We start from the raw sequence: 138357 nt of genomic DNA on the forward strand, positions 1-138357 counted from the left end.
ACAGACTCTTAAACAAGAGAAAGGCACATAAAAGCGAGTTTACAACTCAAATATCAATATGATAGTTTTCTTTTTTCATTTTATTTGTTTTTATCTGCTGCATCCAACATTAGTTGATCTCAGAGCATCAGCTTGATCCATGGGTGATGCTATATTCAGCATGTCATAGATGCCATTAGATGAAGATCTTAATTTGGACCTTCCTCTAATATTTGATTGTTGCTTGGATAGTTCATGTCCAATATGTTGTGAAAATTATTCAGGTGATTGTCTCGGAAATTTTGATCTTCCTCCCGAGTTTGATTGTTCTCCATATGGTACTTATTACGTTTGCTATCAAGGTTCTTGTGTGGCTCAACGAAATGTTGATATGGAATCTTGTCTAATTATTAAAAATGTTGATTACAAAGAATTTTTGAAGTTGGAGTTTCATGATTTAATGAGTTGATTGGAAACTTCTGGATATGTTGATTTAATTGAGGTTGATGTCTTCTACTTCAGAATTTCTAAAGTTTTCATTGACATTATAAATCAAATGAAAGAGAATGTCAAGGTTGCGAGATATGCTATTAAGGGTGCTTTTCACACTTCAACAGTCAATATTAAATGCTCCAAATATCTATTTGTTTGGACTGGCAGAGTTCAATTTTATCGCACCAAATCAAATGATGATCCGAATTCAATGACGAATTCTCTCCAACCCCACGAGAATGATGCAAGCCAAAGACTAAAGGCGTTATTACATAAAATTACTGGCATCTGGGATTTAAGTTCTATAATATAATACATGCATTTTTAGAGTTATAATGCATGTATCTAGCTTTAAATTTGTGGCTTATGGAATTCTTAGGTTAATGACATTTTATGAAATCATTTAGTTTGTTAGGAGTTATATTGTAAACCTTTATTTTTTATGTCTTTTCATATTTTTCACTTTGTAAGCCTATAAATACTTGTATTTGTAAAGAAGAAGGGGGAAGTTGTTAGAATTATCATATTGATATTTGAGTTGTAAACTCGTTTTTATGTACCTTTCTCTTTGTAAGAGTTTGCTACTTTGTTCTTTCTAGTGTCTATGTTGTAGGCTGGTACTAGAATCAAAGTTTAAAGGATTTTCAGGCCTCTCCTCGCATTAAGAGATAGTGGACCCTACCTATCTATTCTATCTATCATTTTAATTCATTTATATCCGCTACGCCCTGCATCAGACATAAAAATAAAGGCTTACAATATAACTCCTAACAAACTAAATGATTTCATAAAATGTCATTAACCTAGGAATTCCATAAGCCACAAATTGAAAGCTAGATACATGTAGTATAACTCTAAAAATGCATGTATTGTATTATAAAACTTAAATCCCAATTGCCAGTAATTTTATGTAATAACACCTTTAGTCCTTGGCCTGCATCAGAGAGAGATAGAGAGATGTAAAGGGAGGTTGACACATTGGGAGTGGTAAGAGTTGGCGTTTGGGGATGATCGGAGAAACAAATTGAGGAGGATGCAGAGGGAGAGTATAGAGGGTTCTAGTGGAATCGTGGAGGTTCCAGACTTACCCTTTTTTTTAATAATAAAATTGATTAGGCTATTTTTTTTGTTAGAGGTGGAGATGCATTTGGTCTGTCAATGTTCATTGGGTTCTACCACTGTTTATTGAGTGGATTAAATAGGCTAAGTGCTGATGCATTTTTTTAGGGGTGGACTTGTTCTTACATCATTATATTCGGGTCTGATAAAGAAAACGTTATATTTTTATTTGGGATGAAAATACCCTTCTATATTGGCTGCCATGATCTTATACCACCTGCAACACAAGTTGATTTAGTTTTACGTACAATCATGTACATTGCACTAAAATTTGGGTACAAATGCGACGAAGGGGATCATGTCCAATCCTTGATTTACAATTGTGATTTTGTATAGTACTAAATAACTAACAAACGTGAATAATATGGATAGATCCATGATTCGAAACTCGAGTGGATTAAACTATAATCCAATTATTATAAAAATTTGTACATTTTGATATACATCATCAGGCTAGTATATTCAATTAATTTGACTAAGGGAGAGAATGGTTAGAAATTATTACAATAAGTGCAATCTCGTAATCCTAGAATTCTTCTATATCAAGTTTCACCGAAAATATCTTACAATCATCGGTTATTATTCAGATAACAGCGGTGAGAAAAATTAACATATCATTTTACTAGAATTTGAGCTATGTTCATAAGTTGGTGTTAGTAATTAAAATTCCATTATCTTCTCTCACATGAAACAGAAATCCTATTCAGCAATGGACCCTTCAAGAGACGCGCTTCCAGCTCATGTCGATATTGTCCCATGATACTACACACGAAATTCCATGATACTAATCATAATTAACTATTAAACTAAAATTATATATTAACCAAAACAAAATTGTGATTTATTATTAATTTATTATACTAAAATGGCATCGGAGTAATTAAACCCAATAGAATGTCGCATTCCAGATCCCCGCATGCTTTTAAACCCGACAACGTTCTTTTTCTCCTTCCACCTTCTTTTATCCTTTCTGACAGTCGCAGCCACAGAGCGACTGTACTCTCACTCTCTCTTCATCTTCTACATTTTGGATATACTAAATCTACCCAGCTCAAGCTTTTTAGTCATGGCCGCCGAGGCCTTCTGGTTCGGAGTGCTGCTCCTTCTTCTCCCATGTTTCTCAGCCATGGCGAAGCAGACTTACATTGTGCAGATGAACCACCACTCCAAGCCGGAATCCTACGCCACACACCACGACTGGTACTCCGCCAGCCTCCAATCCCTCTCCTCCGACTCAGATTCCCTCCTTTACACCTACACCGATGCCTACCATGGCTTCGCCGCCTCCTTAGATCCGGAGCAGGCCGAGCTGCTCCGCCAGTCCGACTCCGTCATCGGCGTCTACGAAGACACGGTTTACAACCTTCACACCACTCGAACCCCCGAGTTTCTCGGTCTCGATACCGAATCGGGGCTCTGGGAGGGTCACTCGACCCAGGATTTGAACCAGGCCTCGAATGACGTCATCGTTGGAGTTCTCGACACCGGGGTCTGGCCCGAGTCCAAGAGCTTCGACGACACCGGAATGCCCGAGATCCCTACCCGGTGGCGGGGCCAGTGCGAATCGGGGCCCGATTTCGCGGCAACGCTTTGCAACAAGAAGCTAATCGGAGCTCGGAGCTTCTCGAAAGGTTACCACATGGCCTCCCGTGGGAGCTACTTGAGAAAACCGAGGGAAGTCGAGTCTCCGCGCGACAGAGACGGTCACGGTACCCACACCTCCAGCACCGCGGCCGGGTCCCTCGTGGCCAACGCCAGCCTCCTCGGATACGCGACCGGAACGGCTCGCGGAATGGCCCCTCACGCGCGCGTCGCCACCTACAAGGTCTGCTGGAGCACCGGGTGTTTCGGGTCAGACATTCTCGCGGGCATGGATCGGGCCATCGTTGACGGCGTCGACGTCTTGTCACTCTCCCTAGGCGGTGGCTCCGCTCCCTACTACCGCGACACGATCGCGATTGGCGCGTTCACGGCTATGGAAAGGGGTATTTTCGTCTCTTGCTCTGCCGGTAACAGTGGGCCCACTAGAGCCTCGTTGGCCAACACAGCCCCCTGGATCATGACCGTTGGAGCCGGGACCTTGGACCGGGATTTCCCGGCTTACGCTTTGTTAGGCAACAAACTCCGGTTCACTGGCGTTTCGCTTTACAGCGGGACCGGAATGGGAAACAAACCGGTCCAGTTGGTTTACAACAGGGGGTCCAACAGCTCTAGTAACTTGTGCCTGCCGGGTTCGCTCAACCCGGATTTGGTTCGTGGGAAAGTGGTGATGTGCGACCGAGGCATCAACGCACGTGTCGAGAAAGGTGGCGTCGTGCGCGCAGCTGGGGGGATTGGGATGATACTGGCCAACACCGCAGCCAGCGGTGAGGAGTTGGTGGCTGATAGTCATTTGCTACCTGCAGTTGCCGTCGGGAGACGAGTCGGTGACCAAATCAGGGAATATGCTCAGCACGATCCCAATCCGACGGCTGTGATTACTTTCGGAAGGACTGTGCTAAATGTACGGCCGTCACCGGTCGTGGCGGCGTTTAGTTCACGGGGGCCCAATATGGTGAACCCCCAGATCTTGAAGCCGGACGTGATTGGTCCAGGTGTCAATATTTTGGCGGCATGGTCAGAGGCAGTCGGGCTCACGGGGCTTGAGGAGGACAAAAGGAAGAGCCAGTTCAACATCATTTCAGGTAACGGCTAGTTTGTTAACATGATTTGATCGGAAGAGCTCTCCTTAGCTCAGATGGGGATTCGCTGACCGGTCCATATGAACCGTCTAAATTTAATTCAACAACTCTAAATATAAATATGAAACTCTTTAAAAATTATAATAATTGCAATTGTTGGATTAAATTTGAACCGTTCATACGCACCGGACCGTTGATGATGTTAACTCGACCTTTGTGATTTTGTCGCAGGTACATCAATGTCATGCCCACACATTAGTGGGCTTGCAGCATTGCTCAAGGCGGCCCATCCGGAATGGAGTCTAAGTGCTGTGAAATCTGCCCTAATGACCACAGCTTACACCCATGACAACACCAAGGCCCCTCTCCGAGACGCGGCCGATGGCACGATTTCGAACCCGTGGGCTCACGGCTCCGGGCACGTTGACCCCTCGAAGGCGCTGTCACCGGGCTTGGTTTATGACATTGCTACCGAGGACTACATTGCATTTTTGTGCTCATTGGAGTACACCAATGAGCATGTGCAAGCCATTGTCAAGAGGCCCAATGTTACTTGTGCAAGAAAGTATTCGGACCCGGGCCAGCTCAACTACCCTTCGTTCTCAGTCGTGTTCTGGAACAAAAAGAAAAGGGTTGTGAGTTACACCCGGGAATTGACGAATGTCGGGCCTGCCGGATCTGTATACAGAGTCGCCGTGACCAGTCCTTCGATGGTGAGGACCATCGTGAAGCCCACAAGGCTTGTGTTCAACAATGTAGGAGAGAAGCAGAAGTACACGGTCACATTTGTGGCTTCGCAGGGTGCAGAGAAAACATCAAGGTCGGGATTCGGGTCAATCATGTGGTCAAACCCACAACACCAAGTGAAAAGCCCAGTTGCTTTTGCATGGACGCAGTTGATAGATTGAGATTTTAGGCTTTTTTCTGCTGTTGGGCTAGAAAGTGCTTTTGGTTTTGGGATTTCGGCTTTTAAGGAAAGCAGTTCAATGGGGTGGGTGGGTTGAATTTGGGTGGGAGTTGACATTGCCAATGTTTATAGGTATGGCTTTTCACCATCGCGTGAACAAGTTAAAAGACTTCTACAGTAGTTTATGCAAGTTTAATTCTCATATATAGGAATCAAACTGCTTGAGTTTGATTCGTCTAGCACCATCGCTATGAACGCCATTTTATCGAAATCAAACTAACGAGACGATAAACAATTAGACACTCTTTTTAAACTCAAAATTCTCATACATAATTGTTTCTACGTATTGATAGTCTAAGACCTACCTTGCGTACGAAGGTACAAATTTGTCGTAAAAACCATTGCAAATCTACTCATAGATAAACATTTCCTCAACAGAGAGCAAAAAGTCCAGGGGCAATACTCTAAAATTTACTTCATAGCTCACATAAATTTTGTATCTCTCAAATATTTGCATAATTTAGACTAAAAAGGCAAAACAAAGCTTCCACACTGAAAGTATAAATACTAATAACATATACTACAAGGGTTGCAACAGGTTATTCTACAACAGCAACGTGGGCGTACCTTCGGACATTTAGGGCAAGAGCATTTCCATTTGCAACAGTTGCCGCAAGAGCAATCGGGACATGAACACGATGGAAAAATGCAACAATTCCTGCTGCATGAAATATTTTTGCAGCAGTTGGACCGGGGACATGTGCAGCAACATCGCCACTTTGGTAGCCGACAGCAGGCACACGGATTACAGTTACATGGGCCGCAGTCACAGCAGCGTGGCATTTCTAGGTGAAGAGAGCACCCGTCGCAGCAGCAACAGCAAATCCATGAGCAGCTGAAACAGGGCATTCCGCTGTACCACAAACATACTTATGTCATATTCGGAACAAATTTACCTTTCCAATACTGCTATTTGAACGCAAAAGTTCAATAATTCAGAAGTGTTAGAAGACTTCTTCCCTCAATGTTTCTATAAGATTACCACTTTTTTTTTTTTTGTATTGCAGTCACTGTCGAGTATAAACTTAGTTTCAACTTAATAAGGAGCAGAGAATCAAAACTAGAGAATTAAAAACTCGTAAAGTAACATAAATCATTAAGACAAAAGGAAAAAATGGTACCATAGCCATTTCCAGAAGCGACAGGACCGGCGTTTCTTTCGATTCCTGTTAGAAAGAGAGAAAACTGATTTACTCCACGCAAGGGGCGCTAAACTTTACAAAAAATTGTTTAAGTTGTTCTTACGTAGGTATTAACGGATCTGGGTTTGCAACCACAAAATCAGTAATCCTGCCAAATAGTCAAATTCAATCCACAATCAGTTTACTCACACTACATGTACAGAGACTAGATTTAACAAAATTAGTACGTTTTCAGTTCGAATTCTTCTAGTACAAATTTTGAGAACTAGATGCTACAAAAGGTAACGGAAAGAGTGACTTACTCTTTGCAGCATCTCGATGCTGGTTGAAGCCGTTCAACAGATTTCAGTTCGTCCTGCAAACAAATAAGGTAACTGTTTAACTTCCACATAAACCAAATAAGAAGAACCAAGTAAACAGCAATGATATATTAAATGAATATCTTTTCTGTTTGCAAACTCTATGACATGAATGATTAAAAGCGGCATTTCGGCTGCAGATACGCAGGACTTAAATTATGAAAACTACCTTGGTTTGTTTACGATGGAAAATTCAATTATTCAGTGGAAAGTTACCACATTAGCATTGAAAGATGAGAGATGAAACGTTTTGAGCTCAAGTTGCAAACGCCTTAAATTTCTCTAATGCGTCGGAGTTAATCTAATCCGGTTAAGGTTACATGGATTATATATGCACACAAAGACCATCCTTATCGATTGGTCAACGAACTTGTTTGTTATTATTGGCTGATCTGTTAAACATAATTGGGTTACCGAATGGGCCGGATCCCTTTCCACCTAATCCATCTAGTCTAGGATCCAGACTGTTGAAATTTAATCTAACGGTTACAAACAGAGGCTCCTTAAAGTGATAATAATTGTAGCCGTTGGATCAAATTTCAACGGTCCAGATGCCGAACTAGGTGGATTAGGTGGAAAGGGATCAGGAGAGGATCCCTTTCCTACCGAATGAAGTCAGTGAAAACCTGCCAAAGACTTTTGGGTGCACAAAGTGACAGGAGAACAGAATACCACCCATTATGGAACTAAAACTCAATAATTATGAAACTAATTCTAAATCACTATCACTAATTCAGGTTGGATCAGCCGGTGAAGATTATACAGAAATGGTGAGAAAAGTTCGCGGAGTTCCTCCTCCACGCCGGTGGGGTTCGCGCTGCTAAACGAAGTTAATTACTGTCACCTGCATAATATAACTGACCAACACTTTCTATACCAAGCAAACAGAGGAGTATTACTAAATGGATCGACTACATTAAGTTCCGAAACTTTAGAGTTAATTAATCCCTTGAAAGTTAAAACAAAACAACATTGAAATGGTTCGTAGTAAATTAGGATCACTCTCAACCAAATGATTTTAACTTGATCATTTCCATGTTAATTAACTTTAAGCTAAGTGTTAAAGCAGGATATTGTCTTGCTTTATGAGCACATCCTCAAGGGAAGATTATCTTAATCATGGTTTTATCGTACACAAAACCGAAAGTCCTACCTTTTCACTGTTCACATAATTAAGCCAATGAGATTAAAGAAAAAGCATAGCTTTTCCAGTCCAAATCAAGAAAAGAAATGCTTTTTAATCCAAGAATGATTTGAAAAAACGAATCATTTAACAAAGACAGAAAGGGCATGAAATCTTTAATTAACATTTTAACCCAAATGATAATTATATTCAAAGTTTTAATTTTTCAACTCAAAGAAGTTAAATTAATTAGTAAAAGTAAAAGAAAATTGAAAAATCAGAGTTACCTCAAGAAAACCAATCTCCCTCTCAAGCATCTGAACCCTGGCAGTTTCTCTGCGCTTCCCATACAAATCAGGATACTGCGGCGGCGACTTTGGGCGTGGCGGTGGCAGTGACGGCACAGAAGCAGAGCAACCAGAAGGAGCTGCCATTTCAAATAGTAATCAAAACCCAGTTGCAAAATCACCTAAAACTCAGACCCCAAATGAAGAAAACGACAGCGGAGATTACAGAGAGAAAAGCTGTAACAATAATGCTTCTGATAGAAGCACTGCAGTTGCAGCGATTAGTAATTACACAAAAAAAAAAAAAAAAAAAAAAAAAAAAAAGCTCATCAATCAAAAGCTCTCGGCAGAAAAGCACTTATGAAGCGGCAAAGCAAATGATGGTAGGTGTAGAAATGAAACGGTAGAAAGCAGTAACTAGGGTCTCTGACAAGGATAAAAATTACGACCCAGAACCAAAAAAGATAAAAAGAGAAGTTGTACAGCGAATAAATGCTCTGCAAACAGAAGGGGATTAATGGGGAAGTTTAAAGATTTAAACTTTATCAAACGCAATCAAAAGGGTAGCAGTATTAATTAGAATTACAAAAAGGGGCAGCCATTTATTCAAAATTCTCACAACTCACAGGGCTCAATGGAGTGAATGAATGTTTGTTTTTCAAAAAAGAAAGATGGGTTTTTGGTTTTCTTCCTTCTCGAGGCGCATCCAACTTGGGTTTTGTTTGCATGTTTTGGTAATTGCAGAGACAGTTAATTAACTCAATTAATTAATTAATTAAACCAATAGTAATAGTAATGGTAATAGTAAAGACGGCTGTGCAAAAAAAGCCTGCTACTGCAAGTGTCCGTACGAACACACTTGGCAAATATTTTGAGTGAGATTTTTGGGGTTGAATTTGTAGAAAAACAACTTAAACAAGTAAAAACTAAAGCTTTTTGTGTGTGTTTTTAAATAAATAAATTTGTTTGAATTTGTATTATTTTTAGATTGAAGGGGTGAGGGAGTTGCAGGATTTGCAGAGGAAGAAGCGAAAAGCACGATGGGGAGTACCTCAGACAGCACGTGACTGCTGCGTAGAAAATAGAAAAAAGGGGGAAATCAGAAGTTTTTGGGCAAAACAGAGACTTGGACAAATCAAGCCCTGATTTTGAGAATAACTAACCATCTGGGTAAAAGCTCGTGTCAATTTTACCTTTATCTTGTACCACAGTAATTGGAGGACTTCTATGGTACATGTATATTACTATTGTGACGTTATTTGCCGAAAATTTAACCTTATGTGGATAGAAATGTACGTCGTACAATTGAAGCGAGATGCTACAGTAATAATATGTTCGTGTCATGAAAATTGCGGCATCAACTTTTATCTTAATTTTTAGATGATGTTACACTTTTAATTAAATAGAGTAGTTTTTCATTTAGTGTTTGAAGTTCCGATGTTGGCATGGTTAATTTACTTTTTTTAATTTTGCAGTTCAAATCATTAACTTCGTTTACTTGAAGAAGAAATATTTGGTGTGGCGATACATGCATCTTCGACATTTTAAGTCATCTAACTTTTTAATCACATATTAACGTGACTAAAATAACAATTCAGATCCATAAACATGTCTAAAACAAAAATCCAGATCCATAAAAGACCATGAACACTCTGATTATTTTATGTGATATCCTCACTTTCCGCTTATTGATTTATGTGCACATGAGTGACTCTTTCTTGTAAAGTCAACACACTTGAAATGTCTAAGAGCATCTCCAATGCAGACGTCAAAAGATAAATATCAAATATTAATTTGATGGTTGACGTGACAATGTCAGATTTTCTATTTATCCAACCGATATGTTTTTTTGTTATAAACGATATTTGTAAGACCTATTTTAAAAAGAAATCAATTAAAATAAATTTTCAAGATCTATGATTGGTGCATTAATGGGATCCACATAATAAAATAATTAAAAAATATTTGACATCACATTTTCTCATATGTCAATCCACAAAAGATTGACATATCGGTTGGAGTTTACTCCTACCTTCAAATTTGATTACATGACATTCCGCTTAGGATTTGGCATCTCTTTTGAAGATGGTCTAAATTGACAATACACATTGCTACCACATTAGATTTCATTCTTTAATTACCAAGCTAGCCATTTTTGAATAATTGCAAAAATAAACAAATTACATTATTACACTTTTCAAAATCAAAACTATATGGACCAAAAAGCAGAGAGTAAAGTTATCTCGACATATAAACTAACACAACATATTCAAAAAAAAAAAAAAAAAAAAAAAAATTCTAGTGAAAAACTTATGGGTTATTTTCCATGAAAGGATTAAGGAAGATAGTTGGATAGAGAAATTTGAGGGAAGGGTGAAAATTTTGGGTGAAGTCGATTTGAAATGGAGGAGAAAAGCAAAATACAGATGCTGAAAAAAAATGACCAAAACAATGTCGTCTTGAATCTTGATAAGGGATTAAACAAGATAAATTAAAAAAAAAAAATAAATAAATAAATAACTCAATTCTTCTTCCATGCGCTTACGTTGCGACTATCGTCCTAGGCATCCCTACTCGTTTACACTCTCCAATACAAGTAGTCCCAAATAGGGTGATAGGGCCACATTTCTATTGAAATTTTGTCTCAACAAGTATGTCCAAACCAAATTATTGAGATGAAAGTTTGTCAAATGGGTGGTCTCATTGGCCTTCAACTTTGGGGGCCACCTTTTTACTGCATCTTATACAAAAACGACAGTGATAATAGTCCTTTTACGCACAAGTTCCTATTTAGAGAATTTTTTTTTTATAGAATAATGTTATTCACACATCCATTTTTACTTCTCACATATCTTTTTAATTTTTCGCTGTGGATTGAAAATATTCTTTCACCAAGATCATTTTTACTTTAATTTCTAAAACCCAACCCCAAAGTATGAACAGTCAGAAATATTCTTTCACCAAGATCATTTTTACTGAAAATATTCTTTCACCAAGATCATTTTTACTTTAATTTCTAAACCCCAACCCCAAAGTATGAACAGTCAGAAATATTCTTTCACCAAGATCATTTTTACTGAAAATATTCTTTCACCAAGATCATTTTGTCAAGATGAACAGTCAGAAATTTAATCTATACTATTATTAAAAAAAGAGCCCTTGTCAACTTTTTTTCCTCACTTTTTCTAATTTTGCCCTCATTTTTGAACGGACAATATTGGCATGATGAGGGCAAAATAGTAATTTTGTACCTTTTGACAAAATGACAACCATATCCCTATTTTTCCTATTTTACCCTCTTTTTTATACTTATTTTTCTAATTTTACCCTCACTTTTGATACACAATATTTACATAAGGAAGAAAAATAATAATTATGTAATATTAAAAAAAATACACTTATTAAAATAAATTATTCACACATATAAAGTGTATACTCTCTGCTAGTCTGAATTAAACCATATGACCCTTGTATTACACTGTACCTGCAGACACACTTGTATTTATTGGGCTTCAATTATCCAGCAGTAAAAATGGTCCATAATCTCAGTTACAGCTGGCCCATTACTTAGATTTGTTTCAAATTATACATGAAAATGTATAGTCCCACAGTTCAATCCACGTGACTTTTGACTTTGTATTTCTACGCCTCTCTTAAAGTACAAGGAGTCACTTAATATTACAATCTAATGATATTTCTCTTTATTTGTAAGTGATATCCTCTTCACTTGTAAGTGATATCCTCTTCACTTGTAAGTGAAAAGTTTTATATTCGATTCTCGCCAAATGCGAACTTGAACCAAAATATTGCTAGCTCATTGTACAATCTAATGATATTTCTCTTTATTTGTAAGTGATATCCTCTTCACTTGTAAGTGAGAAGTTTTATATTCAATTCTCGCCAAATGCGAACTTGAACCAAAATATTGCTAGCTCATTGTACAATCTAATGATATTTCTCTTTATTTGTAAGTGATATCCTCTTTACTTGTAAGTGATATCCTCTTCACTTGTAAGTGAGAAGTTTTATATTCGATTATCGCCAAATGCGAACTTGAACCAAAATATTGCTAGCTCATTGTAAGGCTTAGCCCACTCTCTCACCATATGAGTGTAGATAATATCTTTTGTTAAAAAAAAAATACAATAATTTGCCAATTTGGTATCCAAAGCTTGACTTTGTTGTTCCAAAAATGCATATATAAGTCATAACAAATGCTGAGGAGACTATCTCAAAGTAAGACTCTCTATGAACTTTCTGTCATCTCATGTTTTTAACACAATATTTTATCATGTTGGCATAGAAATTGTGCCACAAATATAAAGTGGTAGAAAGTCTATAAAAAATCACTTTTGCGAGAATCTCCGTAATATTTCCAATAAATCATTGTTGTTCACACCCAGTGACACACCAAATCGTAACTCGTAAGGACCAAGCAAACTTACCAAGGCAATAACCAATGAGTCCTCTGATGTGGTGACAATTATCTCCGTTTGGTTATATTTTGTCCTACTTTTAACTTTCATGATACAATTTGGTGCGAACTTGTGATTAGCTCGTACATATTGGTACACATAGAAATGCACTCTTCCCCCACCCAAACTCAACCATTGGTTGTCAAAAATGAGGAACTGGATTGTCTGCCCTTCCCATCCCATACCCTTCTCATCCCTTTTTATTTTTATGGTTACGGTTAAATCACGTCAACATTTTATATTCCCATTATTTTTTGTCTTATTATTTTTATAAAAAAATAATATAAAATGTTAACGTGGCTTAACCGTGACTACATAATATAGGAGTGGATGAAAAAAGTATGGGATAAGAAGGGTAGATAATCTAGATCCCAAAAATGAGGCGGAGTGAGAATTTGTCAATCTAAAATAAAACATCTTACTCAATTGACATAACTTACGACTGCAACTTTACTGTGAGTGAAATATCCAACGGTAGAAAAAGAGCTTTGTAAAAATAGATTGCCAAAATTGAGATAGAATTTTACCAAACCAGATTAATTCAATTACACAAGTCAGGCTCCCGTACGGTTGCGGAATAGTTTTTGAACTCCACGCGCCATAGGTGGGGGTGACCACGCCTCTAGAGGGAGGGAGGTAGGCGAGATATTTTTCATTGTGATTGAAATATATAAATGGTATATCATTTGTTTTTATATAAGTAGTGAGAAATTTTATTTTTTAAATTATTAACTTTTTAACACACGTATTTCATCACTTATATAATGATACATAATGTATCATCCTATATTCCGATCAAACCGAAAAATCTCTTATTATTTCCTTGATTCATTCATTCATCCAAGTGGGACCCGCCGGTGAGGCGACGCATCAAGAATTTCCTGCTCTTCTCAAAGTACTACGGCAAAAAGAGGGGTCTCTGAATCTCTGATAACGTGTCGAGTGGGCCAGGCCTACTATTTCTCCGGCTACAAAGCCCAAGGCACTACCTCTCTCGTTCTCTCTTCTCCTCCGTGAAGGTGCTAACGTGCTAACGTGCAACACACCACACGTGTGCACGCTTATAGTTACCCTGTTTGGCAAAATGCCCTCACAGAATCACAGGCAAAAGCTCTTGGCTCGAAAATCATACCTATAGTTTATTTAACATTTATTTACCAAGAAAAAAAATGTTTTATTTTATTTTATATCCGAAATTTGTAGGAGTTTCTTGTGTGTGTCTTGAGCGACCGAGTAACGTAACATGGAAGACTGTACTTGAGTATTCTTTCTTAAGAGGAAATGGGTCGTTCGTCCACGAGCGGGAGTGCAATTTTTATCTGATGATGCCAAAGCAGAGACGGAGAATAAAAAAGTTAAACTAGCTCTTTCTTTTATTTAATTATGAGATTTGAACTCATGATCTTCTTTGACAGAACAAACTTGCATTAACATTTTATGGGCTTTCCTAATCTGTGTTGGCATGTGGGCTTGTTGAATGGTAGGCCATTGTCCTTAGATAAGCATTTTGTAATTGTATTTAGGAAGCGCATGTTCTACATGTTGTTGATAAGAATGCCGATTATGTTTCTACATGATCTTGATAAGACTAGTGCTTATAAGAAAGCTGTTTATGTTTCAACATGTCGTTGATAAGAATGCCGCTTATGTTCCTGACTTTCACGTAAGCGTTAATGACATTTCTTGGTCTTCTTGTATTGTCTGGGATTTTTATCCTTCAATGACGTAACGTCTCTTTCATAAACTAAACTAAAAGAAAGAAAGAAGAAAAAAAAAGGATAGAAGGATGGAAAGCAACCCCTAAACTGTAGGTCAGAAAAGTCCATGAAACACAATCCAAAACACCGTTTTAGGGGCAATTAAGTGCAAACTTAACATAATTATTATATTTTGTTAAACTTTGCAAACCTTTGAAAGGTGACGAGCATCTCTAGCAATAATTCAAAAGGTCATAAAAAGATGTGAAAGAATCTTTGAACTGTAGTCCAATCGGACACCAAACAAGTTAACGTAGGAACAACGAACCTGAACGCCCTCCTTCGAAGAGATTTACGCTTTTAAATATTCTCCTAGACTTTGAGCTACCAAACTCAAATAATTAAACAAAAAGTTTAGCCAAATTAAGCAACGTGGTATACCTCTTAAAGATTAAACCAAAAGGCTCTTACCTTGAGCAGAAAGCTGTTGATTCCAAGCGCAAACTCTCCCGTTTCATTGGCCAGCAATCGTCATCTCGAACAAGCAACTGCATCTCTGCCAAGCAAGCACATTTGAATTCAGATATTCTTCCAACTTATGCGTATGGTATATGCAGAGTCAAAACATTTGAATGTAGAAACCACTAGACCCTAAAGCCTCCCTAAGGCAAGAAGCTTTCCTACTTTTCTTAGTCTATCTCTAAGCTTTGTGTATAAAAAGAAAAGACCCTTGTTAGCAACGAGATCAAACTCCAAGTTTGTCATCGAGCGAAGCAGAATAATTGAATATAGATAGCAAAGAAAGAGATGGGGGCAAAAGACAATATGATCATGCCTATAATTAGCAAGATGTACTGTTCGTCTTCTCAGGCTGTGCTTGTCGTAAGGAGGAGGCCACAAATGATAAACGGAGGTGGTTTTGTGGTTACGGATTGTAGTCAGAAGGTTTCTTTCAAGGTTGATGGATGTGGAATTCTGGGGAAAAAGGATGAGATGATTCTGAGGGACAGTGATGGAGAAGCCTTGCTTCTTATTCGTCGAAAGGTATACATATATATGTCCAATTCAAAAAATTCAAAATAGAATTTCAATCAAACATGCATCTATAAGACAAAACATGTTTCATTTTGCATTATGGCATGTACATGAAGAGGTGTTAGGGATGCTTAATCAGTTTCCGCTCACTCATATAGATTTGTTTATGTACCAGGGTGCAATGGTCGAGGCCCTCAGCATTTATCGGAAATGGAGGGGGTATAGTTTAGACTATGACGGATCACAGGATCAGATGGTTTTCTGTTTAAAAGAGCCAAACTCGTGTTTGGCAAGGACTCAAGCAATTAGAATCTCAACGAAAGCCACAAAAAACAAAGACTGGGACTTTGAGATCAAGGGCTATTTTCCTGATAAGGATTGTAGTATTGTTGACTCTAAGGGTAACACAATGGCAAAGGTAATTAATTCGAATTCAAGACGAACCTATAAGACTTTCCTTCTTTGTAAATTGCTTCTGAAATGATTAAGGTGGGGATTTGTCGTTGGTTAAATTGAAACACAGATCGGGGTGAAGAAGGAATTGATGGCGAGCAAGGATCTCTACCATGTTGTGGTGACACCAGGCATGGATCAAGCTTTCATCATTGGAGTCATTACGATTCTTGACTACATCTACGGTGAATCCACCAGGTGCTAAATTACTACAGATTCTAAAGAGAAGCTTTCCTTGATTTCACGTCGAAACATGATAGACTCTGCAGCAGAGTTCAATTCTCTGCATTTTGGAAGCTGCTAATCCTTCAATTTTCATTTTTCATGGATTGTTTGATGGATAATGTTTTAGTTGTCCCAACCTGTACTAAGTTACTAACTGGGAACTCATTTGTTAAAGCTTTTAGAAGGTATTTTTTGCAACTCTCTGGTTTGTAATCGGTGATATATTTTTACTTTTCTCAAAAGGATGCACCACCAATGTACTAAACCGTAGATGCAGAATCCGTTTCAATATAAATACGCAATGAAAAGTGAAAATCAATTCCACAATGTAGAGGAATTCTTACCCGACTTCGCCATTTAATAGAATCTCGTGGAGAAGCCCTGCCGCTGCAGAAGCGTGAGCATGTCATTCCCGTTGTGAGTTTCCAAAACACGGAATTTTAAACAAAGGAGACATTTCTGAAATGAAATATGTGTTCAACTACAACTAATGGGATAGGAAATTTGATTGCAAGAGATTGATAAATGATAATAGTGCAAAATTTAACATCTTTGATGGTAACCTACCGAGTACAGGTCAAGATTTCTGTCCATGGACCTTCGGACCATCTTCACAGGCATCGGAATGCGTCAGGAAATCTAAACATTAGCTCAGTTGCCTGATTCAGTTAACCAATTCATAGTAAGCAGGAGAAACGTTACAACATTATGCCAAGCAAGCATTCTTCAACAACAAACATGGAAAACCAATTAATGAAATAAGTATCGCAACATTCCATCACCAAATAGAGGTGTAAAACGCCTCAGAGAAATAACAGTCTCAGAAAATCATAAGGTATACAAGTTGGCAAACCGAATTCATGGAAACTAAATTTCGTTTTCATATTAACATAAATTTGTAGTACATTATCTGGGATTATAATCTAGTATCAGTTAACAATAATGACAGACGCAACTAACAGCATCAGCATTGCCATTCCAACTCAACACTGTACAAGACATAACATTTTTAGTTACCAATCCACGGTATCTTCGTCATAGATCTACCATAGCACTCCCGTTGAGGTGCCTAGCCTGAGAGAGAGAAATACCAAATAGATTATTATGAGGCCGAGTCCTAAGGTCTTGTTAGGGCGCATGCCATTCCTGGGTAGCACAACAAGTGACCATAGAAGCCCTGATATTAGAAATCCCATTGTATAAAACAAGCTGTTATCTTTGGGAATTTTGTACGGTTCCGGCCTCCGAGACCAGGATGCAAGCAGCATTGAGATCCCCAAACCAGCAAGTGTGTTAAACATAGGTCCGGCATAACATCCTGACATTGCAATCTGTACACCGTCTCCACCATTCATTGCCAATGCAACGTTTGACATTAAATCACCCATTGAGTTTCCCCATGCTAATACAGTCAATCCAAGGATTGATGGACTAATTCCAAAAATTACGCCAAATGCCACCAGCAAGGCAACGAGCTCGTTTGCAACAATGTAGAACCAGATGATGCTCATAAAAAACCCTCCTAAAACCCACGGAAATAAAAATTTGCGAGGGGGCTGGTCCGGTCTGGTGTGTCGATATGCAAGAACGCCAAAGACACCACTGCAGAGAAAGCTTATAAAGTAGGCAATTTCCTTGCTCAGAGATCCGACATCTTCTTGGGTGTTCCATAAGAATAACAGAAGAATGGGAGCTAACACAGCACTGGCAACAGCATAACCTTTGGACCACCTATCCTCCTCGACTATAGGGATCGTCAACTGTCTTGGCAGTGTCAACGGAATCTCCAGCAGTGATAAAAATCTAAAAGAGGAAGAGTTTTCCTTCACTGTTTCATCCTCGTTCCAACCCCACAATGACCTTGAACTGTCTGAACCAGCCTTCACATCGTGATTCGAATAAATTGCCACATTTGAAGCCCACATCCACTGTGGCAACTTACTTTGGAGTTGAGGTACCTCACTGTCTGATTCAGACTCAAGAAGCGAAGCATATAAAGATTCCTCTTCATCGCTTCCCGGAGAAAATATACTTCCCCTAACTGGTACCAATGGTGTTACAGCATCTAACCTCAATTTTCGAACATGTTTCTTCAGAAGCTCGTTTGCAGCGACCACAAATGCATAAACCACGTAAATCAAGACAAACGCTATAGCACCCCCGACAGTAACCTCACCAACCATCAACATTAAGGCAAGAGACATAACAGTAAAGAGGAAAAAACATATATCTCTGATAAAGCATTTCTTATCAATCTGAAACCCCTTATCCGCCACACATAGAGATATAGTCCCAACAACAATACAAGTAACAAAGACAGCTCCCCCCAACACACTATTAAGGCCCACTCCCCCGGCATCCTTACCCACAAAAGCAGCAATGCTGGCAAACACATCAGGAGCGCCATTCCCGAGTGGAAGCAGAGACACACCGGCCACAGTAGCCGGTAGCTTCAAGAGACTCGAAAGCTTCTCCAGAGAACAACAAAAGTAATCTGCCGCAGTATTACCCAAAAGATAGAACAATGCAGCTAGCCAAATTGCCAACACTACATACCCCAAAATGCTAACTTTCTCACAGCTGCAGTAAAAGAAATGAATGTAATTCAAATACCCACCGGAAGTACACTCTGGATGGGCAATCAAGAACTCACATTTGCTCCGATACCCTTCGTGTTTGAACAACCCGGTGCATAATTGGGGATTAGGTTCTGGTATCAAATTGGCATCCGACCCATTAACACTGACACTATAATTGGACGGAGAAACATCAACTTCGGCAATCCTCCGGCGAATAATTTCGACCTGACGACCCGGATCACCAAATCCATTTACTTTGGAGCTCCATCGAGGAGGAAGAACCGAAGGGGAACTACCCAGAGAAGGGTTTCTAAGAAAGCTATCCTGGCTGTAGAACAAGAAGACCAATGCCAAAGTACAAATTCCATTGAAAAGCCCACGAAATTTGGAATTTTCCACCCCAAAAAACCACTTGGGTTTGATCATGATTTCTATTCCCAACCCTCCTCCTATCAAGCCCTAAATTTCGGAATTCCAAACCCGGACAGGGGTCGATCGAGAACCCCCGAGCAGGGCAAACGAAAAAACTCTAGAGTTTTGATCCAATCAAATGGGAAATCGGCAAAAAGATCTCGAATTCAATAAAGGGGTCGAGAAATTCATGTGATAGAAAGACAATTTTGATATTATCCAAGCGAAATTAGAAGGGGTTTCAGAGGGTACCTTTGGCTAGAGAGAGAGAGGGGTTTAGCACTCTTTCTGCGGAGAGGGAGGGAGGGAGGGAGAGAGAGAGAGAGAGAGAGGAAAGAGATACAGAAAGAGTGCTAAGGAAGAAGAAGAAGAAACGAAGCTTCGTCGTGGTTTCTTTCTCCTGAGGCTTGCCGATTGAGGAAGGAGAGAGCAGAAGAAGACGACTGTGTCCTTACTCGCGCGTACCAACAGTCGCAATTTTTTATCACCAGTTTTGGTCCCAATTCAATAAAGTTTGGTGGGAAGATTGTCCTACTTGTAGTATGGAGGTTTTAAGACTTTTCAATGGGCTGGGCCGGGCCAGATTAGAAACAACAGTGGATGGGCCGGCTCAATTGGGGTCGTCTATTTTTTTTTTAACAAGCAATATTATCTAATGGGAAATAATTTAGTTTCATAATGGGCGAGCATTAATGTGATTTAAATTTGCTTTTGACGAAAATTAAACTTAAAACCTCTCACTTGTAAGAGAAAATAAATATTGTTAGACTGTAGATCATTTAAGTTAAACATTTGAATAAGAATCATCTGACCATTTAATATGTCGGGATCTAACTCTAGTACCCTACGCACCAAAACCCACCAGGAGACACAAGTCAAATTGCCAAAGGGTTTGGTTATTGTCCATAATTTGTTTTTTTTTTTTTTTTTTGAACGCCAAACGAAACCAATATATAGCAGCCTACAAAGAGGCAAACACCAATACAACAACCAAGCAGTGACAAGGGATAGACCACAAAGACCCTTCCACCAAGTAGAGGCGTCATCCCCAACACCACCACAACCAAACTAATGAGGACAAGGTAGCCCATCATTATTCAAAATATAAACCAACGAAGATGGGGGCCTTACGACCCATACGACATCACTCATCTCCGGAAAACCAACCGACGCAATCTCATGCGCCACACCATTAGCTGATATGGGCACCCACGACCAGCGGCAATCAAGAAAATCCCCCCCCCCCAACTGCTTAACTCGAGCCAACACGGGGAAAGCCTCCCAACTACCCAAAGACAACGAGCTAGAGAGACATTTTATAGCTTCAAGGGAGTCCGATTCCATAATGACATACCTGACACCCAAAGCCGCTCCTAACTGGCACCCATGCAGCAACGCAGTGGCCTCCGCAGTAGCAGCAGAAGGAGCACTGATAGCGTACCTCGCAGCAGCCACAAACTTTCTGTCCTTGTCCCGCACTATCACCCCGACAAAACCCATCTTAGAGGCCTTGGACCAGCTAACATCCACATTAATCTTCACAAAAGGAGAGACCGGAGCACACCACCGCGAAGCCAGGGTATCCCTTCTCCCGTCGCCCACACTTCTATACCCTACCGCTGCCTTCGCACCAAAAAAAGAACTCACAGCCGCGGAGACAGCAGCCAGTACTTTGGAAGGATAAATGGGCACCCCATTGAACACAAAATCACAGCGAGCCTTCCAAATACACCAACACGTAAACACAATGTAAGATTGCCTCCACTTAGTATCATCAGAGTTGCACAAATTTGGAGAGAAGACCGCCTGAATCCAGTCCACCCAAGCTGGGAGAGAAAACCGATCCACTTTATAACCCAAAGCCCCTCCACACCATATAGGTTCAACCCAAGAGCAAGAGAGGAAAATATGCTAAATGGTTTCATCATGGCAGCAACAAATAGGACAAGTAGAGGCCTGAGAGGACCTCCGGCGGAACAGGGCATCCCGAGTAGGAAGACAATCCACTGCTCTTCATGCATGACATTACTTGAAAAAAGATGAGCCATGATTAATGAATTATTATCGAATTGATGTAACGCTAACCACTACGAGTTGCCTCGGTAGTGAGAGACAAATTTTATATCTGTATTTCACATTGTATGTCGTACGTTCAATTTTTTGTGTTGACGATTCACACGATGGTGGTTAGAGGAAGGCTGAAATGCCTTTGTAAATTTTTTCAACACCCAAAAAGATGGATTGTCATGATAAAACCACAAACTAGTCCCTTCAAAAAAATCATGTTTGATTTGATGGTTCCAAAATACAAGAAGTCGCATGCCATTGTGAACTCATGTGCATGCTTGCAAGTGATAGTCATTACAATCCATGCAACATGGTGACTTAGTGATTAGAGATGAATTTCAAGCTTATATTTTATACAGCACGTTTTGAGTTTGATTTTTAACGTTGAATCACACAATGATAACTAAAAGAGGTTGAAATCTCCTTTGTAAATCTTCCCACATTTGAAAGATAAACTATCATGACAAATACACCATCGAGTCCTTTAAAAAAATGAATAAAATAAATAAAAAGTTCATGTAACGTTGGATTCGATGACACCAAAAATACAAGAAGTCGTGTGCCATTGCAAACTCATGCGTATGCTCGTATGTGATAATCGCTCCAATCCATGTCACTTTAGTGCTTGACACGTGTACATACCATGTAAGATAACGATGATTTTATAGAATCAGGATCCTCTTTGTAAGAATTTTAAGGATTCGTGAAGTTCATTCATTATACATCGTGATTAAAAATCATTTTGAATATTTTTATTTAAAATTAAACACAAAGAGTACCGGATAAAAACTGATCATACGATGTATGATAAACTGACACGATTCAAGGATTTTCAGGATCCTCACCAAAAGGATCTGAAGAGGAAAATGATTCTCTTCAGATCCCTTTCACCTAGTCAAACAATACGGACTCTTAAAATTTGATCTAATAGCAAAATTTATTATAACTTTTAAAATAAATCTATATTTTTAATCGTTAGATCAAATTTCAAAGATAACGCGTATAGGTGGAAGGGATCCGGAATCCCTTTCCATCCGGAGAGGATCCTGTTGGGATTTTTATGTAAGTGCGGCGTGTCGTAATGTTCCAGTACTCCCATTTCTATACGAAATTACAAACCCAGCAAACCAGCTACTTCGTTCCTCCTCCCACTCTCTGATTCAATTATACGTCTTAACATTTCTGCTAAATTATTACCGCAAAATCCAACATATCCATTTCTCACAACCCTATTTCTCATAATCCAAATCAAATCATCGGTAATTCATCGTGATCATCAAAAAGTTTTTATTTTATTTGGGTTTTTTTCGTTTTCAGATTTTGGTGTTTTTTTTTTTTGTTTTTTATGAAATGAATCATAAGACACAGAGATGTTGAATTTGCAGAGATGGGTTTTGCCAAGAAAGATCACGAGTTTCTGAGAGCGATCGGTCTGGCTCCCGAGAATCCAGGAGGATTCATCAATGGCAAGTGGAAGGCGAGCGGCCCATTTATCTCTACTGTCATCCCTTCCAACAATCAGGTTTCTAAATTGTAAACTTATTAGTTTTTCTTTATTAATCGCCATTCTTTCATCGATGGTTGCTTTTTATTTGTTTCTTTTGCGTAAAGATGTAATTTTGATTGGAAGAACACGAAGATTTGAGTTCAGTCACAAAAACCCAGAATTTGAATCTTTCTGATGATGTTGTTTTTGCATTTGGATATTAGGAAATTGCGAAAGTCACGGAAGTGTCGATGGAAGAGTATGAGGAGGACCTGTGGAGCTGCAATGGTGCTGCAAAGACATGGAAGAGTGTTAGTTCTTGTTATTTTTCTTTCACTTGATAATTGGTGTTTAAACTCGTCTTTGTTTTGACAAATTTATTGTTGTTTCAGTGCAGCTTCCGGCGCTGAAGAGAGGTGAGATTGTTAGGCAGATAGAAGATGCATTGCGAGAGAAATTGCAGCATCTGGGGAAGCTTGTGTCCCTCGAGATGGGAAAAATACTTGCTGAAGGAATTGGGGAAGTTCAGGTCTGAAAAATATGATATCTTTAACAAAAAATTGTTATGTTTTCCATCTTTTGAGTAGCAAATGAGCTTTGCAGTTGTTCGCTATTGTTGTCTGTTAGAGTTAAGATGGAATTATCATTTACCCTTCTTTTATCATAATCATTGTCGAAACTTTGTTAGTGATTCCGGGGCACTAATTTTTGCAGGAGGTTATCGATATGTGTGATTTTGCTGTTGGACAAAGTCGACAACTGAATGGATCTATCATACGTTCAGAACGTGAGCTCAAAGTTTATATTTCTTGCTAATTTCTATTTTATCATCCTCTGGTTTCTAAGCCAGTGGTTTTTATTTTTCGTACAACTCAAAATAGTAGGCCCTCTTTCTGTTTTTTGTTTGCAGGTCCGGATCATATGATGTTTGAGGTGCATTGCTAGTTCTTACCTTGAACTTTAATTAATTTGTATATTGTTACAACTTCTACCATGCTCTTTTACACAATTGCGTTTGATTATGCGATAACATCACTGTTGGTTATTACCTTGAACCTTAATCACTTTGTATATTGAACCTTAATCAATTTGTATATTGCACTTAACAGTGATGTGCATTGCTAGTTCTTACCTTGAACCTTAATCAATTTGTATATTGTTACAACTTCTACCATGCTCTTTTACACAATTGAGTTTGATTATGCGATAGTTGGTGTCATCACCACTTTCAATTTCCCATGTGCTGTTCTTGGTGCGTTCTTGTTCTCCTTTGTCTTCATAAGTCTGCAACATAAGTTAAACAGTTATCTTTATCATGTAAAACTATTTTGGCATGGTGCTGGATTTTTAGTACGTTAAGTGCATCCACTAACTTGAGGATTTAGAATCAGCATTGACCTTGCTTTTCTATTTGTCACCATAATTCACTAAATACATTGGGAATTTTATACTGCAAGATTTCCAACTGTAATTTTTCTTTTTATGTTGCTTTAGGATGGAATGCCTGCATTGCGTTAGTCTGCGGTAATTGGTTGTCTGGTAAGTTTACATGTCATCCTGATTTCAGAATTGGAGTTTTAATCAAATCAATCATGCCAGAGCATAAGATAAATATTGAAGTGTATTCAAAATATCCCAACTGTTTCATTGTTATACTACAAGATATCTTATGTAACTATGTGACATTATCTTCTAAAACGTTGAGTTTTGTTGTATTATTTCATTAGAAATATACAACTTTATAATGTAATTTCTACTTTTAACGTTTATGTTTTGTAGGAAGGGTGCACCAACAACTCCGTTGGTGACTATTGCTGTCACAAAGCTAATCGCTGAGGTTCTTGAGAAAAATGATTTACCTGGTGCTATATTCACTGCCTTCTGTGGAGGAGCTGAAATTGGTGAAGCAATAGCAAAAGACACACGGATACCCCTGGTTTCGTTCACTGGAAGCTCAAAGGTACACTGTTCACGTACATGTGTCTTTTAACATTCTTACTCCCATCACCCTGGTGACTATTGCTTATGTTCCACATTCCCAAATATAGGTAGGTGCGAAAGTTCAACAAATTGTCACTGAGAGGTTCGGTAAATGCTTACTTGAATTAAGTGGAAACAACGCCTTAATTGTTATGGATGATGCCGATGTTGGGCTGGCTGTGCGTTCTATCTTCTTTGCAGCTGTTGGCACTGCTGGTCAGCGCTGCACAATGTGCCGTAGATTGGTAACTATTTATCTAAGAAATTCCATTTGTGTGATTTGATGTTGTTAAAGAAGTTGAGATTTTTACTTGAAAATAACTTAATACAATTTTTTTTTTTTGTGTGCATGTACGGCTTCACCGGACTGCAGCATCTCCACGAAAGTATATACCAAAACGTGTTGGATCAACTAGTTGGACTTTACAAGCAAGTCAAAATTGGGGATCCTTTAGAGACGGGAACTTTAGTCGGACCAGTACATACTAAGGTGTCAAGGGAGAACTTTGAGAAAGGGATTTCAACCATAAAATCTCAGGCATGTTCTATGCTCTTGGAGAAGCGTGGACACCCACACACACCCACACTCTCCCCACCGAGGAAAATGGATTCTTATGTCCTACATGACGTAATTTATTTTGTCAGCGTGGAAAGATCCTTACAGGCGGATCGGTTATAGAGTCGGATGGCAATTTTGTGCAACCAACAATTGTTGAGATTGCTTCAAATGCTTCTGTGGTGAAAGAAGAATTGTTTGGCCCTGTTCTCTATGTTATGAAGTTTAAGGTGGTCTAACTTAAGAAAAGTTTCTCTTGCATTATTGTTTTTTACGCGCTTCTTCTCTGATAAATGTTGCGGCTTTTGTTTGAAAATGTGCAGACTCTTGAAGAAGCAGTTGAACTGAACAATTCAGTACCACGAGGATTGAGTAGTTCAATTTTCACCAGCAAGCCGAATACCATTTTCAAATGGATTGGGTAAGTGTTTATAATATCTAATGACACTAGAAAGTGACGCTGATTATACAATGAATAAAGATTTCAAATTACAGTGTTTAATAGTTTTGCATTCGAATACGATGCAGGCCACATGGTAGTGATTGTGGTATAGTGAATGTAAATACACCTACAAATGGAGCTGAGATTGGCGGTGCCTTTGGTGGAGAAAAGGCAACTGGCGGTGGTCGTGAAGCAGGGAGCGACTCCTGGAAACAATACATGAGACGTTCAACATGGTAATCTTTCGTTAAGCCTACGCATTTCCTAGAATATCTACACTGATCATTGGACTGTTTCATGGTTATTTCATCAATGACGTGAACAATTCTTATCCTTTGACAGTACAATCAACTACGGGACTGAACGACCACTTGCTCAAGGTATAAATTTCGGCTAGTGAACCAGGCATCACAGCAAAGCTCGGTCTAATCTCTCGGTCATGACTTGTCAAGGAAGGTACATTCTGCAGAATGTGCTGTGTCATGGTTACGAGTACCGGGCCAGCTTGAACGCGCTAAAAAGAAACCCGAAACAGATGTTTATGATGATTGGTTTAGATTTCTAATCTTGATAAATAAATGGTCTTTCATTTTTCTTTTCTTTGAGAAATAAAAGCAGTCTTTATTCAAATGGTTATGCTTGTGCTTTGCGGCGCTTCTCCTTTTTGCTTTTAGTCCATCTGTGAACTGATCAAGTATTCATCATAAGTGTTCAGTGACTGTGGTAGCGTAAAGCCTCTGACTTTTTGCTGCCAAGATTGACAGGGCAAGCGTGGCCATTATTTCTGGCGATCCTTGGCCGCCGGTGTATACAACCGGCAACAAATAAGAAACGTTATAACGAGAAGAATATATTTCCTCTCAACGGTTGTATGCAATTATACGTCTATTTGTTTTCTTCATTTAACAATCACTTATATCATTGGATACTACAAACGTGTCTCTCTCTCTCATCACACAATCCAGTACACTTCAAGTTTTCTTCTTGCGGACCACCTACGAAGTTGACGCTGCTGAGTTGTGTAGATGGATTTTTTAGTCCAAATGATAGAGACGGGGATGAAGATGTCTTTCTATCACAAGGGAAGTTTTGATAGCAGTACAAGCACTGCGTGTTATATCCCACGGTAGGGGAAGTTCTAATGTCCGGCCGGCTAGATAAGATTCTTCCATTTTTCTCCCCGTATGCGGCATTAGACTCGTAAAACCCGGCGTATTAAATTCCACACTCCTCAAAATTAACCTCATCTCAGTCAAGACGCCGCATATAGAGGGGAGGGCAGATAGAAGAATCCCGGCCTATGTAGATGATGGACTGGAATCAATGACTATTCTAGTAAGTATTATGTACTCACTTTTTTATTTGACTAAATAAAATTTTCTTTTTTTTTATTTTACTAAATAAAAAAAAATCACGTGTTTTTTTTTTTTTTTTTTTTTAATTTTAATCAAGAAAAATTGATGACATAATAAACAGACGCCTTAATTATTTTTTAATAGGTTAGGTAAACTACGCATAACGGAAGAGTAATGTTATTCATACCATGTTTTTATATTATATTTCTATACAACTTTAGGTGGCATCTGATGTGGACAGCCACTTCATTTGAAAAATTTGCAAAACCCAAGGAAAGAAATTAAAAAGACTCTTTGTATATCACAATCATCATTTAATTAACTAGTTTTTATTAATTATTAGTTTATTAATATAATGAACTAAATTTAAAATTTTGATTAATTCAAATGATGTTGTTGTTCATGTCAAATGCTATCTAAAATGGTATGAAAATGTGATATAAAAATATGATATGAATATCATTACACATAACGAAAAACAACTTCTATAATTGATTCCAAGTCGTTTCTAAGTCAAATAGCTGACTAGTGAAACAACAAAGAATCAAAAAATTCATAACCACCAACGAAGCAACAAAGCGTAGAAAAATACTACTAAATTGACGCGGAAGGTTTAAACAAAAGGAAAATCATTTTAACACACCTTTTGAATCTTGTTTGAGAGATAAACGAGGTGTTTCTTACTGACATTATCAGTCGTACGATACTAAACTACTTGCCCAGTAAAAATATGACGTCAGCAGTTGAAGGAGAAGTCGAGATGGCACTGATTGAGTGATACCAACCTTAGCCTGGCCAACTGCATTCTTTTAACTTTTTAACACACAAAATTTCAGAAAAAGAAGTCTTGAATGGACGTGACTCAAGTTACTGGATTCGGTGCCATTCCACCTGTCCCCCACTTTATTTCTCTGTTTTGTCTCATTCGATCAAATATGGCCAGCATTCAGACATGGGAGGGACAAATGTTTTGCTACAAATAATCCAGACTTCCTCACACAAGGGCAGAGAACAGACTGGCGAGGAAGAGCGAGAGAGAGACTTACACGAAACGGAACCGTCAAGATGTTAAGATATCTGTGTTTCAGACCAATTTGTACAACGTTTTGCGGAATAGCTGAAACACTGGCGACACGTGAATAGGCTGTTTTAACGTTTCAGTTTCATGTAAGTTTCAGAGAAATGAACTTGGTGGTTTTTGAACAAATGCTTTCCTTATTTTTCTATGGGAAATTTCTCAGAAATTTCCTTCTGTGCTTTAGATATTTCTTACCTTTTTTCATTTAATTCCCTCCAAATAAGCCAATATTACACTTAACTAAAACAGAAAAGAACCAGCTAATTAGCAATTAAACCACCGCTAATTAGTAATTAAAATCTATAAGAAGGGAAGGTTTAATGAGGTGCATGCATTGAAGACCAGCCAGCAATGAAAACTGAATTGCTTAGCTGTTGCCGCACACAGTAAAACTTTTCTGTGTACAGGAAAAAAAAAAGGGGCTTTTAGATCTAGGTCCAAAAACATAGATGGTTTTTAGGAGTAGATCCAATTATCTAATTATATGTTTTTATTTTTTTATACTCATTTTGTATTTTTTTTAAATATTAAAAATCAATTAAAATCTTCTAATATTATGCATTTTTCAACTCCAAAAAATCTAATTAATATCTTACAACAAAAAAAAACTAATATACTAACATAAATTATCTACAAAACATTGTACCTTAACTCAAGTAATAAATATATGAATATATATTATACTTGTAAGCAAGATATGAAACCTAACTAAAAGGTATGAAAAAACATAATATACCTATAAGCAAGACACATAAATTTGTGACACGTTGATTATAAAAAAAGAATTTGTCATATAGATACATAAAAATAAATTAACCTGTGATATAGGTTGATTATAAAAATTAAAAATAAAATCTATAAATGGGGTTTAAAGCAGGAGGAAGAACAAAAAATAACAAAAAAGAAAAAGAAATAATCAAAAAGATAATTAGGAAGAAATTTGATTTTTATAATAAATCTTATCATTCAATAGATAATTATTGATAATAAAATAATTAAATTTAAGGAATTAGACTTATTTTAATAAATTAGATTATTCCTACTATTAGCTAAAAAAATTAGACTTATATCAAGTTTTCCCAAAAAAAAAAAAAAAAAAAAAAAAAAAAAACCAGCATGCTAAACATGATTAGGGATAGTGGAAGGAACAAAGTTGGCATATCACTTCCTCAAATATCTAATTTGACCCTCTATTCAATCACTTAATGGCCCTAGATTTATTTCCATTTATTTCACAACCCTAACAATCAAGAATTCATCGTCTCTACTTTATCAAAAAAAGTTTAAGTTTAAATTTCATGAACGACAATTGTTAATTACTAAAAATATTATAAGAGCCAAAAAGATGTCTGAGTTTAAATTTCATGGACGATATAGTTGTTAATCGACGAAGATAATTACAATGGAGAAGCCAATGGCTATTTGGTCTCCACTTTGTCAGTCTGAGCTTAAATTTCATGAACGACAATCTAAGTTAGATGAAACAAGAAAGAAAATGCATTTTTGAAGCAAATTAACATATGAAAAATTTACATTGGAATTCTAGAAAAACAAGCTCATGTTCAGTCCTATCAGTTCCCACATCATTAACTTAAAAAACCCATTTTTCATAATCCCAATTAGAGCAAGAAAAACCGACCCAAAAATTTACCCAAATCCCAAATTGTTAATGTATCTAAGTGAAAAAGAGAGTTCCTCTGTTTCACATATTTACCTTTTAATCCTCTGCTTTTTACCATTTTCACCTAGACAGAGAGGGAAAGCAACTTCCCGAACGAACAAGCGGCGGGCTGCAAACCCTTTCGACTTCTCCGAGGGTAGTACTGGAATTTGACCTCAGGGCTCTCGGAGTATCCAAGCTCCGCCGGAAAACCCGACCCATGGCGAAGATAGGGTGCTCTGTTTCTTTCTGCGACCGGAACTTTTTGCAGAAATTTATGTGGCGGTTCAGGGCTTCTTCGGTGGAGATGTGCCTATCTGATCGTAGAACTTCGTCTTTCACCGCCTCGACGCAGAGCCCGCAAATCCAACGGCCCTGATAGCGGTCTCGGGCTCGGGAGATGTAGGCTGGGGTGCAATCCTCTGTGAACCCGCAGGAGGCGCATTTTACGCACTCGACTTCGATTGGTGGAGGTGCTGGGGATGGTTTGGTTGAGGTTTGGAGCTGGGAGTCTGTCCCGGTTATAGCCATGGAATGTGGTAGAACATTGAACTCTCTCTCCTCTCTCTCTGTTTTATCTCTGTTTTATCTCTGTATTTTTCGGAACAGAGGAAAGAGACTGAAGAGGTCTATGTTATGTAGATGTGTGTGGAGAGAGAAACTTTCCACCAACGGGAATCTAGTCTGGCAACATTTCCCAGTCAACTATGTATGGACATATGTTTTAATTATTTTATATATTAATACTTGATCGCTTTGAAATACTGCTACATCCACGTTTCCGTTACACAAAAGTTCTTTCTCTCCTCGGTGTGGGTGTCTACGTATTTGTATGCAATTAAATTGTAGCTATAAATTAGGGTTTGTGTCATGGATTTTCTTACTATTTGGTCAGGACTTAAAATGGGATTTTCATCGTTCTGTGACATTAGGTGGACAATGGGTCATGGGAAATTTACGAGACTCATGGCCATAATTTTGGCAACTATCATTTTTTGTTTTGGCCGAAATTTGGTAAATTCCTTGAATATCTCATTATTCAAATTTTATGTCTATATCTTATGAGAGATTTGGCATGGAAAGGGTGATTTGGCATGTAATATCTCGTTCGGTGGTTAAGATAAGGAGTATGAGTGAATTTCGTTATAGAAAAGTGATTAGGGTTGGTTTGGTTGGATAAGAGCTAATCTCATCATAATCTAATCATGTGTATTGTTGTGATTAGGGTTACTTCGAGAAGTGATTAGGGTCTTTACACTCCGAACCCAGTTCAAATTTGGCAGTTTTTTAGTCAAAATAATCTTTGAAATTGACATAACTCCTCACTTCGGTCCCTAAGATTTAAAATCTATAGAAGTAGTCATGAGATTACCATCGTCAATTATTTTCATCATTCTGTTAAAAATCTCTGTTAAATTGAAGAAACAGCCAATTTAAGGGGAGGGGTTGATTTGACAAAAATACCCTCAATTTAACAGATATTTCTCACAGAATAACTAAAATGATTGACGAGGGACAATTAGAGACCAATCGTATCGACTTTAAATCTCAAAAATCAAAATAAGAAGTTATATCAATCTTAAAACTATTTAGAAAAAATATTTTGTGTAAGCAAAACTTTATCAAACTCAATTTTCCCACCGTCTTTGAAAGCCAATTGAGATGGTTAGATTACGACCATATCATTTTTATTATGAACATGTTGTGGTTGATTTGACGATTGATATGAACATGACCCGAAAAATAAAGGGAATTTTAACGAAAAGGTTTCGGTACTGTTCACTTTAACGAAAAATCATATTTTTACATTAAAAAGTCAATTATAGTACTATTCACTTTACCCTTTATTTTGTCTTTATTGTTAAAACTCAAAGTTTTCAAACCATTTTTGCTAGTTTTCCTAAAAATAAACCTTATCCCAGGCGAAAGGGAAATAAAAAAGAACAAAAATCTTATCAATCACATTTCATATGTGAGATAGCAAATCCCAGTTCTTCTTCGTCATGAATCCATGATTAAATAAAAAGTAGAAAATCAGAGTCCTATATTCTGAGTTTTAACCATTAAATCTTGTCAGTATATCTTCGACCACAATCTAATAATTAAAAATTCGGGAATATATTGTAAAATCCCGTCTGTTTAACCCTAAAGTCATGTCAAGTTTTTGTGAGAAAAGCAACGAGTGGACTGACTTTGTCTCTGTATAGCATTATCCTGACAAGTGCAGTTTTGTTTCTCATAAAAAATATGAAGTCACACAACATTGTGAATGTTCTCACATTTATCATCGTTATGGCTCTCAATATTCTGGCACTTTGTTGGCATGGTTGCTTGACTTCTCTCTCCAAATCTACTTCTTCTCCCCAATATCACCAGATTCACTTCACCTCCCTCCACCTTCCCTCCTTCCCAGAAACAACATATCAAAGGTTTCATAATCATTTCGTTTTCATTGTAAGTTCTCAAACACAAAGCTCATGGACCATCTCATAACCATTTTTTAATTATGGTTAGCAGACAGGTTGTGAGATTTCCGTTTTAAGTACTTTAACTTGAAATTCTGGTGTTTCTTTCTTTCTCGTTTTTATTAAGTTTTTGGGTTTGCGTAGAAAGTGATTACAGCTACAAGAGATGGTTGGATCAAAAGGGTTCACACAAAGGGGAGTTGGGAAAACCGGAAGAAGGTGAACAGTGATACAGTTTTTGGAATTACATTCACAAAAGATGGTGATCTTGTTACATGTGATACTGATCAAGAGGTAAGAGCAGCACATTCTGACCAGAAAATGGAGAAATACTTGTGTAATCAGAGATTTATTTCTATCTATCTCTCAATATCACTCATCACTTAACTACTTACTCAACATACTGAGTAACTCTCTAACGCCTGTGGTCTGGTTAAAAACTTAAACCTCGGATCACGCGTAAGAATGTACATTGTAAAACTGGATTTTGCATTGTTTCCCCTTTTATAAACTGGTACGTGTTTAACTCTCTAACGCCTGTGGTCTGGTTGCTGCAATTTGTGCAGGGTTTGCTGAAGGTTATTGAAAATGGTGTCACAGGTTTCACATCACATGTTAATGGGTCCAAAATAAAGTTAGACTGCTTTCCACTACACAATTTATTACATGTTCTTTTTAGGCGAATGTCTTAAAACGACCTACTTTAACGCGTCTCTTTGATCGTTTTCAAACTCAAGAAGAGACTCAATGTTCGATGTGTCGAATTTTTCACATACAAAAAGAGTTGGAATTGTATACATATGAATAAGTAAACAACAAGTAGGAATTTCTGCACTCTATTTTCTCTTCGCAATCTTTTTAGATTTTATGATATTTGAATTGAATAAATAAAAATAAAAAAAATAAAACAAAAGTGTAAAAATTATTATTTATGAACAAGCGCCTGCAATATTTACCGAGACGAATATTTACCTCGAGTTAAAAACTAGATGAATATGTAAGCGGTGGTTCGATACAACTGTGGAAAATGACTGGAGAGAGAGAGAGAGAGAGCAATGTGTTCACTTGGAAAGAAAACATCCATGTGCAAGCCATGCCAAATACAATTATGATGTGCGTTCAAAAAAAAAAAAAAAAAAATACAATTATGATGTGACACCACCAGAACAATACAAATAAGGTCCTCTTGTTACATATTAATTGCAAGGTGGGGCAGTTGCATCGTGACTAAAAAAATGATTTACATGAAATAAATTTGTTGTCACGTAATATTTTTTATTGAATTAAAATGTGTAAATTTTAATAATAATGATTTATTATTGAATTAAAATGTTGTAATAACGGTTAATTCATTTCATATAAACTGCTTCTTAAAATAAAACTATTAAGTAAGGAATCTTTTTCATTATATTCGGGACCGATTGCTACATGTTCTACAAACATCATGGTTTGCTGGTTTGTAAGATGAATCCATGACTGTTGCCATCAAAGTCTGGTACCGTATTACCTTCTGGGGATTTCATTTAGATATTTTCATATATCTGAATTCTTATTTTTAATTTTTTTTTAATTTTTTGGGTCTTGTTTCATTAACTCTCTTTCAGCTAAAGAGAAATAAAAAAACATGATTCAATAGAGACCATGTTGATGTTGAAGTGATGACTGATGAGTGATGAGCCTCCCAACCCTACAACTATTCTACCTGTATTTTTAATGGAGAAAGGCATGTCGCCTAGGAAACTGGTTCATTTCAAATGATTAGGTATTTGTGATCCTCTTTCTGAGGAAAGGGTTATGATTAGAGGTGTCAAATTAATTTATTAAGTTGTTAATCGGTACTTGTGAAAATATGTTTAATTTGATATTTCTATAATATAAAGATAAGATTGATAGTGGTGATGACGATGTAAGGTAAAATCAAACAGAATTAGTCTTAATGGGTATTCATTAACAATCTAATAAGTGGATTTGTCACATGTGATTGTTGGACCAAGGTTTGTATTGTTGCCCTTTGGAAATAAGACATGTCATTTGAGAAGAGGTGTATCAATGCCTATAAATATACCAACAAGTCACCCACTTCATATTATTCAAATTTTTTTTTCTTCTCATCCATGGGTTATATTGTGATATATTATTGTTCTAAGCATTTCCGCCTGACACCGTTTAGGTCCCGCTTAGGCGTTAGGCAGCTGGTCACCATCTCGATTAATCACTAGGTGTTTGAAAATTAAGAAATGGAGCCTCAACCTCTTTAGGCATCCACCTAGCCTACTTAAGTGCTCGACTTGTCCGCTTAGGTCCTGACTCTCACTTAGACAGAAAATGGTAACTTTCATTTTGCATTTTTTTTTGTTCAATAAATTGTAAGAAACTTGTTGAATACTTGAATGAACATTCATTATCACCATATTTTCAATATGTTTTAGTACTTTAGTCTAATGTCATTTTATTTTGTAATTTATATATTCCAGTATAAGTACGTATTTTTTAAGCATAAATAGACACTTAGTTATACGATATATATATATATATATATATATATATAGATTTACTTAAGGACATAGTATCAAATACTAAACTTGGTTTCAAGTTTCAGATTTTTCTAACACATATTCATATGCATTTAGTAATGTTTTTATTTAAGAATTTGCAACTGATTTGGTATTTAATTGCATGATTTATTTCTTGCATTTTGTAAGTGGTACATATTGCAATTTAACCTTAATTTTTCCAACAAATTGTCCCACAACGAAATTTAGTACATAACATTTTTAACCATGTTGCCACTTAGTACTACGGTCTAGTGGTATTCCTCTTCACTTGTCAGTGATAGGTCTTATGTTCGATTCTCGCCAAAGATAAATGTGAACCATATTATTGCTAACTCATTGTGAGACTAAGCCCACTCCCCCCTTTAGTGTAGATAATATTATTTGTTAAAAAAAACATATTAAACTATGTTGAGTACTAAAAGCATTCATTCTGTCGCTTATTACTATGGTCTAGTAATATTCCTCTATATTTTTAAATGAAATGTCTTAGGTTCAATTCTTACCAAAAACAAATTTGAACCACATTATGCTAGCCTATTGTGAGGCTTAGCCCACCCCATTCCTTTAGTGTAGATAATATCGTTTGTTAAAAAAAAAGACATTCATTATGTCACTTATTACTATGGTCTAGTGGTATTCCTCTACACTTTTAAGTGAAATGTTTTAGGTTTGATTCTCACCAAAGATGAATTTTGAACCACATTATGCTAGCCTATTGTGAGGCTTAACCCACCCCCTCCCCTTAGTGTAGATAATATCGTTTATTAAATAAATAAATAAAAAGGCGTATTAATTCTAGGGAACTTTAACGAAAAACCATATTTTTATACTAAAAATCAATCATGTTACTATTCACTTTACCTTTTATTTTGTCCTTATCATTAAAACTCAAAGTTTTCAAACTATTTTCATTAGTTTTCCTTTGATTCTATTGGATCTTGTCCGTGGCTTTAGGGCATGTCTCTAGCAATATATCTATTTATCCTAGCATTTCCCAAAACCAAAACCATAGGCCCAGTAAATGAACATATGTTGACGTTAAACTTCATAAGAGGGACAAACCCTTACTTTTCTAAAGGATTAATTACAGTCAGATTGCAGATGATGTAACTGAGGGACCAGATGGTAGTCTATATTTTAGTGTTGCAAGCACCAAATTTGGACTCCATGATTGGTATCTGGACGTGCTAGAGGCAAAGGCCCATGGGCAACTGCTCGAGTATGATCCCTCATCTGGTGAGAATTCAATTCTACTTGATCATTTGGGTTTTGCTAATGGAGTTGCAGTGTCAAAAGACCAGATTATCTGCTGGACTTTGAAACATGGAAGTAAGCTTGATGCAGCACTTCTTTCTCACCCTATACGCCCGTTTGGTGGGCTAGGTGGTATTGAGTTTAGGGGAATTGAATTGGCGAGACTTGTAAGTTGTAACCCAAGCATAATGATATGTTAGATAACCAACGGACGATTAATAACCAATTCCATGCAACCAATTCGACCATGTTGATAATATTGAGTTTCATGCTTAGATTTAGGTGCTTGAGGTGCTGGTGGGAGATAACAAGGGGAAGACAGAGATCTTTGTTGAGAATCTTGCTGGTGGACCTGACAACATTAATCTTGCTCCAGATGGGTTCTTCTGGATTGCTCTACTTCAGGTAATACAACCTAATTTTATGCAAAATTAGTGAATAAAAGGGCTTCCAAGATTGGGCTCGGGATTCACCACACTTCGCAGAAGCTCGCACAGGTTATGTCAAAATTTTCTCTTTCCCAAATCAATGTTTTTTTTTTTTGTGTGTGTGTAAAATCTCAATTACATATGATTGATTAATGTGTTAATTATGCTAATATAACTGGGATTAATATGCTTAATTAGTGTGTTAATTATGCTTACAGAGAATCAGGATGCTAAGCAAAAGTTCGTGTTGGAATTAGAATATTAATAAACTGGTAATTCATGGCTATACTTGTATATACAATATGAACAAATAAAATCATTTCAAACTTTTAATCAAAAATAAAATTTGAAGATACTAAATAAATAAACCACGATTTGGTGCACTTTATGTTTGTCTAGCGTCCCTCTGGCTCAATAGGACTTGCTGACATTTGGAGCGATCCCTGCTGACATATTTGCTTTGGTATTCGCCAGTGGCGAAAAGGACATAGGTGTATGATGAGCTGCTGACATATTTGCTTTGGTATTCGCCAGTGGCGAAAAGGACATGGGTGTATGATGAGCGGACAAGAATTGTCTGCCCTCTTATTTTCGATGTCTTTCTGTATCCTCTTGTTTTGTGTGATCATGATTAAGCCACGTCAACATTTTATATTATTTTTTATAAAAATAATAAGACAAAAATAAATAGTACTATAAAATATTGATGTTTCTTAATCGTGATCACATAAATAGAAAAGCACGGAAAACACTGAAAGTAGAAGGGCAGACAATCCTTATCCTTGATGATCCGGCTCTGGAGATCCAAGAGCTGAAAAGTGAGTAAAAGAAGTTAAAGTTGCAAGATCAACTTGTATATCTCTGAAAAGTGAGTAGAGGACTCCAACGTCAAATCGGATTTTGTTTGGATTAAAAATATACAAGGACCAAGCTCTCCCTCTCCCACGTTGTTAGTCCTCTTTCTGGAATCGGGATCATTTTCGAATCCTAAAAAATTGAACTTAAAGATCAAATGATTCGGACCGTTGAAATTTGATCAAACGATTACAATTATTATAACCTTTAGAAAGAAAGATTAAATTTCAACGATCCAAATCATTTGATCCTTATACTCTGTTTTTTTTTTAAGATCCGAAGAAGATTCAGGTTAAAACATGCTCTTTATGGTTAAAACAATTGTCAAGATCTGCTCACCAATAGACCACATGCTCTTTATGATTAAAACAATCAAACAATATATATACCGGTGAAATTTCAGGACGGGCCTAGCCCTATCCTGACCTCCATGTGGCTCCGTCACTGTCAAGCAGTACTGCACATGTGTGGTATAGGAATTTCCTATAGATGTGGTAAATTACACTTTACATCTTTAATATTAAACAGTAACTTAATTACAAATGTGACAAATTAATAGAGATCAATTATAAATTCAAATCCATTATGACATAGCTACATTAGTTTGCAGAGTCCGTTATTGAAGATAAGAGCACCTCGGTTGAAGTAGGGAACCCAGGTGCCAACAAGGCACGCACTTTTATAACGTGGCAGCAGGCCACAGAGAACCATCAACTCCGTGAAGACCCAAACGCGGCAGCTCTTGTCTTATTGGAAAAGAATATACGTCCTGGCACAACAATGAACTTGCCCTTCGCTAGAAATACAAACACAGCCACTTTCCTGACGCGCAGAACTGCCGAATCGATCCCCTTCTCATCTACCAAACTCCCAGAAATCCTTAAGCACTTCTCACTGGAACCATCATCCGTGGAAGCTAACACGATCAAGGAAACAATCCAAGATTGTGAAGCGCCAGGCTTTAAAGGAAAGGAAAAATATTGCGCAACGTCTTTAGAATCAATGATTGATTTCACCATTTCCAAGCTTGGAACAAGTGTTGAAGCCTTGATATCGACAGAGGAGGAAAAAAAAGCCACCATGTTTATGCACAAGTACACAATAATGCCTGGAGTGAAGAAGTTGGAAGGTGAAAAAGCCGTCTTGTGTCATAAGAAGAACTATACCTACGCTGTGTTTTACTGTCATGCAATAAAACAAACAAGAGCTTATATAGTGCCCCTTGTTGGTGCCGATGGGGTGAAAACTAAAGCGGTAGCAGTCTGCCATATCGATACATCTGAATGGAACCCTAAGAATTTGGATATCAAAGCCTTACAAGCTATACACACACACACACACACTTGCACCTATGTATATATACACGTTGTATTTGATCCTTACATTATCTGTTTATATAAACCTTGTCTTCTCGATCATCACCATGTATAGTGGTCATGCATGTATATATGTATGGTATCTATTTTCAATAATGGATAGTATGCTTTTGATATTTTGTGTTTCTTTCTAATGGTTGAGTGGTTAATCTGTTGTTAATATAGAGAATCCTTTGCGGTAATAATATATACACGTAAGTTTCATTGAAGTTACTTCCAAAACAAAATTTTATTTGGCAATTACATTTTGCACCACTGTTGTCTAAGGCAATTAAAAGTTTGTTGTCAACTGTACTAAAAAAAAAACCAAAAGAAAAGAGTTCGTTGTCGTCTTTTGATATTGTACTAAAGTAATTTCACATAAACAAATTTTTGTTTTTATTTTTAATTTTAAAAGCCTCACAACCAGGTAACGTTAACAATTTTCTTCTACCACGTTTTCCTCGAATTTAACCGATTTTTAATTTAAATCGCCAAATTGCAAAAAAAAACAAAGCAAGAATCAATCTGTAAGTTTAAGTAAACTTTTCCTATTGATTTTGGTCACTCCCTAAATTATTCCTTTTGATTTTCAAGCTGAAATTTGAGTGTTTTGGAAATTTATTTGCAGGTAGGTAAGATGCTACATCTTATTCTGTAAACAACTTCACCAGAGCTTCCTTTCCCAGACTCTGATTCTTGCTGCTGCCGCTTGCATTCTACAACGGCAATGGCGATTTCTTCATATTTTTTCTTTCACTTGCTCGGTTATTCGCGTATCCAAACACCACCCAATTGAAAGCCGAGGAACTGCTAGCCGTTAACCTTTGGAAAAGCCAATTGCTTGGATACTTGTATCAGATGAAGAATATTTCTCTGTAATTCACATATTACAAAAGAAGTTGGTCGTGACTCGTGAAGCGAAATTTTAGTGCGAGGAGAGAGACAAGGAGGTCGATAGTATGGGCCTGATTGTTGGGCCAAACATGAGTTCGGGGCCACACCCTATTAACAGTTTCAATATGATCCAAAATTAGTCATTTACACTCATGTCACGTTAATTATTGAATGACGTGAATCTTAACCTAGTTTCACCTTAGATTTACATGGGATTTGTATTCAAGGCGGAATCAAAAGTTTCAAACCGACGAGCTATAATGTTCTTTTCTTCTAGTCATTATGTGTGGGCGACTGATTAAATTTGTTTGTTTAAGTACTTGGACTGGGTTGAAGCTTACCCTAGTCCAAGTACTTGGACGAGGTGGGTGGTTCCGCCCGTACTTGTACCTTAAGTAGCTAAGTGCATCTCCTCTTGGATTATCTCCAATGGACATGTCAAATAGTTATTCTCAAAATTTTATATGATAGATGATGTGACCAATTAATATAGATGAAAATTTTTCTTTCATCTAATGGATGTGTCAAATATTTATTTTAATAATATATTGGGCCTCATGACTAAAATAACTACTAAATAATAATTAAAAATGATTTTAATTTTCATCTTATTGCTTGGTAGTGGAACCCATGTATTACAAAAAAAAAAAAAATAGTAGTATTTGGCTGTTCCAGGCCTTGTGCTGCCAAAAAAGACAGTTGAAGGCAATGCCGTCAATCCAGTCAGCTTAAAGCATTTGGCTGTTCTAGGCCTTGTGCTGCCAAAAAAGGAGGTGGATTGTCTGCATTCTCATTTTCATACTCTTCTCATACCTTCCTGTGATGTGTGATCACGGTTAAGTCATATCAATATTTTATATTAATTTTTTATAGAAATAATAAAACAAAAAGTATTAGGAATATAAAATGTTGACGTGGCTTAATCGTGACCACACAAATAAGAGGGCATGTGGAGAGTATGGAAATGGGAGGGCAGACAATCCACCTCCGCCAAAAAAAGGGCCCAGCCACCTAGAGCCACCCCAATTTTTCCAGCCGTTTTGCACGAAATCGCCTCTGTTCCAACCCGCCTAGCACCTAGATGGCCATCTAGGCCGTTTTTTAGAACATTGGTAGATATACAACAGTAATAAATAGCAACAAATTCTCTTAAACCAAGGCTTCAATTTCTTACATGGCGCTAAGTCATTTGAAGGTAAAGCCTTTTGCTGTCAAATTTGACAGCATATTTATTAAATGACATTAGTATTTAACATATTAGGTGGAACAAAATATTGTACAAAATGTCAAATTGCCACATAAGCCTTTAAAATTTTACATCTCCTTTGAAGATGCTCTTATAACATTTTGCTCGGAAGAAATTTGCTTTTTTTGTCCCAGATGGCACCACACAACACATTGGACATAAGAATTGTGCTATTCACTCATCTATTTTTACTTCCCACACATCTTTATTAATTTTTTGTCATTGATCTTCTTCAATTCATTCAATTCGACAACTGAAAATTGAGAGAGGTGTGTGAAAAGTAAAAATAGATACCCTCTATATTATATGGTCTTACACTCCAAGTCCAGTGTGAGCGTCAATTTGTTTACATTTTGTTCACCCTTTAATCATTCTAGTCAACTTATGTAACAAAAATGTGACCACTTCCACATTTAGGGTTGGCCATCAATCCCTGGAAACTTGTGACTGATGAAATTATGAATGCCCCACAAACATCCCATTCGAAGCCCATACATATTAGCATAAACTTTCCGGTCAGCCGAGGACGAATCGAGAGAGAACATTCACATTCCATGGATGAAGTCCCAAGATTCCAACAAGACCATGAATTTTCCTCCAAATCTTTCCAGCTACTTCCTTATTTATTATTAAATTTGTACTTATTACATCCACCAATAATACCATAAAAATGACCTGCTAACATTTTGGGAAAACAGTCATCACTTGGGGTGAGACTGATTCTCCCAATTATTTGACATATATAGCGCATAGCTCTCTTCATATTAAGTTACACGGCACGAACCATCACCTCCTCCGGGTATATTTCATCCAATGCTGGAAGCCTTCGTTTTATGCACTTGCCTGCACGGCTTCCTTCTGAACAAAACCCTTTATGTCGAAAGCGTCAGTGCCCTTTTTTGTAATAACGCCCTGCTTAGAGAACAAATTGCCATCAGATTCAAACACAACAAGCTCTAATTGATTATACCACATATAGAATGAGTGAGAATACCTTCTCAGTTATGGTACCAGTTATTAAATTGGCAGGGGTAACATCGAAAGCTGGGTTCCAGACAGAGATTCCGGATGCAGCAACTTGTTCCCCAAGTCCTCCGTGTGTGTGTTCAACAATCCTCCGTGTGTGTGTTCAACAATTCATTTGGAGATCTTTCATCTATTATTATCTCTTCTCCAGAAGAAAGAGATAAGTCGACGGAAGTGAGTGGAACAGCCACAAAAAATGGAATGTTATGGTGCTTTGCACTCACGCACTTTTATAACGTGGCAGCAGGCCACAGAGAACTATCAACTCCGTGAAGACCCAAACGCGGCAGCTCGTCTTCTTGGAAAAGAATATACGTCCTGGCACAACAATGAACTAGCCCTTCGCTAGAAATACAAACACAGCCACTTTCCTGCCGCGCAGAACTGCCGAATCGATCCCCTTCTATGTAAGTCGACGGGAAGTGAGTGGTGCAGCCACAAAAAATGGAATGTTATGGTGCTTTGCACTCACGGCAAGTTGTAGGTCCCAATCTTGTTTGCAGTGTCACCTGAATTAAGTAAAAAGGAAATCAATTAGAAAAAAATCCGTATTAATAGAATGCTAAAGCAGATGAGTGGTAGATTTCATTTCAAATTCCATTTGCAGCCACGCGATCTGCTCCAACAACTACAGCATTGACGCGTCCAAATTTCATTAATGCAGCTGCAGCCGAGTCTGCTATAAGAGTAGCAGGAATGTTATCATGCACCAACTCAAATGCTGTGAGTCTGGATCCCTGCAGTCGGTATATAATATTGTATAAATAATACTCATTAACGCATTTGAATACTTTTACCCAAGTGAGTGGCTAACTACAACAATCAGCTCAATGACCTGAAATTTACACCACAGACAATATATAAAGAACACCAAGGCAGGCTTCCAATCAAGTTTGGATGCAATACTATATCCGCAATGATACTTTCACCAAGACACTCACTTGGTTGAATGGGCGCGTCTGTGTACAATACGCCCTTTCTAACACTCCTTTAAGTATGAGGTGAACGGATGACACCGATAGCAGTACCATAACCAGCTGTTGCAAGACTACATTTAAAAAACATATCAGAGTCAGACAAGGCCAATATAAAAATTTCAGTCCATAAATATAAAGGATAATGCTAGGGAGATAAAATTTTGGAAACTAAAAGATGTGGAAATTGATGATTGGTTTATTACTTAATCATTGATAAACGTGCTCATTCTTATTGGTAACGCCTCATTTAGTTTGCAAATTTTTTCTCTAAATTTAATCTTCCTAACATTAGCCGAATATAAAATCACCCTTCACAAGTGGCACATGAGCAACCTACACAAACGACAAACCCATAGGGGCAACCGCGTAATGCAAATGACCAAATCATCAAGCATGCGTTCCCGGGAAAAATACCTGCCAGTGTTGAAATGGGTCAACATATAAACTGTGCCATGCCATATCTATATACAATCTGAAACGAAAGAGGGCTATTTTTTAGCCTCTTAATAATTTATTATTTTAAGTTTATTTTTTAATTTTATCGGTTAATTGAATTAAACTACCATATTAAAATAAGATTTCCGAACATATTTTGAGAGTCACTTGTCGCTAAATGTTGTTTTAAGTTTCATGTTATTTAATATTTTAATTTTATTTGCATGTTAACAACTTAGACATTAAAATGAGGTAACATAGTATGGAAGAGTGAAAAGAATGTGAGAACTTGTGTAGAAATGACTTAGGTATTTATTGGAAAAAATTAAAATTAAAAAAAAAATGTAAAAAATTTCATTTCCGTCTTAAAAAAAAATTGCAAACATGACATCAGCTGGGCCCAACTTTCAAGGTTGACTGGCTGGTTGTGTTTGTCCAACCCTCTCGTCATTTAGCTATCTTTTGGTCTGGTGGGTCCCAAAATTTTTTGGCCTAGCCCTCTATTGGAGATGAGTTTTGTGTCAAAACAAGTTTGTTTTGGCCTATAACCCTTTGACCGCCTCGATTGAAGATGGCCTAATTACCCCACTTATCTCACTAAAATGTTAAGCCTTTGCTACCCACACACTCCAAAATAGATTCTTTTCATAATTCTAACTTTGACATTGGAGATTTTCCAGCCAAAGCTCCCAATTCATCGTCCGCGTGTGAGATTTTTGACCTTAATTTTATATGTTATTATTTTATAGGTGTATTTTGTGAAAAGAGAATATGACGGAAATTTGCATCTACCAAAACTATATTCTAATAGCGCAAATGCAATAATGTTTTAGGATTTAAATATCCCCACGATAACGTCGGCAGCCAATCTCCGCAAAGTTACCTCTGTTGCTGTCGGAGCTGCAATAATAGACACCCATGTTGATTTTTCGGAGCTGCAATAATGGAACTTGAAACTGTGTGCATTATTCACCCATGTTGATTGAGTAGTCCTCAAGACGGGCCAGAGGCCATGAAGTGAAGCTCCATATGGGTACGTGTTGTTGTACTATTGCAGCTTTTTTAGATATTTTTATATAAAACGATTATTTCGAAATTGTTCCAAGTCTTCTGAAAAATTTAATTGTGCACCTTAAAAATTTTATATTTAAAAATAAAAATACCATTATGAAAAGTGTACAATTAACATTTTAAATTGTTAATAATAGTTCTGTATATTTATAGTAAAATTACTTTCAAGAAGAATTAGCGAGCGGATTTTCATACATTATATTTAGCTTCTTAACTGTTTTCTATATTTTCAAAGACGTACATGACATGGGTTTACCGCCCAATAGATTTGTTTTCCAATGAAATAAAGATATTTTGAATTTTTTTTTTATCCATATATCCTTGTTTTCCTGGCACGATATGCCATTTGATTGTGTACTTGTATTATATAAGTAGTTCTCTCTATTTCTAACTATCGAATTAAACAAATCACCAATAACAACTAACATAATTGAAAATGAACGAATAAGAAAACTAAAAGATGTGTGTTTATAATCTTCAAATAAGTATACCTTATCTTGGATGAGGATTCTCTTCGGATCCTCTTTATGGGGATTCTAGGGATCCTCGTATCCTAGTCGTTCGTACATCGTGCGGTCAATTTTCGTTAGATATTATTTATGTTTAATTTTAAATAACTTTTAACTGTACGATGTACGATAAATGACTAGAATGTGAAAATCTATATGATCCCTACAATCTGAATCCGCATGGAATCCAAATCCACCTTATCTGTACAGATGAGTCGGCAAATGGAGAGATGATGTAGATGCCTTACATCGGCAATCAACAACAAACTGACCTCAGCAAGGCACCTGTGGATGGGGACAATAGTAGACCTATCAACTTGCGATCATCTAGGCGACAAATCCGTCTATAAAATAATGAAGCAAGTAGGTGTTGTTACCAAAGAGTTAAGATCCACCGGCTCTCAGTTTTCTGTTGCAAAATTTCAGTCTTAATGGGGTTCCATCTCGGGCACATCTTCGCTCTTCTCACTGTAAGCTCTCTGAAATAATTGATATTTCCATTGATATTTCCAGTATGACACCGTACCTGGAAAATATTGTGTTTGTTTATTTAATTATTTAACTCTGATTTTAATTAGTAAAACATTGTCTACAAGTTAATCACTCTTGCATTTTGTGATCTCAAACATGCTTATAAGACTTCAAATTAATGTTGCAGCTGGCAGTGGTGGCATTGGCAACCCATGCTGCTCTTCCAGTAGCTCAACTTTACTGGAACTCCGTCCTACCGAACACACAAATGCCGAAGGCTATCAGTGAACTTCTCCAACCAGCTGGTTTGTATTAAGAATCCTTGGTATCTTAATCAGCAAGAGAGCTCCTCCTCTACCTTCAACCTTACTGGTCCTTTTATTAAATTAATTTAATTTTGAACTATAATTAAATTTTTTTTTTTTTGGGGACAAGAAATATAATTAATTTAGTTTCCTCGGAGTAGAACGATAAAGGAAATGAAACATTCATCCTCAAAACCTGAAGCTAAGAGCATCTTCAAAGAATATGCTAAATTTTAAACGATATTTGATGACTTATGTGTCAATTTGATATTTTGTACAATATTTTGCTCTATCCGATATGTTAAATAATAATGTCATTTAATTATTATTTTTTATCTTTTTGTGTATTCCAATGATTAAGGCAACCAATCAAATATTTGTAAAACAAAACAATATTTATTATATATTATATTAATCTATTAAACCATCATTTAATGAATTTGACAGCAAAAGCTTTGCCTTCAAATAACTCAACGCCACGTAAAAAATTGAAGGTTCGATTGGAGAGAGTTTTTTACCATTTTTTACTGTTGTATGTATACGTGGTAGTTTTGATATCTTCTTTGAAGATGCTCTAAAGGCTCTACAGGCTCTGGTAGCCCACTGCCAATTTCCAATTTTCAAAATTTATTTAAATAGGTCATTTTAGCTTCAGTCTCTAATCAAATTCAATTATTAGACTAAAAGCTTGTAACTCCAATATTTAAAGCGCATTGTTAGATGAAAATTAAGATGGTGAGATGAAACCTTGCTTGTTGGGTCCAAAACCATATAAACCCTAAAATCAAGCAAAGGGTTATGTGGGGAGAGATTTTTCTAAGTATCAGGTATTAAGCGGCAGGTGGAGCTAGAAATCGATTATGGGAGGGGTCCTTAAGCCATATGAAAGAAATTGGACAAAATATAGCAATATAATTAATTGGAGAAAAACTAAATGTTTTTTATTGACATGGAAAATTTTAATCAAACAAATGTGATATATAGAGTTTTAAAATTTGTATGAAAATTTTGATATTGAGAAGATTATATCATAAGAACATAACTTCTTTATGAGTTTTGATTAAAAAAAAAAAGGATTAAGGGTTGAACAAAAATTTAAGGTCAAGCATCAAAACTATTCGCATGAAATTTTCCTTTCAACATGATTGGATCTTCTTCTAAATTGTAGAAGGGTTGTTGGCTCCACCAAGTTTCAAATCCATCATTCCTTTAAAATTGTCAAGATCTGCTCGCCAATGGACCACATGCTTTTTATGGTTAAAACAATCAGACAATATATATAGAGGTGTGCTATCTACATACCTCATTTTACTTCTCACACACCACCCTTGACAATTTCTGTCCGTTGATCTTTTTCAATTCATCTGATCCGACGGTCGAAAATTAAAAAGGTATGTAAAAAGTAAAATGAAGTATGTGGATTCACACCCCTATATATACTGGTGAAATTTCAAGACGGGCCTAGCCCTATCCTGGCCTCCATGTGGTTCCGCCACTGTCAAGCAATACTGCACATATCATAATGCAAGTGAAGAAAATATTCTATTTTTTCATATATTTTTACTTATTTATGACACGTGGAGTACCCGCTTGAATACCCCCATCCCGCTCCACATACCTCCAAAAAGCTCCGTGTGTGGTGCAGGAATTCTTTATAGCTAGATGTGGTAAATTACACTTTACATCTTTTAATATTAAACAGTAACTTAATTACAATTGTGACAAATTAATAGAGAGCAATTATATATTCAAATCCATTATGACATAGCTACATTAATTTGCAGAATCCGTTAGCACCTCAGTTAAAGTAAGGAAACCAGATCCCAAGCCCTATCCTGTAACTTGGCGGCAGGCCACAGACGCGGCAGCTCTTCTCTTCTTGGAAAAGAACATACGTCCTGGCACAACAATGAACTGGCCCTTCGCTAGAAATACAATCACAGCCGCTTTCCTACCGCGCAGAATTGCCGAATCGATCCCCTTCTCATCTACCAAACTCCCAGAAATCCTTAAGCACTTCTCACTGGAACCATCATCTGTGGAAGCTAACACAATCAAGGAAACAATCCAAGAGTGTGAAGCGCCAGGCTTTAAGGGAGAGGAAAAATATTGCGCAACGTCTTTAGAATCAATGATTGATTTCACCACTTCCAAGCTTGGAACAAGTGTTGAAGCCTTGGTATCGACAGAGGAGGAAAAAGAAGCCACCATGTTTATGCGCAAGTACACAATAATGCCTGGTGTGAAGAAGTTGGAACGCGAAAAAGCCGTCTTGTGTCACAAGCGGAACTATCCTTACGCTGTGTTTTATTGTCATGCAATAAAACAAACAAGAGCTTATATAGTGCCCCTTGTTGGTGCCGATGGGGTGAAAGCTAAAGCAGTAGCAGTCTGCCATATCGATACATCTGAATGGAACCCTAAGAATTTGGCCTTCCAAGTGCTCAAAGTCAAGCCCGGAACCATTCCCATTTGCCATTTCCTTCCCAATGATCATAATGTCTGGGTTCCAAAGTCTATCTGATGGATGATCAATTAGCATTCTGATTAAAATAAAGCTTGATATATGTTTTCAAGCATGATATCAAAGCCTTACAAGCTATATATATATATCTTGTATTTGATCCTTACATTATCTGTTTATATAAATCTTGTCTTCTCGATCATCACCATGTATAGTGGTCATGCATGTATATATGTATGGTATCTATTTTCAATAATGGATAATATGCTTTTGATATTTTCACTACAAGAAAACTTGGCTGAGGTGGCTACAGATCGTCATATAAACATGAAAATTCGTCACATTTGATTATATGTGACGAAAATCTAGCATCACTATGTTCGTCACCTATAGTTCATGTGACGAATTTTACATTTGCCACATATTTTTAGTATTTATGACGCTAAATTCATCACTTAATAACTTTAACTGTGACGAAATAAGCGTCACAAAACATAAAAGTCAATGACCTATAAGTTCGTCACATAACAAATGTATAAGTGAGGAATTTATCGTCACCCAATTTGATCCTAGAATGCTATGGCTAAGAATAAGTGAGACTGAAAGTGTCACATATTCCTTTGACATGTGGCGCAATTTATGTCACATGTATCAAAATCATAAACCTATTAGAAACAATTCGTGACGAACCAATTACCACATATTCCCTGCTTCGTCATCTAGAATTAGAATTCATAACAAATATGAGGCAATACTTAGTTAATCAGATTTCATTGATCAATAAGTTAGATTTACATCCAATACATACACAAGTGTATATCTCAAAAGCTAACATAAGCATTCTAATACCTCTAAACATATTGAGTTGCTAACAAGATTCTAAGGCATTGAGTCGATAATAAAACAGGTACACCGTGTGCATATTTGAAACCAACAACAAAATACATAACATAATTCATCAACCATGTCATGGTCTTTAGTTCAACACAGTTGTCATTATCATTTGAAAGATCACCGTCACTACCTCAAGTGCTTCTTGAATACTTTCTCCTTTAACTCCATCCTTCTTTTTCTTCATCTTATCCTTACATAATAAAAGAAAAGAAAATAAACATTGGTGTCTAGAGAATAGCAGGTGCATTGAGAATTTGAATAACAAAATAGAAGAAAATAAGAATTGAAGGAATAGTTAACAGTAAGAAGAACGAAACATAACAGACGAGCCTATCTAAACTACACAATGAGTTTTATATGTACTTTAATTTCATTACCTTGCGAGCCTTCCTTGCATGGTGGATGCAATGGTTTGCCCTTCCCTTGTGGTAATACTTTTGTTTCTTACGATTATATGAAATTTGCTTGAAAACATCTTACATTAAAAGGCCATTAATTAACAAGAAAAACATATCTAGTTTCGTACCATAGACTACTTATTCACTATAATTTTAAAACATTAAACTTTTATAAAGATCAAATTGATATCACTACTAATGAAGGCTAAATTGATGTCACTGCCTCTGGAGATGTTGTTGGTCCGGCCTTGGCTTGCAACCCTTCAGTTGTGCTATCATATCCTCATTTTCCTTTTGCGTATCTGATTTCACTAATTTATCATAGCCTAGTTAGCAAGTTATCAAGACTCCAATTGTCAGGCTAGATAATCTACTAACAAAAGATAAATTAACAAAAAACTACTTAAATTATAATTAAACTTCTAAACCAACCTATGATTGCAAGAATATGAAGATCTGCCAAAATTTAATAAAAACCCAACTCCAACACCATTCCTAAAAAACAATAAGACCAAAATCTAACTTAGTATAGGAAAAAAAGGTGACTAACATCTTAGTTTTCCAAATTCAATGTCCTTCAAAAGGTGAGTTATGGAAGTTGTGGCTATCATTTAAGTTACCAAGTATGTTGATAAAGTGAGATTACGATGAAAATACTGAAAGCAGAACAACCCCAAACCTTGCAGAGTATACAACCTATACCGACAACATCTTGGTTTAAAAACACAAGCAAGAGAACAAGCTTTGTCAAAAACCATGACCAACCTGCAAACAACACAATCACAACAACAAATTACTTTGGAAATAAAAACATTAGTGTGCTTAATACAAAAAATAGGCAAAAAAGGCATAAAGAAGATCTAAATCAGTCTACCATTTTCGCATGCAGATAAAGTTGTCAATAATTAAAATTTTACTCTGCACTGGATCTCATACAACCAAAACGAAACCAACTTTGGTATTACAAAGGTGGTTGTGCTCTTACTAAACAACTCAATTGATATTATTAGACGATATGGGGTGACTGATGCTGCATATGGATATTAGACAATATGGGGTGACTGATGCTGTCAGATTTTATATTCCCTCTTTCCATGGGATTCTTTATTAAGTCTAATCCATTAATTTGAGGAAGACTGACATCTAGATAACTTGTTGATAGTTGTGTGCTAGCTACTTGCTGCACTCCTTTAATTTAAGAAGTGACAACTTTAGGGTTTACCGGGTTAGTAGGGTTTGCCAAGGTAGGGTTGCTTGTAACCTTCTAGCTCATTATATATCCCTCCCCCCCTGTACATTCAATCAATCTATGAAATATACATTCAAACAAACTTAAAATTTCCAACCAATAGAAGAACAGAAAAAACACATTTGATGAATTTTGAGCAAGTCATATGGTCACTAGTTGGAAGAATTACTTAAAGATCAGTGCAAAGTCATAATAATCAATCTATGACATAACCTTTCAACTATTTTGTATATAACTTAAAAGGAAGTAAAAGCCAATGCTTAAACAGAACTGAGCAGCTGAAAATATATATAGGAGAAATATATGTGTTTCTTAAATCCTTCTTTATATAGTTTTTCATGGTTTTCTAGGACTCCAAATAATAACACCAATAAACAGAAAAGACATTACCCCTAATAATTAGAAGAAAGAAAATCATCTATGATGGGGGAAATCATTCTGCTTGCCCAAGAGACCATTTTCAATCTTTTTCAAATGCAGAGCACTTAAAAGAATTATGGTTCAAATTTCAGAGCAATTCAAAGCCAAATCAAACAACTTTCCTTTTCAATAAATGGTATCACCAACTCAAAATTTTTTACCTTCAATCACCATGTAAAACCAATAAGCCCAGAAAAAAATACCAACTTGCAACTTCATAACAAACAAAAAATTGAAACAGAAAGACCAAATAAAAAAACTTATTAAAGCCTCAATATGTGCAAATAAATCATTTGAATAATCCCTAACGATTACCCAGAATAAAATAGCCGGGGACAAATACATATAATCTCACAGGGAAACAAAATGTAGCAAGAAAAAAGAAGAAATTCTTACAAGTTTCTTTGTTAAAGTTATTGATTAATGTTCCTTCCTTTAGTATTTTTTGTTTGTAAATTTGTGAATGTAAACCTGCAAGTTCCAAAAACAAATAGAAAAAGCCAGGGACATATATATATATATATATTATTTATATATAAATCTAAAAATTAAAAACCAAATTTTACCCAATTAGAGTCCTTGAAAGATGGATGAAAAGGTCGAGGGTTGCTAGCGTGCTCAATTTGGAGGCAATTACCTGCAAATCCAAAACCCTAAGTTAAAAAGAATGATAAAAATTGAATTCGTTAACCATTTGGCCACATAGTAGTGTCGTAGGCGTGGAGAAATTTGGCATAGATTTATGTAGTTGGTGGAAAGGGTTTCTATGGTTCTTGGGTTTTCGATGGTGGCGCAAGAAACTGGAAGAAGGTTGAGACGCGACAGGGTGTGGATTTGGCTTGTTGGTTGAATTGGTCTCTAGGGTTTTTGGTTGCGGAGTGTGATAGACAACGAATAGATGAGAGAATGTTTAAGCATTTAGCTTAGAATATCCCGGTAATGTCGCGATAGAGAGATAAGAAGATTAAGAGATGCGTCGGTTGCCTTAGGTCACAGCGATGAAAAATGGGAGAAGTCTGAGAGACAGAGAAAGTGAAAGTGAACAAGAACGGTTTAGAATTTAGATGGGCTTTGTCAAATTTGTTTAATACTTTACAATGTTTCTTTTTTTCTTTATTTATTTATTTACTGTTGGAAAAGTTATAAATCACTTTCCTCACCGAGAATACACATATGTGACCCTTGTGCAATTCCTCGCATATCATACTTCGTTAGGGCGCCATTCTTCCTCGTCATAGATTTTAGTAAGGACTTCAAAAAATTTGTGTCACGACTTTTTTATCTTAAAAGATATAAAATAGGGTAAATGACAAAAACTATCTTAACTATTGATCTGATGAAACCTTTATACCTCATCTTTTCAAAATGACAATATCATACCTTATCTTACAAATTTGTGTCAATGTCAGACCTCCGTCGGTTTTTCTGTTAAATGCTGACGTGGCCAGAGATGGGACCCACTTACTAATCCAACTGGATTAAAAAAATAATTAAATATATTTTTAATAATTAAATATTAAAAATTTAAAAATAAATTTATTTTTTTATATAAAATTGTGGGATCCACCCTCTTTTTCATATCTCTCTCGCCTATCTCTCTTTTCTCTCTCTGAACACTTGCATCCCCAAAACCCAGAAACCCTTCCCACTCGTCCCCCCCAACCTTTCTTCCCCTCACCCTTTCTTCCCCCCGCTCCTGTCTTCCCCAAACTCAAAACCAGAACTATCCATCCCAGATCCCACCCCGCTCCTGTCTTCACCAACTTTGATTATACACAATATAGCCTTCCGGTGACCTCTCAGCGCCTCCGTCACCGCTATGTGGTTCGTGTTATCCTCCCTCTCCCACATCGGGATTGAACGATTGTAAGCCCCTGAAAACAGCACTGATCCTTCGTCGTAAGGCCAAAGTGTTCACTGTCGACTTGTGCTTCTCCAACGTCGCCACCAACATGTGGCGCTTCTCCTCGAGCGGTTTGGACCACACCCAGATTTGACAATCAGTCGAACCCGTGTACAACGTCCTGTCGTTCGACACCGCCAATGTGTTCATAGCGTCCTTGTGCGCCTTGACTGACTCGACGCAGCAAAGATCCGAGCCCCGCCAAATCTTCAGGCTTTTGTCCCAAGAGACTGAGTAAATCAGGGCATTGTTGACGGCGATGCCGGTGATGATGACGGCGTCGGCGTCGACATGTTGGATCCAGAGGCATTTCTTGTGGCAGCGAACGGTCACGTAGTTCTTGGGAAGGATGAATCGAGAAGTGTGTGGTTCGTACAGGAGGTTGTGGTTGACGGTGAGGCATGTGATTGAGAAGGAGGGGCGACAGAGCTGAAGAGTGGCGAAGCAGAGGTGGGAGACGGAGAGGTCGAGGAGGTCTAGAGGGGTTTATAGAGGGAGAGGATAGATGGCAACGTCTGGAGGGAGAGGTTTCTTTGGACGATGCTACTGCCGTTGTCGCTGGCGCTGGTACGAGTTCTGGGAATATCGGAGGAGCTGCTTGTATCGGAGGGATTGAGTTTCAACCGAGACGGTGACGTCTCGGGATGATGTGGGTGAGTGAATGCTGAAGGTGGTCAGCAAAGTCGGAGAAGCGGCGGATGAGGTCGAATGGAGAGTGACGGTAGTGATCGACGTAGAGAAAACGAGAGCGGGGGGGGGGAAGAAATGGTGATTGGGAGGAAGGTTGAGGGGGACGGGTGAGAATGGTTTCTGGGTTTTGGGGATGCAGGTGTCCAAAGAGAGAAGAGAAAGGCGAGAGAAAGAAAGAAGATAGAGAGAAAGAGGGTGGAACCCACAATTTTATATAAAAAAATAATTTTTTTAATTTTTTAATATTTAATTATTTTGTAACCCAGTTGGATTAGCGAGTGGGCCTCGTCTTTAGCCATGTCAGCACTTAACAGAGAAATTAATAGAAAAACTGACAGAGGTCTGACATTGGAACAAATTCTAAAGTTGGGGTATAACATTGTCATTTTTAAAAGATGAGGTATGAAAGTGTCGTTCAACCCATAGTTGAGGTAGTTTTGTGTAATTTACCCTATAAAATAATTTTAAGTGAGGCTTATGATTTTCGTCACTCCATTCTAGAATATGCGACGTATTTATCATCACCTAAGTGTTCTCAAATTTCATACCTAAAAAACTAGTCATGCGTGACGCTCTAAACAATTCGTCACATATAGAAAAAATATGTGACGATCATGCGTGATGCTCTGAACAATTGGTCACATATAGAAAAAATATGTGATGAATTTTTAGGCGCCACATAAAATTTGGTCACCTATTCCATGTTTTCTTGTAGTGTTTGTGTTTCTTTCTATTGGTTGAGTGGTTAATCTGTTGTTAATATAGAGAATCGCTTGAAGTAATAATACATAAGTTTCATTAAAGTTACTTCCAAAACGAATTTTTATTTGGCAATTACATTTTGCACCACTGTTGTCTAAGGCAATTAAAAGTTTGTTGTTGGCTGTACTAAATAAAAAGTTTGTTGTCCTCTTTTGATATTGTACTAAAGTAATTTCGCATAAACAAATTTTTATTTATTTTTTTATTTTTAAAAGCCTCACAACTAGGTAACGCTAACAGTTTTCTTCTACCACGTTTTCCTCGAATTTAACCGATTTTAATTTAAATCGCCAAATTGCAAAAGAAATAAAAGAAAACTAATGAAAAAGGGTTTGAAAACTTTGAGTTTTAAAGATAAAAACAAAATAAATGGTAAAGTGAATAGTACCATGATTGATTTTTTAGTATAAAAATATGATCAACAATATCGGAAGCTTTTCGTTAAAGTTCCCAAGAAATAAAGCAAGAATCAATCTGTAAGTTTGAGTAAACTTTTCCTATCGATTTGGGTCACTCCACATATTATTCCTTTTGATTTTCAAGCTGAAATTTGAGTATTTTGGAAATTTATTTGCAGGTAGGTAAGATGCTACATCTTATTCTGTCAACAACTTCACCAGAGCTTCCTCTCCCAGACTCTAATTCTTGCTGCTGCCGCTTGCATTCTGCAACGCCAATGACGATTTCTTCATATTTTTTCTTTCACTTGCTCGGTTATTCGCGTATCCAAACACCACCCAATTGAAAGCCGAGGAACTGCTAGCCGTTAAACCTTTGGAAAAGCCAATTGCTTGGATACTTGTATCAGATGAAGAATCTTTCTCTGTAATTCACAGATTACAAAAGAAGCTGGTCGTGACTTGTGAAGCGAAATTTTAGTGAGAGGCGAGAGACAAGGAGGGCGATAGTATGGGCCTGATTGTTGGGCCAAACATGAGTTTGGGGCCAATTAACAGCCTATTAACAGTTTCAATATAACCCAAAATTAGTCATTTACACTCATGTCACGTTAATTATAGATGACGTGAATCTTAACCTAGTTTCACCTTAGATTTACATGAGATTTGTATTCAAGGCGGAATAAAAAAGTTTCAAACTGATGGGCTATAATGTTCTTTTCCTCTAGTCATTATGTGTGGGTGACTGACTAAATTTGTTTGTTCAAGTACTTGGACTGGGTTGAAGCTTACCCTAGTCCAAGTACTTGGACTGGGTGGGTGGTTCCGCCCGTACTTGTACCTTAAGTAGCTAAGTGCATCTCCTCTTAGATTATCTACAATGGACATATCAAATAGTTATTCTCAAAATTTTATACGATAGATGATGTGACCAATTAATATTAGATGTGTCAAATATTTATTTTAATAATATTTTGGACCTCATGACTACAATAACTACTAAATAATAATTAAAAATGATTTTAATTTTCATCTTATTGCTTGGTAGTGGAACCCATGCATTAAAAAAAAATAGTAGCATTTGGCTGTTCCAGGCCTTGTGCTGCCAAAAAAGACAGTTGAAGGCGATGCAGTCAATCCAATCAGCTTAGAGCATTTGGCTGTTCCGGGCCTTGTGTTGCCAAAAAAGGAGGTGGATTGTCTGCCCTCTTATTTCTATACTTTCCTCATACCTTCATGTGATGTGTAGTCATGGTTAAGCTACGTTAATATTTTATATTAATTTTTTATATAAATAATAAATAAAAAAAGTAATAGGAATATAAAATGTTGACATGGCTTAATCGTGACCACACAAATAGGAGGGCATGGGGAGAGTATGGAAATGGGAGGGCAGACAATCCACCTCCGCCAAAAAAACCGCCCAGCCGCCTAAAGCCACCCTAATTTTTCCAGCCGCTTTGCACGAAATTGCCTCTGTTCCAACCCCCCTAGCACCTAGATGGCCATCTAGGCCGTTTTTTACAACATTGGTAGATATACAACAATAATAAATAGCAACAAATTCTCTCCAACCAAGGCTTCAATTTCTTACATGGCACTGAGTCATTTGAATGTAAAACCTTTTGCTGTCAAATTTGATAGCATATTTATTAAATGACATTATTATTTAACATATCATGTGGAACAAAATATTGTACAAAATGTCAAATTGCCACATAAGCCATCAAATATCATTTTGATGTTTAAAATTTGACATCTTCTTTGGAGATGCTCTTATAACATTTTGCTCGGAAGAAATTTGCTTTTTTTGTCCTAGATGGCACCACACAACACATTTGACATAAAAATAGTGGTATTCACTCACATTTGACATAAGAATAATGCTATTCATTCATCTATTTTTACTTCCCACACATCCTTATTAATTTTTTGTTATTGATCTTCTTCAATTCATTCGATTCGACGGCTGAAAATTGAGAAGGGTGTGCGAAAAGTAAAAATAGATACCCTCTATATTATATGGTCTTACACTCCAAGTCCGATGTGAGCGTCACTTTGTTTACATTTTGTTCACCCCTTAATCATTCTAGTCAACTTATGTAACAAAAATGTGACCACTTCCACATTTAGGGTTGGCCACTAATCCCTGGAAACTTGTGACTGATGAAATTATGAATGCCCCACAAACATCCCATTCGAACCCCATACATATTAGCATTAACTTTCCGGTCAGCCGAGGACGAATCGACAGAGAACATTCACATTCCATGGACGAAGTCCCAAGATTCCAACAAGACTATGAACTTTCCTCCAAATCTTCCCAGCCACTTCCTTATTTATTATTAAATTTGTACTTATTACATCCACCAATAACACCATAAAAATGGCCTGCTTACATTTTGGGAAAACAGTCATCACTTGGGGTGAGACTGATTCTCCCAATTATTTGACATATATAGCACATAGCTCTCTTCATATTTAAGTTACACGGCACGAACAATCACCTCCTCGGGGTATATTTCATCCAATGCTGGAAGCCTTCGTTTTGGTCTGCACGGCTTCCTTCTGAACAAAACCCTTTATGTCGAAAGCGTCAGTGCCCTTTTTTGTAATAACGCCCTGCTTAGAGAACAAATTGCCATCAGATTCAAACACAACAAGCTCTAATTGATTATACCACTTATAGAATGAGTGAGAATACCTTCTCGGTTATGATACCAGTTATTAAATTGGCAGGGGTAACATCGAAGGCTGGGTTCCAGACAGAGATTCCGGATGCAGCAACTTGTTCCCCAAGTCCTCCGTGTGTATTCAACAATTCCCTTGGAGATCTTTCCTCTATTATTATCTCTTCTCCAGAAGAAAGAGATAAGTCGACGGAAGTGAGTGGTGCAGCCACAAAAAATGGTATGTTATGGTGCTTTGCACTCACGGCAAGATTGTAGGTCCCAATCTTGTTTGCAGTGTCACCTGAATTAAGTAAAAAGGAAATCAATTAGACAAAAATCCGTATTAATAGAATGCTAAAGCAGATGAGTGGTAGATTTCATTTCAAATACCATTTGCAGCCACGCGATCTGCTCCAACAACTACAGCATTGACACGTCCAAATTTCATTAATGCAGCTGCAGCTGAGTCCGCTATAAGCGTAGCAGGTATGTTATCATGCACCAACTCAAATGCTGTGAGTCTGGATCCCTGCAGTCGGTGATAATCATGTATCAATAATACTCATTAATTTTGAATACTTTTACCCAAGTGAGTGGCAAAATACAACAATCAGCTCAATGACCTGCAATTACACCACATACAATATATAAATAACACCAAGGCAGGCTTCCAATCAAGTTTGGATGCAAAAGTATATCCCAAGATAGTTTCACCCGACTTCAAACAGCGTGCTAATCCTCTCAAGCCCACTTTTGCTTAACTAATACCAACACGTTACAGATGTGAATATCTGTGGAGTACATTTGATGCTTAGTAAAAAACTTGATCAACTAAAAGAGTAGACACTCACTTGGTTGAATGGACGCGTCTCTGTGCAATAGGCCCTTTCTAACACTCCTTCAGTATGAAGCGAACGGATGACACCAAGAGCAGTACCATAACCAGCTGTTGCAAGACTACACTTACCAAACATATCAGAGTCGGACACGACCAATAAGAAAATTTCAGTCTATATATGTAAAACCACCCCTCACCATGCGCAACCTACACAAATCCATAGGGGCAACCACATAATGTACATGACCAAAATCATCAAGTATGCGTTCCCGGGAAAATACCTGCCAGTGTTGCAATGGGTCAACATAGAAATGTTCTTAGAGTTTCCCAGTAGGTGCTGAATAAAACTTGCTCCATGAGATCCAATAGCCTTGTTTGAAGCGACATCGTCCTTGAGCATGATTTCAGAAGCTTCTATGTAAGCCTATAAAAATGAACAAACAAAGCAAGTACAATGGAAGACTATTACTATCAAGTAGATTCTTTGGGCCAAAATCAAATCACAAGAAAAGTAAAGTTTCAAAGGAAGGAGCACCTCAAAAACATTCCTTGCATCCGAAGTATTAGTGGCAACCGCGGATGCAATCTGCTTTAGTTTAGCTGCAGCATCCGAAAGATTGACAGCAGTTGGCCGGCTGAAAAACACACCACACAATCACAATGCCATCTCATCACCACAACTCAAACACTTGAAAACTACTATTAATATGCTAACCTGGAGACAAGGTACTCCAATTTCATGACAATGAAAGAAAACGCTTCGTCAGGCGTTCCACTGAAATCCTCCAAGTTAAAAATTTCCACGGCCAATGAGAGAGCCGCGGCAATGGCAATGGCGGGTGCACCGCGCACCACCATGTCTTTGATTGCGTGCCTGAAAAAAAAAAAAAACAATGACCCAATTGGTAAAATGGGAAAAGTAGAGAGTTCACAGCACTTGGAAAGAGCAAAGCTTCAATCTTTTACCATCCATCCGTGGAGTCCCGGATATCCAAATATGTACTTTGCAATGGGAGCTTCGTCTGTCCAAAACCCACAAACCTAATAGTTAATTCTACCATTTTTTTTACTGAGATAGCTAAATTCGATAAAAATGTAATTCAAATAAATTCAATTGAATTGTTAGAGAGAGAGAGACCTGATCGAGTAGCTGAAGGGAGCCGCGCTTGTAGCAGATGGCCTGGAGGGAGTTGGGCGCTTGGGTTCCGTCGGTGAACTCCGAATGAGGGGCCATTTCGAGCTGAGCCTAGTACGACGAAGTTTCGAATGGCGTTGGAGAGAAAGAGGCGACGTTAAGGTTACCAGACGGTGCTGCTTCTGCTTCCAGTCAGCTTCTCTCTCTATTTTCTTCGTCTTCTGTGCTGCTGCTTGAGAGTGACGCGAGCAGTGGAGGCGTGGAAGGAACCGTTCGATGATGGGCCATGTTTGTGGAAAGTACACATCTGCAAGACCGGAAGAGGCCCAGTACCACAAGATGTAGGGCCCATTTGGCATGTGATTTTTAAAGGTGATTTCAGTTTTACAAAACTATGGCCCGTTTGGCATGTGATTGTAAAGATTGTCTGGATGCGTTTTTAAAAAGACTAATAATACTTACCATCCATCTATGATTTCGTTGTCACTTAGTATTACAGTTTAGTGATATTTCTTTTTATTTGTAAGTGAGAAGTCTTATATTCGATCCTCACCAAATACTAATTTGAAATGGCTAAAAGTATTTTGGGGAAAATGTTGAGAATCCTTAGTAAAAATACGATTAAATCCTGCAAAAGCACTTGAAGTGCTTCCTATAGAAGAACATAACTAGTGTTTCTTACAAGAAGCACCTTAAGTGATTTTGAAACGCAAAAATATTTTCTTCAAATGCACTTTCAGTCATTTTAAAAGTAAATTCAAACGAGTCATAATGATTCATTTTAGAAAGTAATTTTAAACGATTGAAACGTTTATAAAAACAATGTTTTTTTTGCTTCAAAAGCAATCGAAGTGTTTTCTGTAATATACTTTTGCAAAAAGCATTACAAGTGCTTTTCCAAGATTAATTTTCATTTTTACTAAGAATTGATTTTAAAAATATATTATCTAAATACGCATTCAATCATTTAAAAGCATTTTTCAAATAATGCCTAAGTAATATTTATTAGGGTAAATTACACTTTACCACCTCAAGTTTGAGGTTTATTACAACCTCATATAACATCTTCAAAACATTTCACTTTCATACCTCACGTATTATTTTATTTCAATATAATACATCCGTTACATTTTTAATTCATTGATCCGTTAAGAGTTGACGTGGCTGCCACATTTATGCAACGTGGCTGCCAAATTTATGCCACGTGACAAAAAAAATAAATTTTTAGACATTTAAAATATTAATCCTATTAAAATAAATAAATAAATAAAACCAAACTGAAACCTCCACCCCCCCTCCGTAACATTTTTAATTCATTGATCCGTTAAGAGTTGACGTGGCTGCCACATTTATGCAACGTGGCTGCCAAATTTATGCCACGTGGCAAAAAAAATAAAATTTTAGACATTTAAAATATTAAAATATTAATCCTATTAAAATAAATAAATAAATAAAACCTAACTGAAACCTCCCACCCCCCCCCCCCCCCCCCCCCCCCAAAAAAACCCAACCTCCATTATCTTCACCTCCCCTCCCCATGCAAAAGCCCTCCCCACCTCTGCCATCTTACTTGCCGACTCTGCTGCCCTCACTTCCCGCCATCTTCTTCCTCTGTTCCAATCTCTGTAAACCCTAATTTCAATTCTCCAATTTCCCCCTATTTCTCCACTCATTTCCTAATTCGTTTCCCAAATGCAGGCCTCTCGTTCTCCAAATCTACGACATTTGAAAGAGGGCCAAGCTCAAAGCCGCTGTGTCCAAGCTCGAGTGGCCGTGGGAGGTTGTCGAGAAAATTGCGTGGGTTTGTTATACATAGAAGCTTTCCTAGGTCCTTTTATTTGGAATGGGTTAAGATCAGCAACAAGGTTCTTTGAGTCCTCAGAGTTGTTTTGAGTATATGGAGGGGAGGTGAAGAGAGTCGTGGAGAGAGAGGTGGGGGTCCGGAGGAGATGGGTTTCTACGTTTTTTTTTTAATTTTTTTTATTTATTTTAAATATGGTCAATATTATAATATTTTTAATGTATATAAAAAAAAAAAATTGCCACGTGGCACAAATGTGACAGCTACATCAGTTTTTAACAGATCAATGGATGAAAAATGTAATTGATGTATGATGTAAAAGTGAAATGTTTTAAAGATGTATGAGGTTGTAATACACCCTAAATCTGAAGTGGTAAAGAGTAATTTATCATATTTATTAGAAGCACTTATAGGTAGAGGAGTTTAAAGTGTTTTTATTTTTCACATAAACAAAGTCAGATGAGTCCGTGCTCTTCTTGAACATAGACCACAGCTCAGGGTTCATGGCAAATTTAGTTTGGAACTCGATGTCCCAGTTCAAACACATGACTCGTATGCTCCCAAATTAGGATGGTTCAAAGTTCATTTATTGGTATTGAGCTTGGACGTCGTCATAAGACATTGGCATCGAACCCAATATCCCAGATCTAAAATGCAGCCAGATACTTAAAAGCGCATATTAATAGTTTGGATACGTGACTGACGTTATTTTTGGACGTAAGAGTCGGGGTTATAAAGTTAATGACTATTTGTGATGGCAAGCATTAGGTACAGTCACTGTTATAAAAATCGACCTAAGTGCTAGGTGTTGGAGGACCCATGGAATTAAGGCCAAAACATAGAGAAAAATCGGGTAGGGGCTAAGTGATGTCTAGGTGGTGTCTAGGCAATTCAGGAATTAGAGTTCAATTCTTTTTAACTAAGTTAAAGGTTATTTTTGTAACATGGTCCAAAAAGAACTCATATTATTCTCTCATGGTTTCGTGTTTCTCTTCTCCCTATCTCTCCACACATACGCACTATCTCTCTTGCATCTGCTCACGCCTTCTCTCGTAGTTGCCGTCGCTTAGTTTGTGATGATGCAAATGTTATGATGGTTTAAGTTTTACTTATCTCAAAATTTCAATACAAGTATATTTTATTAGAGCGTAAACAATCACATTTTTATATGTCATATAATAAATTCATACTTGACGAACAATCTGTTTTTCTATAATAGAATACCAACAACATGATTTATAACTTTACATAGGTTCAAACTAAACTAATTTTTTTGAAAATATTGGAGTTCTAACTACTTTCTTCTTTGAAAACAAGACAATTTTATTACAACTATTTTCTTAAAAATGAACAAAAATGTAAATCAAAATATAAATTGTAAAAATTGCTTCTCACAAACGATATCATTAGTGGATTAAATTATTAGTTGTTAAGTGAATGAGTCCGTGAAGATCTGAACCACATTAAAGTGTTTATTTTTAAGATTTTAACCATTGCAGTGAAATACGTCATTCTTAACACATTAAACATGAAAACTATTTAATCGTGACATGTACTTATCATTTTCTTTTGTAGTCAAACATCAATTTAATGATGATTAAACAATATTTGACTGATTAATCATTTTTATAAAAGGATTAACAAATTGTGTTGTTTAATAGAATATTACAATATATTCATGTACTTTTTTCTACTCTTTATACATAATTTTTACTTTCAATCATCAAATCAAATAAATAAAATGATAGATATGGATAAAACAATATGTGAATGGAAACAATTTTTAAAAATTAACACATTTATTTTACCTTCACACATTTTTTGTTTGTATATCATTAGCCAAAAAAGACCGTGATCAGTTGTGATCGCAGTCATTTAATCTAGAGGTCTTTTGATATGGGTTCAAAATAACTAAAAATTTGACCTATTTCAAATTTTTTCTTTTAATGTAGTTTTTTTTTTATTATTAAAAAAGAACATATAAAAATTCAAGAATTTTCCATGATACCGACAGGCGTCAGCATGTTTGAAATTGCTTTCCACACACTGCCAGTTTGTAACGTCAAAATTTATCATTTGTTTAAAAAGAATCGAATTTAATTTTCCAATCCCTCTCGCTGTCTACTTTCAGACAAATTTCTCACACGTCCCTTCATTTTCGCCATAAATTTTCATCAAGTTTCCCAATTTGTTCACAGATTATACATCCTCAACCATTTCCGCATTCGGTAATCCAATTCTGGGAAGAATTGGTGGCATTTTTGGGCTGTTTTCGTCTCAGGTAATCCAAACCCTCTACTCGGATTCATCTAAAATTACAATCTTTAATTTATATTTTTCGCAATTTAGCTACTTGCATACAGGAAACGAAACCCTTTTCAGATCCGAGATTTTTCGTTTTTGGATTCGTTTTTCTGTTTTGGGTTTGTGTGTGGTACCGAGAAAATGGAAATGTTGGGTTTCGATGGATTGATGGGAAATGAGAGAATGCTATTGTTTGAGCTACGAAATCGAAATTTTGTAGAAGTTAGAACAAACCCATGATTGCTTTAGCCTTCATGTGTTAGGATTTTGTTTCAGCAATCAGTTTGTTTGAGGTGGGGGAACTTGTTAGATTACTGTTTATCAATTTAAACCATTCATTCATGATGCTTCTTAGGCTCTTTCATCGATTTGATGCGTGTGAATGCGTGTTCTGTGCGGGAATAGAGCGAATCCAAGTCGAAAGACGGGAGATTTTTTTTTGTTATCTTGTGATTTGTATTATGCAGGTACATTTTGATGGCTAGGAACTGTAAAAGTTGTATGAGCTTTAAGTTCTAACGTACTTGTTTGGTCTTGTGTTGTGTATATAGAATGAAAGGAAGCTTTTATGGACTGAAGGGTAAACAGCTCTCTCTTTTTACCATTGTTCTAATGTGCACCACCATTCTTATATGGGGATGGGAGAAAACCCTGATTCTTACTAACTTGGTACCGCCCCAAACCCGTTTGCAGTTGGGTTCAGGTTTGTCTCTAGTTGTGTATTTATTTTCCTTTAGGCAAACGTTGTTGGTTTTCTTTCAATACCTTATTCGTATTTTCCCTTTGGTGTTTGTTGCAGAGATAAGGGATGATTATGTAGATAAATCTGTGCTATCAGAACAAGAAATAGATGTGGGCAATGGGGTAGCAACATTTGCCCAAAATGATACTGTAAAAGAAGAATTACGACTCGGAGCTCCACCAGGTTCTGAACAAGGGTCTGACGAAAGTGAAGAGATTAGTAATGATATAGCATCAAACCAGGTTGAGAAGAGTGGTAAGATATTGTTTTCTTTTTACATCCATCCCCGAAATTCTATCTCTCTTTTTAACAGTACAATCTCGATGTCATTTATATACATTAAACATCATCAAATAGTATGGACTTGAATTGTATGTTATTATGGTGCAGGGGTTTTAACAAGTGGGTCAAAAGAAAGAGAAGAACATAAAGAAGTTCAGGAAGCGGAAATAGATGGCAAGGCAGTTGATGCAAGACAGAAAGAAAAAGCGGAGGAAAATAATTCAGATGTACAAAAGCAAAATGTGAAGCTAGGGACATCATTAGGTAATAATATCTATTAAGTTATATGATAGATTATGTTTTAATTTTTGTTTTTAAATGTCTTGTATTTCTTTCTAAATCCTTGGAAAGCTTGATCACAAGAATCTACCTAGACCAATTTGTTATTATTAGCTTTCGTGATTATATTACTGATTGTTATTTATCTGATAATAGCTCCAGTCTGCGATTATGCGAAAGGAAAATGGGTTGTGGACCATAAGAAGCCGCTGTATTCTGGGCATGGCTGTAAGCAATGGCTGTCAAGTATGTGGTCTTGCCGGATGACACAGCGCACAGATTTTTCCTATGAGAAGGTTTCATGGCAGCCAAAAGATTGTCAAATGGAAGAATTTGAAGGCTCTAAGTTCTTGAAAAGGTATTAAAATGTTAAAATTAAACAGTTTTAGTCATGTGCAAGGTTCCATTTGATTACTATCTTGAATCTGGTGTGATGTGACCTTAGCCTCCTAGTATGCATAAGTCTGATCTATAATGATTGTTTCTCCTATATATTAAATCCATTCTGGGCTCAAGTTAATGAATTTCTCAAGTTGTGTTGTTTTGGTTAGTAGATCTCTTATTTCGTGCACGTAAGTATCAATCGAGGATTCTGTGCTTCATAGACCATTAGTCTTTCTTCACTTGATCTTGCTAAGGCTTGCAGCAGTTTCCAAATAATGGACAACCCATAAGCTACCTTGCATTTTAATTTCTCTTGTCCGTTCATCTATTTGAAGAATTTAAGGTTTTTAACCTTATTTTCTGTAGGTTTTAACCCCTTTGGGTGATTTTTTTGCTTATCTTTCTTCTTTGTTTGGCATAGCGACTATAGCCTGACATATTTTGATAATTTGAGTATTGTATTATTGTATTCAGGATGCAACACAAAACTCTAGCTTTTGTTGGAGATTCATTGGGCCGACAGCAGTTCCAGTCTTTAATGTGCATGATCACAGGTGGTAAGGAGAGGCATGATGTTATAGATGTGGGGTCAGAATACGGGATAGTCCAAGCACGTGGTGATGTCCGCCCTAGTGGGTGGGCATATCGGTTCCCAAGCACCAACACTACCATCCTCTATTCCTGGTCATCAACCCTCTGTGATCTGCAGCCTATTGAGGCTTCAAACCCAGCCACTCATTATGCCATGCACCTTGATCGGCCACCCGCATTCTTGCGCCAATATATTCATAAACTTAATGTCCTGGTCCTCAATACAGGGCACCACTGGAACCGCGGAAAGCTTAAAGCTAACCGCTGGGTGATGCATCTTGGGGGTGTCCGAAACACTGACAGGAAGATAGCTGTGATTTGGAAGGCCAAGAATGTGACAGTCCACAGTATCATTAATTGGGTGAACTCGCAGCTCCCAAAGTATCCAGGTCTCAAAGCTTTCTACCGGACCATCTCACCTAGGCATTTTGTCGGCGGTGAATGGAACACAGGAGGAAGCTGTGATAACACCACTCCTATGTCAATAGGAAGGGAAGTATTGCAAGACGTGTCTGGTGACTCAGATGCTGCAGGTGCAGCGAAGGGAACAGGGGTTAAGCTCTTGGATATAACAGCTCTATCCAAGGTCAGGGATGAGGGTCATATATCCCGGTTCAGCAAAACAGCGAAACCAGGCGTGCAAGATTGTCTGCATTGGTGTTTACCTGGTGTTCCAGATACATGGAATGAAATTCTTTTTGCACAAATCTAGTCCAGTGTAACTGATCCCGAAGTTCTAATCAAATCCCTCAGAAGGACTCCATGGCTCAGGTCCAGGACTAAAGGCCTTTATCCCAAAGAAGGGGAGATGTCACCGGCGAAGGTCTACATAGAAATTGGGCGCAAACTTTGATCGTTGGAGAAAATGGCAACCAGTTGATCACAACCACAATTACTGTGGACAACGTGAAGTCCTGTGGTGTCCCATGTTTAGTCTTTTGTTGTAGGCTTGTAGCTTCGTAGATCGAGACCTTCTCTTCAGTTTTTGTTAGTTTGCTTAACCCCCGAGATTGAGGTTTGTTTGAGAAAGCACCGCAACAGATTAGAAGGGAAGCGAGATTTCAGATATTCTGCAGAGGGCGGTAGGATTAGATATGGGTGTACGATTTTCTTACTCATATTACCAAATTCCAAATAATCGAATATATATACAGATTTTTTTTTTAATTGGCATTTTCGATAGGAATATTGTTGCTTCCGCACACGTTCATCTGATCTAGCAACAATGATAACAAAGCCTTATCTTATTAAGTGGGGTCGTCTGTATAAATTTTAGAACACGTCACTGCGCTCGGTTTTGTGCTAAATCTTCCGTTAACTCTAAGTATTCCATGTCTTTTTTAGTCACTTTTCTAACTCTTCTTAGGTTTTCTTTTACTCCTTTTATCATCAGCTTATGTTTTAAAGTAATTTAAAATGTAGAATAAGAATTTGAACTCGAATGTATAAACAGGTTAAAGTACGTCTCCCATTGGCTACGCTCACCTCTGCACCCTTTTAGTGTGCTGGACTTGGTTTGTGGGTGAAGCCGCCTTTGACCTTGAGATGATTACACATAGACCTTGCTTGGCGGGTGGATTAGGATATGAACTAAAATCGATCATTGGTATTTGGTAGTTCGTGATTGATGAACTTACCAATAATGAAACTGAACTTGTGAAATTAGATAACTATTTTACATATTAGAAAAGACGAAAACCTTTTCGTTCAGGTCAAGACTCCAAAGAAAAAAGTGTGTGAGAGATGAAACATTTTCTCGTATCTTGCTTTTATCTTAGACTAGCATATGCGCACATAAAGTGTGTGAGATTTTTTTTTTTTTTTAGAAATAGAAGGAAAGAGGAAGAGAGTGATAAAGAATATGTGAGTGGGAAATTTTTTTTTTTTTTAATTTTTAATTAGAGATATGTTAGAATTACATGTAGATGAGGTTTTGAAAAGAAAAAAAACAGCAAAATTTGGTTATGTGAAATTACATTTTTACCCCATATGCCTTATTCATGTTTTGTTTTAATTTAAGGATTAAACTGCTAAGTTCATTAGATTTTAGTTGATAATAAGTAATTTATTAATTAGTAGAGATAATATTGGTAAAAAATTTAAGAATTTGACTCTCAATTTTACTCGTCTATATTTTCAATTTTCTTTCTTTGTCAAAACATAATTATTCAATATTTAAGATATTGACCTCTTGTTTTAATATTTTTTAAGATCTCAACTTTATAAACCGTCCGCCCACTAAAACATTGTTAGTGCAGAAGGACGACATTCTGGTGTCACTTCAACGCTCCACGTGTACATGTCCTCGTAGCATTTTAGAAAACAAGGACCCGTGTCCTAATCAATCTCGCTCTCTAATTACCCACTTAATCATCCACGTAATCACCCGTAAAGGTCAGATTAACCTTCTTATCCAAAAGCCACGATCACGTGCTTCTCATTCACCAACGCACTCAATTTCCAGCCAATGCCCCCGCATCCCAACGCGCCAAACATGCTGCCCTGCGCCCTCCGCCAACCACCAGATCCAAATGCCCCGCCGTCCCTCCACGCGTCGCGATTTCACTCGTCAATCCGCCAGCTGGTTTTCGAGCGCATCGAAAAACAATAACGCCTTGTGAATATTTTAAAAAGAAAGACAAAGCCCCAGCGTTCCCCAACGGTCACACGCAGCTCGCTCTCTGTCTCGCTCTCTCTCGCTCGTCTAATTCTGCGATCGCCCATCGACTCCCATTCGCTATAACATCCGATTTCCTGCAGACCCACAAGTTCTCGGATCCGAAATTCCCCATTTGATCGTCCGAAATGGCTGAGGATTTCTCCAAAGCCGTGGATGACGGTCTCAAGCTCTCCAAACGACTATACTTCGGGAAGGATCGAGCGGTGTCGCCGCCGAAGCCGCCGCCGTCGATGGACAAAGCGACGTCGTGCGCGTTCCTCCCTAAGGCGCCGATGGTCTACGCGGTCATCTCCGACCCGGCCATCGTCGACAACCCGGACATCCCCAGCTACCAGCCCCACGTGCACGGAAGGTGTGACCCCCCGGCCCTCATTCCGCTGACGATGAACCGGGTCGAGCTCGAGGTTGATTGCTACATGGACACCGCCTTTATTCGGGTTTCCGGGTCGTGGAGGGTCCATTGCGTAAAGCCTAGCAAGGGCTGCGGTTGCCGCGTTGCCATTCCTATGGGTGAACAGGTGCGTAAATTCGAAAAAAAACTATCTTTTTTGCATTTTTGTATTCAGTCTGTTAATTTATTTCCTTTGGAGGCTCTGATTTGTTGAAATATCTGTTGGGGTTTTGAATTTAATGATGATAATGTTGCTGAAATTTGGAAATATTTTGAAATTGATTGAATTTTTGGGTGTGTTGATTTTGATCCCTCTTGTTAAGCAAATCATATATTTGTGCTAACAGGGTTCAATTCTAGGTGTCAAGGTCGACGTAAACGGTAAATCGTACCATACTCAACTCAGTCATTTGGAAGATGAGAAGGAGATGGAGAAGATGGCCAATGCAGAGGGAGGCTTTCTCAGAGGCAAACCTCATATATTCACATTAACAACACCTCAGGTAATAATAACTTACGAAGAATCGACATACTTTTTGTTTGTACAGTTTGCTATTTTTATCAGCATTCGGAGTCGTGTATTTTAATTCTTGCTCTTTTCTATGGAATGTACTCTTCTTGTTTTATTCAAGGTCAACGGAGGAGCCAATATCTCAATCCAAATGAGTTGGTCTCAGAAATTATCGTATTCAAATGGCGATTTCTCTTTGAATGTACCATTCACTTTTCCGGAGTATGTCATCCCCCCCGGAAAGAAGTACCTGAAAAAAGAAAAGATCCAATTAAACGTGAACTCTTGCATTGGAACTGAAGTTTCGTGCAAGACAGTTAGTCATTCTTTGAAGGTGCAGCTTTGATCATAACTCTGAGGGCTTTCGTATCATTTTTTGTAAGCAAGGTGGCAAACTTTTTATATTTTTTGCTTTGACTTTCCAGGAATTACGGGGAATAATTCAAGTTGGGAAATTGGGTTTTCTGTACGAGGCGGATGTTCTGAATTGGTCAAATACCAACTTTACTTTCTCATACACGGTAAGGCTTGCATGCATTTTTATTTCCAGCTAGATGCTTGACCATATTTGAGAAATCTTTTCAGCTCCATGTGGGCATATTATACAATGTTTTTGTCATTCTAATATATTTGTGCATTTCTAGGTCTTGTCGAGTCATACACTTGGTGCTGTTCTCATGCAGTCACCGTCCATGCATGACATTGATCAAAGAGAAATCTTCTCTGTCTATCTTCTACCAATAAACGAGCAGAGCAGGAAGGTTGCTGTTATAATGAATACAACTTATGCAGTTCTCTTTGAATATTTCTTACCCTTTGTGTTCTGATTTTTTAATTTACATTATTCTTACCCCTCCTAATTGGTCTTTCAGGTTTTCAGAAGGGATGTAGTGTTTGTTGTTGATATTAGTGGAAGTATGCAGGGAAAGCCACTTGATGATGTTAAGAATGTACTGTCTGCAGCCCTCTCAAAGCTTCATCCAGAAGATTCGTTTTGCATTATAGCTTTTAATGGACAGACTTTTTTATCTTCCACATCAATGAAATCGGTTACCAAGGAGGCTGTTGAAAGGGCCATTGAGTGGATTGGCATAAATCTTGTTGCTGGCGGCGATACAGATATATTGCCTCCCCTTAACCAAGTATCTTCTCATGCTCCTTTGCCTCTTTGTGAATTCTGCCATTAAAATTTACCATTTATGTTTCTTTGTGATTCTTTCATGCATAAGAGCATGGCTATCTCTTAAGGTAATTTATAGCAGTCAAAAATGACAATTTTAAGGAGTAACCATTTTTAATGGTCTATTATTCTGCATCTGGATGTGTGTCTCTGTGTGTGTGGGTGTGTGGATATGCATATTTCTCAGTTTACCTTTGTAAATTTTAACCCCTGACATCATTTGAGGTTTAATAAATTTCTTTTGTCGCTTTGATTTAGGCAATAGAGATGCTATCCAATACTCGGGGTTCATTTCCTCTCATCTTCCTTGTTACTGATGGGTCTGTTCAAGATGAGAGGCACATTTGTGATGTAATGAAAAATCGTCTTACAGAAGCAGGTCCTATAGCTCCACGTATATACACTTTTGGAATAGGTAAGGGTTTTTGCTTGTGCCATTAGAGGTCAGGCCAGTATTATTTTACTCAAGTGACATTATAAACTCTTTCTGATGATTTAATATCAGTTGAGAACACTTTTTCTCAGCCAGCATAAAGTCACATTTATTTATCATCAAGCACACATTGTTTTTAGTACACTTGCATTTAAAGGAGAAAAATCAACTATATTGTATGCTCTACCTTCTGGCTAACTTTTATCTGAAATATTCCAGGTACATTCTGCAACCATTATTTCCTGCAGATGCTTGCAATGATTGGCAGGGGCCAATATGATTCTGCGTACAATATAGGTTAGTTCACTGTTTTCTTCTCGAATGGATTTTATATCGTGGAGACATGTTTTGTATTTCAGCTGATATGAAGTATCTGATATTTTATAAGACATACCAATACTGTACCTTAGAGCTTGTATAAATCTTGGTCTGTTTTGTCAAATAAAAAGCTTTAATAGCCCTAGGCTTCTAGAAACTTGATCTTCAAATCATACAAATTATATGACTCACCTTCTGTTGTCATATAGCCATGAACAAATATGTTAAACGTATATCAGAAATTTATGCTAACTTCTTTTAGCTGTAGTTATCAAATCCTTAATCTTTATTCTTTTTTGTTTTCAGATTTGGTCGAGTCTCAGATGCAGAGCTTATTTACCAGAGCCTCATCTGTGATTCTTACAAATATAACCCTTGAAACACTGGATGATCTTGATGATGTTGAGGTATGCATTCTGTTTTAAAAGTTTATGGACCTTTTGCATTTACAACGCGAAACCAACATTAAACATAGACTTACTCGCTGTATTGTTTTGGACAATTTATCCAACTTACATCAACTTTAGCAATTTATTTGGAGGTGCCATGACAACGCTGCAATTTATGCATTAGGTGTTTCCTTCCCATATTCCAGACCTCTCATCTGAGAGTCCATTAACTGTATCTGGCAAATTCCGAGGAAAGTTTCCCAGCTCACTTAAAGCTAAAGGCCTTCTACCCGATATGTCTAATATCAAGATTGATTTGAAGTTACAAGATGCAAAGGACATACCTCTTGACAGGGTAAGGGCACTACTAAGCCTTTCACTTGTGAGCATAACTACAGTTTGACTTCTGCTCATAAATCTTTTTAGAATAATTTTGATGAGTTTTGCTATTGAGTTGGCTTTGCCAGTTCTGTATTTTCGTGAACTGAATGATGGTGTTTGTTGTGTTACCTCCTACTGGATTGTACAGTTCTTTCCATGCTTGTATGGTTTCAGTTCACGTTTCATTTTATCTTGGTTTAAGTTGTTGTTGCTTAGTCCTGTACAAAATATCTGTTTCAGAACTCATGCATGATCACACCAATGACTCATTTCGCCATTTCAGTACAAGTTAGGGTTCTCTACGTTCTTATTCCAATTAAAATAAATCCACCTGTCTTGCGAATTTTACAAGAAGTCATTGCCAGGACCGTACCTTATTTCCTGTTTCTTGACAATTTTTTCCTTTTCTGTACAGGTATGTGCAAAAGGACAGATTGAGTTGCTGACTGCTCGGGCATGGTATGGAGATAACAAAGAGCTTGAGGATAAGGTTTGTTGCTTGCTTCACTACATTCCCCTACCCCGAAAATTAAAATGTAGACAGGTTACAAAAAGATGACCACCTCCCTCGACCTCCTCTATCCCTCTTTTCCTCCACATATTTCCTCTCTATCTCTAAACCAAAAATTCAAAATGAAAATCTTACCCCTGGTCCTTGATTCCGAAGTTGTGCCATATGCCACTTAATTTAACAAATCAGTTTCCACTGCATAGTAATTACAAATATTCTGATGTTATATCCTACTATTTGCAGGTAGCTAAACTGAGCATGCAGACCAATGTCATGAGTGAGTATACGCGCATGGTGATACTTCACAAAGACCTATCTGGACCACAAGAGGTAAGCATTTTTCTAAAACAGAACTAAATTCTGCCTTGTTCATCTGCTGGGACAATTGTTAACATATCGTGTGGTTATCATCAAGTCCATAACAATTTCGTCATGCAAAATTAGTGTTCCTTTCTAACTTATTCTTCACCGTATAGTGTGATAGAATGTCTTTTTTGAACATTTTTTTATATTTCCAAAATGATTGCAACTTAAATAGATGAAAGTGTGTACTTTCGTATTGATATAATATAATGGATCATCTTTCTGATTGATTATTCAATAAACATCATAACAGACATCAAAGAAAAACCACACAAACGAGACGAAAGACTCTGAAAAACCGACGTTGCTTCCAACACTATCCGTTGGCTTTGGCAACTTAGTGGCAACAGCCGAGAACATTCCTCCTGGATCCGAAGAACCAAAACTCCCAGAAGCTGCTGAAATTTTTGTGAGAGCAGCTTCGAGTTGCTGTGGCTCAATGTGGTACAGATGTTGTTGCATGGCCTGCATCCATTGTTGCTCCAAGGTAAATCCTCAATGTGCAAACGGACTCACCCAACTCTGCACTGGTCTGGCATGTGCCGGCTGCCTCAACTGCTGTGGCTTCTGCTGTCGTGGATGTTGTGGCGGAGATGGCGGATCGTAAATCTTGGCCGTACGAATTGGGTAATCTTGTAGAATAAGATTAGTGTATATAGGATTTTGTTCATGCCATCGAATACGCATAGCTAGACAGCGATTACACGAGAAATTCTTACTGTTATAATGTTACTGTTTTGGGATCTCTTTTTTACAGTGGGTGAACCCTGTACATTTCAACAGGAAGAATGATATATATGGTTACAATTAAAAGTTAAAAGTGTGTTTTTTACTTTTGGATGAAATTGTTGTGTACTTTCCCATTTGAAACATCCTTGCCACTCTCACAACCGTAGTGCTTCCAGAAGGCTTAAAACTTGCATTTCGATACTAATTTATATCCGATTGCAAAGGGATTTACTTAGATTTCGATCTCCGGAAGTTTCTTCCGTAGTAAAAAAGTGTAATTTGGTACAAGAATGTCCTAAATAAACATTCGAATCTGCTCGTTTTCTCATTATTTCCATGAAAATTTTAATCACAGTGACTATATTTTTTCAATGCAAGCAGAAAGCGAGTACTAAGTTTTCCTGCAGGTCAATATGAGTTTCTCTGACTATATTTCCAACTTGTTCCTCAACTTCTACTTCTGAGTCCACTGTTCTGTCATGGAAAGTCTCCTGGATCTTCGTCGCGCCCTTCTCGACCCCCTTCACAACAGACTACAGAATATCCAAAGCAGATACAAGTAGTGATATATATATATATATATATATATATATATATATGTTTCTGAAATCAATGCAGAAATTAAAGTTAATTACCGTTCTAGACAAGCAACCAAGCAGCTCCCCGAGAGAATACAAGGAAAATGCTTCAAGTTTCTTACAATGTCACAGGCAATAGAAAAGGTTGGGGTTCCACAAGGATAAAACCTTTACAAATCAAACTAGAAAATAAATGCCGATGTTGGATGACCGGAGTCATTAAAACAAAAAACACAACAGAAAATCTGTGTCCTAAAATATTTTGTTTTTCTTCCTCTTTTCTCTTTCCCCTTGAACTGAATGGGAAATGCAATGCTCCGTGGGCTTTGCTGTCAGCAATGACTTCGCTGTATGTTCCTCCGTCAACTCCTTCCTCACCGACTCTCTCTCTTTCCGCGTCAGCCCGTCGGTTGGAACCTGTAACTTCCATTTCCATACCCTCATTAGTCGTTGCTTATTCCTCAAGCTTCTAACATTTGATGCTTAATCCCACCCGGTTGATATTAAAAACAAAATACTAATTCAAATAGGCACCGGAAAAAGTTAACCTAACAAGAAAGAGACACATGAGAGGAAAGCAACAGTGGTTAACTGCGTTTTGAGTTTGAATTCGCAGACAAAAATGGGGGAGTGGGTCGATTTTTGAATCACCAAAACTAAAACTGACCAATAGTTTTTGGTTCGGTTCGGTTTGTTTGTTTTAGTTCGATTTTTTCGACTTCGATTCGGTGTTTGATTTTTCTAATCCACCACTAGGGTTTGAAAATTGTGGCACAAGTTGTAAATATTTTGTAACAATAAGTCAATTACTTTTCTATTTAGCAGTCTTTTTCAAATTTGGGTTTATTTGGAATCTGGATGTTTAGAATTAAGTAGGTTTTTATCTAAAAAAATAAGAGTTGTAAGAGTCTATATTTAAATAATTTGTGACCAAATAACAATTAATAGCTACTTTAGAGATAAAATTTATTGTTTTTTTTTTTAACAAAAAATATTATTTACACTAAGGGAGAGAACACTAAGGGAGAGAGGTTTTTCAAATTTGTTTTTGACGAGAATCGAACGTAAAACCTTTCACTTAACAATGAAGAGGAATACCACTAAACTGTAGTACTAAGTGGGAAACATATGAATCTTGTTTCTCTTCTTAAACGAAGTTAATCAAATTGAGAAAATCGTGGTGTAATAATAGAGACACGGCCACGTAGCACAACCAATTTCACACATGAACTCGTTGTCCGTCCATATTCCACGTTGCATGCATTCTCTTGCAGATAGCGCCGGTACTTAGTGATCAAAATCTAGATGGAAAATCTAGTTTCTATTGGCTATGTAGTATTATTTACACAACACCCGTTCACTTGTGATCAATCATGAAAGGGTGGCACCGCGAATATGATGTCTCCTTCCTCCAACTCTACCCAACTGAAAGGAATGAATGAAAAGAATGTTTTTGTGTGTAATTTTTGGAATTTGAAGTCCTGAAATGTGGGGCATCCAGTGGCTGAAAAGGTCAACGCAAGTTCCACAACCTCCACCTCTCACTCTCTCTCTCTCTCTCTCTGAATCCCCCTCAAGAGGCAAATACAGCCCTCTCTCTTCTGTGCTGAATCTCTATTCTTAGATTGTCTTGTAAAATCTGGCAATCTCCATCCCCCCAATACACCCCACCCACCTAAACATGTCACACCCAACTCCTTCCCCTCATCGTCCTTCCCCTCCCCTCTCGTACACCCTACATTGATGAAAAACAAACACACCGAACCCTCACCCACAACACCACGACCCCATCTCGAACAGCGGCTTGTTTTCTATCCGGTGGAGACAACGACACCACATTGTCCCCCTTCCGGCCTGGCAAATGGTCGCTGTTCGCTCGTTCCTCTTCCTCCTCATCTTCCTCTCCTCCCCTCACCTCTCCTTCTCCTTGTCACAAGAACAAGAAGCTCTTTTGAAGCTCAAGAATTCTCTCTCTCCTGCAGACAATCCCTTGGACAACTGGGAACCAAACACCTCCCCGTGTAACGACAAATGGGCTGGGATTGTCTGCAACGAAGATGTCATCACTGGTCTCCATTTCCCCAACATGGGTCTCTCCGGAAATATTGACATTGATGCATTGAAAGACATTCCTACCCTCAGAACCATTAATATCATGAACAACAAATTCTCAGGTCCGATTCCAGATTTCCACAAGCTTGGTGCATTGAAATCCTTGTTTTTGGCGGGAAATGACTTCTCCGGTGAAATCCCAAAAGACTACTTTTCCAATTTGACGTCGTTGAAGAAAATTTACCTCAACGGTAACAATTTCACAGGAAAAATCCCAGAGTCACTGACCCAATTGACCAAGCTAGAACAACTTCACTTGGAGAAAAACCAATTCACTGGCCCTATCCCGAATTTAAAATCAGGAGTATTGAACTCACTCGACTTTTCGAAAAACAAACTACAAGGTCCTATCCCGGAAACCCTATCGAAATTCGACCCCAAGGCGTTTGAAGGAAACGAAGGACTATGTGGCGGGCTACTCAAGTTATCATGCGGGCCGCCTCCAACACCGTCATCTCCTCCACCAGAATCCCCATCAAAGTCACCACCCTCGACGCCGCACTCAACTCCATCTAAGAAAGAGGAAGATAAAAGATCAAAAACCATCATCATAGTCATCAGTGTCATTGCCGCTATCATGGTTCTACTCCTGCTTTACGTGCTGCTCACAAAGAAGAGGCGAAAACCCGAGGACGATTTCAACGTGCTCGGCAAAGAACAGATCATGGATGACCATCGTAATGTACAGGAGCAGGTGGTTGACGTTCATGTTCCAAGCACCACAAATCGCAGCGTGAGAAGCACGAATGAGTCAAATCGTAGCACGGAGGTCAACCAAAGCAATAGCAGAAAAGGTGGCGGGGACTCGAAGAAGGGGTCCAATCATGGGAAAAACGGCATGAACGAGCTTTTGATGGTGAATGAGGAAAAGGGTACGTTTGGATTGCCGGATTTGATGAAGGCAGCAGCGGAGGTTTTAGGGAATGGAGGGTTGGGATCAGCTTACAAGGCGGTGATGTCTAATGGGTTTTCGGTGGTAGTGAAGAGGATGAGGGAGATGAACAGGTTGGGGAGAGATGGGTTTGATGCTGAGATGAGAAGGTTTGGAAGATTAAGACACAAGAATATATTGACTCCTTTGGCTTACCATTATAGGAGAGAGGAGAAGCTGTTGATCTCAGAATACATTCCTAAGGGCAGCTTGCTATACGTTCTGCATGGTATGAGTTTGTCCAAGTTTGCTCAATTAATCTTAACTTAGGTCTCTTTATATGTTAGAACCATGTTTGTTTGATTCACTGGTAACGAGTATCATCTACACTACTTAATACATTGTTGACTAATATTGAGTACCAATCTACAATATTCGGGATTGCTCGATATTATTAATTATATATAAGTAAATTATTGGCCAAATAACACGCGCGCGCGCGCCCACACACACACACACATATATATATATATATATATATATATATATATACACACACCAAGTATTGTAGATTGCTATCTAGTAACAAACCATTTTTACCTTGTATGACAAATCTAATGAAAATTATACTAGGGGCAACGTAATCATTCTAATCAATGGTTTGGACTACTAATCTACAATTCTTGATACATTGTTAATAATTAGTTGACATTATCAAATATCAGTAGACTATCAACCAAATCTGAATAATGTACCGGGTAATGGAGATTGGTAACTAGTACCAAACTCTTCTTTTCCCTATTAGAGATGATGTGGGAGAATCTAATGAAAATTAGGGTTCTGCTTCTTATTGAATATGACATGTTATGCAACTATACTATTAATTAGAATTCACCTTATCGATGATTTAGGTGGACGGTCTAATAATATAAGATTGTTCAATGAAAGACACTTCTAACTAGACGAACACAACAAAAACTTCCATTGGATAGGGCTACAAACTTCAATTTTTGTTTCTTGGTGGTATACATCTATAAGTTTGTAGCTCATAAAAATCTAACCAGACTGATAAATATATGCACAATTTTAAATTTGCAGGTGATCGTGGAATTTCTCATTCGGAGCTGAACTGGTCAACCCGTTTGCAGATAATTCAAGGAATTGCAAGTGGAATGGGATTCATCCACATAGAGTTTGCATCCTATGACCTGCCCCATGGAAACCTAAAGTCCAGCAACATTCTACTAAAAGAAGACTATGAGCCCGTCCTCAACGACTATGCCTTACATCCCCTCATAAACCCTAGCAATGCTGCACAATCCATGTTTGCTTTTAGGACCCCAGAGTACATAGAATCCCAGCAAATATCTCCGAAAGCCGATGTATACTGCCTTGGAATTGTGATCCTTGAAATCCTCACCGGGAAGTTCCCATCTCAGTATCTGAGCAACGGGAAAGGTGGAACCGACGTCGTTCAGTGGGTCCAATCAGCCATGGCTGAGCAAAGAGAACAAGAGTTGCTAGACCCAGAGATAGCAAGTGAGACAGATTCAGTGGATCAAATGCTGCAGCTTCTGATGGTTGGAGCTGATTGCACTACGAGTGAGCCCGAGCAAAGGCTTGATTTAAGGGAGGCCATTAGGAGGATTGAAGAGGTACGAGTTTGAGAAGCATGCAGGCATGCATGCATATGCATATGCGCTTGCTAGGTATACTTCAATGCATACTTCAAGACAAATGGGATGTTCTTACAAAGGTGAGAAATTAAAAGGGCCGATGAGCGAACCCACAGAAGCTAATGCAAATGAGTGAACATTGATAATTCAGGTAGTGTTTTGTTTTTCTCCTTACCATGCATATAAAAATTGGTGAGTTAAAAAGAGGGTAGGGAGAGAAAGAGAGGGTGTTGGGATGGAACAAGGGAAGAAAAATGGAATTTAGTGAAAAATACTGAATATATTAAGTGATATTTCTATTCTGAATGAAGGTTTGGTTCTTAGTTCCCGGGTTTTTCTTTTTCTTTTTAAATTTAGATGTACAGAGAAGGAACCTTTATAATTTTATTTTTTCTAGCTAGGAATACCAACAGAGAGATTCAATCATGTATATACATGTTCCTTGACTAAACATACATGTATCACATAAATTTGTTTTAAGGACTTGTCATTTACCAAGCTTTCAAAACTGCCAAAGAGCAAAGCTACATTTTATAGATAAAAGAGGTTTTATAGTAGTTCATCATTGAACTAAATAAAACTGTCATATTATTTTACCAATAAAATTTGGTTAATAAACTTGGTATTAACAATTACACAGAAGATATATTGTTGTAAATGGTGTAGACGCCCATTATAAATGTGAACAACCAAGTATGATTACCTTTACAAAATTGTCAAAGAAAATGTCTTGGTAGGTTTGTTAGGTTGAAAGGCATTTTGCCTATAAAACAATCATCGAGGCAAGAGAAGAAAAAGGAAAGACACAAGGAAGGGTAATGCTAGAGAGATTAAATTTTGTAAACTAAATGACATGAAAGTTGACGATTGAATAATTGCTTAAGCGTTGACAAACATGCTCATTTCTATTGGACACATTATTTAGTTTGCAAATTTTGTCTATAAATTGTCCCCTAAGAATTGTCCCACAAGGAAATGCAAAAGAAAAAAGATAATGTTTGGGAGACCGAAATTTTAAACCAAATTTGTAAACTAAATAATGTGTCATCAATAAGAAATAAGCACGTTAATAAATACTTAAGTAATAAATTAATTATCAACAACCATATCATTTGTTTTACAAAATTTGATTTAAGAATTTGAACTTCCAAGCATTACCCAACCCGGTAAAATTAAACAGCCCAGCCACCAAAGGAGTCCAACCACATCAGCTCTGACAGCCACCATCCAAACCACCCAACCCCATCCATGGATGTCCAAGCCTTGTATTTCGTACTTCATTTGCAGAATGGAAGCACTTACGACATGGCTTTCAAGATTATATATTTAATTTCTAAACCCATGAGATTGTGATTTCTCTCAAAAAAAGTTGTGGTACATCAACCCTGCATGAAAATCGAGACCAAAACCCTCCACGATGCGTTTGAAGTTCAGCCGTTCAGATTTTTCCGTCAATGGAGGCCCAAGCTCACCAACGCATACGGGTCGATGTTGTTCTGGTCCAAAGATATTAGCTCCCTTTTACTCTCTTTTTATACCATTTGTCAGATTACCAAATGTGTGGTTTGGTTCCCATCCAACAAAGGACTACAGCATTTCACCAGATGGTGCGTTGCTCAAAGCCGCTCCAGGGATGCCAAGATTCATGGCTGGTTTGGTATTGCTGTGCTTTGAAAAAAAACTGCTTATGCTGTGCTGTGAGAATAAACTTATTTTTGCTGTTTTACGTTTTCAATTTTTTTTCACTTAAAACTGTAAAAATAAGCTATTTTTAAGTGTTTACCAAACATTTTATAAAAGCATTCAGTATCTCAGTATCAAACCAGTACTCACTACTCTCTTGTGGGATGTACTTGTGCACCTGCATTTCGTATCCAGGACTTTGAGTTGGCAAAACGCTCCGACCTTGTTTCGCGCTTTCCTAGTTACGAGCCTCGCGTTACGTTGCTTTCCTTCCCTGAAGAATGCATAAGCCCTTGGTGCTGCAATATTATGATTGTACTAGCACGATGTTACTTCTGAGTTTTTACATGCTTATGTTTACGGATTCGAAGCAGCCAAGGATTGTTCAAACTTCAGATTGCATGAATGAAAAGCTGATCCATCGGAGCGTGCCAAATTTCGAGATTTTGTACTAAATATTGGAGGGATTTGATGATCCAATCTTTGATCATTTGCATAAAACATACTGAATTTTGGCTTCAACAGATCTTATGACTAAAATATAACATGGATTAAACAAGAATTACAATCTTACAAATATAAATGACACTGAATGTGCCATGAAGAGTGAAGCTCCACAACAGGTAAAAACCCATGGAAAATCAAAACAAGCATGTTCGACAGAGATGCAATTGAAAATCTAAAACCCGAATCACTTCCAAAGAACCCGAGACCATGCTTGCACGCATCAATCAAATCCAAAAGAAACGTGGGAAGATAGTCGACATTGCCTCGCATCTACTAGACCCACAACACAACTTCCCTTCTCCCCTTTGTTGATGACCGCTCAGAACTCATACGGTTTCTATTCTATTTTGCGCTCATATTTAGGCGAAAATATTGGGTCACTGTCGCACTAAAACTTGCAGACATGGCCTGAACCCACAATAAAATGGGAGAGCAAGTTAATCAAAATCGAGAAACTCCATTCTTTTTCTCATGGAGCCTTTTAAATCTGTTGCATCCCTCTCTGCTTTCTGAGCCTGAACAGAAGAGAACAATATCAAAGAACAATTTAACCCAGCAACCAGAATAAGAACATACAAAGATTGCATCTTTTACTACTTAAATGCATTTATACAAGAAACTTGAAAGGAAAGAATAATTGAAAGGTTGCAACATCCGGCCAACACAAGAGGTGCTTTCTTTGGGAAGAACCAAAGTGAACTATTATTCCCAATCAAAAATAGCACAGTACACAAAGAAGCTCCTTGTTACCCGTGGCAGGACAATTTCGGATAGGTGCAAGGAATTACATCTACGGCACAGATGCATTCACCGAGTTTTCTTCATCTATTTATTGCATTCAATATGACCTAATGCTAACACCATAAGCATTGCAGATTGGAATTTTCAATTTAAATTTTAAAAGATGAATATACAGACTTACCCTTTTTATCTCAGCTTCTGGTACCAAAGTCATATGCCGGGGAAGCTCTTCCTTATCCAATTCCTGTAAAGTGGATAACAAGAATTCAATTTAAAAAAAAAAACCGATAAACTATTCCAAAAATATTAACAGTCATTAAGTCTAACAGAACTGGAAGAGAATGCAATATACCAGCTCCCCAATTAAGACGACATTCTCCCCACGGATAACATACAGACCTAATGGGATGTCACAATAAAGGTCACCCACAATTACTCGTTCACATGCGCCTTCAAGAACAACATTAGCTATGCAGATGAAAGAAAACCACCCATCGTTAGCAATAGTTTCAATAGAGATTATACGAGTAAAGCTAATGAGAACTCAGTAAGCTACGTGGAGTGATATATTAGTATTACCAAACTGATCAAAAGATCGTAGCAATCCCAACAACTTTCGTCCATCTCGCAATAATACAAGAAGCTTTTCTGAAAATATAAATATAAAATCCTAATAAGTGAAGTACTTTGTAATGAATTAAATATCTTTTGTCAACCACACATACTACCAGCCCACACAAATATATAATGTTGAACTATCAAGCTTGAAATTAATGTCTGAGTCAAATTTATTACTGGACTGAATCTTGAGGCCTTATGAATACGGCTTGGATTTCCATTTCCTCAAACTAGCTATTCAACGACGGAAATACACAAAGTGATGCTGCGAGCACTTCTAATACCCCGAATGTCTGGCTCTCATTTCTTATTCAAATCTCTTGATTCATCATCACCTTCTTCTTTAAGAAAATATAACTACCATTTCTACTTTTGCTTATGCATCAAAGATACATTTCGATTCTAAGAAAGTGGGACAAAAGGTTCCCACACCTATATCCCAATGCACAATTCAGCACTTGAAATTAAACAGCACTAGAGTTACTCAGTGCAGAGAGTCAGTGACCTAAAGTTGGAAGCTTTACTCGTTTATCTTCCTTGTACCTCATACATGAATTTAAAAAATTGCAATAAAGCAGCACATGCAACATGGAATCTGCAAATCGAACGGTAAAGCAGCGGCCTTCAAACCCTTTTCAAATCAACAAATATTACAGCAACAAAAAACTTCAAAAAAACCTCTATAAGGCAATTAACAGCTAAAACATACAAAAACAGCAGAAAAATCACCAAAGCCAATTTTCAATCACTTTAAAGTAGATCGAGAGAGAGAGAGAGAGTATACTGTCGAGATAGGTTGCAAGAGAAGTGGAAAGGAAAGTATCTTCTGCTCCAGCCCACGACATTAAGTATCTACCGGGAATTGGGAACTCGAATTTGCAACACCAACAATTACGCCAGAAGAACTCTCGTCAACCCCAATGGCATTGGCTGCTTCCCACCAAAAAAATAAAATCCCCAAAACCTGAAAGCCCACTCACTTTCAATCACACACTTCCTCCACCAACCCTAATTCCAAATTTCCAACAATACCCATTAAAAATCAAGATTGTGAATTGGGTTTGGACCATTAAAGTCACCGGCTTGGCCGAAAAGATGACATCATTTTATCGGTCTTCTCTCTCTCCCATTATTGTTTATTCGATTTTTTTAAGTTTTATTACTCCTTTTTTTTACTGATTTTTAGTTTTATTTTTTGTTGGATTTTATTACTTGGTAGGATTGGGATTAAAATATCTATTAACGGGGAAAACTTTGATTAATGGTAGATTTTTTGTGGAGCGTCGGATTAGATTAATCTTTAATACAAATACCACATTAGCATAAGAATATTTTGTAGAAAAAAAAAAATCAACTATCAACAATCACGTCATATGACTTATAAAACATGATTTAAATAGATTGTCTTTCTAACATTAATCTTAAAAAAATTACAAATAATGTGTTAACATATTTGTTCATCGCGTTATTTTGATATAGCTATTTTAAACTAACTTTTATCACAATATCATGCAGCACACCATACAAATAATAAGAGTTTAAACAGTCTCCATCTGCCATGCAAAGGGGAAAAATGACAGAAAGAAAAAACGAAAGATGATACTCTTTTTTATGATGAAATTATGAAAGATACACAATTGATTTATTTCCTTATATTTTTTTTTTGAATAATTACGTTCTAAATTTCGTACGACAAACTAACAGAAGTTACCAAACAACATGTGTGACGAAATTTGATGGACAACAAACTAACCATTTCGTACAACAAACTAACTAACCATTTCGGACAACAAACTAACAAAAGTTATCAAACCACATGTATGACGAAATTCGATACAATTGAAAATACAGGGACGAAAGTTGAACTTTGTGAAAACTACATGAACCAAAAATGTGCCTTGGCCTATCTATAATATAGGGAAACATTATCTTAATTGCAATTGTTGCATGAATTTGTGTCACCTGATGTGTGGTCTAGGTTGACAATTTGACAACTTAAGTCCGTCCCTCATATATATATATATATATATATATGTATATATTTGTTGTATAATAGATGTATACGTTCTCCATCCTAGACTTGGGGACTGGATCTCTTAGACCAGGAGCAGCAGTAACGGGTTCAAACCCACTTCTACAAACAAACACTTTCTTGAGGAGAAAAGACAGTGACTTCTTCCCAATGGCGGAGTTTGTGTTATCTAAACAAACATCCTTCCCACGCTGAGAACGACGCTCGTGCTGCGCTTGAGCCTGGAATCGACTAACATTTTCTTTCGGCTCATCGCAGTCTGCATTTTTAGTACTTGTTCTCTCAGGTCTCGAGCTCGACTGTCTGCTTAGAAACTTTTTAGAAACTTTTTCAAACTCAACTAGTAGTAACGTGAGAAATCTTTAGGACTGAAAAACACCGAGGACTTGTCAAAATTATTCGTTGTCTTGAGGTTGTGCAAAAGTCATCAAACAGTTGGTACAACTTTCTACAATTCTCCCTGGTAGCTTTCATAAGAAATAGGGAATCATCGGCGAAAAACATGTGAGTAATCACAGGCCCGCTACGACTCAGTTTGATTCCCTGCACCAAATTAAGGATAGTAGCAAATGCTGATATTTCTAGAAAGAACCTCACTAAGAGGAAGAGGTAGGGTGATAAGTAGTCCCCTTGTCTCAATCCTCTTCAGGGAATAAAGAACTTTCCAGGGCAACCATTAATTACCACCGAAAGAGACATCGAAGAGGCACATCACGTCACTAACTCCATCTATCCGCAATTAAACCTCATTTTGTGCATCGTCTCCTTCTAAGAAATTTCACTCCACCCTATCATAAATCTTGTTTATATCTAGCTTCAAACTCAATTCACACATCCCTCCACTTTTTCTCAACCTTAACCATGCGTATAAATTTCATTTTCATAAATTATACATGGTACGTTTATTTCATGCTAAGAAATATCTACACAAATATTTTGTCACAATGTGATAAGAGCAAAAGAAAATGTAACTAATGACATTTGTTTTATTCAAGTTTACCATGCACAGCAGTAAGAAGAACGTTATGCAACAGCTCAACTGTTTTGTTTGAAAATATATGTCAAAATTTTGGTATACATATATCACACTATAATTAATCGTTAACCAGTTGAGTGTGTTAGGTGGTGTGGGTGATCCATACATTGCTTTCTTGTAGCGACAAAGGAATCATATGAATATTGTAAAGGGATGTGATATTCACACACCTTTATAATTTTCAACCGTCGGATTAAATGAATTGAAGAAAATTAACAAATATAAATTAATAAGGGATGTGTAAGAAGTAAAATGAGATATGTGGTTATCACACCTCTATTGTAAATCTGTCACCACTCGACTTCTTGTCATATATATATATAATTTGTAGATATTATATATATATATATATGTATGTATGTATGTATATATTTCTGCAATGGTATTACTTCACATTGCAGCAAAAGAGACAGTCGATTTGCATTCTATTGTGAAGGCCAGAATAATGAGTTTTGAGACTGAGTTTGAACCACAAATTAATACACAAATTTGAATGGCAATCTATTACAATGAATTTGGAAAAACTAAATGCGACGCCTTCAAACATAATCATTAATTTATTGTCACTTCGCAATATGATGTTTTTAATCTCACTTGTTTATAATACGTGTTTTATTTATTAATAAAATTTATTAAGTATTTGAAATATGAGTGTGTATGATACACGTGTCAATGTAATCTTGTCGCTTAATATTTCTCTTACGTAATAGGTGAGAAAATCAATATTTTTTATTTTTATTTTGTGAAGCTACCACCTGTAATATCATTTCATTCATACTATAAAATATACACATTTCTTAACTTTACACCCTAAAATATAGAAATGACAAAGAAAAAGTTCTTATTAAATAACACATTTTTGAGATTACCTAAGCATTTGCCTCCATGCTAATTGTTGACCTAATAAAGGAAATTCATCAACAATTTTCCAGTATTTTTTTAACAAACGATATTATCTATATTAAAAGGAAGAGTGATTTAGTAATACTGTGGTTCAAATTCGTTTTTGACGAAAATCGAACTTAAGACCTATCACTTACAATAAAAAGAAATACCACGTTGTAGTACTAAATATGATTCAAATTCATTTTTAACGAAAATCAAATATAAAACTTTTCCTTTACAATGAATTAGAATATCACACCGTAGGAACCTAAGACCTCAAGCATTTGGATTTGGCAACAAAATATAGGAGCAAATAATCCTAAAATTTGGCACACGTGGCCTCCCTGATACAAGCAGCATTAAATTTTCCCTGAGATCAACTGTTCCATTGTCACTTGCATCACTGCGAATTTCCAAACTTTGTTTTCTGGTTTGCTGAGAGCAACAACCTTCCCCTTGATTTGAACTCAAACTTCCCAATTTCTGAAACCAAATCCATCCCATTCTCAATCTCCACCAACATTCGACGTCTCACCCAATCTCGTCCAATCCAACCCCTTTTTACCAAAACCCAGAAATCCCATGTCCTCAGAAATCAAGCTCATCCATTTCCCCAACCTCCCATCCCCACCTCCACTCGATTTTCCGAGTCGAATCGGCAGAACCCAATAGCCTATTTCTCGGAAATATCACGGCTTTACGGTGCTTCACGGTCGCATTGACCATGGTGGAGACTTTGCCACTAGGGCGGTTCCACCACCAGAGGCTGGACCTGAAGCGCTGGTTCCCCTCCTTCTTATCCTCCCACAAAACCCTCTTCACCGTGCTCTGGATCGCCGCTTTCGCCTCAGTTTTCGTATGGCAAAGGAACATTGTAAATGGGTTTTCGATATTCCGGCGTGCTTCGGCGAGGGAGATGCCGAAGCTGCGGCCGGTGGCTTTCAATTTGACGGATTTCGGGGCAGTGGGCGATGGGGTGACTTTGAACACTGAGGCGTTTGAGAAGGCGGTGCTGGCTATTTCTAAGCTGGGGAAGAAAGGCGGTGGGCAGCTCAATGTGCCTCCGGGCCGGTGGCTTACGGCGCCGTTTAATCTCACTAGTCACATGACTCTGTTTCTTGCTGAAGATGCTGAGATACTTGGGATTCAGGTAAAGCTTTTGGTTTTCTGGTCAGTTGTTATCTGTATTAGTTTCTGTTTTCGTTTCAAAATGTGAAAACTTGCCTTGAATTTGTATCTGTTTCGTAGCGAAATGTGAAAGCTTTCCACTTTGCTACGATTTGTTTGTTTTCGGTGAAACGGGAAATCTTAGCTGTTAGGACTTTAATAGTTCTTTTCTTCAGAGGGCTGCAATTTGATTCGACCTTTCGATATGATACTGATTAGAACTTGACATTTGATAGTAATTATACATGTGGACATGAATCAGGTATTTTTTGGTATCCCTTATGTGCTTTTCCTATTTGGATTTGCATGTTAGTTCTCCTCTTTATTTGCTAATGCATAGTTTGGAAGTAATGATGATTATATCATGATTGTGGTTACTTTGTTCGGTAAGATGTAAAGTATGGCTTTCAAGATATTTTCATTAGACGAAGATCTAAAATAAAATTTCAAATGGGAAATCTCGGTTGCAAGGAAATGTAAAGTTCATTCCTCATATGCTTCATTTGGTTTTTGCTATAAATGGAATGGGAATGGTTAACAATTTGTTTAGGACTTGTGGTTCAATAATAATAATAAAGGAAGTCTGTTTATTGAGGTGCATAGGACTGGTTTGATGTTGGTCGATAATCAAACGAAAGTAAGCTTCGTACTTAATTAGGTGGTGGCAGCAAGCTTCAAACTTTATTTAACCTACCACCTTTTATTTAACTTCGAATTAAAACATGGAGACATCCTGAATACTACTGTTGATTTGTAAATATTATGCTAGCAAAGTCTTTTGAGCGTTAGAATTTTCTTGTCTAGGTTTCAGTAATAAGCATAACAACTTCATATGTGATACTGACATTTACATCCAGATTAAATTGCTGGTTAATTATATGATGTGTTTTGGAATAATATGAACCGAATCGCGTTGGAGAAACATGATTGCTAGATTTATTTGTGGAATATCTGCTTCTTTATCTTATTCTTTTAGATTGGTTGTGAAAAGCCTGTATTGTTGTTCTGAAAATGAGCCCTGCATATGGCTTTTCCAGATTTGTACGAAATGTTAACTTATAGCCGGGGATTGACAAACTAGAAAACAATTGATGCACACACTTATATATGATTTGCCTGCCTGCTTAACCCACTACCTATATCTGTAGAATAGACATGACATGTCTAATACCTTAGATGAGAATTTGACTTGAAAGGGCATCATCACCCACATATCCCCTGTAAAATTTATTCCAATCCTTTAATGAGATTTAACAAACCAGTGAGAAAATTCATCATTTTACACACAAAATACACATACTGGCACGGTTTCGCTTTCTCTCTCTCTCTCTCCCCCTTCGATGATTGCTGATGCTGCATACTCGTATGATTATCTCTCTCTCTAGCCCGTACACTATAGCTATTTAGCCTATCTCTGATGCTGCGTACTCTTATGTGCATGACAGGATGAGAAGTATTGGCCCTTGATGCCTCCATTGCCTTCCTATGGGTATGGGAGAGAGCATCCTGGGCCCCGATATGGAAGTCTGATTCATGGTCAAAATCTTAAAGATATTGTTATAACAGGTTAGATATTTCATCCTTTTCCTATTTAAGCTATATTTTTATTTCATAGCAATGGTGTTTAACTGGAAGATCGAGGTTTTACTTTAAAAATCTAATCTAAGTAGGACTCCAGCGTGATGTCATAAATGCAAATAAGGTTTCCCTTGGTTGTTATAGCCTTTGGCCATGAATACTATTTGTTGACATTAGACATTATAAAAAATCCAAGAAAGATTAGATGAATTAGCCATCTTAGCAGTCGAACATGATTTACTAGCAGAACTTGTAAATAAAAAATTATTTAGTCATTCTTCTTTCGAAGAGAAAGGAGGATAAATTCTGATAGTGGATAAATAACCAACATTATTTATTTTGGTCTCATTTAAATTTTGACCCGAGGTCTTCTGTTGAACGATGAATCGGGTTGATCTTGACATTTTATATGGTATAGACAATGAAAGAATTGAAAAATGATTGTCTATAAAGCAAATGGTTGATAAAAGCATGTAATTCTATCATGAATATAATACCAGAGGCAGGTATTTTTTTACTTGAGAAAATTACTCTTGTCAGACATGTCCCTTGACTTGCCTTTGTTTCATTTCTCTTCATCACTTGGCCATCATGCATCCCAGGGAAGTTGATGATCCTAAAATGTTATGGCATAAGCCTTCAAGTCTAGAAAATCTCTCTTTGTAGCGATCCCCTTTGCCATGCATGCTTCATCACATCTTGCTTGCTACACAAGTAATATGTTGTGGTTTGTTTTAAAATTTTCTTATTCTTTATGTCAATCAAGAACGCCTGTGGACATTGTTATCTTAGAATCCAGGCTGTAAATTTGTTGTCTTTCCAAGTGTTCAATTTCTGGTTTGTTCTAATTATATTTATGTATTCACTGACCAACAGGGCATAATGGTACCATAAATGGACAGGGTCAAACATGGTGGAAGAAGTACCTCCAGAAGCTTCTCAACAACACTCGGGGTCCACTTGTTCAGATTATGTGGTCTAGCGACATTTTGATCAGTAATATAACCTTGCGTGATTCTCCTTTTTGGACACTCCATCCATATGACTGCAAGAACATTACAATTAGAAATGTTACAATTTTGGCTCCCATACGTAAAGCTCCAAATACTGATGGAATAGATCCTGGTAAGTGGGTCCTACTAGGGGGGCTTCTTCCTCCAACTATATGTTTGATATGCTGAATAACACTATTAATTTTGAATGGATTGCCATTCTTTTTACTTAGGCATGATTTGGATGAGCTTATAATTTACAATAAGATATTGTGCAGAACAAAGGCCATAATTTGTAAAGTGTGTTGTTCAGTGATTGTTTAAAGTTTAAACAAGACGTTCAGTAATGTGAGTTCATAGGTTTTGTGGTTTTACGGACCAGCTAAACAGGTGTGATGATGAACGTGGAGTAGTCAATTGTGGTTTTTAGGGATGATGACCGAAAAGGATAAGGAAGAATTAACGTTGAAATATATCATAAAAGATGTATCGCTTTTCTGGTATACCTTCATTCTCAACCCCTTCCCACCCCCACCCCCACCCCCAATCCTCCCTTCCCCTGTCTCTCTTCGACGCTTAAGTATGCATGCGAGAAAGAGAGAGAAGACAAAATTCACTTATTTTCTTGCTGACTTCAATCTGGAATTGTTGTGAACACGCTTCATATATAATTTGAGCTATAAATTGTTTGTTTTGTGTTGTAATTTTACTGGTATGCTTCATTCTTGTTTATTATCTAACCAATATTGAATTTACTTTGATTTTGTGGTATAAACAGACTCATGTGAGGATATGGTGATTGAGGACTGCTACATAAGTGTAGGGGATGATGGAATTGCAATAAAGAGTGGCTGGGATCAATATGGTATTTCTTATGGACGGCCATCAAAGAATATACTCATTAGAAATCTTGTTGTCCGCTCTATGGTCAGGTAATCTTATGCTTCTAGCAGGCTTTCATTGCATTCTTGTTGCCATCTTTTAAGTTTAAAAAAAAGTACTTAATTGTATATCCTGGCATCATGCTATTTTCTTTCATCACTATAATTGGGGAGCGCCAGTCAGGCTCCATTGCAGGGTATGTATTTACCCTTACACGCTAGAGTGGGGGAGGGCAACAGGTAGTGAGAATAGTACTCCCGTTAAGATTCCCTTAGACTTTGTCTGGGCATTCGTTACTCAAGCTCCAATTATTCTTTTCATTTGGAATATGATCGTTGTTTTAGATCATCAGATAATTGACGGTTGGTTTGAGTATGTCTTGCTGTGTCAACCAAAAAAATACAAAATAACAACAAAAATAAACGAATCGGTGAAGAGGAATGAACAGTTCATCAATGTTGAGTAGAAAACTGTTCGGATTTACCTGTATGGCTTTTAGGCTTCAATTCTGGATGCAATCCAGCAGTAAATGCACTAGTAAGGTTAATCTTTTGTATGTGTGTCGTACGTAGGCTTCACTTATCTGTTAGTTCACCAGTGTCCTGGTAGTTACTATTCCTTTATATCCTTTTGAGTATGCATAGAATGTTCACCAGTGTCCTGGTAGTTACTATTCCTTTACTTCCTTTTCAGTATGTATATAATGTTATGTCTATTAGAAGTAGCTCAAAGTTATCCTTGGCTGTAATGCAACAGTGCTGGCGTATCAATTGGCAGTGAGATGTCTGGTGGGGTTTCAAATGTCACGGTGGAGAACTTGCTTGTGTGGAGCTCAAGGCGTGCTGTTCGGATCAAGACTGCCCCTGGAAGAGGTGGATATGTGCGACAAATAACCTATCGGAATCTGACATTTGACAATGTCCGAGTTGGAATTGTTATCAAGACAGACTACAATGAGCACCCCGACGGGGGCTATGATCCAAAGGCTCTTCCAGTGCTCGAGGACATAAGCTTCACAAGCGTCATTGGACAGGGAGTTCGGGTGCCTGTCCGTATCCATGGAAGTGAAGAGATTCCAGTCAGAAATGTGACTTTCCGGGATATGTCGGTGGGGCTAACATACAAAAAGAAGCACATTTTCCAGTGTGCCTTTGTTCAAGGTCGTGTAATAGGTACCATCTTCCCTGCCCCTTGCGAAAATCTTGACCGGTATGATGAGCAAGGAAAGCTGGTGAAACACTCTGCGTCCCAGAACATGACAGACATAGATTATGATTTTTGAGAAGGTGAGAGCTTTTCCGTAATGGCTCAGATTTTTGGAGTTCAACCACTTCAATGTCTGTTAACGAAAGCAAGCTGGGAGGAAGAAGATCGACCGAGCATTTTATGTTATTTTTAGTTTCTTGTTTGCGTTTCTCCCATTCCCACCTTATACATTTTTCATTAAACGGAGTTGTATATACCGAATGTTTTTTCAGTTCATGGAAGAAAAAGGGGGCGTAGTTTGATGTTGTACACTAATCAACTTTGCTTGCAATTGCAAATGCTTGTGTTTTTATGTGTAAAGACCTCGAATAACTGCACACTCAGAAAACTAAAGAGATCGCCTAACCATATCAAATTCCTTTCAGGTAGTCAAGTTTGGAACTCTGCTCCCTTTCACAGAAACGAAAATAAACTCAGGTGGAACCGGGTGTAAAGTGGGACACAAACGTAATCTTAGAGGGCAAGTTGGGTCAAAATGTCTTTTGGATAACAATGTCGGACTCAAAAACATGATTCAAAGTGGATCAAAATGACATACAGTGGGCAATGTAGGAACGAAAACATGATTTCAGGGATGAGTTTGGTCAAAGTGACTTAAAATGAGCAATGTGGGAAAGAAAACACGATTAAAGAGTAATGCAGTAATTAAGATTAAACAAAACCACGAAAAGTAAACTCCGAGGAGTTGGTCTAGGGGAAAGCAAACAATAGTTTGGAACTTCAAAGGCGAGTTGGAACTCCCACGTATGCATTCTTTGGTCTACTTTTAAACGACTGCCGAACAAAATTTGAATTGCAGGTGGAAGCTCTCGGAGCTAGAGAAGGTTCCAAACAAATCGTATTGCTCATAGTCTCGCCCGGCAGGCCCTCCAATCTCCACGGTCATGGTATTGCTCAGTCGCAACAAATTCACTTCATCCAGTTTTCAGGACAGACTAATACGGTCAACAACAACAACCAGAATTTGCTTACGCAGGAAACTAACTAAGAAACTGGTCCGAGATAATCTGCTTGTAAGCCAACCAGAAGAGACAGACGGTCAGATAATCGCTGTTAATATCCTCCTGCACCGCCGGCAGCAGACCAGAGAGGGCGGTCTGGCATACCAGCCCAACCACAAGAAGCAACTGTAAAACCAGACAAGCTAAAACAGACAGCAGCCTAAAACAAAAACAAAGCCAGACTAACGAAAGCTTAAGCGGCCTTCCAATCTAAACAAAGCTCTGCAAACCTGCTAAGCAAATAAATATTAAACCTAAACTGACACATCAAATTTTCCATTATAAAACAAGCAGGCATTCTGCCTATCGACATAAACGTAATACAACACAAATAAACATTTGCAATTAGACCTAACAAAAATTACGTTAAAACATGATCAATCGCAAATGATGAGCAAATTGACAAGCACTTCGTTGAAAGTTGAGCTCAATATAACTTAATAAAATTATTCAATTTTGTGTTACATGGAAATTATGCGAGAAGGAAAAAAAAACTCTCAAATCATATTGGAAATTTAAAACGTGTGTTTGTTTTCCTTTTCTAGCAAAACCATGAACATTGAAGAAGCGAAAATATAATGACACAGATGGGAGCATGAAAGTGGTGTATTGCCTTGTTAATTACACTCTTCCACTTCAACTCATTACATTGCCAATCAAGCACTTCATTTTTTTTTTTCCTGTGTAGAATATCATTAGTAATGAAAGAAGATAATTGGAGCAACGATCTCTAAACTTCTCAATTTGAGATTTGGTCCCTGGATTAAAATTGTGAGTATTGGTTCCTGAACTTTTTATAATATGGAATAATGAACTTTTTAGCTAATTCTGTCAGAATTTCTATCTTTTTTTGCTGCTTTCAACTTTTTATTTTAGATGAAATTTCTAAAAATATTAGTCAAAAGAATCATTGTTTCACATTACGACAAGTTCAGAGACCAAAACTTATAAATTTTAGTTCAGAGATCAAAATTTTATCTTGTCAAATATTCTCCAATAAAAAAAAAATAAATAAAATATGGGAAGGCGATGCTGTAAATAAACGGAAAATGCATGGGCCATGCTTGAAGTTGGCAGATAGGAAAGCGAACCTGGACGTTGCCAAGCGAACTCAAAGAAAACGTGTTTGCAAATTTGAAACAGACGAGTGATGGGATCCAACTAACAAAACAACCATTAAATAATTAAACTCAAGACACATATATTTCACGTGCTTTTTTAACCAAAAAATAAAGTAATATTTAAAATAAAATAAATTATAAAACTTAAAAAGTTAAATTTAAAAACTAAATATAAATAAAGATAAGCCCGTGGACTGCTGATAAAAGAGACAGAGGACCACAAGTTTTCTCTTACTACAAGAAGGGTATAAAGACAGGAGGTTTCAGCGCCAAGATTATAAAAAAAAAAAAAGGGATTTTTTTGTCTGGAAAAAGGAAGAAAGATTGGATTTTGAATTCTGGGTTGTGTTTGGATTGAGTGATTTAGAACTGGGTTGGTGGGAAAATATTGGATTTTGAGTGTTGGGTTGTGTTTTGTTGGATTGTGGGATTTTGAACTTGGTCGGCGGAGAAATGTCGAGTTCGTCGGAGAAATTTTCAGGCCAGAGAGGGATGAGGATGGCGGAGAAGCCGTCGAGCTTCACTCAGACATGCAGCATGCTTTGCCAGTACCTCAAGGAGGAAGGCAGCTTTGGAGATCTGAATCTTGACATGGCATGCAACAACATGCAACAATCAAATGGTAAAGCACTTGTCTTTACTTTTTAGCTGGTCTTATTTTCTGTTTGGTTGCTGAGAAAATTAGAGGAAGAGAGTATGAACTCCATCTAGAATCTTATGCGTGCATGTTTATGTTTTAGACTTTCTGTTTGGTTGCTGAGAAACCAAGAAGTTTCCCAATTGAAAGAGAATCAGAAAAGGGAAGATTTGTAGCACATAATTTTTTTTAAGAAGATTTAATAAGATCTCATTCAAATTTGACTAGAAACACCTGAAAATTGCAGTAAAAAGCACTTCTCTGTTTAATTTTGTTTCCATATCAAAAGGTTTCAGAATTTTCCTTATTTGTTTTATAAAATTGGAAAATGTTTGGACAGGAGGAGCACCTGAGATGTTTAATCAGAAAGCCCCACCCATGAATTTCTTTCCATTTATGGAAACTTCTCGAAACATGCCAACGGCGGCTGGAGATTTCAAATCCATGGATTTGTTTCCTCAACAAGCTGGTTTTGGTCCCTCTGCCCCCACTCCCAGAGAAGAGGTCCCCAAGATGGCTGATTCTAGGTAATTTTTTGGAAATTTACGGCTCTGTATTTGTAGGGTTTCGATAGATATTAGAAGGCGAAAATCGGATTTCTGAAAAATTGTAGCAGCATATGACTTTGTTGAGTTCATATGTGAAATCTTTGTTAGCTCACTATGCTTTGTTTCTCATGTACTAGTGTGAAGAAATCTGCCTCGGGAGAGCCTCAAAAGGCACAAATGACTATCTTTTATGGTGGACAAGTCATAGTGTTCAACGATTTTCCGGTGGACAAGGCGAAGGAAGTCATGCTCTTAGCAAGCAAGGAAAGATCCCAGAGCCATACCACTCTGGCTTCTACTCCGGCCAAGATTAAAAATGCCTTTGCCTCTCATTTGGGCAAGAGTCCAATTAATTCCAGCAGTTCAGTTCCCCCGAGCACAAACATGCTTCCTAGGTTTGACAATCAAGCGATCCAGGAGGGCGACAAGCCATCCCCTCGACCGATAGTCTGTGGTAATCTTCTTTCTGTGATCACCGTGTCTCCATATCAAGTACTCCTATAAATAACATGTTTCTAATCAACGATTTCCTTTCTATTGCAGATCTTCCACTTGCGAGGAAAGCTTCGCTTCATCGATTCCTTGAAAAGAGAAAGGATAGGTAGGCATCCGAAACAACTATAGCATATTTTTCTCTCCAATCATCAAAAATACCAATTCATGTTAACAGTAATGTTTATATGATCCATTTGATTGATCTTGTTTACAATTTGTCTGTTTTACAGGCTCAACACGCGAGCACCGTACCAAACGAGCAGCCCTTCATCCGGCCCGGCGAAGCCAACTGAAAACAAGTCATGGTTAGGGTTGGCTGCTCAACAAACCCAATGATATGAGAACCTGTGTTGTTGTATGCATCCTTAGGCTTTCTTAAAGTTCAAGCCTCTGCTATATATTTCAATTTTGGCGGGTTTAATTTAAGCCCGGAATTTCATTAGCTCTATATTTTTCTGCCATGTTAGATCTGCCAACTGTTGGTTAATCTTAATTAGTTTCAGTAAGCATGTAATTAAGCTTCTGATGGAAGGAATTCAATTATTAATGATATAATTTTGAATTTTAATAAAATTAATTCACTTTTTGTTCTTCTCTGTTGGTGGAGGTGGGTGCATAAATGGTTTGGTTTAGGCACGTCCAACATTTTCATTTATTGCGTGGCCCTCACAATCTTGCTTTCTCATCAATTCATGTGGCCCCATTGCTTGTGGTTTGTGTCCAGACTATATGGTACAAACCATACAATATGCATTCCTTGTACGAGCAACCATTTTCTGGGCCTTTTTTCTTTATTACCAAGTTCGTTGATGAGATCTGTACTAAAAACCGAAGTGTCGTAAACTCGGATCTACTAAAAAATTGAGTGTCATAAACTCTGATCTTTTTTAATCAAATAGATATTGAGTGTCGTTAAACCAAATAATTATGTGAACCTTAGGTTTTCTAGATTAAATAATTCACATGAAGGAATGGATAACCATAACTTGCTACCAGTTTTTTTTTTTTTTTTTAAGGGGAAAAAAAAAAGGCAAAGTGAAAATTATGGTGCTCTAGTGGTTCACATGATTGACTTGTTGAAATTGGTTAAGAGAATTAACATGCAACAAAATCAAATCAGTGTTTGAAATATCCTGGATATCCAAAAATTTAGGGAACGATATGGAAAGATGCACGATATTTCCGGAAATCAGTCAATTTCCTCGATATTTTTAGGAAATATCCAATGTTTGTAGACAATTTGCAAAAAGTTTGTAGGAAATATCTATGACCCTATGCATTCTTTGTTTTTTTAATTTCTTTCTTTATGGTATTAGTTTTACTTCAATAAAACTTATGCTGCTTTCATGACAAAAAATTCAATTAAGTTATGTATAATTTATTCTTTCTAGTGAAATGCTTTATTTTATTATTTGTCATTATAAGGAAGTTTTTCTTCTCACATATCACATACTTATTATTTACACAGTATCTAATTATTAATTCTTGATTCATACATGTGTTGTGGCTTCATATGACATTCCCTAAAAAATAATTTAAAATTTCCATGTTTTTGAGCAAATTTCCATCATTTCTATCAAATGCAATCTTTATCAATATCGATATACACGATATATTCATTGATAATTCCATAAATTTACCTATCGATATTTCCACCGATTACTGATATTTTAAACACTGATTCAAACAAGTCACATCCTTTTTTTCTACGTTGTATACCACTTTTGCTACGAAATATTGTGCCCAAATGTTGGCAAACATTGCCAACTAAAAAAATGAGGTGCAAGTGTGCATCCTAATTCTAAACGTGGACAGATATACCAGATTAAATTTTATGGATTAATTAATCAAATCACTGTGTTTAATGAGTGATGAACTATTTTGAATGTCTCGCTTTGTGCACAGAGTTGCTCCTCTTTGTTTGACTCTATGAAAACTACCAATTTGGTATTCTCAATTTAAATGCAACGTCAATGATTTTTGGACGATAAATGACGGTATTGCCGTTAAAATATCTAATGAACACACAGAAATACGTGGGCTCCGTCTAATTTATCTTAAAAACACGTGGTTCTGAATTGGGCATCACATGCATGTTCAAGGTGGTGGGCGTCACATGCTATGATTGTTCAAGGTGGTCGGGTGCTTTTCAATGCGGGTTTCATTGCTCCTGCTTATGGGGCTACTAAATCTAACACCAATAACTAGTTGGGTTCTTGGATCATTTGGGCCTTTGCTCACTAAACAAAATTGAATTAATCAAAACCTTTCACATTTTCTAACCCATTATTTTCATTTGCTATGACCACTTTAGGTATGCTTACTTGTTTGGAATGAGTGATGTAATGAACCACGACATGCATAGAATGAATGGGTACGGAGTCAACGAGATCCACTAATCGATATGACTCATGAATTTTCAAGTATTGAATTACGGTTTTGAAGTGTAACATGCACTTTTGATTATGTTTCACATGCGAATAACCGCATGATAAATCAAGATTCAGAATAACTCTACCTCGCTTGAAGGGCTTGAATCATCAACTTTTCGTTGAGTGGACAAGTAGTTGTAGAGCTACCAAATCTCTCATGTTTCAGTCTTATGCATGTTGGGGCAGGTATATCATTTCTAATTCTTGGAACTGGACACGACCCGTTTTAAAATGAAACAGGGCGGGCTAGGCCGGGTATATCATTTCTAATTCTTGGAATCGGACCTAATCCGACCCATTTGAAATTGGCCGGTTTGGGTCGGGTCCAATTATTATTATTATTTTTTTTTTTCAAAAACAGATTATTACTTTGGTATCATTTATTTAGGAATCAAGCAATAACATTCCCCCTTTGTAAAACCTTGCCTAGCACAGCAGCAATAATTCGATTTTCTCGTTTGATCTCAAGCATAATAATGAACTAATCAAGTTTCAAATACAAACAAATCACAAAACCACCTCACCTAACATACAAAAAGAATCAAATGAGTCAGCTAATCATAAAACAAGACTAGGCTTTTCAAGCATGCAAAACAATAAACTGCTTAACCACATTGGTAAACTCAAAAGGTTGCATTGCACAAATTGGAAGGAGATTCAGTAACCCAATCGAGTGTGTATTATACAATAATTGGTAGTCTACCTACCTGTCGTTCATAATCGAGTGCTTAAAAACCCTTTGAAAACTTATAAAAGATTGTTGTAATCTATCTATCCCTTTGTTCCTAATTGAGTGCATATTATAGTTATTGGTAATTAAAACTCCCCGGTTTGTTGAGCCTGCAAATGCAAAAACCAAGGTCCCAGACCCAGAGTACGATATTAATTAACCAAAATAAAAAAATAATTCAAAATCCCTAAATCTAGAAAAACCCAAATTCCTTAAATCACTAAAAGCTATATTTGAATACCTTTTGTTTGAAGATTTAGCTTCGAGATGGACTGGTCAAAACCGTGAGGTGGTGGTCGAAGTGGAGAGGAGCATATGGTGGTGGTCGGAGAATCAGAGTTGACTTCAGAGAGGCTGAGGTAGGGAGCTTAGTTATCGAGATTCGAGAGGGATGAGAGTCATTTTGGACTCTGGGATAAAGAGATCGAGAGGAATGAGAGTGAGAATTGAATCGACGATTGAGATGCGAGAAGGATGACTGAAGAGAGGAGATTCATCCGAGTCTGGAAGAGTTTTTAAGAAAGTCTGAGAGTGAACTACAGACTTTGAGACACAAGACTCTTTTGAGTGTGAGATGCTTGAACTTTGAATAGTATAAATTTCATCTCCAGTATTAGATGGTGGATACGGTCCCAGCCAAGGGCCCGTATCTTCAAAAATTAAGACCTTGCCCACCCTGCCCCGCACCGTTTTGAATTTAGAAAAATATGGACCGTCCCCAAGTTGCTAGTACCCTCACTTACTCTCCCTCCCTTCTTCTTAATCATTTTCACTCTCTTGTCTTCCTTCTTCTTCGTCATTCTCTCATATTTTTTTCTTCCTACATCTCTCGCCCTTCTCCTTGTTCTTCTTCTTTATATTGTGCCCTAAATTTATGAATATTTTTTTATTCCTAAGAACAATTGTGATTTTAGATTTTAGTAATGTTTGAAGTATTTGATTTTGAGGTTCTGACTGATTTGGATGCATGAATTTTGAAGCAAAAGGATAAAAATTTGAAATTGATCTTGCATAAGTGCTGGAATTTTAAAACTGACCTTGTAGAAGTGCTCAATTTTTTGAAATTGATGTTGCAGAAGTGATGGAATTTTGAAACTGATATTGCATAATTGCATAAATTTTTGAAAATGATATTGAGAGATGCTGAAATTTTAAAATTTATCTTGTAGAAGTGCTTGAATTTGGAAACTGATCTTGCGGCGATGCATAAATTGTGAAACTGATATTGCAGAAGCACAAAAAGTTTTAAAATTGATCTTGGAGAGATGCAGAAATCAATTTTTACGGATCTAACATCAATTTCAATTTTTATAGAGCCGGACTAGATTTTAAAATTTTGGTTTACTTGTTTCTGGGCTAGGTTTGTTGAGATTTAAGGTTTTTCGTTATCCTTGAAATAATTCAAAACTAGTGTTTTGTGTTTTTGTCTCTATGGGTAAAGCTCTCTAAAATTTTCTATTTATTCTTAAAAAGCTATATTAGTTACATTTTTGGTAAGCAAATTGATTCTCATTCTATGATTCCACTTTTCACAAGTTAAGCAATTATAAGAAATCGTCTTCTAATCGGCGAAATGATGATATTGTCACATCTAACTTGCTGGTTGGGTTCGTTAAGCAAGTAGACAAGCAGGTCATTCTACATTAGTATTTGTATTTACTTATTTAATTAGTTATTCATGTTTGGATTCGACCCAAAGATACTACATACTTATCTTTGGAGTACGTAACGCAACAAGTGCGTAGGTGAAAAATAGTCTATGTTTAGTTTTAATTTCAATACAATAACTTTATGTTGTTATATGTGTATTTTGATAGGATGGGTGACCTACTGAGAAGTTCTCATTCGAGTTCCCAGAAACAAAACCGTGAGGGCGTGGTGGGGCTCAAAGCGGACAATATCATGTTACGGTAGGGTCAAGCCCGGGATGTGGTGGGGTCCGAGCCAGAATGTGACAATTGTATTAAATTCATAAATATTATAACTAAATCTTAATAATGATGTTTATATCAAAAACAAAACAATTAATTCCATTTCTAGTTCCTTTCTATTTCATATTTTGAAGAGAAAACAATGACACAAAAATACAAATACGATAAACTACCACACAAAATAAATATTTTGACAAAAAAAACAATCACAAAAATACAAATACAATATATTACCACACACAATATTTATTTAATGTTTTCTTATTGTCGACATTAAAAAATAAAATAAATATTTTAATGAAAAAACAATGACACAAAAATACAAATACGATAGATTACAACAAAAAATATTTATTTTATTTAATATTTTCTTACAGTCGAAATTAAAAAAAATTTCAATAAAAGAATCAGCGGCTATAAAAGCGGTGACTTGCTCTACTGATTCTCATTTTCTTCGAGGGGTTTTTCCTTTCTTTTTTTTTCCCCCTTTTTTTCGGTTTTTCATTTTTCATTTTTTTTTTCACCTTTTTCCTTCCTCGTTTCCTTTGTAATTTCATCTTCGTTCCCGTGAAACCCTAACCCTAAAATTGCAATTGCACAGAAATTTGTATAAAATCCCCAATTCTTCGCGTTGTGTGAGGAGGATAATATGGAACAGCAGAGGTTCAAGCAGCAAGCCATGATACAGCAGTCGCTTTACCAACACCCTGCCCTCGTAGCTGCCCCTCAGGTTCTTATTCTCCCCTTGTCTCTCTCTCTGTGGTTTAATTCTGGTTTACATGTTTGTTCATTTTGCTGGTCAAAAGTTTGAGTTTTTTTATTGATGTTTGGATATGGGTATTTGTGTATGGGTTGAAATTTGTGGGAGATGTTTGGCCAAATGCTGGTTTATTTCCATTGGAAATATTTGCGTATGGGATTTTTGTGTTTGGTTGATATGTGGATGGCTTTGTTTTACAAGGATCCCCAAAGTTGGATTTTTCCAGAAATTTTTGTAATTTTTTTGGGGAATTCTGTTTAAATTATCTAAATTTATCTATTTATTGTTGAAATTTTGTATCAACTGTATTCAAGTGATGCTGTATACTTTTTGGGTAATTATTATCCATATAGGAACCTTAATAATGTACATATAATGTGCCAAACTCTACTGTTTGGATATTTGTAGCTTGTCCTGCTTGTTATTATATCCCTGGTTCTATTAATCTACCGTCCGACGAGGGCATGTAATGTTCCGCATAATGAACAGATGGAACGATATCAGTCTCGGTTAATGGCCGTGCAGTTCTAAGTATTAGTGTTTGTTACTACTACCTCTAATGATTCTATGCGTGGATTCCTATATAAAACGGAAAGTTGAAAAGGGAGAAACTCTATCGGTTCATGATAAGTTTATTAAGATAGCTTGAAACTGATGGGGTAGCTATTATATAATAGATTGGCCTCTTTCTGTCAATTTTGTAATCATATGCAAGATTGTCTCCATGCCCGTGGTCCCTTTTTTTTGTTTCAACTATTTGTTTGCTTATGCATCTCTTTAAGTTTTTGTGGGGAGTGTAAATTCATTACTTAGGTTTTTTTTTTTTTCTTTTCCTTTTGCTTGTTTTTTTACATTCGTATTTTTGCAGATAGAGCCTATCTTGAGTGGAAATCTGCCTCCTGGGTTTGATTCAAGTACTTGCCGCAGTGTGTGAGTGTTGTATAGATATTTTGCTTTTTCTATTTTTGTTTATTTTTCTTTACAACTAGGTTCCTTTGTACTCGCTGAAAATCGTTTGTTTTCTTGCCCGAAATGTTTAGTCTTATGTAAATGAATGCAATATATTGTGCTAACAATAGTCTGCGCATGCATAGAACTCGGGCACAGTTGCCTTTTGTCTGCTTTACATATATATTTTATTATTTAGGTTAAATATATTTATGATGGGTAATGAGCCATTGTATATTTGAACATCTGCTAGGTAGATTACTTTTCTCAGTCATTTTTATCAGATTGCACGTTATAATGTTGTAATTCGTGAAAAAATGCAGTTATGTCGGAAATATTCTCCCACAAGTTACTGAACCCCTTATGCAAGAAGTCTTTGCCAGTACTGGTCCACTTGAAGGATGCAAGCTCATAAGGAAGGATAAGGTGGGGTTCATTTTTGCCTACTTTGTGTGTTTTTCTTTGGATGGGAGGTTAGGACAGATGATAGATTCTTCTTAGTTCCATGAGAATCTTTCTGTTTTTAATATTTGAGGATCATTTGTGGATTCATATGATTAAATTCTATTTCTCATAAATGTTGGTACTTTGCATTAGTGATCTCCTCGGTAAGACTTTTTACTTACGTGTTGTTTCCAATGTCTTCTCAATGCAGTCATCCTATGGATTTGTTGACTACTTTGATCGTAGGTCAGCTGCTCTTGCTATTGTGACTCTTAATGGCAGGCATCTGTAAGTAAAAATCTTCATAGAATTATGATAGGCTTTCGTTTTTTGGTGGTGTCCTTTGCTGAATGTGCTGTTTATTCAGGTTTGGGCAGCCGATTAAAGTTAATTGGGCATATGCAAGTAGTCAGAGAGAGGATACATCAGGTTTGTATATGCATCGGTTATTATGGAGTGATGTGTATGCATTGATTATCATGGACTGATATGTTCAAATTTTTATTTTCTTATGCTTGTTATGTTGGCGTGCAGGTCACTTTAATATTTTTGTTGGTGATCTCAGCCCTGAGGTTACTGATGCTACACTGTTTGCATGTTTTTCTGGTTATTCTAGTTGTTCGTAAGCTCCACTTCCGTGTCTTTTGTTTTTTTATTCAACATTGATGTTTTCTGTTATTCTGCTGATGTCTTTTGATATATTGGGTTATTTCTATTGGATAATTGAAGTACCTCTTATTTCAAATATACTCGGCTGTTTAAATTAATTTGATCTGATTCACAGAGATGCTAGAGTTATGTGGGATCAGAAAACTGGGCGTTCAAGGGGCTTTGGGTTTGTTTCCTTCCGAAATCAGCAGGTACTGAAATTGCTTAAACATTTCCCTTTGCGTCTTCCTTCTCACTCCTTGTTTTCTGGTTGGGCTCATTGTATGATTGTGCCACTGGTTTTTTTTGATTCAGGAGGCCCAAAGTGCAATTAATGACTTAAATGGTAAGACAATGTACATTCTTTTGATGGAAGTTTATTTCCTTGCACATGTTGTTTAGATTTTGGTTAGTGTACCCATTAAGAAGTGCTATGATGCCATAACTCTTAACTTGGTATCTCAGGAAAGTGGCTTGGAAGTAGACAGATTCGGTGCAATTGGGCCACAAAAGGTGCTACTTCCAATGATGACAAGCAGAGTTCTGATTCTAAAAATGTTGTAGAGCTGACGAATGGAACATCAGGTGAGCTGCTTCATTAGTGATGAAACAAGTTTTCATAGTTGCTTACGTATCTTTGGAAGTAAAATTGTTTGTGTTCTCCCTTGGATGTTACTATCCATGATTTAAATGAGTGGTGTAGCTCTTGTTATTTTTTGTTCTTGATAATTGGGATGTATAAGAAACTATCCTTTTTGTTTTATGATGGCATATTTGCTGGGTGATGATTTGTCTGTAGATATTGCAGCTTGAATCTGTTGTCTACTCTTTGTTTTTCCAAAATGCTATTTTTAATTGTATGAAACTTTTTTGAATTGGAATCAGAAATCTGTGAGTAGTGATGATGTTAGATATGATGTTCACTTTCTAATTTTCTGCCACATTTGTGTTCCCATAATGATGAGCTTACTGTTTGTGTCCCTTGCAGACGATGGTCAGGAGAAGCCTAATGAAGATGCTCCAGAGAACAATCCTCAGTATACTACGGTTTATGTGGGCAATCTGGCTCCTGAGGCAAGGATTTCTTTTTTAACTCATGGACTATTAAACTGGTTGTGGATTGGCTATATCTTTTCTTTTCATACTGTAATCACAATATGTTCTTATGCAAATGAAGTCAATTTTAGACCAAGTACAGTTGAGGCTGAAATTTCTGACAACATAGGCAACTAAAGTGCTGAAGAACCAACTTCTTCAGCAAACTAATGTCAGCTTATCACCTCACTGTTAGTTTTGATTGTGTTTTTTCTATGTATACGAGGTGGGCAGCTGGCCCACTTTCAAAACTGCAAAGATACCATTGTTATAAGATCATAGGTTAATTGCGTGTTAGTGACGGGAGCCACAGGCAAATGGCTCTGGTTAGCATGGAACTCCCAGTGGGCATAACAAATAAATGTCTACATTTGTCAAAGTTGCACAATAAACAAAGAAAAATGTTCTAAATATGAGTTACCATTAATCTGCAGGTTACTTCAGTTGACCTTCATCGTCATTTCCATGGCCTTGGTTCTGGAGTTATTGAAGATGTTCGGGTGCAGAGAGATAAAGGTTTTGGGTTTGTGAGATACAGTACTCATTCTGAAGCAGCTGTGGCTATCCAGTTGGGGAATGCTAGGTTTCTCTGTGGCAAACCAATTAAGGTACAGTCTTGACAGAGTTTACAATTCAGTTGAATTACCAACAATTGACAAATTTTTGGCAGGTATTTTAGATTTCAGATGATTGCTTCTTTTCTTAGTTTACGAGTGAGGCGTCGTGTGGAGCAGGCACATATGCTTGTTTTAAATGTTTGTGATATGTTATGTCCTAATGGTGTCGTCAAATGATCAATTGGTTCGATCTTCTAATGTTTTTCTGTTTGTGTTAACAGTGTTCATGGGGCAGCAAGCCTACTCCACCAGGGACAAGCTCAACCCCCCTGCCGCCACCAGCTGCAGTTCACATGCCAGGCTTCTCAGCCGCTGACCTTGCGGCCTATCAAAGACAAATGGCATTGAGCAAAATGGGTGGTGCGCAAGCCCTCATGCTTCCGCAGGGTCAGCATGCTCTGAAGGCAGCCATGGGGATGGGTGCTGGAGCCAGTCAGGCCATATACGACGGTGGCTACCATAATGTAGCAACAACTCAGCAACTCATGTACTACCAGTAATTATGATTCAGAAACCCCCCGATATACCACGACACTGAGGAATAAGTGTTTGAGAAAACCTGTAGGATGTGTAAACGTTTTTCGGTTTCCCCTTTTTTATTTCGTTTGAAGAATTTTTTTTTTTCTTTGTATTTTTTTAGATTTTTATGTATTTTTATAACTTACACCTGCGCTGTGTATGGTTACTATGTTTATGTTTCTAACATTTGGGGGTTATGACCTGACTCAGTTTAGCATAATCTTATTTACAGCATTCTATTAGCGAGTTATACTCTTAAGGAGCCTCTTTGAGAATAATTGTTTAAGATGGGATTTCATATTTCCAAATGAAGAGTCTTGATGGCTTCAAGAGCTTCGGTTGTAGAGACTTCGCTTACACTTGTCGGGATTCTAACATTTATACGGTTGTATATTTCCCTCCCTTTCTCTCAAGTGACCTTGTCTTGTGATTATAGCATGTAATCGGTTGCATATCTCACTTATCAAGTGCCCTAGTCACGTGATGAGAGAAACAGAATAATTGCGTCCAAATTCTACCGTTAGGTAGGGCCTCAAGATTTCTTATGACTGGATTGATGGCTGGTACTGAATACGACTATCACATAAAATTTTAAAATGGATTCTGGCATATCCCACAATGGTTGTGGACAGAAGAATTATCCGCACACTTTTTTTTCTTCTTTGCACTTGTTCATTTGTCTCTTGATTCTATTTTATTTAATCTGACGGCCAAAATTATAGTTGAGACTACAAGAAAGAAATAGGTATACGGAAATCAGTTCTCTCCCAAATATTGTGGCCTTACAAGTCCTTTCTAGAGGAGTGAGACCACATGATTGAACTGGACTTTCCAGGCATCAATACTCAATAGGATATTGATGCTCTCTGTTGTTGGACAGTTAATTTTGGGGGGTCACTGTCCAATTTTTGGTGGAAAGTCTTAAAAAAAGGGGCCCAACTGTGTCCGATTCAAAGGAGAAAGCTTTCAAATTTTCAATCGAATGGGACGGGATTTATATACTTTGTCCTCTTCAATTCGTTCCATTACTGTAAAGCATATTTTGTAGAAATATTCCAGTACAGTAACACATCAGTAAGCACCAATCAGCAATAAAATAAAGACCAACAAATTTTTTATAGAGATTGTCATACGAACCGCTGCAGAAACATGAAACTGGTTTTGTATACACATACTTTTAAAAAAAAAAAAAATTGTCTGTTATACGAACACAGTTTGAACCGTTAAATTAGCATAAGCACAATACTCAACCATCCAAGTATTATTGAAATCAAGGTGTATACTTATTCTTTATTATTCAAAATTGATCAAAATACAAGCTCGATCGATACTATTTATCCAAATTTTTCCTTCTCTTTTCCTCTTTCTTTTTTCTTGTTAATTGGAAAAACAAAAAAACTAATATCCTCATATATTATATATAAATGTATAGAGTGTATGGCCGTCTATGTAATTTTTTGCCTTAAATCACAAGAATCCCAGTAGAGAAGATCCCATCTTTGGAACAAGACGAGCTCGAAACATCCGCAGATCTCAAGGCTTCTAATCTGCACTGCTCTTTCCTCTCATCGGCAACTATCTGGGTTGACCGACATTCTGTGCTACAAAATGCCTTTTCTCCTCTGTAAGAAAAACATCACAGGAAACATTAATGACATAATCAAACCTAAATCCCAACAAAACAGTGTTAAATACAAACAAGATAAGGTTTCCAAGGTTTTTAACCACTCCCTTGCACTCAAGTTCGAATAGTTATCCAGTAGTTTAGATTAGGTTAATTAGAATACTGCTTTAATAAAGAACAAGAAAAAGTTGTTAAGATTGTAATACCTGTACATGTATATGTCCCTGCCATGGAGGTTTTTCTTGCACAAATGGCAGCAACTGAGGAAATCCGATGTAGGAAAAATCGAACTTTCAAGATCATCAGCACATATAGTCAAACCACAGCTACTGGCACGGCGGTGCATGGCACTTCCCGCGCAGTCACCACCGTCGTAGTACACCTTTGTGCATGACTTTTTTTGTCCACGTAGAGTCACGTAAGTATAATTCTCTGAACTATCTTCCTCAAATTCTTGGACACCTCCTGATGAAAACCCATCACAGTTTTGACCCGAATTCACCGGAATCGGGTCGGACCGGTTCGTGTTCGGACAGAACACAGCGTATTTTGCCAATATTTCACGTCCGTTATGGGTTGATTTTTCCAGGGCAGCTAGTATTCCCAACCCAACACCACCAACGTCATATCTCTTTACGCCTCTAGGACTTGAAGTAGGTTGTATCTTGAGGTCCAGTGGACCTCTAGGGCTTGTGTCCGTGTCGGAAAACCCGGCACTGCTGCCGGAAACTAGGAGTTCCGATATCTTTCCGACCATCGGGAGAGGTCTCTTGCCAAACTTCAACATAATTTTTGCGTACAAATTTTGTGTTTAGGCCCTCTCCCAATTTAAGAAGATTGAAATGGAAGTGTTTGAGTGTATTTGGAATGCTTTTAAGCTTTTCAGGCTCACCAATATATGATGGAGGAGTGGGTGGACAGTGGACTTAGTGGTTTGGTTTTCGAAGTGACTCTCTATAAGTTCTTTAAGACTTCACAATTTAATGTCAATTCTTGTGTTAATATTATAAAACATTATTTTAAAAACATGAGATGTTAGAAATAATCTCACTTTTAAAAGAGTTTTCTTGATATTTCTCATTAGAATTATGTAAGTTATGATTGTTTTCAAACACCCATAAAATATTTGACTTACTTTACTTTATGGGAAATGAATTCGATATGATGACAAATAATAACCTATAACACTTTTTCTTTCTTTTACGCTCCTCCTTATATTTGTCCCCAAAAAAAAAAAAAAAACATTATTCTTTATATATTTTTGTTGTTTTCGTTTGCTTTAAAAAAAAAAAATGTTGTATAAAACGTAAAAAAAAAAAAGTATGTTTATCATATTCCTCCTTATTCATGTTTGATCTTTTTGCCCTCCTATTATTGTTTCTATACTTAATTCTTGAATTTGACTACAATACCTACATGTGTTTAATATAATTAGTATCTCGACTTTTAGACATTGATGATATTATATACACGTAATTATTATAGGCAATCCTTTCATTCTCATTTAATTTGTTCATTCCACTTGTTAATAAAGAAAAAGTTAACTAAAGTGATGAATGTGACATCCCACATCACCAAGGGGAGTGATCCTTATATGTATATTCTCATCCTTACCTAGCACGAGGCCTTTTGAGAGCTCACTGGCTTTGGGTTCTGTAGGAACTCTGAAGTTAAGTGAGAAAGGGGCTAAAACAATCCCATGATGGGTGACTCACTAGGAAGTTGCTCGTGAGTTCCCAAAAACAAAACCGTGAGGGAATGGTAAGCCCAAAGCGGACAATATCGTGCTACGGTGGTAGAGCGGGCTCGGAAAGTGATCTGCCCCAGGCCGGGATGTGACAATTGGTATCAGAGCCTAACCCTGGCCGCGTGTGTGCTGACAAGGACGTCGGGCCCCTAAGGGGGGGTGGATTGTGACATCCCACATCGCCCAGGGGAGTGATCCTTATATGTATATTCTCATCCTTACCTAGCACGAGGCCTTTTAGGAGCTCACTGGCTTCGGGTTCCGTAGGAACTCCGAAGTTAAGTGAGAAGGGGGCTAGAGTAATCCCATGATAGGTGACCCACTGGGAAGTTGCTCGTGAGTTCCCAAAAACAAAACCGTGAGGGAATGGTAAGCCCAAAGCGGACAATATCGTGCTACGGTGGTGGAGCGGACCCGGAAAGTGATCCGCCCCAGACCGAGATGTGACAAGGAATCTATAATTGTCAATTGCTCAACTGTTAAAAATCAAATGCTAAAAACAAATTCATTAAATAATGAATTTGTAAGTGTGGCATTTTAAACTTTTAGTTAATTCTCTATAAAAAGAATAAAAAAGCTGAGTGCTAAAATTACCTTTTTGTGTTTAATTATTTAAGTTTTTATTAGGAAAATTTTATTTGAACTCATCTAACTTTTTTCTACACTCAACTTATTCTCTTCATCCATATTTTTTTTTTTAAAGAATTAAGATTTCTTTAAACCCAAATTTATTACCTATCATTTCAAACCCAATTCAAAATGTAAAATTATCTTTACACTCATTCTCTTTATAAAATAACATATCTAATTCAATGTTTTTTTTTTCAAATAGGCGTCATTTGCCCCTCTATAATTGCATATGCCGTATAGGACTAGCATTTCTATGGCTGCTTTTTTTCTTTCTGCTACCACAACCCATCCATGGACTTGGGATCCAAGAGATCATTCCATAGAGTTGAATTTGCCAAGAGAATGTTATGCAAGCTCTAGTTCAGTCCTTTTTAAATTGAGCATTTTCATGTACTTTTTCATAAACTTTGAAGTGATATAGGGTTGGATGTTTTGCTACTATGTTAATAAACAAATAAACAAATTGGAGCTATTTCGAATAAAAAAGTTGTAAGACATGCCACCCGCTAGTTCGTGGTTAAGGTTGAGCAATCTTTATTTGCACCAAGAATCAAGTTTTATGTCTTTGCAGTACTAATCAAAAGTCCTTACACTGGTGTTTTGGGGCGCATACAGACGGCATAGAAAAAAAAATACAATATAATATAAAAAGTATGAAATTTAATCCAAAGAAGAAGCAAACAAAAATATGAAATTTAATCCAAAGAAGAAGCAAACAAACAAAATATCCATAAATCGAGTCATACCTTAGTTGGAGGATTAAAAACTTTAAAATCACCATTCATCAATACAAAATTTTGTTTTTCTCTTTCAGAGTTATTAGGGTTTTAGTTAGAATGAACGTAGGATAAACAAAGGATGATACTAGGGTTTAATTATAATATGCGAATCTATTGATAAATTTGATTTTTATTATTAAATTTATTTTGTACTTAATTGTAATTATATAATAAAGTAAAATAGACAATTAACATTTAAAATTTAAATAAAATGTATAAAAAAGTTAAATGAATTTAAATAAAATTTCTCTTTTTATTATTAGGTATTTTATAATAAAATTGGTTCCAATAAAAAGTCACTTATCAAAGAGGCAATTGTTTGGAAATGTCCTTTTCCAATTTCTGGGACCACATGCTCAGTTGGGGCCCACATAAAATTCCTTGAGCATTATCACCGGTGGATTGGCTGCAGGTGTCAGAAATCCAAAGGGATTGGGCAACAACAATAATTACTAAACCACAGCTGTGTGAGCCCACAGAAAATTGAGGGCCCACTTTTGTCATTGAAAACGACGCGGCCTGGTTTCTTGTTTGCAACTGTAAACGACTATAATACCCTTGCATTATGATATAAAGGAACAAAATACAATTTGTTAAAGAGTATTAGCTGTCCTCTATGTTTTATTTTCTCAAATTTTAATTGGTTGTAAAACGTGCAGTTTTCATGTAAATTTGGAGTTTGTTTGAAATTTCTTTTCTCCTAAATATAAAAATTTTGTTGTATTGCAAATGAGTGAAATTATTTCTATATATCGAGAATATATCTGTTTGAGTTTTACAATAAATTATTTATAAAAAACTTTAAAAAAAACACATTGCTTTGATTTTTATAAGCTTATGTAAATAAATATTAAATTAAATTTTTTTTATTAGCCCTGTACGTATTATTGAACACTATTCACATAATTTATTACTACATAACTTTTTTTAATCTTATATTATCAAGAGGCAATCCAGCATAGAGAGAGAGAGAGAGAAAAAAAAAAAAAAAAAAAAAGGCAATCCAGCAGCATCAATTTTACATAGTAACAATTGTTAAAAAAGTAATCAAATTAGATGAAGTAAAGCAACCAAATTAGTTGAGTGAATAAATTTCAGTAGCTAAAGCTTTACAAAGTAATATTTTCACAATAGTTCTTTAGACGTGAAAAACGCTTGAGAGAAATGCTAAGGAGATTTTTTTCAAAATAGGTCTGTTCATGGGCTCTTTGCCACCTAACGTCAAATCCTATGGCAATATTATAAATTATTATTCTAAAAACGTAAGGTAGCAAAGAATCCATAGAAAATCACTTTTAAGATAGTCTTCTTCGCATTTCGCATCGATTGAAGGCGGACCAAAACCAAAATGAACTCTTGCTTCCATCGTCTCTTCCAAACTGATGTTCCAATATCTTTGTGTCATTTGTTTATTATATCTTTTGAGTGGTGATTAATGCCTCTAATCTCAATGTCATTTTTTCTAGGGTTTTTTTTTAATTTTTCACAAATGGTCTTTAAGATTGATCAAACTCATCATTTTGGTCCCTCACTTTCAAAATCAATCAATGTTGTCCCTGTCATTCACTAGCGCACATCAATTTGGTCATTCCGTTAAGATTTCGTCAACTATTCTATTAGTTTGTATGTCATACCCACAAATCCAATAAAATGATGACACATGGATTACACAAAATGAGGATTTTTATCGCAAATGGTCTCTTACATTGATCGAACTCCCCATTTTGGTCTCTAAGTTTCAAAAATTGATAAATTTGGTCCATGACTTTAAGGCCTAGTTTGGTACTGAGGTGATTCTGTAAAAAGCTGGTACCAAAAAAAGCTGGGAGATGTTCTTGTGTTTGGTAAACATTCAGCTTCAGTTTTTTTTCATAGTTTTGGGTGAAAAAAAGCCAAAAACAAGAAGATGCAAAACCCAACTTTGAAAAACCGGTTTTTTTTCACATCTGTTTTACATAAAAGTTTACCAAACACTATAATACTGTTTTTTTTCTTTTCAAAATCACTTTTACAAAAAAGTTTACCAAACACTTTGCTGCTTTATTTCATAGCTGCTTATTCTCACAGCACAGCAGAAGCAGTTTTTTTTCAAAGCACAACTATACCAAACCAGCCCTAAATACCGCACATCAATTTAATCATTTCGTTAAAGTTTCATCAGTATTTTTTGTCCCACTAATCCAATCAATATGGCGCCACATGGATTAACTATAAGAAATTTTTTTTTTTTTTAAGATTTAAAACTAAAAGTAAAATAAGAAACAAAAAACCAAAACTTAAAAAAAAGAAAAAAAAGTCGTCGTCTTCATCAAGGTATGCTCAAAAGGAAAAAGAAGGCATCATGACACCACTAAAGGACTTGGCCTCCTGAACTCACTTCTCACTCTCTCTAGTTGGTTATAAATCCTAAATCCTATCAAATTTGAATTGAATTTGGATTTGATTTTATCGAATTTAGATTGAATTTTTGTTTCCAAATGGGGTTGTGGGGTGCGAGAAAAATGTAAGCGTGGAATACTCTTCTTTTGGTTCACTCTTTAAAAAATAGTTTCTTATAGTTAATTCACGTTGAGCCATATAATTGGATTAGTGGGACCACATTGACAGAGGGAATAAATTGATGCATGGTAGTGAAAGTCAAGGACTAAATTTATCGATTTTTGAAACTCAGAGATCAAATTGAGGAGTTGGATCAATATCATGGACAATTTACAATAAAAACTCTTATTTTGTGTAATCCATGTGTCACCATTTGATTGGATTTTGGGTCCCACGTTCAAACTAATATAATAGTTGACAGAATCTTAACGGAATGACCAAATTGATGTGAGGTAGTGAATATCAGGGACGACATTGATTGATTTTGAAAGTGAGAGATCAAAATGATGAGTTTGGTCATCTCATGAATCATTTGTGATAAAAAAACGTTTTTTCTATTTTACATTTTCATTTTTTTATGTAGTAGTTCGGGGGATCGCCAATTCAATGTTCTAGAAAGAAAGGGAAGGGTTTTACTATTATATTACCAACAGAGGGAAATTTTGTCATCATATTTTACAAGGAGAAAAGCTCCATAAACGTCAATAAAGAAAGGGGGAGGGGGGGGGGGGGGGGGGGGGGGAGAGGATGAATTTCATGTGTGGCAATCTTTAATAGGATGACTGAGGTAGCGGCATGTGCAGGTAATTAGAGTTTACGAGAACGACTTACATAGAACACGAAATCACTTTATAATACAATTTAAGTCCCTATAAAATGATAACCCATTTCGTATGAGTCCTATTTGGAGTCGACCCTCCTCTGAGTGGCAAACCACAACGACCTAAGAATCATTTATACAGAAGAGGGTGTCAAGATGTTGACAACATTCAATTATTAATTCCAAAAAAATATTTAAAAAGTAAATATATATTAAAAAAACAAGTACCCTTTAACTTGAGTTATTTTATTTTTGGTTTTTAGTCAAAATAATATATACGATTGACATAACTCCTCATTTTAGTCTTTAAGATTTGAAATCGATAAATGTAGTTTCTAAATTTATCAATTATCAATCATTTTGGTCATTCCGTAAAAAATCTCTATCAAGAGAGTTAATGTGACAACCCGTTCCAAATTTTACGTTTTTATTTTATTTTAAAAGCGTGAATTTACTAAATTGCCCTAGAGGCAATGACTTTGACTTCCGTTGACCATCGACTTGAGAGATGTGGGACTTATTCTTTAAGCATATCCTCGTAGTACTCTTTGGTACGAACGTATAGGCGAAAGCCGTTTGCGCGTCCGGATTATAACGGTATAGTTACGGACGTTCGAAATTGGTTATTCAAGGTTTAGTGTGTATTTAAATTAAAAAAAAAAGGAAAGAGAGCTTCCCGTGCACCCATACCCGCGCCACCACGAAACCATCTTCCAAGGCCGATTCCGGCCAACTCCGGTGGAGTTTTTCGATGCCACCACCACCATCTTGAAGCTCTCATTCCCCTCTACAAAACCCACCCAAGAACCACCTTGATTAACCATGGTATGGAGCGGTTTGAGGCCACGAAAGTTGACGAAAATCAATGGTGCTCCGGCCACCCTTTTCGATTTTCCGGCAAATCGGCAAAGCGATGGCCGATGCCACCACTTGGGCTTTGTAGCCCATCATCCCAGGAGCAAAACCCAACCAACCTTGACCCCGTTGGACCACCGTGGACGACGAATCGACGTCGGGAAGTTTTAGGCACCCGCCGGCTTCGTGGGCAAAATTGACCATCTTCCGTCCACTTTTGGACTTCGTGGCAGGTATGAAATTTTCTCCACTCACTGAGATCTTCATTTCTGTGAAGTTTGAGAATTTTTGGAAATAGTTGGATTTTCCGGCGAGTCGGGGCGGCCGACCGCCACCCGCGGCGGCGCGTGGCCAGTGGGCCGCCAATGCTATTTTTAGGCTATGTCAAATGTCTTGATTTCAGTTTTGTCATTTGAATGACGTAGGTTGATAGTTGGAACCTAAATTCATTACGATACGTTACTTGATAAAAATGTGAATCGATGATCCGACCGTTGGATCGTCACCAAAATGGGATATATTGTAATACGTAATATTTAAAGATCATAGGAATTTACGGATCAGGATTTCGACTTACGGATCTTCCTGAATTGGATTTGTAAGTTAGTAAAATAAATGTTCATGGCCACTTGTTTTAGGCAATTGGCGGAGATCTGACCGTTGGATCATAATGAAATTTTAGTATGTTATTCTAGAAACATATTGTGGATCGTTGGGAGTTATGGATTGGAAATCTGATATGCGGATCTTCCGGGTCAAGTTATACAGGGTTGTAAATCCTACCGTCGATCTTTGATCGACGGTTGACTTGTGGTCAATGGGTATCAAACTATTTTAGAATGTCGTTGAGGTTGTGTTTTATGTGAATTACGTACTCTTCGGATAAGAGTTCTGAGATGTGATTTGATAATTGGTCACAGGGACCAATCATTCAGGACGCCTCGATGTGTGCGCTAGAGAATCATAGCGTGGACTCCAGGTAAGTGGATCTTTTCCTTTTTTCGTACATATTATTGAGAGTTCTATCGACACTTTTAAATTGATTAGGTATATTACTTTCATATATAATTATTGGGAATGCTTTCAAGTGCAAAGGTGAACTCAGGACACCCAGGTAAGTTCAGGTGAGTTTATGGTACTAGTTGAATCGATTGCGTTATAGCATGACTACAGTTATGTGTTAGGCAACTTCGATACTGTCGTACTGGTTGCCATGAGTTGCACATGTTATATTGAGATGCATTGAGAGCTCATAACCTGCACCCTCGGTGTTAGTGCTCCCGCCCGTGGCCAGGGCACAGTCCTTCACGTGATGTTCACCTCCCGCACCCCCAGGCCTGTCGTACAGACCACTTTAGGTGGTTCCGACTCGTAGGTGACCCGCGATTATTCGCCCAGTCTTCACGTGATCGTAGCACTTGAGCGTATTTATTTACACCCAGTCCTGTCGTACAGACCACTTTAGGTGGTTCCGACTCGTGTGCAGGTATACTTATTGAGCTATATGCTAGCCAGGATTGATGAGATATGGATAAGTCGTACAGGTCACTATAGGTGACTCCGACTTATATGCTAGCCAGGATTGATGAGATATGGGTAAGTCGTACAGGTCACTATAGGTGACTCCGACTTATATGCTAGCCAGGATTGATGAGATATGGATAAGTCGTACAGGTCACTAGAGGTGACTCCGACTTATATGCTAGCCAGGATTGATGAGATATGGGTAAGTCGTACAGGTCACTATAGGTGACTCCGACTTATATGCTAGCCAGGATTGATGAGATATGGGTAAGTCGTACAGGTCACTATAGGTGACTCCGACTTATATGCTAGCCAGGATTGATGAGATATGGATAAGTCGTACAGGTCACTAGAGGTGACTCCGACTTATATGCTAGCCAGGATTGATGAGATATGGGTAAGTCGTACAGGTCACTATAGGTGACTCCGACTTATATGCTAGCCAGGATTGATGAGATATGGATAAGTCGTACAGGTCACTATAGGTGACTCCGACTTATATGCTAGCCATGATTGATGAGATACGGATAAGTTGTACATGTCATTTTAGATGACTCTGACTGATATATTACTTTGTATTGATTTAGTTCATTTGGCCTACTTATTAATGTATGGTGGAGTTAATGGCAAACCGTGGTTTTGGTCATTTCTGAGTATGGTTTGGATATATGTATATATGTTGTACTGTCTTATGGAAAACGATACGAGTTTTACATTTAGGGGCATTACTTTTAGAGAGGTAATAACTTTGGTAAGCTCGGTTTTATTGCTTACTCATACTTTCTGTTTGGTGCCCTTCAGGTTTTAGCTGCTGAGTTTGTATCGACAAGAATCTGTGGCGAATCTTAGTATTGATGGATTTTTTTTTAGGGTATGATTCTTACCCATACTACTGTACCTTACTTATGCTCTGACATCGCGTGTGAAATGGGTTCGCTCCCACTCGTAGCGCACTCTGGTACTTAGACACTTTTAGATTCAAATTTATTCACTTTTTGTACACTATCACATTTTATGGCTTCGTCACCTTCCAGGTGTCGGCCAGCACAACTCGATTCAGGGTCCAAGTGGACTTTCTGGGTCGGGGTGTGTCAGTTAATATTGCTAAAGATTTCATTATTAAATTGAGAGTATTTTTGTCATTTTGATCATTATTTCATAGAATTTTTCACCGAATAATCAAAATGATTGATAGTGGACAAACTCAAATATCACTTCATTTGATTTCAAATCTTAGAGACCAAAATGAAGAATTATGCCAATCTGAGAGATTATTTTTGTTAAATTTCATGTAGACGGGCCATGAGTCTACTCCAACAACACCGATACTGTCCCCACTTGGTCACCTGCTCAATTCATCAGGTGTGGAGTTTTAATACAAAAGGCCTCGGTGTTAGTTAGAATGAGGTAATTCTATTTAAAGGGTTTGTTCTCAAGCTTTCTGGCCGATAGGGTCACACGTGAAGTTCCACACATCAGCAACCATATGGAGCCAAGTCGGGGCTCACCCATTCACGCGGGGCCAATGGGGACCCACCCATTCACGTGGCATCTCTTGGCCAATGTGGAGCCAAATCGGGGCTCACCCGTTCGCGCGGGGTCAAAGGGGACCCACCAGTTCAAGTGGATGTATGGGCCCGTCCCCTAGCTATGATACCATGTTACATTTTAGGTAAACGGGCTATAAGCCCACTTCAACAACACCGATAGCAGACCTCGGTATTAGTTAGAGTGAGGTAATTCTATTTAAAGGGTTTATTCTCAAACCTTCTGGTTGATGTGGGACAGAGGAATTCTAACACTCCCCCGCACGTGAGACCCCATTTTATGGGTCACACATGAAGTTCCACACATCGGCAATCACGTGGAGCCAAGCCGGGGCTTACTTGTTCGCGCGGGCCAATGGGGACCCACCCATTCACGTGGTATTTCTTGGCCTACGTGGAGCCAAGTCGGGGCTCACCCATTTGAGCATGGTCAAATGGGACCCACCCGTTCACGTGGCAGTACGGGCCCGTCCCCTGACATGTTAGAACTCCTCTGTCCCACATCAGCCAGAAGGCTTGAGAATAAACCCTTTAAATAGAATTACCCCACTCTAACTAATACCTAGGCCTTTTGTATTAAAACCCCACACCTGACGGATTGAGCAAGTGACCAAGTGGGGACAGTATTAGTGTTGTTGGAGTGGGTCCATGGGCCGTCTACTAGAAATTTAAGATGATATTAAAACCAGGGGACGGCCCTATACTCCCACATGAACGAGTGGGTCCCCTTTGACCCCTCGCGAATGGGTGAGCCCCGACTTGGCTCCACGTAAGCCAAGAGATGCCACATGAATAGATGGGTCCCCTTAGCCTCGCGCGAACGGGTGAGCCCCGACTTGGCTCCACGTGGTTGCCGATGTGTGGAACTTCACGTGTGACCCATAAAATGGGGTTTCACGTGCGGGGGAGTGTTAGAATTCCTCTGTCCCACATCAACTAGAAGGCTTGAGAACAAACCCTTTAAATAGAATTACCCCACTCTAACTAATATCGAGACATTTTGTATTAAAATCTCACACATGACGGATTAAGCAGGTGGCCAAGTGGGGACAGTATCAGTGTTGTTGGAATGGGCTCATAACCCTGAAATTTAAGAATTTTAGCTAAAAACCTTTATTTTTAAATTATAAGTATTAGAAGTAAGATGTCGACGTACTAATTTTATTACGTTCACCTTAATAATGTTGGAAAGAGATATCGACCTTTGGCTTTATATGGACTTTTGCTGCTCCATTATGTTCTTTGATTTTTGGTCAAAACTACTAGAAGGGGGTCAGCCATATTTTAGAGCAGGCGATGCTCCGAGTGATGAAGTGAAAAATGTTTCCAAGTGTTTTGGAAAAGAGAAATAATAAAAAGACACTTTTAAACTGGAATTCTTTATAGATTTTTTATCATCTCATGTTTTTTACATAATATTTTATAATATTATCACGAAAATTGTGAAAAAAAGAAGTAACGGAGAGTCCATAAAAAATTTTACTTTTAAAATAATCTCCTTAACATTTCTCTTTTAGAAATGAATGTAAATGGCCACTACTAGTCTACTTTGTATGTGTCTCCATGCTCTAGTAATAATCATGGGGTGATAAAAATATCTTTATTGTTTTTGGTCAATGATAAAAATATCTATATGGTCATGCAAAAAATGAATATCTCTAGATTCTGTCATGTTAATACCCACTAATAAAGGACGATTAAGCAACGTTAATGGACCACTCCCCATTACATACTTTCATATGGCTTCCTTTTAGATAAAATAGGCCATAAATTCACTTATAACAGAAGCTAGATGAAGGAACTAGGAAATAAACTCATCAAAATGAATTTCTGCTTTTGACGCTGATTGAAGCAGGGATAGCCTCCACGCTACTAACATGGCCGTCTTGAACAAAACAAACAAACCCCTACTTAGCCCTACCTAATACGGAGCAACACCGCTTGTCCTGTCCTACGGTCTCAAGGCAAGGATTTGGTGTCAAGCCATTAAACTTCCTTTCAAGAAGCTTTGACAAGGGTACCGCTATAAGAAAGCAAATTAGAGTAACGGAGCTGATTTGCTGATATGTTCCAAGAATGCAGTACTATCTTCAATTTTTTCGATGGATTTGATTTTGGGCTAGGTGCCTAAGTTAATAACCAGAGTATTAAAGCTTAATAAAAGCGTAAATCCTGACTTGGGATTATTTATAGAATCAAAAAGAAACTTTTGTAATGCTACTTGAAATGTAGTATTTTTTTTCATTCATACTCATGTTGTATTACACGTTTTTGTATATCTAATGCTAAATGCTTACACCTTTCTCTTGCTAATTATGCTGGAATTTTGTATTTTCTTCTAAAAATGATGCTAAAAAACGATTTGTTGTTCATGTTGGTTTACTTCTTCAATAGCCTCTTGTGTTTGGAAATTAATCACGACAATCATGCTGATTTGTCTTTCTACTTCTTTGCTTCTAAGAACCAAAGTTCCATGTTAGTGTACTAAGTGCATAATAATACTATAATTATTATAATAAGCAGGTTCTAATTCTGCTGGTGATAACATCATTCCTTTCTGAAGTGGTGCTCTAATTTGTGCTCTTCTATCACTTGAACTTGATGCTATGAAGTGATCCGTTCTTGTCAATGAATGATCTGGACATGATATCAGCTAAAGCATTATTAGTTTCTTTAATATGTTCAAAAACTGGTTTAAAGCTATTTTCAATATTACCATCAGCAAAGTTAACCAATCTTGTTGCTTGTTTATTAATAGTAATTTTGTTATAATGAGATACAACATTTTGACAATCTGTTGTAATTGCAAAGATTTCATTATGTAAAAGTAAAGAGAATACCTCAAGAGAGTTAATATTGCTAAATTTTTGAAATTAGTTGCTGGAAAACGAGATTGTACTTCACTAAATTTTCCTGAGGCATATCCACATATTTGCTCTTCAAATTTTGGTGATTCTTTAATTTTCTTTTGATATAAAATTCATACACATCTTAAATCCTAATAATGAATCCAGGATAAGATATTCAATCCTCCTTGGATTATGATTACATTGTTTAATCCCAGTGATATCCTGATTTGACATGAATTAGGATTTCTTTACTTAAGAGTCAAGTAAACTCCTCAATGGGCTAAAGCCTATTGGACCCGTAACGGATTGCCTAAGCCCTAGGTAATTCGGCCCAGGATGCTAAGCGTGGCCATGATCATGTGATAAGGAAAACTTCGGCCATTCCAACCATCTTATGTGCCACGTGGCATGTGCCCTGAAAATCATGATCCCACAAATGCCTTTAACTATGTTTTTTAGAGTGCCCTACGCTCGAGAATGAATGGTTACAAACGGACCAGGAGCAAATCTCTCTAAAATGACGTTTTTGTATATCGAACACTTCTTGTTGATATGGAGCTGGACTAGGCTGACCAGTCCTGCTTACTCGCCTATCAATAATCTGGTTGGAGTTCCGAAAGTACAAACTTAAAAAGATGAACACATGCAGAAAGTGCTTATTCCTTAAGTATCCTTAGAAAGGCTTAAATACATTTTAGGAGATGGTTTGCTATTGCATTTTTTGCGCCTTTACATAGTTTAATCCTCAAGGTAAAGTTTTAAGTAGTCATCCCTTGGTTCATTTTCCACGGAATGTGGTTTTAATCCGATAATCGTACCGGATTAGACTTTTTTCGAAGTTAAGAGCTCAGAATCTAATATGATAATAAGTTTGTAAGATAAGGCTTAATCCAGCCTGTTTGCTTTTCCGCACTTGGGTAAAAAAAATGTTTGTATCCTAAAATTTATGTTACATTAGGAGCATCGCTACAGTTATTGGAGTACCACTTTACTCTGATTTCAAACCAAAGGCCCATGATACGTTCCGTGTTCCTAAACTTGCTTTTAATGGAATATTAATAGGATCAACGATGAAATTTAGCAAATAAACTTACCTGGAATGAACTCCAGAATTTAATGTCAGTCCGACATATTTTGATTGCTTTGCTGGCACTTATAAAAATAATCTAACACTTAGTGGAAATAAACCTAAGTGTTTAATGAATCAGATTTTAGCTTGAATTAGATTCTACACACAACCGTGAGTAGACCAAAGACCAGGGGGTATGTGCAAGGTTAAGACTCAAGTGGTGGGTAAGAGAATATGTGTACAGGGATTGTGTAACCAGAGATAAATCCTAGTAGGGTGTATTTATGCTATTAGAGGAGATGACCTTTTAGGATAGGATAATCTTTGTTAAACCTAGAGAATCCCAGATGATATCTAGGAAGTAGATATTGCATCCTCTTAGGAGTGTAATTACTTGCGGCGCACTCTGATCCTTAGATTTTAAAAACTCCAAGATTATAGGAAACATGCTGATTCCTCTCTAGATTAGGTTTCCGAATCTTGCAGAATAAGCATGGTCAATCTCAACGAAGTCGTCGCACTTCGCCAACTGATTCCAGAACAAGATCAAACTTCGTCCATTGATTCCAGAATAGGATCAAAGTGTGCCGACGAGGACGTCGGGTCCCTAAGGGGGGTGGATTGTAACATCTCACATCGCCCAAGAGAGTGGATCATGTAAGCCTTATATGTATATTCTCATCTCTACCTAGCACGAGGCCTTTTGGGAACTCACTGACTTCAGGTTCCGTAAGAACTCTGAAGTTAAGCGAGAAAGGGGCCAGAGTATTCTCAGGATGGGTGACCCATTAAGAAGTTCTGCTCGCGTGAGTTCTCAAAACCAAAATCGTGAGGGCGTGGTCGGGGCCCAAAGCGGACAATATCGTGCTACGGTAGAGTCGAGCCAGGGATATAATGGGGGCCCGGGCCGGGATGTGACATCTGAGGTATGTGGATTCCAATCCACCTTACTCCGACCCTAGAAAATCATTGCCCACACAATAAATTTAGTGGCTTTTACCAAGTTACTCCGTGAGATAGAGTTCCATTTGGAAAATTTCATCTTGAGAATTCTTAGTCTAGTTGCCTATTTTAGTCCTACTTAAGCACAAGATCGTTGCCAGGTTTATTGACTTTGTACGCTGCTCTAGGATATAAGTAATCGTACTCAGGCGTACAGTTCGAAGGCACCCCTTGCATGATTTCTAGATCACCCTTCTGATTATTCCCTCGAATGGCCAGAACCTAGGCTTGAATCTTATAACAAATAGCCTTTGGGTTGCATAAACTTTTGGAAGCCGAATATTTGCGTTGAATCATCGAATAGCGAGGCCAAGTCCCAACATTAAAAGTTTACCCCATCATAACTGCTCTTAATACGGCTCAAGTCCACTCAAACTCCTTTGACTCTAGTACTTTGAAAGTTTTAGACTTGCATTCTTACATAGTTTCCAAGTAATCCGATAAAGTTATGCCTTATGGTAATCGGGCTTCTGACCTATACTGAAAAAGATAGAGTAAGATAGAACAAACAAAATCACGCAATGATCAAAATTTCATATCCCTGCAAAAGGGAATGGAGGTTTGCTATGAGGGTGGCAAGGTTGCACATTCCTTGGCTATCTATAGCGACAATCTGAAAAGATCATCCCTAGCTTTGAGGGTTTTATGTCATGAATATGCAATATCCGACGTTGGCCCATACTAGGTGCCTAATTCATTGCAAAGGATGTTATTACTTGAACAAGTTGATTTGGCTTGCGGTCGATTGATGAAATTAGACTTGGACTTATCAAAGGCTCAGTAAGTAGTAACTATACATGGTTGAGGTTAACTTTAATCAGAGTTGTAGCTTATGCACATGACCAGTTATGATTTCATTCTCCAATCTTGTCTAAGAATCTTTAAAGTACGTAACATAGCTGCATTTGATCACATATGCAATTAAATAATCGAAAGTACTTATCTCTTGGAGCGTTACCAAAGTTTGTACCCAGGTTCATCACCCGATGAATAAGCCTTCATTCCCCTCCATGCAACTTCCAAGAATTGTAGCGTGAAAGTGGGCTTCCATACTTGTAAGGGAATATGTTCATGCTTTGGTCCCTTGTGCTGGTCGAAGTTTAAACCTAAAAAGGTAAAGCTAGTCGAAGTTTAAACCTAAAAAGGTAAACTTTACTGATCCACAAAAAAACTCTGCTTGCACTGTTAGTAGTAAAACGGTGATATCTTCCTCATTAGTGGCTGGAATCATAAGTTGTAAAGAGTTGTGGAAAGATGGTACCGTAGCTTTCTAGTGATATAAACTACAATGTCCAATTTTGTCTGAGAAAATCTAGTTTACTCCACAAATTCGAATGGTGTGCATAGGCAGTTTGTTAGTTGCATGTTGCTCCACACCAAAGTTGGTTCATGTTCTGTGTTAGAATTAGTTTACGTTCTGTTTTGGAACCATATTTAGGCAGATCTAGAGTTGCATACACACTTTTCATGTCCTACAAATGCATTAAGATTACTTGTCGCGCATACTAATTCTTAAATTGTAAGAAGCTCTAAGAATATAGGAAATTAATCTAATACCCCAGTCCGATCAGGTCTCCGTATCTTGAGTTTTCAACTATTTTAAAAACATTTCCAAACCAACCCTAATAGTTTCTAGTTTCATAGTTTGATTGGTGGAACATTTTATTAGCTTGATTCCATTGATTGGTGGAATATTTTATTAGCTTGATTCCATTGCTTGTTCTATCATCGATCTCTTATGCTCATATAATTAAATATCATTCAAATGTTTTTTTTTTTTTTTTTTTTTTTTTTGCCCTAACGAAAATCTGTAGTTGCGCTAAACTATTGATATTTCATTTTCTTTTGATGACAGAATAGTGAAACGATAAGACTAATTAGCTAATACATAGCAACCAATTAAAAAGACTCCATAAAAACTGACCCAGCCTCAGCAAACTCTCTCTATTTAGTGATATTTGTCAGATGTCCACTAATTATGAAAAAACACGAAAACGCTTGGTACTGATCTGGTTTATGGTAATTTTATCCAAAATTATATCCGTCGCTGAATTTTAAAATTTAGATAACTTCAAGTCTGGATATATATTGGATATCAAAGTGTTTGATTTTTGATATTATTCTAACATTCTATCCGATGGAAACTTATTGTTATCCAGATATTCTTAAAATATCAGTAGTTTAGTTTTGATAAAACACATATTGGTTTGAGAATTTTTTTTTTTTTCTTTACTCCCACGCTTATAAATAGAGGACATCTCCTCCTCATTCCTTCACACTGTTCTCTTGTTACTCTGACGATGGCTCTTTCCAACTCTTTTAGTTTTGCGTTTTGTTTCTGTTTTTCTGTGATTCTTTTAAGCTTTTATGCTAATGCTACTGATGTTTCTCATGATGGGAGAGCCATCACAATCGATGGTAAAAGGCGACTGTTGCTTTCGGGTTCAATCCATTATCCTCGAAGTACACCACAAGTAATCTTGCTCGTCGTCTTTAACTAGTACACTCTAACTTGGTGCTTTTCATGTCCTTTTTATAACGAACTTATCATGTTGTACACAGATGTGGCCAGACTTGATTAAGAAGTCCAAGGAGGGTGGACTAAACACAATTGAGACTTACGTCTTTTGGAATGTGCATGAGCCAGTTCGTCGTCAGTATGATTTTACTGGAAATCTTGACCTTGTTAGATTTCTCAAAACAGTTCAAGATGAAGGACTTTATGCTGTTCTTCGAATTGGTCCATATGTTTGTGCCGAATGGAATTATGGGTACGTTTTTTTGTCAACATATCATATAGTTTTACATAATATTTTGTACGAAACACAATTTAACTATCTGGATGTAATAATCAGAGGACTTCCCGTTTGGCTGCACAACTTGCCTGGCTGTGAGATCCGAACCGCAAATGATGTCTACATGGTAATTAAACGCGGTGACTTTTAGTTCACGCAAACCTAATTTTGTTATACAAGTCGCAACACTTAAACATTCTGCAGAATGGGATGAAGAATTTTACAACTATTTTAAACATTCTTATCTTTTGCAGAATGAGATGAAGAATTTTACCACATTGATTGTTGATATGATGAAAAAAGAAAAGCTTTTTGCATCTCAAGGTGGCCCAATTATTATTGCTCAGGTAATATATATGCATATAATTCGATTTCATCATATTATGCATCAAAATATAAATTTGTTGTGATAAATTGGCCGTAATTTTGTTAGATTGAAAATGAATACGGAAATGTGCAATCATACTATGGAGATGCTGGTAAAGCATATATGAACTGGTGTGCAAATTTTGCCGAATCTCTCGACATTGGAGTTCCATGGATTATGTGCCAACAAAGTGATGCTCCTCAACCAATGGTACAATATTCTCTTCTTCTTTTTTCCTTAATTTTTAGTGTTTATAATTGTTACTTATTTATATATCTTTGTTATCAGATGAACACATGCAATGGTTGGTACTGTGATTCATTTACTCCAAATAATGAGAACAGTCCCAAGATGTGGACCGAAAATTGGACTGGATGGTAAGTTCTTGAATTAATACTAATTGAATCAATTTTGATGATATATTATTTTTGTTTTGTTACCTAATTTTCTAAATCTATACAATGCAACTGTAGGTTTAAGAGTTGGGGTGGCAAAGATCCACTTAGGACTGCTGAGGATCTTGCTTTCTCTGTTGCAAGATTTTTCCAGCTCGGAGGCACGTTTCAGAACTACTACATGGTTGGCACATTAATTAATTAGATTAAATTGTATTTTGGTTCATTGTAATTTAATTCTTTCTAACATGATTTATGTCTTTTCTTTAAGTATCACGGTGGAACAAACTTTGGCCGAACAGCAGCTGCGTACATCACTACTACTTATGATTACGATGCTCCTCTCGACGAATATGGTAAGTAAATACTCAAATTTAAGTTCTAAACATGGCTTTGTGTTTGGCTTTATAACTTCTTAGTTCTTACTATTATCTCATTTTATAGGCAACTTGAACCAACCAAAATGGGGGCATTTGAAAGAACTCCATCAGATTTTGAAATCCATGGAGTATACTCTCACACATGGGAATGTCACAACCACAAATTTTGACAATTCTGTTTCAGTAAGATTATCCTTTTGAATTGACATAACTAATAAACCAAAGTTTTGTAGAATTTAAAATTGATACGATCGATATGTGCATGTATATTTTAGGCCACTGTGTACGCAACGAATGAGTCATCAAGCTGCTTTTTGGGCAATGCAAATAGCACAACTGATGCTACAATCACTTTTGAAGGGAATACATACACCATTCCTGCTTGGTCTGTTAGTATTCTTCCTGATTGCAAAACAGAAGGATACAACACTGCAAAGGTATGAACAATTAACTTTCACTGTGTGTGTAAACATATATAGTCTGGTTTATTGGGTATTTCTGAACTTCTTTTACCTAGTTTAGGTCAACACACAAACAACAGTTAAGGTGAAGGTAGTGAACAAGGCTGAAGATGAACCCGAATCACTTGCTTGGTCGTGGAGGCCCGAGACCATTGATGACACCAGAGTCCTTGCAAAGGGAGAAATTACTGCAAATCAACTTTTGGATCAAAAGGTTGCTGGAGATGATGCTAGTGATTATCTTTGGTACATGACAAGGTACAGTGGATATTTTAATTTTAATTTTCCATTTGTCCTTTTCTTCTAATATATTTAGTATTTTGGTTTACTCATTTTATTTATCTTGGATTTTCGGCAGTGTTCATCTCAAGAAAGATGATCCAATTTGGAGTAAGAACATGACTCTAAGGGTCAATGGCACTGGTTTCATTCTTCATGCATATGTTAATGGAAAATATGTTGGTAAGGCATACAATTATTGTTTCTTGATTAATCTTAAATATACTGATAAATTTGTTGTTTTATAGTTATTGATTTTCTTATATATCCTTGGTGCAAATAGGTTCTCAATGGGCTCAATACAACGTCTACAACTATGTATTTGAGAAGAGTGTCAAGTTACTTCCTGGCAAGAACATTATTTCGTTGTTGAGTGCTACTGTTGGATTTCCGGTTAGTATTATTGGATTGTTAAAATTAATTACTTAATTGTGATTAATTATTTCATTTAATTTAAAACTTTGAATCATGATTTGAATGATAACCAGAATTACGGAGGTGGATTTGAAGAGATCAAAACTGGAATTTCTGGTCCAGTTGTACTGGTGGGACAAAATGGTGATGAGATTGTGATCAAGGATCTATCAGCACACAAATGGTCATACAAGGTTGGACTTCATGGTTTGAAAAACAAGCTTTTTAGCACCGATTCTCGTTACGCTACTAAGTGGTCAACGGAAAACTTACCCGTTAACCGGATGCTGACATGGTACAAGGTAATAAAACCCACTATATATATACACATATATTTAACTCTATATATCACTAATTAATAAACTGACAAAGTTAATAACAATTGTTTTTGTTTGATTTTGTTTAGGCAACTTTCAAAGCTCCTCTTGGAACTGATCCAGTTGTGGTGGACTTACAAGGTTTGGGAAAGGGTCACGCTTGGATCAATGGCCATAGTATTGGCCGGTATTGGCCGAGTTATTTGTCATATGATACTGATTGTAGTCTCGATGCTTGTGACTACCGTGGTTCATATGATAACAACAAGTGTTCCTTCAATTGTGGCAATCCTACCCAAAGATGGTAAGAACTTTATAGTTTACGCATTCATGTTTATTTACTTGGCAGTTTAATAACGATCACAGTTTTAATCGCTTTTTTAATTGTATTGAAGGTACCACGTTCCTCGATCATTTATGGAAGATGGAGAAAATACAATTGTGTTGTTTGAGGAGTTTGGTGGCAATCCATCTCTTGTGAATTTCCAAACCATCCAAGTTGGAACTGTCTGCGCCCATGCGTACGAGAAGCACACAGTGGAATTGGCATGCGAAGGTCGTCCCATTTCTGCAATCAAGTTCGCTAGTTTTGGTAATCCCCGAGGAACCTGTGGATCATTTGAGAAAGGCAGCTGTGATTCTGGAAGTGCATTGTCGATCCTTAAAAAGGCAAGTCTTTTTTTTTCTGAACACTTTAATTTTCAATGAACTTGAAAGGAGATTATATTCACACATCACAAATTACTCATTCCACACCCTTTTAATTTTTTAATATTTTTCTATCAAGTCTTAGTGGTGTGTAGAAAATATTAAAAAATTAAAAGGGTGTGGGAGAAGTAATTTGATGTGTGTGAATATAATCTCTCTTTTATGAACCCTAATTTTCTATGTATATTATATCTAAGTAATTCTTATTTCTTTTCCCTAATGATTTTGTAGGAATGCGTGGGCAAAGAGAAGTGCTTGATCAATGTTTCTCAGAGCAAATTTGGCTTGACAAACTGCGGTGATGCCGTGAAGAGGCTGGCTGTGGAAGGTGTTTGCTAACAAAGTTTAGATTTTTCTTAATAATTTTGTGTTATGTGATCAGTTTAGTACTAGCTAGCTTGATGATCTAAGTAGCAAGGGTTAGATTAGGGCCATTAGCTAGGGTTTCTATCTTTTTTTTTTGGTCAATTAGCTAGGGTTTCTATCAGTGTAGTCGGTGTTCAAAGGCACTGCCTCTTTATTTTGCAAATATAAAAATTTTATTTCTTTTAATTTATATTCTTCATTTTCTTCTGTCTCAATTATATATACATTTTAGTAATTTAAATCTCAAAGCATGATAAACTCTGTTGTACGTGCCTATATATTGTTGAAGGATGACATTTTTTAAGTTTCAATAATAATCAATTTAAGTTATTTAACAATTGATTTCCAGTCCTTTAACAAAACTTGTTAATTTTCTCTCTCTTTATTTGAAAGAGACGATAGAAATTGCATTGATAGAGAGAAAAGCATTACAAAGCAAAGCCGGGGCAAAGAAAACCCAGCTACAAGCTAATACGGAGCAAATACGGGTCAATTTGTGGTTCGTTTAGTTTTTTGAGATGGGTCTTGATTTCAGTTTCAACTCAAATCTCCAATAAAGACTGTCACGAATGAGAACTGTGGTTCGATACCTGCGTTACCTACCAAACCTACATATCTAAGTTCAAACACATTCTAAATCTAGAACCTTTTCAATAACAAGTACAATTGTACTGCACGTTACAAGTGAATTAGTAACGTCTAACATCATTTTAACAAGTCACATATCATATTACAATCGTAGAATTATATACGTGATTTCATAATACAGTTTTGTCGGATAGTTGAATTCGGATAGAAGCATGCACGTCAATTGGTAGGTTACCCCTTCACTATCACTACTGCTGGATCCTTTGGATTTGGATTGAGATATTATATAAGATGCATGACTTGTTTAAAACGTGGGTGCATTTCCTATTTCGAAATTTTATTCTGGAAATTAGAGTGTGTTATACAATGGGATAATGCCCTTTTTCAATGGTGGCTCATTCTTCTTTAAACATTAAAAAATAAAATTATAAGTAGTGGACCGACTTGAAGAACGTATTTTTCCTTTTATATATTATGTTAAGAGTTTAAATTCTCATTCTTTTTTATTTAGTTTAATGTAGTAACACCGTTTTTAATGAAAATAAAAATTTAATAGCATAAGTAAGCTGAACTAATTGGCTAACAACGCGGTCACTTTTTTACACACGAGTTTCTTTATCAGGAGCCTGAAAGAGTTTAGTATTGCTTTGTAGCATTATATATGAATAAAATGCATAATTTTCACTCAATTAACTCAATGAAGAAATACAATAGTCACAAAAATCTATACCATTTATGGGAAATTTCTTTGCACTTATAACATGAAGAATGAATTCAATCAAGGGGATGGCCGCACAAAAATCGGTTCACCCATAATCCGGGTTTTTAATAAAGCTCCAGAAACAAAAACTGTCCGGGGCTCCGACCCGTTGAAAAAATTGAATCGTTTTCTTTTTTAATTGACTTTAATTTGTTGCCCTTAAAGAAAAAAAATAATGGTAATTTGCACTCTGTACGTCTCTAGAAATTCCAGAGAAAAGACTCCTCTGCCGGACTGAAAAACTGACCGTCCAGGTTCTCTTCCGCGTAGTAATCAACGTCCGGCGTTGGCACCGCCTCAGCTGGACTGAAAAATTGATAGTTCATTTCATCAAAACCCGGAAACAACCCGTACTCCGTAGCGTAATTACCCGACCCGAATGTGCTAAAAGGGTCCGAAAACGAATCGTTTGGAGTCACTAGAAATTCGCTGTCCACGAAGACGGTCCCACTCCCCTCCGACACCGACGGAGACGGGGACTCCGCCTGCAACTCCGACATCGACTGGTGGCTCCTCGGAAGCTCCGAATTCGCGAACCTTGCCGCCTCGGTCTGGATCTCGGCCGGGCTCAGGGACCTTCCCCCCGAAATCTCAGGCGGGCTGTCGGGGAAATTAAACTTGGCGGTGCGACCGCGCAAGCAGAAGAGGGCCGCGTCGAAGGCACGCGCCGCCTTTTCGGGCGCGTCGTAGGATCCCAACCAGATTCTCTCCCGGCTGTTGGGGAGGCGGATTTCCGACACCCATTTGCCCCACTTGCGCTTGCGGACGCCCTTGTACTTGATGTCGTTTCGCTCGGAGGGCTTCCCGATCGTCTGCTTCACCATGGACCACGAGGACGACGTATTAAAGATTTAGGAGGAGTGGATTGACTTGTAGTGGGAAGTGCTTTTGCGACAAGTGATTGTTCGTTCTTGAGGGTTGATTTTGTTGTAGTTGGGGTTTAAGGAATTTGTTAAGGAATTTGCGGCTGGTCAGTATATATATGTGGGGGAGTGGGGGGAGTGGGAAGAGAGTTGACTGTTTTAGCGCGTCCGGATCGCTTTGAAGGACAACTGGCGGCTTCAGAGAGTGGTGGTACGAATTTTTACGCGGGGGTAGAGAGATGGGTTTGGATGCACGTGTGTTAGAGAGATGGGTTTGGATGCACGTGTGTTATTTGTTCCTCGTGCACTTCCATTTCCAATTTCCCACCCCCCCCCCCCCCCCAAACACCCCCTCCTCTCTTCTTTTTTTCCCTTGGGAAAATAATACAAAATCAGGAAAAAGAAAGGTTGGTTACCAAATTAGGCAAATGCCTTACTTGGCAAAATTCCCATTTATTATTATTATTGGTGAATATCAATTATTGTCATTGTATCTTCCTATTCACACTCGTTTATTTAACAAAATTTAATCAGATCAATTAATCCTACTAATTTATATAATTTTTTTTTATTTTTACATGTTTGACTATTGATTTCAAGAGAAAACTTACACTTTTTAAATCTTTTATGCGTAAGTAAAAACATGGAAGGGTAAAAGAATGAAATATTTCTCTTCCCATATTTTCATATTTTAGTAGACGCACATAACTCAAGAATCAAAATAATTCAAATTCCTCTTATTTGTAAGTAAGCACTCCTTAGTGCCTACAATTGAATTTGATTGTTGTCGACGGACTAATTAGATTGAATTGCAATAGTTTTCATAACATGCGATCTTTGACCGAACATAGGTCCCAAGTTAAGAGTAACGCGAGCTGAGCACCAAGGTCTTGAGTTTGTGCCCCAAGTCTTGAGTTGGAGCTTAGTAATTGAGATTCATTATCATATGTTTTCTAAGGATTCATAATTTGATGAAATTTAATACTACAATTTATTAGTATTTACCTTCACTTGTAAGTGAGTGTTGTTAGATTCGACTCTCGTTAATGATGAGTTATCTAGGTAACCCACAAGATTGCAAAATGATTGAATTATAGTTCATTTTTAGTACCAAACATAGATTACATTGAATTAATCTCATCACATGTATGATTTATACTATACTTATTTTACCCGTCAAGATCTAGGTTTGAGTTGTAAATTCAGAGTTCAAAAGTGGTACTGGTTCCACAATCCTAAACTTTGAACTTGAGATTCTAAACTCCTTGTTTATATTTCAAATATGAGTTTTTTGAGTTTTTTCTCATCATTTCTATGTTCGAGATCCCAAGTCTGAAAGGTTTCCCAAATAATGAGTCAAAAGGTTGAATATCTACAATTTTAGAATTGAACTCCGAGGATGAATTCATTTGCGTGGATGAAATGGACGTGCCAAACCAATTCATTTCATACTACATTCCTTCAAACCAAACTTTATGTTTTGGTCAATGGACTTCATAACAAATTCAAAAAAGACATCCGTACAAAGATTTTTGCATATGCACGAGCATATACAGACATCTCATAAAATAGTAGAAGATATAAACAGAACATAACTTATGCATACAACGCGTGAGTAACGATTCTTGTCTACACTCAAACACATGTATTATCTAAGCACCTTTTGTCAAAATTAATCATAAGCTTTCATATAACAGTGAGAGAGAACAAAAAATACTATAAATTGGGTTAGGAAAGGGATTCGAAGATTCTGATGTGATTATTATATGAAAAGGGAAGGCAATATACTATTAATTAAAAGGGTAAGTTCCTATAGTTTAGAAAGAATAAAGAACAAAGGAACTAGGTTTTCAGCAGTGCATATATATATGTGTGTGTGTGTGTGTCAACATGCCTCTATTATTAAAATAAGAAGAAGCACGCACATGTTTCTCACTTTGATATGGTGACTCAAGATTTAAACAAGCAATGAAGCCCAAAATCGTCATCTAAATATGTACACTCAATTTGAACCTAATAATAAAAAATTAGTCCACGCACTCACTATCAAATTACTAGGAATTATTCAAACTCAATCGTCAACCCATTACAATCACTCAGATGTAGACACAAATCTTTAAAGAACTAACGATTATTTATAAAAGTGCAGTCAGACTTATTGATTATATAGCCTATTTGAGATGTTTTTAGGAATGAATTAATAAAAAAAATAAAAATAAAAATAAAAAAACTTTCTTGACCATCAAATACAATTATTGCGATATTTTATGTCATAGAAGCACTTAAAAAAAAGCACAAGCCAAATACTTTTTTAGAAAGGATTTCAAGTTTTTTTTTTATGCTGCTTATTATAAAACACACGTTTAATGAAAGTACTTATAAGCTGAAGTGTTTCATACAAAATAACAATTTCACATTGAAAAAGTCAAAGTATCAAGTTCAATGTATAATATTGCCAATATCAACTGCTTATCAACAACATATTTAGATTAAATTGAATTAGAATTATCCGCTATGTCAACACGCTTCATTGTTTTGTTTATAATATATATAATTGAGTGCCCAAATGCGTCATCACAAACCTAAGCATATGGAACATCATATTAAAATCAAGATTCAAAAAAGATTCTTTAGACCAAATATATACATTTAACAACTAGAATTAGAGTAACAAATTCAACTACGCGTCACCGCTGGACAAACCTGAACTTATATATAACCCACATCCGTGCTGATGCAAGCACCGCTTACGCCATGCAATATGGGGCTCTGCCCTCCCACTTCACGTGTCTTCCTGTTTTGTGTAGTCACGGTTAAGCCACGTTAACATTTTATATTGTTTTTTTATATAGATAATAAGACAAAAATAAATAGTAATATAAAATGTTGACGTGACTTAACCGTTATCACACAAACAGGAGAGCACGGAAAGTGAAAGGGCAGAGAATCTGCCTCCCTTTGGAATTGCGTCATATAGGGCTAAAACCTCAGCTGATCCGAAGATTCCCAGGTCCAAAACCTCAGCTGGTCCGAAGATTCCCAGGTACAAAACCTCAGCTGACCCGAAGATTCCCAACCCCATCCATGATGCATGTCTCTTCACTGTGCTTTGTCTCCTTCTAATCTCTCCACTTACGGGTCTTAATTTGTTCATATTTTTCTCTTCCATCATCAACGTAAACGTTGATTTTTTTGTTTTTTTTGTTCAAACGTACATGCTGATTTAATTGGCTTCTTTTTTTTTTTTTTCCTTTGCTTTCCAACAAGGGTAGTCCAATTGTCTCTTCATTGTGCTTTGTCTCCTTCTAGTCTCTCCACTTACAGGTCTTAATTTGTTCATATTTTTCTCTTCCATCATCAACGTAAACGTTGATTTTTTTTTTTCTTCCAACAAGGGTAGTCCAATTAGCCAGTTTTAGAAGAATTTAATTTCATTACAAGGTAATATCTCAATTCAATCACGCGCGCATTGTTATCCAAGAAAATTAAAACATTGTAGTATGCATGTAGTTGACTTTGAACCCCTTATATCTTCCCCAACACAGTTAGTTTCTCGTATAGGTAACTATTTGTTTTTTTCGTTTTTCATTTCTTCTGCTTGGGATGTGATGAAAGTATATGAGAGAAATGAGAGATGAAAATGGATGAGAAAGAGGGGAAGAAATAAATGAAAACAAAATCTTAAAAGTAAAAGCAACTCAAAATATATTTTCATTTTGGTTTTTAAAGTTCGTTATGTGTCCTTTTTTTTACATGTCTATAACCATTCGTTATTCATCCATTATTTTTCTTTTGTATTCTCCTCTATTATTAAAAAACAATTAAAATGATTATGATATGATCCGTTTAGTTGGTCCTCACTTCGCACATTTTCTTGCCGGTCATATAGATGACTGAATTTGAGGTTTGTAGAACGTTAGAAATCTGATCAATAAGGAAGTTATATTGACAATCAATATTGTGGGAAACTAAATTGAGAGTCAACTAGCTAATTAGGAATCTGGATCCTCTTTGTGAGGATCCTGAAGATCCATGAATCGTGTTCGTTTATCGTACATCGTATGGTCAGAAATCATTTTAAATATTTTTATTTAAAATTAAACACAAATAGTACCTGATAAAAACTGACCGTATAATTATGATGAACAGACACAATTCATGAATTTTCAAAATCCTTATCAAAATGATCTAGAGGGGATCCTGTTGGGCTAAGTAGCACCCGATTCATGAATTCATGATCACCTAACTCCTTAAGCCGCCCACCTGGAATTAATCTATATCCCGGGGTGTGACTAGGATGCAACTACCTGCAAGTCATGTGTCAAAAGATTTTAGAGAAATGCGCTACAGTTCTTAATTAATTACACTTATTTTATTACTCCAATTTGTATCTAATTATTTGCACAACAAGATAGGTGTAAGAGTTTGTCACAAGCAGCCTCGTTTTGACTACAAGAGCAAACATACATTATAAGTCATGTTTAAGTTTTTAATTGTTTGATGTGGGATTTTTATATTTTTTTTTCGTGGTCCTTGTGATAATAAATTACTTTTGAATTGTATTAAACCAACCATCAACAACCACATCATTTTATTTATTAAATTTAGTTCAAAGATTTGGTCTCCCTTAACATTACCCAAATGAAAAACCCATAGTTCTCCCTCAACCCTATTTTTCCTCGTCCTCCCACCCGAAATCCAAGGCTGTGTCTTCCCCATCTCCTCCGCCCAAATCCAAAACTTCCCTTCGCATCTCCCCTTCAACAATTAATATCATTTGTTCCTACAAAATCAAAATTAATTAATAGAACAATTCACTATTGTGCAGCCATTTAATCCCATATTTTTTATATTGGAAAATATTAACATTTAGATTTATTTTACTATTTGAATTTTGACCCAACTTGTTAGAGTTAAGTTTTTGTTTTCTTGCTTATTAGGGGATTATATAGGTATTATAAATAGTGCTTCGTTATTCAATAGAGAATAAGTTAGTCAAAATGTAGTCATGAGTTTGTAAATTGTAATTATTCCAACAATTTTGTTTATTCCTTATCGTTAATAAAATAAGGTTCATATTTCGTTTGTTCATCCGTTTATTATATCCGAGCAAGTTTCATCATTGAGAGTTTGATCTGCTTTTGTTCGTATCAATCTGTCTATTTGTCATTGTTAAGTTTTGTCTTAAAATGTGGTTTTTAACGAAAAACCATATTTTTACACTAAAAAATCAATCCTGGTACTATTCACTTTACTCTTTATTTTGCCATTATCATTAAAATTCAAAACTTTCAAACTATTTTTATTAGTTTTCTTTAAAAAATATTGTGGTATCTAAGTCGTACCGTGGGACCCACATTGCACCGGAGCCGAGCCGGCGCCTAAAGTCTGCACCTTGACCCACCGCGCCAATTCTTGCCTAAAAGCCTAGCACCCATTCTCCGCAACCCCTCTGCTTGAATTAAATTGGCCTGCACTCACATTTGCATGAACCGCACCCACCATTGTTTCTGCATCAAATCACCAGCACGCCATTGCCTGGAACCACTACTTGCAAATCCAACTATACCCACCGTCCCACTGACTACAGTTGACCTGGTGATAAGTATGAATTGTATGTTGTTCGTTACTGCAGTTAGGAAATAGGTGTGAAATCCTATCTCCGGATTTCACTATTTCCATTTCGTATTTCGTAATTACGATGCGTTTATATTTTTAGCATGAATTTTTTAGAATTGTTATTAACACTCCAAAAATCACATTCTACACTTCTCACAAACGTGAACCCACCGTTCGATTAGTGAAATTTCGTACCCAAACGCGAGTTTTACATTACTGTTTTGAGCTGCGACTTTTCCGACAATTTTCTCGTCGATTCCAGCCAAGGTTAGACCTCTAACTGCCATAAGTCGGTTACTTGTGTTGAGTAGATATATTTTCATGTCAAGATCATTGAATTTGGTGGAGAATGAAGAAGTTATAGAGCTTTGAAAATTACATAATTTTCCCGTGATTATCCCCATATTCCGGAGGCTATGATGGCGGCAAGCAGCGGCACCGGCGACCAAAGAGACTTAGGAGACAGGGGAATATTCTGCTAAATTCTTAGATATTCCATTAACACCTCAGGTACATTCTGTGATATTCTGTTAAGTTTAATAGAATATACCGTTCCGGGGACAATTAAAAAATAAACGATTAAGTGTGTGTATGGTAAACATACACTAAAGTTTAGGAAAGTGAGCAAAAATGCTTCTCATTTTGTAATTTTATTTTTTATTGAGATGAAAACACAAATGGTACATTACGTGTTTTAAAGAAGTGGTGGAAAATTTTATTTTTTAAATTAATAACTTTTTAGCACACATATCTTAGTATAGTAACATATGATATATCATCCTGTGTAACGAAAAATATCTCCTCATTCTGAAGTGATTATTCTATCTGAAAAGGAAAGGCAATATAATATACTATTAATTAAAAGAAAAAGTTGAGAAAAGTTTAGTAAGAATTAAGTACAAAGGAACTAGGTTTTCAATAGTGCAAATATATATTATTAAAATAAGAAGAAGCACCGCACGTAATTCTCACTTTGATATTGAGACTCAAGTTTATTAAACAAATAATGAAAAAATGATGGTAGATCTGAAGAATGAAGTCCAAAACCGTCATCTAAATATGCACATACACACTATTAATA

General features: G+C 37.0%; 19 protein-coding genes and 2 pseudogenes across 22 annotated transcripts; 13 read left to right on the forward strand and 8 right to left on the reverse strand.

Annotated features, from left to right (window-relative positions):
- The first annotated feature begins 2361 nt into the window (after nucleotides 1-2361).
- LOC137738753 (subtilisin-like protease SBT1.8) lies at nucleotides 2362-5378 on the forward strand. The gene is made up of 2 exons (XM_068478232.1): nucleotides 2362-4274; nucleotides 4503-5378. The coding sequence occupies exons 1-2, from the start codon at nucleotides 2507-2509 to the stop codon at nucleotides 5177-5179; spliced, it is 2445 nt and encodes an 814-aa protein (XP_068334333.1). The 5' UTR covers nucleotides 2362-2506; the 3' UTR covers nucleotides 5180-5378.
- A 154-nt stretch (nucleotides 5379-5532) lies between these two features.
- Nucleotides 5533-9259, reverse strand: LOC137738764 (guanine nucleotide-binding protein subunit gamma 3-like). 3 transcript variants are annotated; one of them, XM_068478248.1, is made up of 6 exons: nucleotides 9201-9259; nucleotides 8150-8289; nucleotides 6683-6735; nucleotides 6484-6528; nucleotides 6360-6404; nucleotides 5542-6091 (listed from the first exon to the last, which is right to left on the reverse strand). In XM_068478248.1, the coding sequence occupies exons 2-6, from the start codon at nucleotides 8177-8179 to the stop codon at nucleotides 5746-5748; spliced, it is 519 nt and encodes a 172-aa protein (XP_068334349.1). In that variant the 5' UTR covers nucleotides 8180-8289; nucleotides 9201-9259; the 3' UTR covers nucleotides 5542-5745. The 3 variants fall into 3 exon arrangements, with proteins under 3 accessions (XP_068334343.1, XP_068334349.1, XP_068334356.1); XM_068478255.1 differs by lacking the exon at nucleotides 9201-9259 and adding an exon at nucleotides 8776-9050; XM_068478242.1 differs by lacking the exon at nucleotides 9201-9259 and having other exon boundaries at nucleotides 5533-6091; nucleotides 8150-8455.
- A 5439-nt stretch (nucleotides 9260-14698) lies between these two features.
- LOC137744346 (protein LURP-one-related 6-like) lies at nucleotides 14699-16294 on the forward strand. Its single transcript, XM_068484182.1, has 3 exons — nucleotides 14699-15365; nucleotides 15532-15774; nucleotides 15880-16294. The coding sequence occupies exons 1-3, from the start codon at nucleotides 15129-15131 to the stop codon at nucleotides 16012-16014; spliced, it is 615 nt and encodes a 204-aa protein (XP_068340283.1). The 5' UTR covers nucleotides 14699-15128; the 3' UTR covers nucleotides 16015-16294.
- Nucleotides 16295-16384: 90 nt separating this feature from the next.
- LOC137744338 (cation/calcium exchanger 4-like) lies at nucleotides 16385-19527 on the reverse strand. Its single transcript, XM_068484177.1, has 3 exons — nucleotides 17052-19527; nucleotides 16602-16693; nucleotides 16385-16493 (listed from the first exon to the last, which is right to left on the reverse strand). Exon 1 carries the CDS (start codon nucleotides 19037-19039, stop codon nucleotides 17078-17080), a length of 1962 nt encoding a protein of 653 aa, XP_068340278.1. The 5' UTR covers nucleotides 19040-19527; the 3' UTR covers nucleotides 16385-16493; nucleotides 16602-16693; nucleotides 17052-17077.
- Nucleotides 19528-22114: 2587 nt separating this feature from the next.
- On the forward strand, nucleotides 22115-26185 carry LOC137747329 (aldehyde dehydrogenase family 7 member A1-like). Its single transcript, XM_068487431.1, has 15 exons — nucleotides 22115-22350; nucleotides 22477-22613; nucleotides 22802-22888; nucleotides 22975-23106; nucleotides 23292-23364; nucleotides 23488-23510; nucleotides 23772-23829; nucleotides 24072-24108; nucleotides 24357-24537; nucleotides 24626-24802; nucleotides 24931-25095; nucleotides 25203-25343; nucleotides 25437-25534; nucleotides 25642-25791; nucleotides 25898-26185. The coding sequence occupies exons 2-15, from the start codon at nucleotides 22479-22481 to the stop codon at nucleotides 25950-25952; spliced, it is 1512 nt and encodes a 503-aa protein (XP_068343532.1). The 5' UTR covers nucleotides 22115-22350; nucleotides 22477-22478; the 3' UTR covers nucleotides 25953-26185.
- A 3544-nt stretch (nucleotides 26186-29729) lies between these two features.
- LOC137708194 (uncharacterized) lies at nucleotides 29730-30179 on the reverse strand. Its single transcript, XM_068447252.1, has one exon. The coding sequence runs from the start codon at nucleotides 30177-30179 to the stop codon at nucleotides 29730-29732; it is 450 nt and encodes a 149-aa protein (XP_068303353.1).
- A 1200-nt stretch (nucleotides 30180-31379) lies between these two features.
- On the forward strand, nucleotides 31380-36849 carry LOC137708283 (protein STRICTOSIDINE SYNTHASE-LIKE 4-like; annotated as a pseudogene).
- Nucleotides 36850-37056: 207 nt separating this feature from the next.
- On the forward strand, nucleotides 37057-38636 carry LOC137708376 (BURP domain protein RD22-like). Its single transcript, XM_068447473.1, has 2 exons — nucleotides 37057-37168; nucleotides 37831-38636. Exons 1-2 carry the CDS (start codon nucleotides 37057-37059, stop codon nucleotides 38634-38636), a joined length of 918 nt encoding a protein of 305 aa, XP_068303574.1.
- Nucleotides 38637-45025: 6389 nt separating this feature from the next.
- LOC137731916 (BURP domain protein RD22-like) lies at nucleotides 45026-48095 on the forward strand. The gene is made up of 3 exons (XM_068471181.1): nucleotides 45026-45191; nucleotides 45380-45497; nucleotides 47282-48095. The coding sequence occupies exons 1-3, from the start codon at nucleotides 45153-45155 to the stop codon at nucleotides 48019-48021; spliced, it is 897 nt and encodes a 298-aa protein (XP_068327282.1). The 5' UTR covers nucleotides 45026-45152; the 3' UTR covers nucleotides 48022-48095.
- Nucleotides 48096-52596: 4501 nt separating this feature from the next.
- Nucleotides 52597-53814, reverse strand: LOC137708468 (protein JINGUBANG-like; annotated as a pseudogene).
- A 3129-nt stretch (nucleotides 53815-56943) lies between these two features.
- Nucleotides 56944-59574, reverse strand: LOC137731926 (methylthioribose-1-phosphate isomerase-like). Its single transcript, XM_068471192.1, has 9 exons — nucleotides 59324-59574; nucleotides 59152-59207; nucleotides 58901-59059; nucleotides 58721-58820; nucleotides 58467-58609; nucleotides 58199-58304; nucleotides 57738-57876; nucleotides 57380-57648; nucleotides 56944-57297 (listed from the first exon to the last, which is right to left on the reverse strand). Exons 1-9 carry the CDS (start codon nucleotides 59417-59419, stop codon nucleotides 57199-57201), a joined length of 1167 nt encoding a protein of 388 aa, XP_068327293.1. The 5' UTR covers nucleotides 59420-59574; the 3' UTR covers nucleotides 56944-57198.
- Nucleotides 59575-63173: 3599 nt separating this feature from the next.
- On the forward strand, nucleotides 63174-66949 carry LOC137712224 (protein trichome birefringence-like 16). Its single transcript, XM_068451340.1, has 6 exons — nucleotides 63174-63402; nucleotides 63977-64128; nucleotides 64225-64422; nucleotides 64558-64713; nucleotides 64885-65086; nucleotides 65587-66949. The coding sequence occupies exons 2-6, from the start codon at nucleotides 63978-63980 to the stop codon at nucleotides 66413-66415; spliced, it is 1536 nt and encodes a 511-aa protein (XP_068307441.1). The 5' UTR covers nucleotides 63174-63402; nucleotide 63977; the 3' UTR covers nucleotides 66416-66949.
- Nucleotides 66950-68375: 1426 nt separating this feature from the next.
- Nucleotides 68376-73696, forward strand: LOC137746851 (uncharacterized). Its single transcript, XM_068486866.1, has 13 exons — nucleotides 68376-68901; nucleotides 69122-69277; nucleotides 69407-69619; nucleotides 69711-69806; nucleotides 69930-70046; nucleotides 70158-70427; nucleotides 70724-70880; nucleotides 71118-71195; nucleotides 71523-71623; nucleotides 71790-71960; nucleotides 72402-72476; nucleotides 72741-72827; nucleotides 73114-73696. Exons 1-13 carry the CDS (start codon nucleotides 68509-68511, stop codon nucleotides 73465-73467), a joined length of 2268 nt encoding a protein of 755 aa, XP_068342967.1. The 5' UTR covers nucleotides 68376-68508; the 3' UTR covers nucleotides 73468-73696.
- Nucleotides 73697-75883: 2187 nt separating this feature from the next.
- On the forward strand, nucleotides 75884-79300 carry LOC137726664 (pollen receptor-like kinase 3). The gene is made up of 2 exons (XM_068465908.1): nucleotides 75884-77439; nucleotides 78249-79300. The coding sequence occupies exons 1-2, from the start codon at nucleotides 76029-76031 to the stop codon at nucleotides 78815-78817; spliced, it is 1980 nt and encodes a 659-aa protein (XP_068322009.1). The 5' UTR covers nucleotides 75884-76028; the 3' UTR covers nucleotides 78818-79300.
- Nucleotides 79301-81049: 1749 nt separating this feature from the next.
- LOC137707781 (sm-like protein LSM1B) lies at nucleotides 81050-83356 on the reverse strand. Its single transcript, XM_068446707.1, has 5 exons — nucleotides 83160-83356; nucleotides 82337-82405; nucleotides 82110-82225; nucleotides 81939-82001; nucleotides 81050-81531 (listed from the first exon to the last, which is right to left on the reverse strand). The coding sequence occupies exons 1-5, from the start codon at nucleotides 83218-83220 to the stop codon at nucleotides 81454-81456; spliced, it is 387 nt and encodes a 128-aa protein (XP_068302808.1). The 5' UTR covers nucleotides 83221-83356; the 3' UTR covers nucleotides 81050-81453.
- A 3278-nt stretch (nucleotides 83357-86634) lies between these two features.
- Nucleotides 86635-92468, forward strand: LOC137742600 (probable polygalacturonase). Its single transcript, XM_068482512.1, has 5 exons — nucleotides 86635-87478; nucleotides 88941-89061; nucleotides 89950-90198; nucleotides 90844-90997; nucleotides 91704-92468. Exons 1-5 carry the CDS (start codon nucleotides 87053-87055, stop codon nucleotides 92227-92229), a joined length of 1476 nt encoding a protein of 491 aa, XP_068338613.1. The 5' UTR covers nucleotides 86635-87052; the 3' UTR covers nucleotides 92230-92468.
- A 2093-nt stretch (nucleotides 92469-94561) lies between these two features.
- LOC137714309 (protein TIFY 10A-like) lies at nucleotides 94562-96569 on the forward strand. The gene is made up of 5 exons (XM_068453552.1): nucleotides 94562-94957; nucleotides 95313-95499; nucleotides 95658-95974; nucleotides 96064-96121; nucleotides 96246-96569. The coding sequence occupies exons 1-5, from the start codon at nucleotides 94789-94791 to the stop codon at nucleotides 96349-96351; spliced, it is 837 nt and encodes a 278-aa protein (XP_068309653.1). The 5' UTR covers nucleotides 94562-94788; the 3' UTR covers nucleotides 96352-96569.
- A 4989-nt stretch (nucleotides 96570-101558) lies between these two features.
- LOC137733958 (oligouridylate-binding protein 1-like) lies at nucleotides 101559-106381 on the forward strand. Of its 2 annotated transcripts, XM_068473183.1 has the most exons (12): nucleotides 101559-101838; nucleotides 102737-102798; nucleotides 103140-103242; nucleotides 103472-103548; nucleotides 103628-103689; nucleotides 103795-103882; nucleotides 104045-104120; nucleotides 104224-104254; nucleotides 104374-104493; nucleotides 104897-104982; nucleotides 105438-105611; nucleotides 105842-106381. In XM_068473183.1, the coding sequence occupies exons 1-12, from the start codon at nucleotides 101758-101760 to the stop codon at nucleotides 106118-106120; spliced, it is 1239 nt and encodes a 412-aa protein (XP_068329284.1). In that variant the 5' UTR covers nucleotides 101559-101757; the 3' UTR covers nucleotides 106121-106381. The 2 variants fall into 2 exon arrangements, with proteins under 2 accessions (XP_068329284.1, XP_068329292.1); XM_068473191.1 differs by lacking the exon at nucleotides 102737-102798.
- A 1019-nt stretch (nucleotides 106382-107400) lies between these two features.
- LOC137718752 (FCS-Like Zinc finger 13-like) lies at nucleotides 107401-108668 on the reverse strand. The gene is made up of 2 exons (XM_068458293.1): nucleotides 107970-108668; nucleotides 107401-107761 (listed from the first exon to the last, which is right to left on the reverse strand). Exons 1-2 carry the CDS (start codon nucleotides 108548-108550, stop codon nucleotides 107602-107604), a joined length of 741 nt encoding a protein of 246 aa, XP_068314394.1. The 5' UTR covers nucleotides 108551-108668; the 3' UTR covers nucleotides 107401-107601.
- Nucleotides 108669-125215: 16547 nt separating this feature from the next.
- On the forward strand, nucleotides 125216-129589 carry LOC137742326 (beta-galactosidase 15-like). The gene is made up of 17 exons (XM_068482170.1): nucleotides 125216-125438; nucleotides 125527-125735; nucleotides 125820-125886; nucleotides 126014-126106; nucleotides 126193-126336; nucleotides 126415-126503; nucleotides 126600-126705; nucleotides 126793-126877; nucleotides 126966-127084; nucleotides 127177-127338; nucleotides 127424-127620; nucleotides 127721-127824; nucleotides 127925-128034; nucleotides 128130-128357; nucleotides 128462-128676; nucleotides 128768-129041; nucleotides 129312-129589. The coding sequence occupies exons 1-17, from the start codon at nucleotides 125265-125267 to the stop codon at nucleotides 129417-129419; spliced, it is 2484 nt and encodes an 827-aa protein (XP_068338271.1). The 5' UTR covers nucleotides 125216-125264; the 3' UTR covers nucleotides 129420-129589.
- A 555-nt stretch (nucleotides 129590-130144) lies between these two features.
- Nucleotides 130145-131736, reverse strand: LOC137718081 (ethylene-responsive transcription factor ERF017-like). Its single transcript, XM_068457595.1, has one exon. It carries the CDS (start codon nucleotides 131616-131618, stop codon nucleotides 130995-130997), a length of 624 nt encoding a protein of 207 aa, XP_068313696.1. The 5' UTR covers nucleotides 131619-131736; the 3' UTR covers nucleotides 130145-130994.
- Between the last annotated feature and the right edge of the window lie 6621 nt (nucleotides 131737-138357).

This window comes from Pyrus communis, chromosome 1 (genome assembly GCF_963583255.1).
Source record: "Pyrus communis chromosome 1, drPyrComm1.1, whole genome shotgun sequence".
In the NCBI taxonomy this organism is placed as follows: Eukaryota; Viridiplantae; Streptophyta; class Magnoliopsida; order Rosales; family Rosaceae; genus Pyrus; species Pyrus communis.

What these genes read in the sequence shown, in the direction of transcription:
- LOC137742326 (XM_068482170.1), top strand. Translation starts at nt 125,265, where the DNA reads ATGGCTCTTTCCAACTCTTTTAGTTTTGCGTTTTGTTTCTGTTTTTCT. An exon ending in GCCCAATTATTATTGCTCAG is followed by an intron (nt 126,107 to 126,192) that starts GTAATATATATG and finishes TAATTTTGTTAG; the next exon opens with ATTGAAAATGAATACGGAAA. An exon ending in TGCTCCTCTCGACGAATATG is followed by an intron (nt 126,878 to 126,965) that starts GTAAGTAAATAC and finishes CTCATTTTATAG; the next exon opens with GCAACTTGAACCAACCAAAA.
- LOC137744346 (XM_068484182.1), top strand. Translation starts at nt 15,129, where the DNA reads ATGGGGGCAAAAGACAATATGATCATGCCTATAATTAGCAAGATGTAC. An exon ending in TGCTTCTTATTCGTCGAAAG is followed by an intron (nt 15,366 to 15,531) that starts GTATACATATAT and finishes TTTATGTACCAG; the next exon opens with GGTGCAATGGTCGAGGCCCT. An exon ending in AGGGTAACACAATGGCAAAG is followed by an intron (nt 15,775 to 15,879) that starts GTAATTAATTCG and finishes ATTGAAACACAG; the next exon opens with ATCGGGGTGAAGAAGGAATT.
- LOC137708376 (XM_068447473.1), top strand. Translation starts at nt 37,057, where the DNA reads ATGTTTCTTAATCGTGATCACATAAATAGAAAAGCACGGAAAACACTG. An exon ending in GGAGATCCAAGAGCTGAAAA is followed by an intron (nt 37,169 to 37,830) that starts GTGAGTAAAAGA and finishes CCGTTATTGAAG; the next exon opens with ATAAGAGCACCTCGGTTGAA.
- LOC137718081 (XM_068457595.1), bottom strand. Translation starts at nt 131,618, where the DNA reads ATGGTGAAGCAGACGATCGGGAAGCCCTCCGAGCGAAACGACATCAAG.
- LOC137744338 (XM_068484177.1), bottom strand. Translation starts at nt 19,039, where the DNA reads ATGATCAAACCCAAGTGGTTTTTTGGGGTGGAAAATTCCAAATTTCGT.
- LOC137726664 (XM_068465908.1), top strand. Translation starts at nt 76,029, where the DNA reads ATGGTCGCTGTTCGCTCGTTCCTCTTCCTCCTCATCTTCCTCTCCTCC. An exon ending in CTTGCTATACGTTCTGCATG is followed by an intron (nt 77,440 to 78,248) that starts GTATGAGTTTGT and finishes TTAAATTTGCAG; the next exon opens with GTGATCGTGGAATTTCTCAT.
- LOC137738753 (XM_068478232.1), top strand. Translation starts at nt 2,507, where the DNA reads ATGCTTTTAAACCCGACAACGTTCTTTTTCTCCTTCCACCTTCTTTTA. An exon ending in CCAGTTCAACATCATTTCAG is followed by an intron (nt 4,275 to 4,502) that starts GTAACGGCTAGT and finishes ATTTTGTCGCAG; the next exon opens with GTACATCAATGTCATGCCCA.
- LOC137708194 (XM_068447252.1), bottom strand. Translation starts at nt 30,179, where the DNA reads ATGGCTATAACCGGGACAGACTCCCAGCTCCAAACCTCAACCAAACCA.
- LOC137718752 (XM_068458293.1), bottom strand. Translation starts at nt 108,550, where the DNA reads ATGTTGAAGTTTGGCAAGAGACCTCTCCCGATGGTCGGAAAGATATCG. An exon ending in AGGGACATATACATGTACAG is followed by an intron (nt 107,762 to 107,969) that starts GTATTACAATCT and finishes TTTTTCTTACAG; the next exon opens with AGGAGAAAAGGCATTTTGTA.
- LOC137714309 (XM_068453552.1), top strand. Translation starts at nt 94,789, where the DNA reads ATGTCGAGTTCGTCGGAGAAATTTTCAGGCCAGAGAGGGATGAGGATG. An exon ending in CCCAAGATGGCTGATTCTAG is followed by an intron (nt 95,500 to 95,657) that starts GTAATTTTTTGG and finishes CTCATGTACTAG; the next exon opens with TGTGAAGAAATCTGCCTCGG. An exon ending in CCCTCGACCGATAGTCTGTG is followed by an intron (nt 95,975 to 96,063) that starts GTAATCTTCTTT and finishes TTTCTATTGCAG; the next exon opens with ATCTTCCACTTGCGAGGAAA.
- LOC137742600 (XM_068482512.1), top strand. Translation starts at nt 87,053, where the DNA reads ATGGTGGAGACTTTGCCACTAGGGCGGTTCCACCACCAGAGGCTGGAC. An exon ending in CTGAGATACTTGGGATTCAG is followed by an intron (nt 87,479 to 88,940) that starts GTAAAGCTTTTG and finishes TGTGCATGACAG; the next exon opens with GATGAGAAGTATTGGCCCTT. An exon ending in TAAAGATATTGTTATAACAG is followed by an intron (nt 89,062 to 89,949) that starts GTTAGATATTTC and finishes ACTGACCAACAG; the next exon opens with GGCATAATGGTACCATAAAT.
- LOC137747329 (XM_068487431.1), top strand. Translation starts at nt 22,479, where the DNA reads ATGGGTTTTGCCAAGAAAGATCACGAGTTTCTGAGAGCGATCGGTCTG. An exon ending in TTTCCCATGTGCTGTTCTTG is followed by an intron (nt 23,830 to 24,071) that starts GTGCGTTCTTGT and finishes ATGTTGCTTTAG; the next exon opens with GATGGAATGCCTGCATTGCG. An exon ending in GCACAATGTGCCGTAGATTG is followed by an intron (nt 24,803 to 24,930) that starts GTAACTATTTAT and finishes ACCGGACTGCAG; the next exon opens with CATCTCCACGAAAGTATATA.
- LOC137731916 (XM_068471181.1), top strand. Translation starts at nt 45,153, where the DNA reads ATGGGGTTCCATCTCGGGCACATCTTCGCTCTTCTCACT. An exon ending in ACATCTTCGCTCTTCTCACT is followed by an intron (nt 45,192 to 45,379) that starts GTAAGCTCTCTG and finishes TTAATGTTGCAG; the next exon opens with CTGGCAGTGGTGGCATTGGC. An exon ending in TGAACTTCTCCAACCAGCTG is followed by an intron (nt 45,498 to 47,281) that starts GTTTGTATTAAG and finishes ATTAATTTGCAG; the next exon opens with AATCCGTTAGCACCTCAGTT.
- LOC137733958 (XM_068473183.1), top strand. Translation starts at nt 101,758, where the DNA reads ATGGAACAGCAGAGGTTCAAGCAGCAAGCCATGATACAGCAGTCGCTT. An exon ending in TCAAGTACTTGCCGCAGTGT is followed by an intron (nt 102,799 to 103,139) that starts GTGAGTGTTGTA and finishes GAAAAAATGCAG; the next exon opens with TTATGTCGGAAATATTCTCC. An exon ending in TGGGCAATCTGGCTCCTGAG is followed by an intron (nt 104,983 to 105,437) that starts GCAAGGATTTCT and finishes ATTAATCTGCAG; the next exon opens with GTTACTTCAGTTGACCTTCA.
- LOC137707781 (XM_068446707.1), bottom strand. Translation starts at nt 83,220, where the DNA reads ATGTCGTGGGCTGGAGCAGAAGATACTTTCCTTTCCACTTCTCTTGCA. An exon ending in TCGTCTTAATTGGGGAGCTG is followed by an intron (nt 82,002 to 82,109) that starts GTATATTGCATT and finishes TCCACTTTACAG; the next exon opens with GAATTGGATAAGGAAGAGCT. An exon ending in CAGAAGCTGAGATAAAAAGG is followed by an intron (nt 81,532 to 81,938) that starts GTAAGTCTGTAT and finishes TCTTCTGTTCAG; the next exon opens with GCTCAGAAAGCAGAGAGGGA.
- LOC137712224 (XM_068451340.1), top strand. Translation starts at nt 63,978, where the DNA reads ATGAAAGGAAGCTTTTATGGACTGAAGGGTAAACAGCTCTCTCTTTTT. An exon ending in CCGTTTGCAGTTGGGTTCAG is followed by an intron (nt 64,129 to 64,224) that starts GTTTGTCTCTAG and finishes TGTTTGTTGCAG; the next exon opens with AGATAAGGGATGATTATGTA. An exon ending in AAACCAGGTTGAGAAGAGTG is followed by an intron (nt 64,423 to 64,557) that starts GTAAGATATTGT and finishes ATTATGGTGCAG; the next exon opens with GGGTTTTAACAAGTGGGTCA.
- LOC137746851 (XM_068486866.1), top strand. Translation starts at nt 68,509, where the DNA reads ATGGCTGAGGATTTCTCCAAAGCCGTGGATGACGGTCTCAAGCTCTCC. An exon ending in TATATACACTTTTGGAATAG is followed by an intron (nt 70,881 to 71,117) that starts GTAAGGGTTTTT and finishes GAAATATTCCAG; the next exon opens with GTACATTCTGCAACCATTAT. An exon ending in ACAAAGAGCTTGAGGATAAG is followed by an intron (nt 72,477 to 72,740) that starts GTTTGTTGCTTG and finishes TACTATTTGCAG; the next exon opens with GTAGCTAAACTGAGCATGCA.
- LOC137731926 (XM_068471192.1), bottom strand. Translation starts at nt 59,419, where the DNA reads ATGGCCCCTCATTCGGAGTTCACCGACGGAACCCAAGCGCCCAACTCC. An exon ending in CCCTTCAGCTACTCGATCAG is followed by an intron (nt 59,208 to 59,323) that starts GTCTCTCTCTCT and finishes GGTTTTGGACAG; the next exon opens with ACGAAGCTCCCATTGCAAAG. An exon ending in ATGCAAGGAATGTTTTTGAG is followed by an intron (nt 58,610 to 58,720) that starts GTGCTCCTTCCT and finishes TCATTTTTATAG; the next exon opens with GCTTACATAGAAGCTTCTGA.
- LOC137738764 (XM_068478242.1), bottom strand. Translation starts at nt 8,296, where the DNA reads ATGGCAGCTCCTTCTGGTTGCTCTGCTTCTGTGCCGTCACTGCCACCG. An exon ending in GGGAGATTGGTTTTCTTGAG is followed by an intron (nt 6,736 to 8,149) that starts GTAACTCTGATT and finishes ATTTGTTTGCAG; the next exon opens with GACGAACTGAAATCTGTTGA. An exon ending in GCATCGAGATGCTGCAAAGA is followed by an intron (nt 6,529 to 6,682) that starts GTAAGTCACTCT and finishes ACTATTTGGCAG; the next exon opens with GATTACTGATTTTGTGGTTG.